The sequence below is a fragment of the Schistosoma haematobium genome, chromosome 1 (genome assembly GCF_000699445.3).
Source record: "Schistosoma haematobium chromosome 1, whole genome shotgun sequence".
NCBI classification, from domain to species: domain Eukaryota; kingdom Metazoa; phylum Platyhelminthes; class Trematoda; order Strigeidida; family Schistosomatidae; genus Schistosoma; species Schistosoma haematobium.
The window spans coordinates 80,802,538-80,911,930 of record NC_067196.1 but is presented as its reverse complement, the minus strand read 5'-3'; the positions used below and the strand labels follow the sequence as shown (position 1 = coordinate 80,911,930).

General features: G+C 32.7%; 1 protein-coding gene across 1 annotated transcript; it reads right to left on the bottom strand.

Moving 5' to 3' along the window:
* Positions 1–4,830: 4,830 nt before the first annotated feature.
* On the bottom strand, positions 4,831–87,625 carry KCNQ4 (Potassium voltage-gated channel sub KQT member 4). The gene is made up of 12 exons (XM_051209813.1): positions 86,851–87,625; positions 53,844–53,934; positions 43,944–44,070; positions 41,270–41,445; positions 38,872–38,997; positions 27,975–28,085; positions 22,227–22,411; positions 16,338–16,562; positions 11,634–11,692; positions 9,019–9,406; positions 8,270–8,366; positions 4,831–7,100 (listed from the first exon to the last, which is right to left on the bottom strand). Exons 1-12 carry the CDS (start codon positions 87,384–87,386, stop codon positions 6,234–6,236), a joined length of 2,988 nt encoding a protein of 995 aa, XP_051075275.1. The 5' UTR covers positions 87,387–87,625; the 3' UTR covers positions 4,831–6,233.
* Between the last annotated feature and the right edge of the window lie 21,768 nt (positions 87,626–109,393).

Sequence of the window (109,393 nt, the reverse complement as noted above, 5' to 3'; positions counted from 1 at the left end):
TGTTGGCATATGTGCATCCTGTCCATATTGTCATTATATTGCCTTCAGTCACAAGCATTATAAGCTGAGATGATGGTGGCTGGCAGTGGAATCCAGAGCGCGCGTTTCATCCTATCTGGAACTCGTCACCTGGATGTACCTACATCCCAACACAAAAATGAATTTAACTTCAATCCATTGCACAAGCTAGTGGCTACCAGTATTCAGTAGCTAAGCAGATAACGCAGTGTCGTTTGAAGAGGACGGTAGTTGGTTCGAGCTTCGGAGTGAACATCAAATTTATCATATAGGTACATCCAACTGACGAGTAACAAATAGAACGAAACGCACGTTCTGGATTCAACTACTAGCCGGCATCATCTACGTCTATAATACTGATATGAGTTAAGCCTATTCATTTGAAATATCGGATTACTAATTAAATAATGATACGACAATATAATAAAATGATATGTTTTTAAAAAAACAGTTTCTACCATGTTATTTCCAATGTGGTAGTATTTGACTCTACAACACACGATTCTCCATCATGAATTCTAGAAGTTGCAATTATAGACTCAGATGAAACGGAATATGTTTTTTGACAATAACAAATCACTGTCGCTCAAAATAATAATACATTTTAGTATACCTGTATAATTATAATTTGATACAGATACCATATAAAAGTCACTAGTTAACCCCAAGTTATTCAGAAACCTAACATTCTGTGTTTTAATGGTTTCTTCAAACAACTTAGGTATTTTGTCGGTTTACTCTGAGGAAATCATATACTGTATATAGATTGCCATCATGATTATCAGGTGTTTAACCATCTATTCCATCAGTATGGGGTTGTAGTTTTATCATTTTCTCTTATAGACATATGACTATACGCTTTTCATAATCAACTTAAATGAACCTATTCAATAGAATAGTATAACGATCGATTTATGTACTGAAATTGAATCTTAATTTTCATTCAGTACAATTGTTTACCTCTATTTAACTTGGTTTTATGTTTTAAATAAAATAAGAAAGAAAGATTAGTTCAGCGAAGAGTTCTGTTTTCGGCGAATTCATTTTCAAAGCTGTACAATCGCAAATATATATACTTATTTTTACAGAGTGATAATAATACTGATAATAAACTTCTGTTATGCATGGTAACAGTGAGGTTAAATAAACAAAGGTATTAGAAAAAATTTTTTAAAACAAGGAAAGTAAATAATCGTTTGATAGTTAATGGCTTAAGTATTCATCGGGTAAGGATGGCTCAGCATGATAAAATAAAATGAAATATAATCGGAATGATCGTGGAAATAAAAACAAACCGGTTGGGGGTAGAAGATTTGAAGGGAAGAAGGAAGGTGAAGCAGGTGGCTGTAAGGGAACAAGAGTATGAAGAAAGAGAACAATTTTAATACATTAAAACCATGGTAGAAGAAGAGGTTGTACCAGTTTCTTTTGTACACATAATTCTGGTTTTTCAAAATGTATGGCTGTTGCCTCGGCAGTGCAAAGAAGATGCAGTCTAATTGTCTTAGGAAGGTTTCTACTTACCTTTTATAAGATTTTGAACACAGAGTCTGTCTTGATTGAGTAACCTGTGTTCACAAGGTGTTCGATTGTAGAACTTCTTATTGAGCCGTTGCCTCTTTACTAATCAAAAAGTCATACATTTCAAGGCTCAATATTAAACAGGTTTATCTGTGAATATTGTTTGAAATTATCAGTTTAGTGTATCTTAGTTTTTATCGGATGTTTATCTATAAGTATCCCGTGATATAACTTACAATAGAGAGATTACCTCACAAAAAAAATATAAAAATGGATGTGTTAATTAACTCTGTTTATCTCGTTTACATTTTGTAAAAATTATAAAAAAAATGAAATAAATCTTTTTGTATATATAAACTCAATTATCTTACCTGGTTAACTATTGTTCAATTAAAATTGTATCCACTCAAATAAGGTAATTTATGTTCTTACCTTATAATCTCTATGATAATTATATGTATACTATTTTATTTTTATCTCCAGGGGTTTGAATAGTTACATTATTGATAGTTGAAATTGTTTAAATCCCTAAAATGAAGTCTTGATATGTTTTTTTCAAGTTTTATTTACATATTGATTAGATTTGATATAAATGGAAAGTTGAATTTAAAGTATATACTGATTATTATTGATTTATTATTCATTGAATATATCGTCATTGAACAATGTATCTATCATTCAACGTTTAGTTCATATGAAATGTAATACTTATCATTCGAAATGTCAAGGTTAACTAATTTGTATGTATAAGGTTGTGAAATTAAACTTTTTGTTTCTGTTTCAAAAAAACGTTAAACTGCAAATAAGATTTCAAACAAACAAACAATAACAGTAATCCAATAATATTTTTGCAGTTTTTTTTTGTATTCATCAAACATAAAATACAAAACTTTCTATTATTTACAAGTAACTACAAAATGTTTTTTTCAACATGTTTCAAAACGTTTCAGAACAAGGGAAAGAAAGATTTTAAGCAGTGCAATCACCAAACATCTCCTTGATATAGGATATCAGGTAATCGTTTAAAGTGATTGGTAACCAGCTAAACTCCAGTCTTTCGAAGTTTTTTGAAGCTGTTGCCATCAGGCATCAAAAACCTGACTTATGTGTTCGGAAAGAGACGGTTATTAATCTTTCCTTGCCTTGGTGACAAATACTCTTTGGCTGCATCTTAAATTTTTTTCTTTTTTCTTTAAACCCTTTCTCGTATTTATCACATCATTGAGTTTCGCTTCCACTATCTTCTAAATTTATAACCTTATTTTATCAACTGAGCTCTACTCACTAGATTGTTATAAATATTTATTCATTATGTTACCACTTGTTTCTAGCCGTTTGAACTGTTATCACAATCAATAATGTAGAATGTTCTTTCACATAGGGTATATATTTACAATATTCAGTCTATTAACTTTATTTACACCCTTGCTTTACTATACGAATATGTTTTCAATATAATTTCCAACCAAACTCTTTCATGTAAGCAATTAGAACTCAATATGTAATTATAATTTTAAATATCACAGGATGTAAGCAGCTGACGAGAACCAACGAAATAAAAATGAATTCATGTTATTCTGCTAGAATCTTTGTTCTTGCTCTTTACAAAATGATCAAGGGAACTATGTGTATGAAAAAAATGTTTTAACATATTGATTTCTCATGGGTAATTAAGATATTTTTCAGATTTTAACTAGACAACAAAGTAGGATTTTTAATGGTGTAATAGAAGCTTAGATATTTATATAAGCCGGCTAACCTTTATTATTACAGATTATAATGGAAATATTAATCTTGTAAATAAATGGAATAGTTTTGTGAAGGTAATTAAAAAAATACTAAATAGATAATGCCAAACAATCTTGATAATTTGTAAGGCTTTTTATTCATTGAACAAGTTAGTAATTATTTGAACTTAGTAGTTTGATTACGTGTTAACAGTTAACATAACTGGTACGTCATTTGAATCTTACAAGAAATATTAACACTAGAATACAGATATATCCATCTGATGAGTTTCAAATAGGACGAATAGTCCGTCTTGAATTCGACCACAAACCATTATCAAACATTAAAACTTCATAAAATCATCTATAGAAAATATTTATAACTTTTTCGGTCTAGAAAATAAGACACAGATCTAATTATGCAATTTATAACTTTAAAGGTATTCTTCTTCATTTCTTTCATAGTAGAGTCCTTAAATATGATTTGAAAAGGATAAGGAGTATCATATTCAGAATGATCAACAACTTACTTAAGGTTCCAAATACATTCTGTATTTATAAGTGCTAACAAATTTAAAATTCAGATTACAAAATTACATCGAATTTTTCTGTAGGAACTAATATTAGGTGGATAAATTTTATCAAGGATAAACAAAGTGTTAACATAACATAACGAACCAAGAGTTTTGACAGCATAATGATATTTTTGATTGAGATCATGAACCGATTGATGTTAGACCACCATTGAAAACCTGGAAGCACTGGACGGGTGTTTCGTCCCATTGTGGGACTCCTCAGCAGAGCGCATCCACGGTCCCACTCGCGGGATTCTAACCCAGGGAGTTCAGTCTCACGCGCCAGTGCTTAACCTACTGGACCCACTAGTGACTAGCTCCGTGAGAAAATCCTCGGAGTTCTGGTGAGAAGCTGTGACCAGTGGAGCTAATTCGTGTCGTGTAGAAACAGGTGTCTATCTCAGTACATTGGAAGATAGTCGCGCAACTTCGTGGATTGGTTGAGGTTAGACATTAACATCGTTGGATGCCTGCCGGCTCAGCGGTACAGTAGGTTAAACGTTGGCGCGCGAGACTGAACTCTCTGGGTTAGAATCCCGCTAGTGGGATCGTGGATGCGCTCTGCTGAGGAGTCCCACATTGGGACGAAACAGCTGTCCGGTGCCTCCAGGTTTTCAATGGTGGTCTAACATCATTCGGTCCATGATCTCAATCAAAAACTTAACAGTCTCCATAACTCTTAAACTGATAATATAATGATAGATATTTTTGATGATGACATAATATTTTGAATAGTAAAGTATTTTCACTGTTTTTTTTAAAATCAAAATCTGAAAAGTTTCTTTTATGATTGAATTGTTAATGTCATATAAATGATAACATTAGCTTAAATAATACGTTTTCTTTGAAACTTACTGGTTAGGTTTATCAGATAATATAAATAATTGATCTTAACTGTTTTAGTTCTATTTATATATCGCCCATTTTTGTCAGATTTATAAAAAACAAATTCCATATGACCAACTTCTTTTCATTTTTTCTTCTAGTCAGTGAAAAGTTATTGTCCGAATGAATTTTGAGTTGCTGAGCTATTCCACTCAAACATCTATTTAGTAGTTTGGGTGTTTGTTTGTTTTTTTAATGAAAATCATACTGTCAAACAACTGTTAGCGAGACATAGACTGCATTAAGGCATGCTCAGTGCACGCTTGCGTTGGCACACGCGTCATTCAATAATTAGTGAACACTCTGGAAATTTCATGTGAAAAGCTATAAATATACTAACGTTTTCCCTATTGCACTTCTTACTTGCTTCTTGGCTTCCAATCTAACCTTGTTATTGGGAATATAATCTCTGTTCGTGTTCAACCATGTTCTGATTTAAGGGACTTGTCTAGTGAATCGGTGTCCGACAATATTAAGTAATAGGAATAGCTGGGTTGTAATAAAGAGAGAGAGCTATAACACAACTTAACTAACGAATTAGTATTTATCTACTTAGATAAGTTTAAGTAAATCATACAAGTGTAGTATATCTCATTTGAATTATATCATTTTCTTTTTTTTTTTTAAATCATTCAGAGATTTCATCTTTTCTTATAATCAGATAATTTTCATCTTCAGAAGATTATCCACAATGTATACTTTAATTCAATGTAGATTTTTCTTTTCACTCATCAGTTAACACCGATTCATAGTTTCCTTTTGTTTTTTTATATTTTCATTTTAGAAAAAAAAATAATTGAATATCATTGAAATTGAAAGAGAGAATAAACAGAAAATCATTCTGTCAATCATTCCTATCAGAGTGTTTTTGTATTGATACAAATTAGATCAATCTAGAAAATATTTAACATGACCATAATGAAGGATAAAGATATGAAATTCTGTTGTGTTTCTTTTTATAGGAGTTTTCACTAAACAAATGGCTTGTTTGTTTATTTTATTTTGTTTACATTTTAATATTTTATAGAAAGAATAACATTGAAGGAAGACATCGAATTGTTTGAATTCAATTCAAATTAAAGGAATAAAACAAATTTGATTAACACATATCTTATATTGAAGAATTAAAAGATAAATTTTTTTAAAAAAAAACAACGAAAAAACAAAAACAAAACAAACAAAAGATTAAAAGTAAATGAGCGGAAATTTTCTTTTAAATAAGAAAATTCATGATAAACTGACTTAACTATCTTTACAAAAAAGAAAGAACCTACATAAAATAACTTATAAACTATGTAAAAGAATATACTATATTTTCTGAACTAAATAAGTAGTATATAACGTGTAATAGTAGTAGTATTATTAGTAGTATTAGTAATACTAGTAATAGTAGTAGTAGTAGTATAAAAACAACTTAAAAATGTCTATGTACATCATTATTTATTAAATAAAAGTGTGAAAACCAATTAAATCTTATCAAAAGTATTCTTATTCTTATTATTTACTTTTAGCTGTTTATCTTATTAATTGTATCTAATAAAGATTTTCTCTCTTGTTTTTCTTCTACAATATATTCATAATCTAAAGGAGCAATAATCTCTTCTTGTCTTTGTAGGTATGTTTTAAAAGAGGAAGAAGAATTTCGATAAGGAATAGTAATTGAATTCATACTTTTTGATAGATTGGAATAATTTTTTGAAATTTGTGTATAAGGATCAGTGAGATATTGAGTTGTTTTAAGATCTTTATTATTATTATTATCATTAATAACTCTTTTTAAACAACTTTCTGAATAAGTTGACAGTGCTTGTTTATTTGATAGAATATTAAATGATGATGTAGATTGTAAAGGAAAGCTTCGTCTTTTCGTTAAAGGAAATTCTTCAGAATGAGATGTGAATTGTAATTTTGAATACACTTTCTGAGTATTATCATTATTCTGATTGTATATAGAAGTGTCTGTATTAAGTTTTTCATTGTTTGGATAAATAGTTTTCAAAGACGTTTCAGCATCAATACTTTTCCATCTTTCACTTATCAGTGATAATGGAAAATTGACAGTCAGTGAATTTCTTTCTGATGCAGACAATTTTTGTTTCTGGAATTTATTATGTGATCTACGTTGAATCACAAACACTTTATCCTCTGATAGTTTTGGATATTGTCCTGTTGTTGTTGTTGAAAAAAGTGTATTACACTGGATTTGATGATTTACTCTGTCTGAACAATTAGTTTGTTGAATGTATTGATCATTATTCTGCAGTGAATGTTTCATATTGACATCAGTATTTTCTACTTGACTACGATATTTGAACATATAATCAGCTTTTAAAATACTGATCAATCTATCAAGTTTCATTTCAACAGTATCAATCTAAAATATTAGAATGTTTACAAAATTAAAGATTTTTTTATGTTTATACTGAACACGAGAAGCAATTATCAAAAACGGACCATTAAATTCCATTAAAACCGTTTTAACTTTGTTTTTGTTTTCTGCCTAAATTTGAAAAGATAGTAACCTCATGAATATTCCAGAGTATAATAATAATAATAATCTACAACACTTCAACAATAAGTAATGTCATGTAAATGGCTTAACTACTATTTTGAAACATTTAAAAATCGATATGGAAACTAGATATCATACTACATTTGGTAGAACTAAACAAATATGGATAAATAAAAAAAAAGAGAAATCAATATTTTAATTATATAAACTACGTTACTGGGAATAATTGTTGAAGACCCGTTTCGATTGATTTTTTAAAAGAATTAAAATGTCAACGTAGATTGTCATACAGAGTTTCGTTTATAGTTGAGTAAATTTCACTTAAGCAAAATGTATGTTCAATGATCTACAGTTTTAACAAATGAGCTTTGAATTAATTGATATTTGTAATGGCAAACATCATCATACCTCTTTCCTAAAGTTAACCACATTACTTCTTTCTGATATTAATTATGATAAGATCTTTCACTACAATTTTTGTTAGACCTAGGATTTTTGATTTACTACATTGTACAGCATCGTTTTGAATAAATACTTGCCTAATTCTTCGTCAAGTTACACATAGTGATTCAATAAATTTGAACATTGTGTCAATAAATATTTGAAATTTGTGTTTTAATTAAATATTAAGGTCTTATTTCTACTACTATTATGGACCAAATATGCTAAGCCCTTTTTTAGAAGTGTTACTGTTGGTAGGATAATCACTATATAAACAGGTAACTTCAGAGCATAAAACTCAAAGGCCTTAAGATATGTCAATAAATATCACTACTAACTCGAAACACATCTGTGTTACAAAGACTGTATTTAATAGAGAACTATAATCAGTTCAATAACTTCGAGCGATCATAGTTCAAATAAATCTGATTTAGAATAACAAACTAAATTAAGACCGCGTTACTGATTTGTTATGTCATGAACCAGAGATTATCATAGTAATCTGATGATGGGAAAATATTGCTTTAGTATAAGTATTTATGACTGAATAAACAGAAAGTAGTTTTAACTAAAAAATTTAAACTTCTCACCTTATGTTCAATTTTCACAATTCTTGATGCTAAACATTGATGTGAATCATAGACATCATCACCTTTAGAGCCAGGTCTTCCTAAAATTTGATCTAACCTAAAAGATGGAATTATTTGATAAAAGTTTGAAACATGTTTTTGAGCTGTAGTTGTGTAAAGTTAACAAACGAGTATATTTATGCATTAAAATATAGGTCCTATGTTTTCAATTACAATCTGGAAATTATGTTTCTTTGAGAGCAATTTTTCAACCTCAAGTGATATTCAATGGAAGTTTGACAATAAAAATCAATAAAAATCTGTTAGTTGGAAGCAATCGAATGAAGGTTGTGAATCTTGTTTCACAGTAGCCAACACTCATCAGTAGTGTATATCCCTAATCTTGAAGAAAATAATGTTTACTTTAGGATTTTAATTTGTTCAGTATACTAATTCACATAAACGCAATCTGAATATAATCTAAAGTTGTTTCAAAAGATACCGCTAATATATCAGACCGTGGCTAACATCTGTCACAACGTATATATATATAATGGTCATCAAGAAAAATCATTGGGGTGTTAGAATCCTGGCTTTCAACTTTAATATTCAAAAAAGTTTACTTTCACCTCGACTGTAGTATAGTATATATACAATAGAATAACACTAAATTTCATAAGTTAAAGGCTTTACAATTAGATGTTCATTATGTTTAGTAACAGCTATGAAAGATAGACAAAGCAAAGTACTGCATAGAAACATTTATTTACCTTGCTTGAAGTATTTTCACTCTAGCTAACATATCAACATGTCCAGCTGAATACTGTTCAATTACATCTTTTACATCATATGGTCTGAGAGCTTCACGAAATTTTCTACGTGCTACAAAAAATCGCAGTTTTCGAATTACACGTACAGCAATTTTTTCTTTTTCAGTTAATGGATGCATAATAACTTCAGATCCACGTGATGAGCATAAATATGGATCATGTTGAAACATTGTTTGACTATTAAAATTTTGTTTCTGCTGTGCTGGAGGATTTCCACTTTTTGATATACTGATATGTTCACTTTGACTAGTGGACAGTAAATCAGTTGTGCACAGTCTATCATTTGGTATTTGTACTTTTGTTAAGATTGGTAACAGTTCATTTGATGCTAAAAAAGTAAGTGCAACATATGCAAACAATAGATATACTGAGTAGGCAAAGTTTCGAGAAAGTACAACACTGAATATCTTGCTTAGTTTACAGTTATACATTATAATACGTCACAAAGTATATTTTAGTTTTCAAACTTTAAAAGCTTCCAGTAAACTTTTTAATGGTGTGGTATGGAGTTGATATCCAATGGCAAATACTTCCAACTTCAGTTGTTTCCCAAAATCGTGCTGCCATTATAGGTTGCCAACAATGGCATGGATCAGTTTCCTAAATAATTGTTCCTCACTAGTTCTCTAATGCCGACTGGTTTTTAATGGGCAACTAGCTAAAATCAGTTCATGAGGTATATAATTTTCAAAATTTTTCCATTTTGGTGATTATAAAGTAAGACATATTCGTTATTCTATGACACATGATACTTTCATCCTCAGTTAGACGATAAAGCCATAACTGATTTCGCAGATGTGTAACTGTTGTATTTAAAAGACATGTTATTGAGGAGAGAATAGAACCTTATTTAATTGTATGAAACAATAGTATAGTATATCCGTTGCATATTTCATTGACTTATGAAACTTCTCATGACTTATTTCAAAATGCTTATAATTTGTTGGACTGTCTGTTAATTTCATAATCCGATCCATCTTTGAAACAGTAGTGAATTTTTGTACGTCATTGCAAATATAAATTAGTATTTCGATCACAGATATCTAAAATGAGTTATAGTTGCAGGACTGTGTTATTGGGATCAAAGTGTCATTGAATAGCATACATATTCAAGGTGTATTGTTATCAGTGTCAGTTTATAATCTGAAAGTTGATTTAACATCATGACTTAATTTGACTTTTTATGTTGATAGGCAATTAACATTTAATGTTATACTATAAGCTTGATAGTAAATGCTTTCACACAATGTACCCTTATTAGTTGGATACTGCTATAACTCCAGCGTTCTTTTAATTAGATAACTAAAAGACGAGATTGTATGCAAATACAGGACTGATTGTTACATGGAGTAATAATGAATTTAAATAATCCATTAGAAGTTAATCATTTTTGATAGAAGTCTTACTTCGCATTAATCTTGATACTAACCGGTAGTGACTGTAGACTAAGAATATTTACTTAAAACTATGGAAATGTATGGTAATGTTTGTTAGCATATCTGTTCACTTAGCTTAGTTTTTGAATCCCCATTCTAAAGACATGAACATACATTTGTAGTGAGCTACAGTGAATATTTTGATTACCTTGATTCTTATGTAACCAATTAAGTGGATTGAATTTAATTAAGGAATCTCCATATGTTACACAGTACCATTTTGAATGGGTCTTGGAAATGAAATATTAATGAAGGCACAACTATATCAATTTTCCAAATAGTTTTTACTGATAATTACATAGCAATTTCAACAGTTGAGATAATGAGTCAATTGAAGCTAGACCACCGTGGAAAACCTGGAAGCACTGGACGGCCGTTTCGTCCTATTGTGGGATTCCTCATCATTGAGAAGTAGTGCTTCCAGGTTTTCCATGGTGGTCTAGCTTCAAATGACTCATGATCTCAACTGTTGAAATTACTACGATCTCCACAAAACCCCTTCTGATACTAATTACATAGCAGTTATTATCGTTCCAATTACATTTAAGAATATAATTCAATTAGTGATTATATCACGAAACCTACTGACTTGAACGAAATAATTAACCGGCACAGAGTTAAGATAAGTTCATTGATATTTAATTTGATAATTTGACATTGTTATTGAAATTTCGCATTACAATAGGTAGAAGTTCATAGTTATGAAAAAGCTTAAGCCAAATTACCAGGTAAAATGTTGGATTTACTTCAAATCCATTCGCTCAGATTTTACAAATACATTCTTCCTCTTTAATATCTCATACCAACTCAGTGCCCAAATACTGTGAAAGTATTCGATCATATTTAGACGAAAGTTTTTATATTATTTGAACAACAATATTTAAAAACGTATAATACTTTACTTACTATAAAGAAATTTGTTTATTATGTAACAAAAATACAAATCAAAGACGCGGTTTTGTGAATGTTATCATTATTATTCATGAGTCAGTTGAAGTTAGACCAGGTTTTCCATAATGGTCTACCTTTAATTGACATATGAATTCAACTATTCAAAATACAAATATCCACATTCATGAATTTTTTTTCTTGATTGTAAAATAAAACAAAAATATGTACCTTTTACTATTTTCTCGTCTAAATCTGATGATTTAACAGGGTCAGGAGTATTTTGCAAACTGTAATAATAAAAAAATAGAAAATAAACATAAAGAATTCATAATATTAATTGTATTGAATGAATTTGCTGTAAAATTAAATTAGACCATTTGTTTGTTTGTATTTTTGTGTGTTTTTTTGTTTTGTTTTGGTGACCAAGTAAACAAAAACATTGAATATGAAATAAGAGTAATAGCTAACTAATAAATGAGTTTGTATACTAAATAATTGTCATTTGGGAATTTATATAATCTCAATATTTTGACTTATATATCTTTTCCGTTTCAATAACTTCAATTAATTGACAATAAATCTTTTATCAGAAGGGGGTTTGTGGAGATTTTAGTAATTTCAATAGTTGAAATCATCAGTCAATTGAAGCTAGACCACCATGGAAAACCTGGAAGCACTGGACGGCCGTTTCGTCCTAGTGTGGGACTCCTCAGCAGTGCACAGCCACGATCCCGCACCTATCAGTTTCGCGCGCGAGCGCTTAACCACTAGACCACTGAGCCGTTCGGCATACAACAGTGTTAATGTTTAATTTTAACCAATCCACGAAATCTCCACAAAACCCCTTCTGATAATAATCATCTACTTACTAGTGACTGACTTCAAGAGGCATTTCCTGGATTTCTAATGTGAAGCCGTTGCCAGCGGAGTCCATTCAGGTCTGTTGTGAGATATCAGCCCACTAAAGGCAATGGTGAAGGTGGACCATTGGTTTAAAATTGAAATATTTCAACTACCCTAGATAGATCCTCCGCACTCATTGACCCGGGTAAAGTGCCGTACATTCGCTTTTAATCTTCTCAATTTCATAAACAACACCTCTGCTACGGGAAGGCAATGAATAGAACTTCCTTGTCAGTGGTTATATGCACGTGATCAGGTGAGAGGATTTTGAAAGGGAGAGCAAACTCTCTTCATTCTCAGCCGTACCAGGGTATTTGATTTCAAAATTCCTCGATAGTTTGTAATTTTAAAATCAGACCAAGCATTTTTAATGTAAGAATTTAATTATACCAGTATAATTTTTTATTTATCTACTCATCAAACTTTGTAATATTGAAAGAATTTTCAACTCAAGTTAGACAAGATTTTCTATATTAAATATCAAATTATGAAATAAGAAATTTTATTAAAAGTGATTATTAACTTTAAAGTTCTGGAACTAAAATATCCATTCTGTCATGATATTTATTGAAGATTTTGAAAAAAAAAAAGAAAAGTAAAAAATATAAAAAATAAAAAAAAATAAAAAATATAAAAATAAAAAATAAAAAATAAAAACATAAAAAATTAAAAAAATTAAAAAAAATTTATTTAATACTTTAACAGTTGAAAAATTAAAACATTCATTAAATTTAATTTCAATGAAGTAAATAATTTTGTTTTTATTTATTAGACTGTAATGAAGATATTCTATGCTACATTCTTTGCATATTAATAACATAGATTTATTTTATCTTCTTCTTCTTCTTCTTCTTCTTTGACTTCAATGAATTTGTCAAGATTGATTTGATTTTGTTAATTATATTTATCAAAGATTTAATATCCATTTAATTGTTAATGAAAATTAACTAACACTAGATGGATGTTTATATTTTAGAATAGAACTAATTCAATGTAATCATTTTGGTTTCTTTTCATCACAGATGATATTTTAAGTAAGATATTAAATGGTGGTTAGAAGTAGTCGAGGTAGTCTCAATATATAGTGCTCGCAGTGTCGAGTCACCTAGACTGGTAGCCACACTGCAACATGATCGATAGCATTCGATCTGCACTAATAAGGACTAGACAAGCATGACATTGATCGCCACCCAATGATCAACCAATTGTGATAAGTTAGATATATTTGTGACAAATAGAAGTTACAAAGATTATCTTTAATAATAAATTTTACATTTATCAATTTTATTTGCTTGATCATTTAAAATAAGTATTTTTTATAGTAAGAGTGAATTCTCACATGAATAACATGTATCCCTTACATTGAACAGGCTAATAGACATTAAAAACTAAACAGTTCTGAAGTTTATTTAGTCAATTAGTCTGTCAGTAACAACTTAGAACTTCGTACGTACGTACATTAGTTCGAGTTGCCACACCACATTAGCACAGAGATCCAGTTGTCGATTCAAATGCCGTAGTAGTAGAGGTGGTAAGAGTATAAGCAGTAATCGGAAAGATTAGGGTTTGGAGATGTTATTCTAGGACTATAATCCAGTGAAATAGATTTGAAAAGGGAAAAAAAGGAAAGGGACATGAAGAATTCAGAAGATTAGAATCTGGGAGAACACAAAGAGTGTATGCACCTGCGCCATTGCAAACGACTTTGAGCCATGTCATTCAAGGTCTCTAACCATCGGTTGCTATCGTCTCGCGGATCCCAACCAGGTAGTCTACACCTACCAATATGACTCAGTCCACTTGTCAGTGACTTCATGGACTTGCGCCATGTTTTGGTCCGGTCGCCCCAAGCTTTCTTCCAATCTACTCCTATACCACTGAACATCGCACATCGAGGCAGTCGGTGGTTGGGCATATGTAACACTTGTCCCAGCCATCTCAACTGATGAAGTTTCACTAATTCATCAGTGGATTTTCCATCCTAACCTAGTACCCGTTTCCTAACAACTACATCACTTACTCGATGGTCCCATGATATACGAGCAATGTTTCTAAGACACCTATGATCAAATACTAGTAACCTACGAATATCCTCTACTCTTACCGGCCATGTTTCACTGTCATAAAGTAGGACGGAACGAACTGCTGCGCAGTAAAATCGTCCTTTTGTTGATAGACGGATATCTCGCCTACGCCATAAATGACGCAAGTTGGTAAAAGCTAGTCGAGCCTTCTGTATCCGTGCTGAGATTTCGTCACACACCAGACCACAATGGCTGATGAGACTTCCAAGATAAGTGAAGCGGTCGGCACACTCAACTACTTCACTCCCTATCATTAGTTCGGGTGTCGATGTAACCCAATCCTGAAGCAACATTTTGCATTTTGAGGGGGAGAATCGCATCCCGAACATGCTTGCATTGTTGCTTAGAGTGGTCAGACGACTCTGCATTTTGTTAGCGTCTTCGCCAAATAAAACTATGTCATCAGCATATTTCAAGTCAACAATTGAATCTCCCGGTAGAAGTTCAACCCCTGGAAATTTAGATGAGGAGGGTGTTATCTCTAAAAGTACGTCGACCACAAAGTTGAACAAGAATGGGGAAATTGGACAGCCCTGATGAACACCACTTGAGGTAATCAAATCTGATGACAGTTTGCCATGAGCTCTCACTCGATCAGTTGTGTTCTGGTAGAGGGCCTGTATAAGACTCTCTACTCCACTGAAGCTTACTAGCAGAGTTTTGTAATTTAACAAGAAGCATAATAGAATTTGAAACGATAATTATGTTCTCTTATTAACAATTTCTCTTTTTATGCTACGTCAGAAATGGTCTGTTAATGGAAGGATAATTGAGTGAAAAACTGTTTACTTTAAAATTAGCAAACGGAAGTATGAAAATTTATAATAGATATATTTTTTGTTATGTCTCAGTGAGCAGAAAATTGTAATTCTGATGTTTCGTGACTTAATGCAAGCCACATCTTCAGAGTAAATAAATAACTGTTAGGCCACGAAATGTCAAGATCGCAATTTTCTACTCATTCGGAAATAAAATAGAATATATTTGTTACTAACGTTTCAATTAATGCTCAATTTATTTGAAACTAGTATGTCCAACATTGGCATTGATACATATAAAAATGTTTATTAACATTTATGTATTTTCAAAACTTATCGATTGACCAATTAAAGTTTTATAGACACATGTATGTATCAGACCTAACCAATATCAGAGTGCGAATCTTCAATACCAACGTCAAGACAGTCAGTTCTACTGTACAAAGCTGAAACTTGGAGAACTAACATAACCATCACCAAAAGGTACAGGTATTTATAAGCAATTGTTTACGTAAGATACTCAATGTCCGTTGGTCAGATGTTATCAGCAACAGCCTACAATAGAGGAGAACAAACCAACTTCCATACGAAGAGGAAATTAGGAAAAGATTCAGCAAATCTATAGTATACGCATTGAGGAAATCATCAAACTGCATTACGAGTCAAGTTCTAACTTGAAATCGTGAAGTAAAAACGAAAAAGAAGAAGGCCAAAGAACACATTTTGTCGAGAATTTGAAGCAGACATGAAAAAGATGATTTACAACTGGAAAGAATTGGAAAGGATTGTCCAAGGCAGATTTGGATGGAGAATGCTGATAGTCGGCCTATGCTCTTTCATCAGGGGTAACAGGCGTAAGTAAGTAATGTATCAGGCCCATTAATACTTATTATCTATTATTTTATACATTAAGTTCACAGAAATGCATGTTCAAAATAAGATTACACTTCTTTAGAATCTCACAGTTTTATTTTACAGTAGATTATTTTTAGCTACCCAAATATTCTGGATTTAAAAGGTAACCAAATTATTTAATTTTTTTAAAACTAATTACTAAAACAAATATTCTATAGTACTGATATCAAATTTAGTAAATTAAATATACTGGTCTATACTGTGGATAGAAATCTTAAACAAAAATATAAGCCATAAATAAAAATAAAAGATTAGAACCAAAATTCACTTACTTTGTGGTATCTTCATCATTTATAAATGCATAAATACCATCTAAATCTTCACTTTTAACAGGTGCAGATTTCGGTGTTTCATCATCTGTTGATATAGTAAGAGCAATGTTATTAATGTTTGTATTTGTATTCGAAGTAGTTTTTTCTGAACGACGTTTTAATGTTGAAAATCGACCAAATCGAGAAAAAGCACTTCGTTCAGTCATTGAATATGAATTAGTTAATCTAAAATATATAGAATTTATGAAGTTTTAATAATAATCATAATCTTATGAGTTCAATGAATATATCTTTTCTTTCTGAACATTTTAGATGTACCTGCATCTCAGAGTTGATGTTCACTCTAGAACTCGAACCCAGTACCGTTCGTTAGAAACGCCTACGCGTAATCCACTTAGCTACTGAATCCTGATAGCCATTTGCTTGTGAGATGGAGTGAAGTTGAAATTCAATTGATATTATTTACTTGAATCTTCCCATTGATGTTTAGCACTGCAATTGATCAGTCTCATATTAACATATGTGCATACTGTGCGTATTGCCTCGATGTTGACTGATCAATTGCAGTCCGAAACACCAATGGGTAGATTCAAGTAAACACTACCAAGTGAATTTGAATACAACCTATTTCATAATATCTTAATTTAAATATGAAGACATAATGAATTTAAGTCTTATAACAGGAATTCAGGGTGAATAAAACAAGAATAGAAAATATGCAGAAATTAGAGTAGATTTTAGTAGATCAATTATCTTATTTATAAAACTTTCATTAGTTTCTTTAGAGTTAAGTTTAGCCATAGGACTGAAAATAGGGAACTTCTAAAATGACTTGGAAATTGTTGACTCACTTCACTCAGTTAGAAAACATGATAAAGAGAAGAGTAAACTTCATTATATCCAAGCACATTTCAAAGAATTTATGGCTAAAATGTCTCACAGTTCTAAGCGGCTAAATTGTTCAGCACTTATTCGATGGCAGTTACGTTAATGATGTAATTAGATCTCTAACGGTTAATAACCGAAAAAAATGTTCAATTCCATTACGGTAAACTTAAGCAGTATTCACTAAAAAAGTTTAAATCATATTTATGTGTTATGAAGGATATAGATGCAATGTTAAACTGTAAATGCGAATAAAATGTCTCCAATTTTTACTATTATTATCGTTTTTGTTTTGTTATACAATCAGCTCAGCTAATCATCACTTCATTCACATTACCTTTACCTGTTCATTTATCCATCAATTTCAAACGCTCAATACTTAAGCGTACGTAACATCTCCAAATCTTTTGTAATTATTGTACAATCAGTCTCATCAATTTTCGAATTGTAGGTAATTATGGCAAGATTAGAATTTATGGACCAACTAATCAGGTATAAGATAACAGGTCTCGGATTTCAGTGCGAAATTCACTAATCCAGTTGGTTAAATCGAGTTTTCACATTATAACTGATGTCAGTTCGTGATCAAAACCATAAAATCTAGTTTTTAACCCTAACCATCAATTGTAAATCATAATTGTAATTCCTCACACTGGTTTATAACCTTCATTTGATTCTGGTTATTAAGTGAACACTCTCAAGTCCACTTTAGAATCACTCAAAGGTTGTCCATAAATTATAGTCTCACCATAACTATTACTTTACTCAATTTATATTTTCTATGTTTTCTTTCAAATAACCTTGCAAATTTGTCTTTGAGTGACAGGTATTTGTTAAATATTATGTTAAACTTTTATATGAATACATTCGTAAGCAACTGGTAAGAGTCTAAAGAATGAAAGTAAATACATATTATTCTGCACCAGCTGTTGTTCTTCCTTTGTGTATTAGAATAACATATATAAGTGAACAATATTGTTTTCGATTAGATTCTCATCAGGCTTTTATTCTAATATTCAATAATCTTTATATGTATATACGAAATTATTAAACCAATCAAAGCAGTTCATGAATCAATGATAACAGTGGAATAGATTACATAAACAAACAGAATCAATAATAAGTACAAATTGATAGTGTGATGATCGATGTACTAGTTGTGATAAGAATAATAAAGGCTTGAATCAATGTTGTATAATGGAAAATAGGTTAGTGATTTGAAGAAAAAAATATGGACGCTGAAATAACATTCATAAAAACCATAAGATTACGCAATAAGAAGTGTTCAGATAATTGGACAGTGAAGCTTATATTTGAGATAAGTAAAGAATAGAATGGTGTGAAGAAAAACAAAGGAACAAAGAGTAAGGAAAATAATAATAAATAAAATCTTACTTTGTTGAAAATACATTAGAATTCACAAAGAATACGTTATTTTTAAATGATTAATGAACTTTTCCATGTTTATCATAAATTCCTAACTATTAGCGCTCATATAAAATATTATTAATCGGATTTAATGTTAGCCTATGCAGTATAAGTTGTATTTTAGTTATAAAAACAACAGCTATAAATCTAACTCCAGTTCTAAACACAAATCCTAATCCCATCCTCAAACTCTAACCTTAAGAACTTAGTAATATTTACAGTTGATTGATCACTGGGTGATCAATGTCATGTATGTCAGATGTTTCTTAGTGCAAATCGAATCCTATCGATTAAGTTGCCATGTGGCCACCAGTCTAGGTTACTCGGCATTGCGTGCACTATGTTAAGATAAGATTGTGGTTGGAGGTTGGATAATAAATCATAGTTCTACATGTCATTTCGTTGAAACATGTTATATGGTTAATCTTCAAATCGATTCTAAATCTGTAAATAAAAATTCACCAGAGTACATTCATGGATTCCTGAAGATCCTGGAAATTGTTCTATGATAAGAACAGCCATTAAAATTATGACATTAAATTATAGAACATCAAGTTCAGTTGAAATGTAAAAATATATTTCGATGATGTAATTTATCTAATATAACAACTGTAAGTAAACATTTTTCTGAGAAAGAAGGTTTTGTGGAGATTGTAGTAATTTATTAGTTGAATTCATGAGTCGATTAAAGCTAGATAACCATGGAAAACCTGGAACCAATGGATGACCGTTTCGTCCTAGTATGAGATCGTGGATGTGCACTGCTGAGTAGTCCCATGCTAGGACGAAACAGCCATTCAGTGCTTCCAGGTTTTCCCTGGTGATCTAGCTTTAATTAACTCATGAACTCAACTATTAAATCATTATTTGTTTCTGAATTTCGTATCATTAGAAGAGGAACAAAACAATTTCATACCTGAAATAATAAAAGTTTGCTAAGTTAAGGAAGAATAGATATACACTGTATACATTTATAAAATGATTAGAGTGAACTGTTTGTTCTTATGTTTATTCTAGGAAAGGAATGACACAAATTGTTTATGAAACATTCAAAATCATAACTACCTTATCATTGTATACATGAACATAATTTTCATGTTCATAACGAAAGATAACAAATTACTAATCTGCTTTATAAGTAATAAATTAATCATCAAGATAAATGATCGATAATTTATGTGTAGATACACTTGCAAGTCAATCATTACAAACAATATTTATCAGCATATTTCACATTATTCATGTGATTCTCTTATGACAACACTGAAGAATTTATAAACCAAGATGAAATATATTATATAATACCACCACCAAATTAACTACTTTTATGAATTTGGTGTTCATCTTGTTGTGCTAATGAGGTATGGCAACTTGGACCGATGCACATATGTGCCTGGTCCTAAGTTGTAGCTGAATGATTGATTGACTGAGATACTTTTTTTAAAAAAACAACCACCCTGAATTCGTCTTCAATGTAAAATAAACAGTAGTAAATCATTCAAATTTGCATCACGAGGCAATTCATAACTTGGAATCCTAAAGGGAAGAGGGAAAGTGAAAGGCTAATGATCTCATTACGTCGAGAAATCGCAGCAGATATGAAAAAGATGAATAACAACTGAAAGAGATTGCCCAGGAAAGGATCAAATGGCGAGTGCTGATGGGAGGCCTATGCTCCTCCACCAGGAGTAACAAGCGTAAGTGAGTAAGTAAGTAAGTAAGTAAATAATTCAAATTAAGTGTACTATGCAGATCATGTTTTTCATGGAAAGTTTATTAACTATTCTACTGAATCAAGTCATAAGCTTGAAAGGTTTTGTTCCAGACGAAATACATTTGTATTACACTATATACTATTAGTATGGAATTATTAAAGGAAGATTTCAATAATTATTAAGTCAAGTCGTTAAATAATTCACTTACAGTTTAACCTAAAAAAGAAACATTAAATAAACAATCAAACCACTAGTAGATTTATGAGTTTTACAGGAAAATATTGGAAATTATGGATTATTTATGCAAACTATGTCAAGGGTTGAAATAATATTAAAGTAGTTGAATTAAGTAAATTTAATATATAAAACGAGAATATCTAATTAGAATCATGATAAATGATTATAGATGTAGAATAAATAAATAATAAGTAGTATATATTGTTATTTAATAAAAATATATTTCATACATATAATTCCCTTTATTATCCTAAATAGAACAAGAACAAAGATTGGTGCAGAATAATATGAATTCATTTTATTTCTTTAAGTTCTCATCAGTTGCTTACAACCTAAAATATTTTGAAATTAACGTTATCGCAGATATTGACATACTTATACATACAAGAGTAATTAAAGATGAATATATGTGTATCATGATGTAGCGAAGATTTCAATAGAGTTAATTAAGTCACACAAAATTTGTTTCGAATATAGTTTGGGAGGGAAAGTTCTAGAACATTGAAAGAGTGATAATAATTGATTAAATTAACAAACATTAGATGATTATGTAATCAAGTAACTGAAAATAGATTAATGGTAATAAAGAAAGATATGAATTGGAATCAGTCAGTTATGAATGATGTAATTTTAAACTTCCGAAAGAGTTGGAATAATGAATGACGTAATAAATAATCAATAAAAAGAAGGGGTTTAATGTTACCAGGGCAAAGAAAGATTTATTACTGTCTCTTTTTGTATAAATAGATCGGGTTTTAGACGTTTGATTGCTTGTCATTCATCTTGAAGGACTTCAGTGTATCGACTTCATGTCCTGTGTCAAGGAGATGTCTTGCGATGACACTGTAGAATGCTTTTAACCCGTTTGATCTTAAACTCTTCGGAATATGTTCTTTGAATCGGAATTAGGCTTTCCTTTCTGGTCTACCAATGTAGCTGCTTTGGCAGATACATGTAAATTTGTATACACAGTTGATGGTAACATGAAAGGGATACCTGTCAACCTTTGATTGTGTCAAATAACATATTGTTTTGAACAGGACAATCAATTTAGCTGTAGGATAAGTTCGTGTCAATGCAGTTTTTAGTCACCTTTAAATTTGAGTTGAATACAAAATAGGTTTTTTTATTTGTTGTAGCTTCTTAGGGTTTTTTTAGTCTTTACGTTTTCCATATGTTCTCTATTTCTAAGAAATATATTCAGTTGATTCGATATTTTTGAAATGAAAACAACAAATATACATTTAACTACATATAAAATAGGATAAATTATAAAATATTCAATAAATAATAAGATGGAAGGGAAAAAAATTTTATTCACTTAGTTACAATGAAGGTTAAAGTAAGTTCAGTTTCTGTGGAAGATTAATTCATCTAAATGAATTAGTCTCTATGAATGATGTTTATTCGAGTTTTTTTCAGTAAATGAACACTTTTATTGACTCATATTTACTAACCAGTCAGTTGTAGAAAGTTACACAACATTAGTGTACAACTATTATTGGTTTCTAGATGTAAAATGAGATTGATGATCTAAGAAGTCAAATTGAACAAGGTATGTATTAATCACAATTATTTTTTTAAATAAAAAAACATTATTATAAACAAAATTATTTCCACAAACCCAACAGGTTTCCTAATAGGTCTCATATGAATTTTCCATGTTGCAACGGATGATGAATGAGGATCTGCAGCATAACATCTCCATAAACATTGAATTAATGTAGCAGCTGGAACTCGTCTTCGAATTAGATGTTTTTGTCTTTGATGTTGTTGAACTTTGAGAGCGAAACCGCTACCTAATATACCCTGAAATTGAAATTGAATTAATGAATTACATATATGTAGGGTATTTTTCTCCGTTCATTACTCAATACTATACCATAAAACTATCAATGTGTTTTAAACAAAATATTAAAATCCCAAAATATTTAGCTAATACTTAAGAGAAAATGGAGGTATTTTGATCAGTAATTTTTGTGTATCTTATTGAATTCAATATGGATGATATCATAGTTGCTAAAAGACTATGTGGATTTGAGATTTTTCATAGACATTTGTTAGAAAACTCAAATTTTCACTGGATTGATCGATTAACAAGATATTTTTACATTTAAATGACATTATCTAGAGTATTATTTGAAACCAATGAACACTACAAAGGATTCCTATTTTCGACTGTTAGTCAGTGGAAGTAACCACTAAACAATTCAACACAAACCTACAGGTCTTGCAGTTGACCTAATATTAACCAATTACTGAGTTTGAACAATCTAATTACAGAAATTAAATTAATAGATTATTCCGTTTAATGTTCGAAGTTTAATATTTTGTAAAGTCCATTAATTAGTTGTTGTTTTATATTTTGAGCTAATCCCATCTGGTTGAATTAACAGTGGGTTGGTTTCATCTCTTTATGACTAAAATACCAATATCGCTTTAAACTATCTATTTCTATATTCATTTGTTGTTTCACTTGTATCTTCCCATTGTTATTTAGGACTGCAATCGATTAGTCTCTTGTTGGCATATGTGCATCCTGTGTGGACTGCCTCAATATTACCTGAAGTCGCAAGCTTTATAAGCAAAAATGGATAGTAGCTAGCAGTGGAATCCAGGACGCACGTTTCGTCCTATTTTGGACTCGTCAGCTAGATGTATCTGCTATATTTATGATTATTCCTTATGTTTCTGATTGTAAGTAATCTGTTCTTTATATGTTTTGATATTGGAAATACTATATCAGATTCCGTTTTATATTAGTTGTTTTCTACCCATATCTATTTTTCTTACAAGATGTGTTGTAATTGCTGTTTCTTACTATACTATGTATTGTCTAAGAGACTGTTTTTCTGCTAATCGGTAATAATATCTCATTCAAGTATTTTCATGTTGTATTCATACATAAAAAATGAGCTCGTTACACTTACAAATCACTGGTCCTGATAACTGTAGTAACTGCGATAAACTACTGTAAATCAATTTCAGTTGGAAGTATTTCAAAATCGGTTATTCAACTTTGAAATAAATTCAATATAATTAATGTAATGCAAATGTAAAAACTTGATTATAATACAACGGTTCAATGACAAGTAATACTCTGGAGACACTATCAGTTATTGATTATTCATATAGGAGATATTTTCAAAATCAGAATTTGTGGATTTATTAAATCTTGAACAAAAATTTAATATTAATTTGGTATAAATTAAAATGAACTAACAATTGTCTACCGTGAATTTTTAATGAATCTGTTTTGTTTTTATTGAGTGATCATTTAGTTCACTTGCTTCATTAACTTTCCGGTAAAGATTTTGTAAGTTCAAATGACTTGGAACTAAACACAATTTATTGATCTTCATTCTAAAGTTCATTAGATGGTGAGACTATAATTTATGGACAACCTTTGAGTGATTCTAAAGTGGACTTGAGAGTGTTCACTTAATAACCAGAATCAAATGAAGGTTATAAACCAGTGTGAGGAATTACAATTATGATTTACAATTGATGGTTAGGGTTAAAAACTAGATTTTATGGTTTTGATCACGAACTGACATCAGTTATAATGTGAAAACTCGATTTAACCAACTGGATTAGTGAATTTCGCACTGAAATCCGAGACCTGTTATCTTATACCTGATTGGTTCGTCTATAAATTATAGTCTCTCCCAATAGATCATCACATCTTACTTAAGTTTTCAATCATTTAAATGCATGACTTGAACAAATATATTTACACATTTGTTCATTATTGAAATCTATTCAGAATGAAGCAACACTCCTATGATTTATTGCGATTAAGTTCGGTTTCTTTCATGCACTTTTATTAACTTATTTAACAGATATTGTTATTCGGACCGTAACAATTCGTCTATTATTTTGTTCTATTATGATCACTATCATGTCTGTATGATTGCGTATACTTGATCACATGTGACAGCTTCTGCACATATCTCTCTATGTTAAATGTTGATAGCTTAAATATTGCTCAATCGGTCACTCTCTTTACCATGTATATATGTGCTCGAATCCTATTAATAGCTTTTGCTTTGTCGTATCTATCTCTGCCTTGATTCGATTTGACTATCAATTTACCTCTGTATTTGCTCGCTCACACATTAGCTTCTCTGCTTCAATTCGCTCGATATGCTTGTAAATTTGTTATCAGTGTTATTCGCTAATAAACTGCAGTTTCCGCTTCTTATTGACTTCTGAATTCAAACACCGCTAGGATTTATATAATAACGATTATCAAAGTAATTGATTATGGAAGCTAAGCCACTACAAGTAAATCTCTGAATTACGGATGTAAAATTCCTGAAAAATTTCAAATTTTGGGAATAATAAATATGTCAATCTGTTTAAGTAGATAACAATATATTATTGACACGTTTAATATAGAAGTTACATCATTAACTTGCCCATTATTAGTAAAAACAAAAAAAAATTCGAATTTGGCATATATATATAAATAATAAATACAATCATAAATTTGATTCCTATGAGAATATCCGTAGAAGTTTTGGAGTTTTATTCACAACAGTTGTCCAACGATAAATCAGTATTGTAATATATTTATATTTTTGTCCTATATCATTTTTCCTTCGTTTCATTCAGTGACCTTATGATGTAATATAATATGTATTGACTTTTGTCTGCTTATATAATCATCATTAACTGAGTGTGTATTGATGCCTAAAGCGAAAGGTTCTGGATTCGAGTCTCATTATAGACATTAACACAGGGATTCATATATACTCAGCCTTTAAGCCTCAAATAAGAAAAAACGTGAATTGCTTTGTTAATCACAATTCATCCATTTTATCGACTTGACTTGCTAATGTTTTTGGGTTTTTGATTGAGATTATGAATCGATGAATGTTAAACCACCATTGAAAATCTCGCATGCAGGATAGTGGATACGCACCTCTGAGAAGCCCCACACTAGGACAAAACAGCCATCCAGTACTTGCAGGCTTGCAATGGTGGTCTAACACTTATCGATTCATGATCTCAATTAAATAAAAAATTTTCTCTGTTCATTGTCATTATTTTTATCATTATCTTATGTATAGTATATTTGGTATATTTTTATACAATATTTCGTTTACCATTCATTTTATGCTACTTAGTCAAATCAAGACGGACTTACAAAGAAATGATTTGATTGGAAGATATGATAGTAAATTAAATGTACAATGATGAACAAAAGTAATGAGATATTGAATATTAAAGTTTTATAGTTGTAAATTAAAAGATTATCAAAATGACAATTCACTTTGTTTACTGAAAAAAAGCAGTGACCAGAGGAGTTCAAATAGGCTTGTTGTGAGATAGTAACTCATTGAAGACAATGGTGGACGTGTGGCTTAACTTCGTGGATTAGTTGAAGTTAGACATTAACACCATTGGATGCTAGACAGCTCAATGATATAGAGGTTAAGTGTTCGCGCGCGAGACCGTTATGTCCTGAGCTCGAACCCCGAGAGGCGGAACCGTGGATGTGCACTGCTGAGGAGTCCCATACTAGGACGAAACAGCCGTCCAATGCTTCTAGATTTCTCATGGTGGTTTAGCTTTAATTGACTCATGATCTTTAATATTAAATAATTAAATCTTTTAAAGGTATCATAATAACAAACGTTTAAGTAAACATTCGAGAAATTATGAACTCTAACAGAACTATATTTAACATGTGCAAAATGTTGATTCATCTATTATCTTAATTTGTAGCTGAAAGTGAAGTAACACTATACATTCTTGACTATTAGATTGGGAAGTGTTATAATTTAAGTTAAAGGTGATTGTTATTAATGAACCATCTGAATAAATGTTCGGAACAGTAAAACAAAACATATACAGTAATGATGGCTTATGTAACCGAATAACAATGTCTTCAATTATATAAACCTAAGATATTTCTTAATTATCTATGTAAAGTTTTAAACCAAATATATGTAGGGTAACATAGTAAACTTAGGATAAGAAATAAGTGTGGCCTGATGATAGATGTAACAGTGGTTATTTTAATGATAAACATATTGAAGTTAATATCAATTAGGGAATAATTGCATGAAAGTTTATAATAGGTCAAAAATTCTAGTCATTAAAGTCAGATGACACAAAAATATAGTGCAATAAAAGAAGTTTAGAAGGCATGTGAAACAACAGTCATCAAATGAAAGGGAAAATGTTATTAAGATATATTAAAAACTTCTTTCCAATACGAAAACAATGGTTATTGGCTGGAACTAGTATAACTTTTACGGTTTGTAAGAGATAAATTCTAATTTCGTCTCAACAAGTAATGAATAGTTATTGTTGATCAAGTATGACATAATGCAATTGTATATGAAATGAGATAAACAATCAGAATGTCATCTCTGAGTATTCGATAAATAGGGGTGAACAAAACTTGACTATAACTATGGTTTGTTTACCGTGTAGAATGTACATAAACCTTTCCTCTTTAAATTCATTGAAGTTCTCTCTAACTATACTAACTGGACATTTTAAGATATCCTGTTAATTTACTATCCATTTCATCCTTCAGTATTAAATAAATATTTATCATTGAGATCATGAACCGATTGATGTTAGACCACCATTGAAAACTTGGAAGCACTGGACGGCCGTTTCGTCCTATTGTGGGAATCCTCAGCAGTGCGCATCCACGATCCCGCTCGCGCGATCCGAACCCAGATTCGTGAGGGAATTCTCGGAGTTCTAGTGAGAGCCGTGGCCAGTGGAGCTAATTCGTGTCGGGTAGAGGCAGGTATTTACCTCAGTACAATGGAAGATGGTCGAGCAATTTCGTGGATTTGTTGAGGTTAGACATTAACACCATTTGATGCCGGCTCAGTGTTCCAGTAGGTTAGGCGTTCACGCGCGAGAATGAAGGCCTTGGGTTCAAATCCCGCGGGTGGGATCGTGGATGCGCACTGCTGAGGAGTCCCACAATAGGAGGAAAAGGCCGTCCCGTGCTTCCAGGTTTTGAATTGTGGTCTAACATCAATCGGTTCATGATCTCCACACCCCTTTACTGAAATATTTATCATTTGTATTAATCTTGATTTCAAGTTGTGAAGGTCACTGGATTTTTGGTTTATTTGTTTATTTAAAAAAAACTAACTGTACTCTGCTTGTCATTATTAGTAAATCTTTCACTATATTATCAACTATTATTTGTTATTTATTTGTAATGTTAAACCCATTCTGCTTAAACTACATATCTAATTATCTTAAAATGAAGCATTAATAATTAAAAGTGTTTATTATTTTAGTTTCATTTGAATTTACACAATAGAAATAGTTGAGAATTTGTATGTGTGAATCACTAAATGATTAATTTTTTTAATGAATAAAAACTCACAGCAGGTAGAGCGAAAAATGAGATACCAGCCAATGCACAAAATGCTGCAATAATTTTCCCCATCCATGTTTTAGGCACTGTATCTCCATAACCGACTGTACAAAGAGTAATCTGATGAGTAAATTGAAAGAAAGAATTAAGACAAAAAAAATGAATGAAGAATTGAATAAACAGTTGAATCTTTCAAAACGTTTCTTAAGAAGATGGCAGTATAGTTTAGACTCAGTATAGAATTTATTCACTATTCAAGTTGGATATTATTAAGAAGTTTTAGAAGGAAAAAAACTATTAAAATTAACAGTATAGAAGTTGTGGAGATTGTTAAGTTTTGATTGAAATTATGGACTGATTGATGTTAGACCACCGTCGGAAACCTGGGAGCACTGGACAGCTGTTTCGTTTTGTTGTGGGACTCCTCGGCAGTGCTCATCCACGATCCCACTCGCAGGATTCGAACCCAAGGACTTCAGTCTCGCTCGCGAACGCTTAACCTACTGGAACACTAAGCCGGCATCCAATGATGTTAGTGTCTAGCATCAACCAATCCACGAAATTGCTCGACCATCTTCCATTGTACTGAGGTATATACCTGCCTTTACTCGACACGAATCGGCTCCACAGGTCACGGCTTCTCACTAAGACTCCGAGAATTCCCTCACGAAGCTGGTCATTAGTGAGCACATGTTAATTATCAGCATAGGGATTGTGGAGATTATTAAGTTTTTGATTGAGATCATGAACCGATGTTTCCAGTTTTCCAACGGTGGTCTAACATCAATCGGTTTATGATCTCAATCTATTAAAATTAAATTGTTGATAAATCCTTCTTTTCAGAATGACGATTTGTCGAGATTGTAGTTGTTCTAATAATTGAATTCATGAATCTATCTAGATTAGACCACTATTAAAAACCTGGAATTACTAGACGACCGTTTCATCTTAGTATATGACTCATATAATTGTAGGTGTGCACTGCTGAGGAGTATCATACTAGGACAAAAAAGCCGTCCAGTGTTTCATGTTTTCAATGGTGATCTAGCTTACATCAACTCATGAATTCAACTGTTACAAAAATTATTTAATTTATTTCAGTATCTGTGAGGCAATTATTGGGCATTCTTTTGTGATAAAGTTTTGTTTTCTGAGCTGAATAGTTTTGTGGTGGAGCTTTCATCGCTCTTCTGAACGACAAAACCTCTGTCATCAGTATAAACTTCAAGTAGAAGTTTATCAAATTACTTTGTTAATCTAACTAATCAACCCGTAAGTTAATTACTTTAGATAATCGTTTAGTTCTATAAAGTGTTTATATTTACAACTTAATAATGAATGTTAAATACTAATTGCAAACTACCCAAATCACTTTAAAATGGGTTTTTTTTGTTTGTTATTTTTTAAAGCATAAACTACAAGTTTAGTTGACATTTAAATTTTCCCTAAGATAAGTAAACAACTAAAAATAAGATTTATATTATAGAATTATAAGTGTATCAAGAAAATGACAAAACAAATTATATGTTGGTTAGAAGTTAATAAATAGTTAAAAGGATTTAAACTAATATTAATGTTAGAAGAGGTTTTGTAGAAATTTTAGTAATATTATAGTTGAATTTATGAGTCAATTGAAGCTTGAACACCATGGAAAACCGGGAAGCATTGGATGGCCATTTCGTTCTAGTATAGGACCACTCAGAAGTTCAGAGCTCAGAGATTTTTTTAACACATAAACATTGGTACAAGGAGGCACCGAATAGATATGCGCCACATGAATCATTCGATTTGTGTGAGGGCTGTGATACTGCCCGGGTGCCCAGACCGAAGCAGGTGGTTTTCTTAGGGGCCCACACCCAGTACCTTTGGCCTAAAGGTCTGATCCACAAGGCAGTGGAGCATCCCATGGTAGCCGGTGACCGAAAATAGGTTCATACGCCATTTTTTCCTACAGGATACTGGATCCCATGTGCACCACTGGTTTGGAATCCGGTTAAAGCGCCAGACATTCGCTTTTCATACTCTCGATTTCGTAAACAACACCCACGCCACGAGAAGACAGTGGGTAGGACTTCCTTGGCAGAGGCTATATACGCGTGGCCGTGTGAGAGTATTTCGAGAGGGAGGGCGGGCCCACCCCACTCTTGGCCATACCAGGGGATTTGGGAGCCCAGAGAACAAGACTCCATCAAAATCATCCACCTGAGCTACAAATCTTCCCCACCATCTCAGAATAAATAATTGATTAATCGAATTTTAAATCAGAATGAACCGGGTTTGTTTTTTTCTATTAAGAATATCAGATCATAACATCAAACGGTGTTTAAAACTAAAATAATGATGAAATTTCATTCGACCTGGTAACAAAGTATAATTTTTCAAAAAAAAAGCAAACATCAACTTGAGAGAATTCTATTCAGAATAAGATAAAATAATATAAAGATCAATATAGGCATAGTGATTATTATGAACACCATTATTCTTTAATCTTATCCAAGAAATATACATGAAAAAAAATCAATAAAAGATAAAATCAAAAAATCAATAATATCTATGATATGTTTCCTTTTCTTATTTCTTGATCGATCCTGACGATAAATATTGATTGATCGCCAGTTAGATGCTAGCAGTTCGAGAATCGACATCTGAATAATGTTCATCCTTTTCAATGCATATTGCCAGCAACCACGATGTCGCTGATTGTACCTTTTCGTAACCTGTACAGTGAAATGTTGCGAAATTTTTCAGAAGCGTGCCTGAATAGGTTGTGCGCCCAATAGACATAATGATGTGTTGAAACAAACAAGAAAACAGATAGCTTGTTGAGATATCGAGATGATAGGAACAGTTTGCCTGGATATTCAAGCAGACCACTGACTTCTAATAACTGGTACTGTAAAAAAGCATCCTGTCGCTGATACACTCAAACGATCAAGTGAATTATTTACCAAGCTAAACATCATCTTCATTCTATTTTATCCACCAGGAAATGTTTCTTTTGGTTATTGATTTTCAGCATACAGATAAACTATGTTTTAGCTCAAATTCCCTAAACAAACATTTCAATAACCGATTGTGGATTTGTGACATGCTTCGAAATTATTAGTTTCTCTACTTTAGCTGTAATAAAGTATGTAAATGCAACTATTTTTTTACTATTTAACACCTACGATACTTTTGAATCGTCGAAAATGTCATAGTAGTCGTCATCGATCAAACTGTCCCATCCTTTTTGGACGGTGAGGACTGATCCACTCAACGAAGTGAAAATCCTCAAGGAACAGCAAGTTTTGGGGCTCCATAACTTAATAGGCCTATGTAAACTACCTCTAGCCTTTTTAGAGGATAAAAGCAACCATTTGTTTAGGGAGCTGACTGAGTTGCTTGCAAACGTTTGGCAACTATAGAGTATATCAACATCATGGAATGCAATTATATTCGTCCCTATATTTTAAAAGGGTTTACGTCACCTATGCAACAGCCATCAGAGGATTAATTTTCTCTCGACTGCGTCCAAACTATTAGGCTACGTTATATTTCTCAGATTGTCCAGAACACTTTAAAGACTGGCTTCAGAGAAGCAGGCTGATTTTCGTTCTGGTCGAGAATCTATTGATCATATCTTCATCCCCCACCAAATGTCAGAACACTGTCATGCTTATCACAGGCCAATAAGCGTAGTGCTTCTTGACATCCGAGCATCATTCGATTCGTTGGACAGAACTGTTTTCTGAGATTGTCGATTGAGAAAGGGTCTACCTAAAAAGTTTACTAACATCTTGAAAGTTCTATATGCAAATACCTCGGACGGAGTGATGGCATCCAACGACCTCTCTCCATTGCTTCATTCATACAGTAGTATTAAGAAGGGTTTTCCAATCTCACTATTCCTCTTCAATATTACCACCTGGAAACAACTCTGATCGGTGTAAGTAATGGCGTTGTGGCTCTGTTGTCTGGAGAAAGACATTCCGACCTTGATTACGCTGATGATATTTTGTTATGTTGTGATGATGCCCAATCCATACAATCCACGCGTTTTCAGTTGGCAACCAGTTTCCGTCAGTATGACATATACTTTTCATCTCTTAAGTATAAAGTAATCTTACAAGACTGGGAGGATCCTACTAATTCTGGGTAGTGAACAGATAGAAGTAGTCGAGAAGTTCGTGCATATCGGTAGCTGAGTAAGTGCTGATGGTGGCGTGAGGTATGAGATAAATTCATGTATAGTGAAAGTTAGAGTTGGTTATACCAATTTATGACATTTTCGGAGCCTACGTGATGTTAGTCTGGCTGTAAAAGATTGGTTCTACAACTTGTCTGTGAGAGCAGTTTTGCTCTATCCTTTTGAAACTCGGCCTCTCGAAGTTGAAGATGCTAGATGACACTCTGTGTTTGATCATCGTTGTCTCCGGATAATTATCAACATTTAGTGACATCATTATGTTAGTAATACAGAGGTTCGAGAACGTGTGTTCGGATACAGTGACGGTAATTTAGATTATGTCACCGTCTTGAAACATAGACTTCAGTGTATTAGACATATCTTACAAATGTCGTGCCGGCGATAACCACGTCATGCATTATTTTCCAACTCCAGGACCGGTTGGAGAAAACGGAGAGATGGTCAGTGTATGAGATGGTGTCGGGGTTTGAAAAAAGACTATACAGGACTGGATTCTGTTTATCCTTTACGACTCTTTTTTGGGTTCTCTTGATAGTATAACACCGTTGCTTGAGAAGTTATCAGATATGGCTCAGAATAGAAACCAGTGGCGATCCCGCTTTAACTTTCTGTTTCTTTCTTCATAAAAATGGAAGTAAGTTCTTTTCTGGCTGCATTTTCCCTAATAGAACTGATACTTCCACTGTTATTATTATTTTACGCATAGATACTAATTTCTATTCATTTCTGTTCGTTTAATTGTACTCACTATCCTTTCTCTATCTCTTTACAACCTTAGTTTTATTATGTGGTGCATTTATATTTTATTTCCACTTGTACAAGTGTTTATGTATTAAATATAAATATATGTACAAATTGTCATTTTAATAAATTGAATGATTTTTATAGTAGAGATATCGTAAATAGAAAGTACTATACTTCATATGTAAAGTTACAAATAATAAAAAATAGAGAATAAACATTGAGTTTTTGTTGAAAGATCCATCATAGTAAATTTAATCAATCAGTCGTATAACTGGTGGATCAATACCAACTGTGATACTTTTCTAAATACAAGAACAAGCAATACAGCTTTGTACAAAGATTTAAACATGAGACAAATAATCCAATCACTTGTAATATTATAGGCCTAGTTATTTGAAATATTATTTATCTTTAACAACAAGATCGGTTAATGTAAATGGAAGGATAATTTCAATTTATAAAATATGAAGTATTTTCAGTATTGAGATTATTCATATTTCAATTAGAAGACTAGAATATTCTATTATCGTTTAAACATAATGAAAATATTTATTAATCTCGCGGGGTGCGGGATCGTGGATGCGCACTGCTGATGAGTCCCATACTAGGACGAAACGGCCGTCCAGTGCTTCCAGGTTTCCAACGGTGGTCTAACTTCAATTGACTCATGATTTCAACCAGTGAAATTTCTAAAAACTTCACAAAACCCCTTCTGATAATATAAAATTACCGTATTTGATATTTTAGTTCATTTTGAAGAATTAACTTATCATTTTATTTATTTCTTGAATATGGAAACAAACCATATTGGGTGTATATTGATTAGAGACAAGAAAGTTTCAAATGTCATATCAGTTCATGTGTGAGGACTGAATTATATGATGAATTAACTAATGGGTAATTAGTATGCGATCAAGTAAAAAGAAATAAAAAAAACTAACTAATTACAGATTTACACATGTATACCCAAAGATTATAAAATAATAAGCAGTTAAATATAAGGAGATAGAAACAGGAAGCAAACGGACAATGTAGTCTATTGAATAAGTGATTTGTGTCAATTTTGATAATCAAAAACAAAGTCTTTTTGACTATGTGAAAATGTTAACTATTTCAAGTACAATGTTTCACATTAATCATTTTAGTGAATTTTTAGAAATTATTAAAAAATGAATCAACACTTGACATCTTCATTTAGGTGTAATTTAGAACAGCATAGATATGACCGAACAATATTGTCTTCGATTAGATCCTTATCAGGCTTTACTGTAATATTCAGTAATATTTATATGCATATATGAAATTATTAAACCAATCAAAGTAGTTTATGAGGCAGTGGTAACAAAGGAATAGATGACATAAATAAGTGAAAAGTGCAAATTGATAGTGTGATGACAGGAGCACTAGTTGTGATAAGAATAACAAAGACTTAAATCAGTGTTACATAATCGGGAATAGGTCAATGAATAGAAAAATATAAGCACTGAAATAACATTCATAGAAAGATTATAAGATTGCGTAATAGGAGGTGTTCAGATAATTGGACCGTGAAGCGTATATTTGAGAAAAGAAAAGGGTGGGAGGGTGTGAAGAAAAATAGACGAAGAAAGAGTGTGGAAAATAATAATAAATAAAATTATTTATTAAGGCCAAGGGAAAGATAAGGGTGTTACAAATTTCTTATGAACACAAAGACTTGGGTTGTTGGCTCGAATTCCTATAGATTCTGCTTTGTGTAAGAGACGAGATCGAACACCATAAGGAAAACTACTAGGAATACGATAAATAACTTTAAATGACTTGTTTCTGTCCACTAGATGACCGCTATCTATCAGGTGTGATAGAACCGAGCTGCGTTTTGTCTTGATGTTACCTCTTCCTAACCACGAAGGGAGGTGTTCACTAACTCTTTGGCTCAGTTGTCTAGTCGTGCACCCAACATAGCTTTCTCCACAGGAGCAGCTGTAATTTGGATTGCAGCAATCATATCAGGCTTGTCATTTTATTATTAATTATCTAAGCCCAATATAATCGACAACAATGATAATAATAAATATATACCCTACTGAACCTCGTATAATTTTTGTCAACTTAAGACAACATATCAAAATTGAATACGAATTGTTTTAAGGATACATATATCACAGATATGTTAACTTTGGAAAGCAAACAAGTAATAAAAGATACTACGAATAAGTAAAGCATTGGGGTTTGGTAATACAGCTACTGAAACAGTAATAAGATGACTCAATTTTTACAAGGCATGTAGGAAATGTAAAATGTGAATAAACACATACATACTATCATGTAAACACATAAAACATACTCAAGGTTACTTGTGAGTAATTGATAAAGGCAATGAGCTGATATCTCACAACAGACCTGGTTGAACTCCATTGGTCACAAATTCTCACTAGAACTCCAAGAAATGCCTCTTGAAGTCAATCACTAGTGAGCAGATGATTATTATCAGAAGAGGTTTTGTGAAGATTTTAGTAATTTCAATAGTTGAAATCATAAGTCAATTTAAAAAGATTAGTTAATGTTAAACAATCTAAATGTGAGAATTGTACATATTATTCTTTAGCTTTTTTTTGTTAGTAGTATATCTTCTATGTATTTTCAGTATCATTTTAATTAAATTTAAAATAAAATACAAATGAAAACACTTTTTTTTGGACATATCACCATTGGAATTGACAATCGAAAATGACTTAACCAATATGTGATATCAAACTAAAACTTAGCCTATTACTTAGGATGATCATATTAAGACATATCATAAAATGTTTGAAGATATATTTCTATATAATAGATTGGTAGATGTTGTAATTAGTTTGATATTACTTTATTTGTCAATTGGGTTTATTTATTTATTTATTGTGATTTATTATTTTCTATTTTGAGGACAACTGTTGATGAATCACTCCAAAACTATTGGATATATATATATATTTCTGTTCTTTATATTATGAATGTTTATATATATTTATATTGGATTGTCCTAAAATGATGAGAATTATGCTGATATTTCGCTTACCGGTGGTAAGGCATAGAAAGATATTATAGCCAAACATGAACATCCTGCAATAGTTTTGCCCAAACCAGATTGTGGTACGCTATCACCATAACCTACAGTACATAATGTTATCTAATTTATGTATTTAAAGTAAGGAGAAAGGGAGAGTTAAAAGATGTATACATATATACATATGCATATAGATTAACAAATATAAATCTATATTACAGTTTTCTTCATTTATAATCGTTTATAAAAGAAACAATGTAAAATCCAATCATTTTATATATTCAGTAAAAAAGTGCTGACGAATGAAATATTGTACAAGATTGTATTGATCGGCCAAATTGTAATCGTAAAAGAAGATTAATTCACCATGTTTATATTATATAGTCCATATAATTTCTATCATTACTCGTATTACATAATGTGTTAGTTTAATGAAGAGGATTTCTATTTCAACAATGTCATTTGTTAATTATAGAATATATAATTTCTGAAGAAAATCATTATGTATAATGTTTACTTTTCTATACAAATACATGATAATGAGGAGAAAATGTCAATTTGTTCTTATTTTAAACTTACCTCGCTCTTTTTTTTGTTTGTTAACAATACGAATTAATTAATATAAACAAAAGAATAAAGAAAAAAAAACCCATATTCAAACGTATTGATAGAATATCCATTTTATTTATTTGGATGTCATAATTTACATAGTTTACTTTAATCAGTCATGTTATAGGAATTAATTATTATTAACAGTTCGAGTGTATACTTAACCGAATATTTAAAAGTATATGTGAGATTTAAACTGAAATGTGCTCCTGGTAAATATAACATTTACCGCATTTGTATATCATTGTAGTGTGTACTACTGATGTCGACAGATACAAGTAATATGTAACAGCAATCGAAAGTAAAATGCCTGGCGGTAGAAGATTAGGAAGATCAATGAAAAAAGAACGAGAACAGAGAATGATTGGTGTGAAAACGAAGGAACAATGAAGTCTCAGACGATTGATTAACATTTCACAAATGAATTTATTTCATGGTTCACAGATTTTACTAAGATATTCTGTCATTGTGTATTCAAATATATTCGACTGTTTCCACTTGTGTTCTTTTTCGAAGTATTTTACTTCTCTCAAAAGTAGCTAATATAAAGAGATTGCAAGAATTCAGCTGCTTACTTCTGGCATCAAGCAGCTAAGTCATTTAGATCAATCTCAATGTCAGTGGTTTAGGAATGAATTATAAGACTGTAAATAAACTGGAATATAGTCCAGAATCAGTCGTTGTGATTTTTTATCTACTAATTTAGAATTTCCATAAAATCGTTGATTATGTTCACATTATTAATCCGTTTTATGGATTATTATGGAAAGTTTCGTGAAATTACAGTTACATTGGTATTTATTTGTACATTTCTGTAGAGATCTAACTAGTTGAACACTTTGAATCTCATTAGTAAGCGCTGAATAAATAAAAGTTAATTATGTATTGTAATGCCTATAGTTTTCTGAACTGGATCAGAATAAATCTATCTCATCTGTAACAATGAAAGCAAGTATTATTTTGTAGGTACATGTTATATCCCATCGAGAATTATGAATGGTAACATTTGGGAACTATTTATGCACCAATCCATATAATTTCACTGTATAATTGTTAAGTACCTGTAATATACATATTCATTTTCCTCTTATTATAAGCTTTATTTTGACTCATAGAATATTGCCATTCTTTAGGTACACCAAGTCTACTAATTACGATCTCCCACATTCACAGTCACTTTTGGCTAGATCTTGTGCAAATGTTGTTTTCTATTTTGTGGTGCGATGTACTCTGTTTGGTTTGTATATAAACCCAGTATGTCTTAAATATATGATTTATATCGCAGAGGCTGAGATTGGTGTTTTGAACTCAACAGGCAGAGATAGGCAGGAAGAAGGACCGATAAGGACTCTAGACTGCTCGCACAGGTTTACGCGTCATTGGTCCGGTTGACAAATCACTGTTCTCTAATTGGTAATAACATTATGTTATATATTAATAGGGCACAAGGCCACAAGTTATAACAGTATATTTCATGAAGAAAATAGTTTGATGAGTATTTCAACAAAAACAGTAGAGATTGTGTATTATTTATCAAGATATATTTGACTGTTTACTAATATAAAAGTTATTCAGCTAATAAGGAATAGTTAAAGTATACCAATCATATATATTTGTTGTCAAAGATATTTACCAATTATAACAAACGATTATTTTAAATTGAGTCTATCAATGATTGCATGATCATATCTGTTCATTACAAGAAGTTAATTATCATAATTATCCAGTAAGTTTATAGTTCATTGAGCTTTTAATAAAATCATGCATCAGTCAATCATTGAAATGAATGTAGACAGTAGAAAAGGTTATATATATATATATATATATATATATATATATATATATCAATAGTATATGTATTTGTCATCGAATGTTTCTTGAATCTCATATAGATCATTGAATATCATTCATTGAAGTAACCATCAAACCTACTTTTCGATTGATTTTATCCAAATCTTGAATAACATGTGGGTTTTGTTTTCTAACTCAACTCTTTATAACACTTCAGAATTATGTTACCACTTAATGATTATTCAATGAATATAGATTAGACTGTTGAAATTTATGTTTGTTTTTATGCAATAAAATAGTTAAACTGTCTTACTTAAAACATCATAAACTTATTATCCATTAAGTGGAATTATAATTATAATGAAGAAATAAAAACAAACACAACAGAAAATCGATGATAATTATAACTAGAAACATGAAAGGAATTTTTCAAATAAAGAAATAATTAATCAAGTAACTTAGTAACTAACTGTAATGAAAAGTTAAACATCTACATGATGAACTATAAATAAATAAATACAGGAATAAATAAATAATTAACTTACTACACCCCACCATAATGCATCTGCATATGTACGAATTTTTTCATTTTCTTTCTTTTCAACTAAAAATATCAAGAATGAACTGAATAGAAGACCTAAAAACCCAATATACACCGTTGTGAATAATTCCTAAATAAAGAAAAATAAATAATGATAAAAAAACACAATGAAAAGACCAAAGAGAAAAAAAATAAAGAAGATTAAATGTAATCCAATGACGTAATATTGTAGATAAGTTATGAAATATAAAAACAAACAAAAAAATAACAGAAATTTATTGGATAAATATATAAGCATAGGAAAGAAGAACAACAATAGGGACAATAACAATCGGATTAGTTATAATAAACACAGATATGATCGATTATTTTCATATTATACAGAGGGATATTGGTATAGAGTGAACTGTACATGATATATCACATTGAGGAAAGCACCCAACTGCATCACAAAACAAGCCCTCACATGGAATCCTCAAGGCCAAAGGAAAAGAGGAAGACCAAAGAACACATTACGCCGGGAAATGGAGACATGAGAAGAATGAACAAGAATTGGATGGAACTAGAAAAGAATGCCCAGGACAGAGTGGGTTGGAGAATGCTGCGGCCTATGCTCCATTGGGAGTAACAGGCATAAATAAGTAAGTACATGATATATATATGCTTCTTCTTTTTTGCTTATTATGCATATGAAAAAATAAATGGGGAATAAATAAATGGGAAGATTATTAACAAAATTAAAACCAAACGTAAATTATTGATAATTATTTCATCACATGATTATGTAGAGATTTATTTTATTGAATCATAGACTGATGCTATCTGTAGAATTATTATTATTTTCACTAGTGTCACCGCCTTTCCGTCTCAGTTTATCTGAGATGAAATAATCATCCGTTATGCTATATTCATGGAATAATGCATCACGAATATGTATATATCGCAAGATTACCAATCATAAATGTCTATATAAATTAGTTTGTAACTAGTTTTTTTGCAATAGACGAGCGAATGCAATGACAAACTAATGGAAATTGAAATGTAACGCATTTCCGTGCACAGAAAAGCAACCTATTCTTCAGTATTAATTCTTTTTAATGATATTAAATTTAAACTGCCTATAGTGTTGTTATTCTATTTTTATTACAAATTCTCGAAACGTAGGTTTGTGGAGATTGTAGTAACTACAATATTTGAATTCATGAGTCGATAAGAGCTAGACCACCATTGAAACATTTGGAAGCACTGGATGGCCAACTCGTCCTAATATGGGACTCCTCAGAAGTACGCATCCACGATCCTGCACATGGGACTCGAACCCAGGACTCTCCATCTTGAGCACGAACGCTTAACCTGTAAACCGCTGAGCCGGTATTCAACAGTGTTATTACGTAATTTGTTTATAGCGTAAAATCTGTCTTTAACATATGAAAGAATGATTTTTCAGAAATTTAATCTCTTTACTTCCTTGATAGTCATTATCAAGAACTATGTGCAAACGTTTTATGACCAATAATGTTTACATGAAGGTTCAAATATTTTTACAGCATTGATATTTTAAATAACACTTGTACTCAACAAGAATGACTTAGTAATTATGTATCGTTTATTAACCCGTAATGGATTAGCCATAACAGTATGTCTTATCAATAGGTTTACAATAACTGACAATATTGTAGTTAATAATATCATATTACGTGAGTTTTAGAGCTAAATGTTGCAATATCATATCTCATGCACTTTTATATTTTTTCCTTGGGGGGAACCGGTTGGAAATCTCGCACATAGGTTCATTGCTACTCAAATGAGAAGCAAGTTTTCCCGTAATTCCTTTGGAATCTGGTTGAAAATGACTATATCTACCCTCGTTGACACATGTTTGTTTTGAGTGTTACTCGTACTGAAAATTTTCTGTGTAATCGAAACGTAATCCAGCGTAAAAATTTCATTTAAAGTCCCATGTAAAATTTTTCATTTTACTTTATGATTAATTCGAAACTGTTAAATAATCACGACTAATTACATGTAGAATTATCATATTGGCTAATAAATGATCAATGCAGAATAACTGACCAATACGGACCATTTTGCTGATACGTGTTCTGTGAGTTACGACACCTTTAAGTGATCTGTGATACAAAATGGATGAATTATAGAAAAAGATGGTCAAGTACAAACCTAAAGTTCAATAGTGAAAACTAACAAGTGAAACTGCATAAATTTACTTATCTGAGGTTGCTTTGATAATAATGAAATGTTCGGATAATCCCTCATTTTCATATCAATTTTCAGATAGTGATAAGTTAATTGAATTTTGTTCGTAATAACTTATTGGTACCTCTATCCAAAATCATTAAACGAGATCATGTTTTTAAATAAATAATATAAATACCTTTACTCACTTGTCTATGTGCCCATACAACAGATGCTAGTAATTTAAATGATCCGCCTCTGCGATCCATTCGTATCATACGTAAAATTTGAAAGAATCTCAATCCTCTTAGTGCACTTGCTGCAAACATATTCCTGTCACTGTCTACAGCAAGAACGACTACACTGGCGACAATAACAATGACATCTGTTAAAGATTAATTTTAAAAAACGATTTTGCATAATTATTATGAAAAAAAATAATAAAATGTAATAAAATGTAATTTACCAAACACTATACGGTTGTTAATGAAGGTGTGTTTACATGTATCATACGAATATACATTCAGATGATTGGACCTATTGACTCATTACACTAAAGTGATGGCTAATTCTAATAGAACTCTGAAAACATTGAGATTGTCACGTATTAGTTTATAAAGCTAAGTTTGTTTGTCTTCACAAAAAGTCAACCAAAAAACTATTTTATAGAATACGTAGTTTACAGAACTGACTGGTCATTAAAGGTCAAATAGAATTAAATAGCGTTTAATTCTAGCTTGGAGTTTCTGTGGAACGCGTTCACATATCACCTCTATAGATTATACCATGAGACATAACCCCTTTCGGTATGCATTTTAATTGTATATAACTGTATATAAATCGAACGAAAGATATTATCGACTTTGATATACCCCACAAGTCAGAATTTCAAAAACTCTTCTGGAATCTCTTAATTAAAGTCCGTATGATGATTAATGGGACAGGAAGTTTACAGAGTTTGTTCAACAAGCTATTTATATTATAATTTGGTGGAATAAATGTTATTTCCTCTTTTGTTTATTAAAGAGCTTAGACCGTACTTTCCTAAAAGTTGCATAATTCAGAACTGTTAAACTGTTATATTCATCAAAACATGTATTAGTATACAATCAATAAATTTTCGTGCCAACCTACTTTATGTTACACAAGATTAGAGATATGGAAATAAATTATAGATGATTTATGAATTATGAATAATTTATCCGTATATATATATATGAATGACTGAGGGAATTGAATCATAAAACGGAAATAAATTTATGAAAACATAATTGAGTTTGCTGGTTTTGAAACTTAGTTTTATATATATAAATAACGATGGATAGTGAAATCTAGGACATACGTTTCATCCTATTTGGGACACGTCATCTGTATGTACCTGCATTTCAGCGTTGATGGTCACTATGAGACCAGAACCCAGTACCGTGATCCTAGTACTTAAGACTCAATAACTAAGTGGGTAATGTGATGACGTTTGAGGTGAACGGTGATGCAGGTACATCCAGCTGATGAGTCCGAAATAGGACCAAACAACATCCTTGCCACTAGAAGGCATTGAGTAGGACTTCCCTACCAGTGGTTGTATCCACGTGGCCATCTGAGAGCATTTCGAGAAGGAGAGTTGACTGTCCCCACTATCGGCCGTACCAGGGAATTTGGGGGCTGATGATATTTAAGGCAGTAACTGTTTCGAAAGTATCCTTATCTATTAGCTGGAAGTACTTGCATCTCAGAATTGATGTTCACTCCAGAAGTATAACCCAGCACTGTTCGTTCCAAACACTATCGCGTTATCCACTTAGCTACTGAGTCCTAGGTACTAGGATTACGGTACTGGGTTCAGGTCTAATAATGACCATCAACGCTGAAATGCAGGTACATCCAGATGACGTGTCCTAAATAGGACGAAACGCGCGTCCTGGTTTACACTGCTAGCCACTATCCATCTTTGCATAAATAATTTGTGAATTCAGGCAATATCGAGGCAGTCCGCACAGTATGCACATATGTCAACATGAGACTGATCAATTGCAGTCCTAAATAACAATGGGAAGATACAAGTAAAACAACACCAAGTGAATATTAATTTTATCTAAGCTACGACATTAACAATCTGAAAATCAGGTAACTCAGAGAGTTTATATTTATAGAGTGAATAACTGATTAAAGTATAAATTCTATATTATTTATCCACAATGATAGATGTAGACCTTTATAATCAAAACCGAACTGTTCAGTGAAAATTTAAGTCGTTTCGATATACATACGCATAACACTTGGATGTATGCACACTATCGGTGATTTTACGTAGAATGAATGTACTTCTATTTTTAATTTTTTTTTCATCCGAATTTTCTTGATTGGTGACAATTTATTCGGCAAAAAATACCTCTGAGAGTCCATTGTATTAACGAAATACCTTTTTAATATTATTCATTAAATATGTAAAGGAAGATTTATATGTTATTATAAATGATTCTTTTTTCTAAAGAAAGACTTTGATTCACTTCAACCATCATTAAACGTTATTGAACTAAATACAATCTTGAGTACTGACTTCAGTTTAACACCATTTGTTAAATAATTAGGTCAGTTTAGGGTTGTGGAGATTTTTAAGGTTTTGATTGAGATCATGAACCGATTGATGTTAGACCACCATTAAGTCCCACAATATAACGAAACGGCCGTCCAGTGTTTCCGGGTTTTCAATGGTGGTCTAACATCAATCGGTTCATGATCTCAATCAATAATTAGGTCAACTAGTTTATGAGTTGAAATCCTAACATTAGGAAATTAAACAATGATTTTTCAATGATTTTCATAAATATAGTTAGCGTTCAACATTTCTTATAGTTTAGATTATTCAATGGCAATATAACTTACCTACAATACAAAATGGTCTTCTTGCAAAATGTAACCTTCCACGCCATGTTTGATATCTGGATCGGCAACCAGCACTCCATAAACGTAGGCAATATTCAGCAAAAAACCAAAAGAGTATTACAAGCTCCTTAATAAATAAATTGTAAATAAGAAAATATTTTCAACTTTATGCATGTAAATGAAAAAAAAATATAATTGAATCACAATCACTTTTAATCAACAATCACACCAATATCAGAAGGGATCGTAGATGCGCACTTCTGAGGAGTCCCGCAATAGGACGAAGTGGGTTGTCCAGTGCTTCCAGGTTTTCCACAGTGGCCTAGCATCAACTGACTCATGATCTCAACTATTCAAATCACACCAATATCAATAAACCTATTAGGAAGTTGATTACATTTTAAGTAAACATATCACCAAAATAACTGTTAATTTCACATGCCATTCTAAAGAGTATGGTAAAAATATAATCAGTCACTTATTTCGAGTCAACCAGCATCAATGATAACAGGGTAAACAGACAGCATGAAACGCATTTACTTAACATTATTAATTTAATAGTTAAATTCATGAGTGAATTAACACTAGACCACCATGGAAAACTCAGAAACCTTGGAAGGCCATTTCGTCCTAGAAAGAGATTCCTTGACAGTGCACATCCACAATCCCACCCCACGAGATTTGAATCCAGGACTTATCATTCTCGTGCGGAAACGCTTAAAATTATCGGTTAATATCTAAAACTTAATACATAATAAACTTCTAAAAGTTTTAAGATTAAAACAAAGTTTCATATTATCAATCTATTTAATGAATGAATGAATGATGTACGTTAACTATAGAAGATATTCACATTCAGTCATATAAAAAGTAGAACTTATTGAGTAGTTAAACATTAGTACAAAACTACAAAAAAATGGTTGATATACCATTTTTATTACGTCATCAACAGAGATTCACATTGAAATGACTGTATCATACATATATTGATATACATAATAGAAAATCTCATATAGAATCATATGAATAATTATAGTTTATCCTATTTATGTCAAAACTAATTATTTTAATGTAATTAAATCATAAATATATTATACTAATCAAAGAATAAATTCAATTTTTGAAGATGATTTATTTATTATTAAGTAAATAAGTTTATTATAACTGAATGATTATGCTATAACGGATAGTTTGTATATCATACATCATACATATATTGAATATATCCATTAAACTAATATTTATCCGTTAATATAATAAAAGCTATTTGGATAGAATTGAACAAAATATAAACAACAAAATGATAATATGCGGTGAAACTACTAGATTGACGGCCTAGATATATCAAAGTAATAATTATAACAGTAGTAATGGTAAATAAATTAGATTTGAGTAAATAAATATTCAGTGTCGAATGCAAAGTCTAAAAGCAACTTTTTTTTAAAAAAGGTTACTTGAAAACCATGTTGCTAATCAAAGAACTAAAGATTTCGTCTTCTAATAATTTAGTGTTTGCAACCTAGATAATCTTGGATTATGAAGACCTCGGCGTCTGAGGAAAAACACGGAATACAATGGACAGCTCAGAGCCAATTAGATGATTGGGACTTAGCATATGTCCTAGCCCTCTCATCGCATAAACACGAACAAATGCAGATAAAGACAACCAGTGTAGCAGCAGCCTCGGCATCAGTAGGTCTCAACATACACAAGGGGAAAACTAAGGTCCTCAAATTCAACACGGAGAACAGCAATCCAATCACTCTTGATGGAGAAACTCTCGAAGATGTGGGATCTTTCACATACCTGGGAAGCATAATCGATGAACAAGGAGGATCAGATGCAGGCATAAAGGGGAGGATTGGCAAAGCAAGGGCCGCATTCCTACAACTGAACAACATATGGAACTCAAAACAACTTTCAATCAATATCAAAGTCACAATTTTTAATACGAACGTCTAGGCAGTTTTACTGTACGGAGCTGAAACTTGGAGAACTACAACAACCATCATCAAGAAGGTGTAAGTATTTATAAATGGTTGTCTACGCAAGATACTCAACATCCATTGGTCGATTACCATCAGCAACAGCTTCCTGAGGTAGAGAACAAACCAGCTTCCATCTGAATTAAGAAAACACTATGGAAATGGATAGGACATACATTACGAAAATCATCAAACTACATCACGAGGCACGCCCTAACATGGAATCCTGAAGAAAGAAGGAAAAGAGGAAGGCCAAAGAACACATTACGTCAGGAAATAGAAGCAGATATGAAAAGGACGAATAATTACTAGAAACACGTGGAAAGGATTGCTTTGGACAGATTTGGATGGCGAATGCTGGTGGTTGGCCCATGCTCCTTCACGAGGAGTAACAGACGTAAGTAAGTAAGTAAGTAAGTAAGTAAGGGTGAGGGAAATATTACAATCCGATCAAACGTTCATTGAAAGACTATATTGTGTAAAATATTAGTATGATGTAATAAGGTGGGATGACTGAGAAGTAAATGAATCATGTGTTGGAGAGATTGATAATGATGTGTAACCAACAGTAATAACAATAATGACGATGATAATAATAATAATACGAATATATGTGAATAAAGATTATAGAGACAATAACATTTTACTACGAAACGTCGTAAGTACCATAGTCAAAATACGTCATTCAATAGCTAAGATTACTACTGACTAATTGGCCTTGAGGTTAGTCAGGGAAGGAGAAGTGGTTGAAGATATTTCTGTTGTACACATAGCTCCGGTTTCTTCATCCGGATGGCTACTGCTTCAGCTGTTTGAAGGACTTTCAGTCTGACCAGTTTTGAAAAAAATTACTGATCTTATAAATAATTGAAAAAGACTAGTTTATACTGGCAATATGACCAGTTTTTAATAAATGGGCCATTTTTGGTGGAGTTTTGTTCTCTGAGCTGGATGGTTTGGTCGTGGAGCTTTCATCGTTCTTCTGAACGACATCATCAGCACAAACTTCAGATAGAAGTGAAGTGTTCGAATTTCTCCATATGTGTTTCACAGCTTGTTCTGTGCACCTCGATGTTGATTGGTTCTTGTTGACCTTAAATTTATCATTGTTTACTTCTTTGTTTTGGTTGTGTCTCCCACCTGAGCTACAAATCTTCTCCACCATCTCAAAATGGGCCATTATCGAGCTGTTCACTTTCTTCATCAAACCTTTGTTTAGCCACGCTGGGAGGTGTTCACGAGCACAAAAATGTAAATTCCTAGAACTTCGACCGATATAACTCGCTCTACAGGAGCAGTCAAACTGATAAATACAAAATGAGGTGGTCATTCCACGGAATTCATCTTTTAGCCTGTGTCATCATTGGATGCGTAGAAAACATTAATCGTAGTTCTCCGGCGTTAGAAGATTTTTGTATTGTCCTGCGTGATCTCTGAGTTAATATTTCGCTAGCCGCATCCCCCTCTGAATTGTAGACGCATGAACAGGGATTTTTTTATTCACCGTTTGCATTCCGCCTATTTTCACCTTCGTGATCATATATTTAATTATAAGCTTTCTAGGGCAACCGTTCTCCCTGAGAGTATTATGCAAGGCGTTAAGCTCATCTTCAACTATATCAGCAGAACATATAGTGCGTATACGGTAACTAAGGGTTTTGATCAAGTTTCGTTTGTACTGTAGAGGTACAAAGCTAAGGAAATGTATGTACTACTCTGTCCAGGCATTTTTTCTGTTTAATGGTCCACCAGCTCTCTTAGTTAGGAGAACATCCAAAATGCTATTCTAGCATCACTCTCTTCATCAGATGTATACTCAATGGCTGTATGTACTTTATTAAACTATCTAATAACCTCTTGCTGTGACTTATTATCTTTACAGAAGATGAATGTATTATCCATATGTCGACAGTAGACTTTGAATATTTGAATAATCTTTTTGAGTGGACCATTTGTTTAAATTCAGCATAAATTTGAGGGTGATGATGATGATTACTTGCAATAATAAATAAATAAATAATTCACAGATTAACTTCATATAATAAAAATCCATGTGTATTTCTTAATGATAGAAAACGTCTGTGTCGTGGTTACAAATGTTGGGCAAATGCATAACTAATCAGTTCATGTTGGTCTTGTTTGCTTCTATCTTCCCATTGCTGTTTTGGACTGCATTTGATCAATCTCTTGTTGGTATATATTTATCCTGTGCGAACTACATGAAGTCACAAACTTTATAAACAAAGATGGATTGTGGCTAACAGTGGAATCAAGGACGCACGTTTCGTCAGCTGAATTTACCTGCATCGCGGCGTTGATAGTAACTCTGGAACTCGAACTCAATACCGTTCGTTTTAAAGTCCATCTCGTTATCCACTTAGCTAGTGAGTCCTAACACCTCATGTTTTCAAACATTTTTTCACTTATTGTCGCAATATATACCCGTATACTTTTGATAAATAGAAATAAGCTCATTTATATTGGAATAAAAAATCCAATCCCGAACTAAATATAGAAAGACAATTTTCTATCTGAATTGTTCAAGAAATGTCAACCTTTAAAACTGATAAGGAAAAATGTTGAAAAATATGTTCTCCAGTAAAAATCAAATGTAATAAGTAGAATGAATAGTTGACAAACTGTAAAAACTACTCATAATTCACAGTAAAATATTATTTACACATCTTATAGTTGAAGTTAGTATTTTTCTTTTATTACCTTCTCTATCAGATACTCTATTTCTTAGTTTGTAGTCATAGTTACAAGTAATTTACATATTTTCGCTTCATAATTTCCATTACTGATTATTTAATGATTTTGCAAAATGTCGAATATTTATTTCAGTAGTTGAAATCATGTGTCAATTGAAGCTAGACCACTATGGAAAACCTGGAAGCACTGGACGGCCGTTTCTTCCTAGTACGGGACTCCTCGGCAGTACGCATCTACGATCCCGCCCCCCCGCGAGATATTAACCCAGGACCTATCAGTCTCGCGCGCGAGCGATTAACCATTAGACCACTGAGCCGGCAGGCATCCAATGGTGTTAATGTCTAACTCCAATCAGTCCACGAAACTGCGCCACTGTCACCATTGTCTTCGTGAATGCGCACTTTTGAGGAGTCCCACACTAGGACGAAACGGCCATCCAGTGCTTTCAGGTTTTCCATAGTAGTCTAGCTTCAATTAACTCATGATTACAACTATTGGAATTTCTAAAAAAATCTCCACAAAACCCCTTCTGAGAATATTTATTAATAGTTTATTTACAACTTAGGCTATTTATACTTTTAATAATATTTTCTTAAAATGTGAAACCTAGATTTCTATCATCAAACTTATAAGCATCTCTTTGTGTTACCAATATTATTTAAACCTTTTAATGTATAGTAATAAGTTGAAATTAAACTCTAATCAATACAATAAACATTCTTGTATTATATATAATGTCCATCCCTAGATACTCTCTTAAGGATGAGATCATATATTACCGTAACTGAAAGGTTTATATATTATACAATATACTCATATAAATTTTACTAATAAATCAATAGTTATGTATAATCTGCTGTCATTTACTAATATCATACACATATATTATACATATATCATGAGGAACAGTTACGATGATTTGGCTACTGATCGATACAAACAAATGTGGTAAAGGAATTCCAATAATTAATATTTTCTTTTGGTTGATTTACATTTTCCTATTCTAGTAATAAATAAATAAATAAAAGTACTATGTTTTTCATTCAATTAATGAATGTTTTTGTTTATTCTTTCCATATATATGCTAGAATGAGTATTTTCCTGTTTTCTTCTACATATAATTTTTTCAACTGAATTAATAATTGAATTCATGAGTTAATTGAAGCTAGACAAATATGGAAAACCTGGAAACACTGGACTGCCGTTTCATCCTAGTATAGGACGGCGTCTGTTGTGAGATAGTAACTCACTGATGACAATAGTGGACGGTGGTGCAAGTTCGTGGATTGGTTGAAGTTAGATATTAACACTGTTAGATGCCGTTTGGCTCAGTGGTTTAAAGGTTAAACGTTCGTGCATGAAACTGATATGTCCTGGGTTCGAATCTTGCGAAGTGGGATTGTGGATGCTCACCTCTGAGGATTCTTATACTAAAAGGAGACGGCCATCTAGTGCTTCCAGGTCTTTCATGTTGACTTAGCTTCAATTGACTCATGAATTCAATTATTAAGTTACTACAATCTCCATAAAACCTCTCTCTGATTATAATCAATTAAGTTATCTAAATGCTTTGCTTTAACCATGTTCTATCCTTAATCAATTATTGAAAGAATTAATTTTCTTTACACATATATTTTTGGATCTTTTATTGTAGTTAATTATAGAAGTTTGTATTAATTTACTGTGATTTACTTCAAAATCATAGAGATACGCTGTTTAGTTCTTTAATATACTGATTGATGAATTAGTTATAAATGTTTGAATTAAATTGTCCTCTATCCCAATTTCCCAAGTTTGGGGACATTTTGGGGAAAAACCACAAATTTAAGGGAATTTCGGGGAAAGTTTGGGGAAATCCCCGAATTCAAATGACCATCACCAAGGTAAAAGGGAAATTTGGGGAAATATTGGGGTTTTGGTGCTATTTCCCCTAAATTTCCCCAAAAGTTTCTATAGGGGCTTCCCCAAAATTGGGAGATAGGGATTTGTTTACATAATTTAAGTTTGTTCAGTAATTTAAAGTTTTATTGGTTAACATTTGCAAAAGTTGTGGTGAATAAATTTTTCGAGTTGTGCATTTTTTCTAAAAAAGGGTGGTGAGTTTAAAATTTAAGGGACCAACTTATCAGGTATAAAATAACAGGTCTCGGATTTTGGCGCAGAATTCATTCATTCATTTGGCTAAATCGAGTTTTGACATTGTAGCTGATGAAAACCCTAAATCTAATTTCTAACCTTAATCATTAACTGTACATCATAATTCTAATTGCTCGTATTGGTTTATAATTTTCATTTGGTCCAAGTTATTAGGTGGACACTCTCAAGGTCAGTTTAATGTCGCTCAAAGGTCGTCCATAAATTATAGTCTCACTAAAAGGGTTTTTGAAAATATTAGTTCAAAAGTGTAAATTGACTTAAATACTGTTAGTTGTTGTCCATGCTTGTGAATTGTGAGGATCAAATATGGAAAATTTATTTGTTTCCATCTAATTAGCAAGTATATTTTTAATCTTCTTTCATATGATTCTTAATAATGTGAAGAAATAATGTGATAAATATTGTGTAGGATGGTTTTTTTGTTACAAACTGACACATGAACATTAAGATTTATTAAATTACTGTTTCCTCCTAAACAGGGACACAAGAAGCGTATTATCTATGTATTCATTTACCTTATAATATAAAATGATTCTAAGCTAATGTCAAAAAAGAGTTATTAAGCAAATTTGTCATACTACTTACTATGAAACCAGAAGGTTCAGGGTTTGATTTAATGATGAATAATTTCAAGAACTATTGCAAAATCCCACATTTCGAAAAAAAACCCAGTTATCCAGCTCATTCTGGTACTTAACAGTTTTGAAGCTGAAGTCATTTTACAACATGATTCTACTTCTCAATAGTAATATTATTCACAAAATCAACTATAATAATTTTCTAACTTGTAAACATAGAGCTACCCAGATTAAATTGACTAATATTCCTCCGTCTCCATATAAATCGTTCTAGTCTTCTTCATTCTGACTTCAAACATTTTCCTATATTTTCAACTAAATAAGTTCTAGTGAGAACCTGTAGCTAGTGGAGTCCAATCTGTATCGGGTGGAGACAGTTACCGACCTCATACAATGAATGGAGAGTTGCGCAAGACCATAGATCGATTGAAGTTAAACATTAACATCAATGGACAGAGGCTCACTGGTCTAGAGGTTATGTATTTACGTGCGAGATCAAAGGTCTTGGGTTCGAGTCCCGCGTGCTAGATCGGGCATAAGCACTGTTGAGAAGCCCCTTATTAGGACGAAACTGTCGTCCAGCGCTTTCAGGTTTTCAATGGTGGTCCAGTTTAGATCGACTCATGAATTCAACTATTACATATACTACAATCTCCACAAATCCCCATTCTGTAAATGAGATATGTTTATTGTTTAATTGCATCATTTGTAAAATTTAATAGAACATAAATGCAGTCTTTATTGTATATTTAATATTACTTTCAACGTCATAGAACATATGAGAGGTGTAAAGGCTGTGGACCCCTCAAAAGCACCCACCCACTACCCAATACTAACTATACTGAAAAATGTCGAGTCTGGGGGCTAGCACGATACTTTCAGGGTTTTTTTGATGCCAATCAAGTGGCTCGTAAATATAAATTTACAAACTATTCAACTAATCAGTAACTGAATGACCAATAAAGAACTGAATTCTAAAGAGTTAAGTAAGAATCACCTCTAGTGTGATATAAATGTCATTGATGGGACTGTATAACAGTGTTAAAGTGAAACACTGAATTCTAACTCAACAGTAAATAGTTATGAACCTTGGTGTGATAATCAAATGCTAGTCAATGTTCACTGATGAGAATTCCTAGAACAGAATGACTCATTTTTTTCATCGCTGTTTGTTTCAGTGATTCACAAGTTGATTCCAATCCTTAATGAAATCTACCACGAAACAGTGTTGTTATCCGAAAGCTTTAAACATAAGTAAGATAAATTAAGTATAATATGGTTTTTTAAGACTTATTTTATATTTATTTCCATAAGACTTTACATAAATCAAGAACTAGAATTCATCATAACACTTAAGAAACATGAAAAATCAATTCTAACTAACTACTTTTAAAGACGTCATTTGGTTTTATCAGTAACAATATTGATTACCCCTTATAGATATTCAGTATCCCAGCTTTCATTTAATTTTGATATTACTGTAAGTATAATCGCTTCTCAGTTATTCGTCTACTATAAACGAAGTCAATATTTACCCATGTTTGGTAGTCGGTGTATTACTGTCATATTGCAATGCTATCATATCACCAATTGGTTTGAACGAAATCGATAAAGATTTATGATTAATGAACATTTTTTTCAGATTTTAAAAGACAATCTTCCTTCATTACTAGCCTTTATAATCATCAACTCTTACGAGGAGATTAGACATTCTGGGTGGTGTTAACCATTTCAATTATCTTCAAATTCTCATTGTTTTAAATTATTATTGTGAATTGTGATAATCCGTAAAGACTAATATTTACATAAGGTTCCAAGTTGTTTCCATCATTATATTAGTCTTTATCTGAATCTTATTCATCAAAAAATGAAATACATAAAATTAATATCAAAAGTACATGACTTAAATTAGACAAACTTCAATATCTAATTATCACTAACATTATTTTGGATGCAAAGCTCTGGCTTTTTGATCCTAGTAGCAATTGTTTCAGCTGTCTACAGGATTCTCAGTCAGACGGAATTAGGTAGACTGCTGTTTAGACGATATATTATTCCGAAAGATTGCTCCATGTTGACTGCACGTTCCATCTGAATTAAATGGGCCAAAATGGAGCTGTTAACCATTTTAACTACACCTTTGCTTAACCACAGTAGGAGGTGCTCATGAGCCCAAATATACAAATTCCTAGGACAACTGCCAATATAACTTGATCCACAGGAGTAGTTGAATTGATAGATACAGAAAAAAGTGGTTCCATTTTATCCCATTTAACTCAGATGGGATATACAGCCAACATGGAGCAATCTTTCGCAATAATATATGGTGTTAACAGCAATCTACCTAATTCTGTCAGACTTAGATTCCTACAGATGGCTGAAACAATTACTAATATTTTTATTTTGAAAAGACACTGAAAGGTTGAACAAAAAGATATATTCAAATAAATAAATGTAATATTACTTACCATGTAAAGTAAAACTCGTCCGGCTGATTCTGCATACTCATTAATTGTAGATAATACACTGAGAACAAGACAACCAAAAACTGAAGCAAATCTATGTGATGGTAAAAAGGAAATGTAAGGGGAAACAAATTAAGTTTTGCAAAAGAATAAAGTTGAAAAATCTAATTAATCAGATAAAAAAATATACATTATACATTACCTGTTGCCATATTAAACAGGATTATTTTATAGGAAATGCTTTTGTAGTTACCAATATAGTTACCGATATAAATCTTGTAAATAATTGAACACTTTGTCTTTAATAACATAAACATGTTGACCCACAATTTAGTTTCCTCACTTAGTTGTGTTTTGAAGTGTAAGTTTTCAGATTGGTTTTTTTTTTTCAAATATCCATCTTTTTATTAAAATATTGTGGTGTGTACTACTGATGCCGACAGATACAAGTAGTATGTATTATCAATCAAAAGTGGAATGACTAGCGGTAGAGGATTAAGAAGATCAAAGAAAAGAGAACGAGAACAAAGAATGATTGGTGTGAAAATGAAGGAATAATCAAGTCTGAGATAATTGATTGACATTTTGCAAATGAAATATTTACTTTATGATTCTCAGATTTTACTAAGATATTCTGTAATTGAGTCAATCAGTCAGTCAGCTGCAACGTAGTACAAGGCACATATATGCATCGGTCCAAGTTGCCATACCTCATCAACAAAACAAGATGAACACCGAATTCATAAAAGTAGTTAATTCAGTGGTGGTAATATATAAAAGAAAGATTGCATATAAGGATTTAGTACAGGAAGAAACAATTAGTTCCAAGAAAGAAAGATATGAAGCGATTTTAATCTCTTAGTTTCAGGGAAGACAGAGGGTGTATACATCGACGCCATTGTGATCGATTCTGAGCCATGTCAACCAGAGTCTCCAACCATTGGTTACAATTGACTATCCACACCTGTATTCTTGTTTACTACATATTTACATAAAAAATATAATGAAAATCTAATAGAAGTGACAGAGATTTTTAAGTGAGAAATCTCGAATCCCAATATGATAATTGTTTACATTAATTTAACCCATGTTTAATTCTTTGTCAATAATTTCGCATTTGTGTTTGAAACTTGTAAAATTATTATTAGAAGGGGTTTTCTGTATATTGTAGTAATTTTTAATAGTTGAGATCATGAGTGAATTGAAGCTAGACCACCATAGAAAACGTGGAACTCAACTGACTCATGATCTCAACCATTAAAAATTACTATAATATCCACAAAACCCCTTCTCACACTAATCAACATATGCTCACTAGTGACTGGCTTCACGAGGTATTTCCTGGAGTTCTAGTGAGAAGCAGTGACCAGTGGAGTTTAATCGGATCTGTTGTGAGATATTAACTCACTGAAGGCAATGATGGATGTGTCGCTCAATTTCATCGATTATTTGAAGTTAGACATTAACACCGTTGGATGCCGGATCAATGATCTAGAGGTTAAACGTTCGCACACGAGACCGATATGTCCTGGATTCGAATCTCGCGAGGCGGGATCATGGATGTGCATTGTAAAATTATTGTTTGACAATATTGGACAGAAACAAAAATATGTACGTAAAACATTGTGAAAAATACCAATAAAAGATTTGGTCATTCATAAATGTCTCTACGAAAAAAAAACGAAACAATAGAAAGCACGAGCTCTTTTATTCCGAAACAGATAATGCTGACTAGAAAGACAGTTAAAAATTTACAATTCAGTCATTCATCCAATAAAATGCACAACTACTGAGAATACATTGGATCACTAATATACATCAAAATATTATATATTATATTGACTGTTTTCTATGTTGTTGTTTATCTTTGTTTCTTCCTTACATTAAAACTGTACACTAAAGTGTACTCCGTTCTTATGCTGTCTTAATGAGCTATAAGCATCAGTTTAGCCATTTTAAGTGTGCTAGCATAATTAATTTTCATCTTTCTATAACTTGTATAATTGTAAAATGAGTAATGAATTGATTGTAAAATGCTTATTTATTATCCTCATTTTTTGTTTTACTACTAAGTAATTTTATAATGATTAACCATTAACTGTTAACCTTAAAATGACCTAAATATGTCTTATGTCAGTGAACAAATGAATTTTCCACCGAATATAAATTATATTTCAGTTTGTCATATATGGAATGAACTATGACACGAATCAAGGTTATCTGTAATGACTTACGCCTATTACCCCTCGTCGATGAGCATAGGCCGCCCACCGGCATTCTCTATTCAACTCTATCCTGAGTGATCCTTTCCATTTGTTTCCAGCTGCTATTCATTCTTTTCGTGTCTGCTCCCAATTCTCAGCAGAGTGTGTTATTTAGTATTTCACTTTTCCGTTTCCCTTAAGCGTTACATGTTAGCACTTGCTTCGTGAAGAAGTTTGATGATTTCCTCAATATGTGTCCTATCTACTTCCAACGTCTTTTCCTAATTTCATTTTCAGATCGAAGCTGGTTTGTTCTCTCCCACAGAAGGCTGTCAACGGACATTGAGTATATTGTGTAGACAATTGTTTGGAAATGCTTGCAACATTTTGATGACGGTTGTGGTCGTTGTGCAAGTTTCAGTGCCATACAGTCGAACTGTATTGACATTCGTATTGAAGATTCCCACTTTGACATTGGTTGATAGTTGTTTTTAGTTCCATATGTTGTTCAGATGTGGGAATGCTATCATTAATTTGCCAATTCCTACCTTCACGCCTTCATCTAATCCTCCTTGTTCATCGATGATCCTTTCCAAGTACGTGAAAGATTCCACATCTTCTAGAGTTTCGCCATCAAGCGTGATTGGGTTGGTGTTCTCTGTGTTGCCTACCGACGCAGAGGCTGCTGCCAAACTAGTTTGTCTTCATCTGCATTTATTGATGTGTATGCGACAGAAGGGCTAGGTCATCTGCGAAGTCGAAATCATCTAATTGGTTCTGAGCTATCAATTGTATTCCATGCTTCCCCTCAGATGTCGAGGTTTTCATAATCCAGTCGACCACCAGAAGAAAGGGAAGGGCGGAGAGTAGACAGCCTTATCTGACTCCGGTCGTCACTCGAAATGCATCTGTTAGCTGTTCCCCATGCACGACTTTGCATTGTATTCCATCGTATGAATTCCATATGATATTGACGATTTTTTCATGTACTTCATAGCATCGAAGAGGGTTCCATAATGTGCTCCCATTCACACTATCAAATGCTATCTCATAATCGATGAACATGGAGTATAGTGACGAGTTCCACTCAATTGATTGTGCGACGATTTGGTCTGTACACGATCGATGCTTACGGAATTCATCCTGTTGATCTTGAGGTTGGGCGTCTGCTGAGTCTTTCATCTGACTCAGCAACACTCTGTTGAAGACTTTCCCTGGTACTGACAATAGTGTGATGCCCCTTAAGTTCTCACATTTGCTCAGATCTCCTTTCATTGTTATCTTGATGAGATATCATACTTTGCAGTGTGTCAGCACTTGTCCTTCCTCCCCTCAAATCTTCCTGAATAGAACTTGGAGCATGTTTGCAATTGCTTCTGTGTCTCAATGATCGGCATGCCTCCTTTATCCTTGACCGGTCTCTCTGGTTTACTATATTTGTCTACCAATTTCTTAGTTTTGTCATATAGCTGTATCATATTTCCTTCTGCTGCATCTTTTTCCGCTGTTATTACTAGATCTTCCACATATTTCTACTTGTTAGCTCTAATACTCCTATTCACTTGCTCGTTCATCCATCTTGTTCATAACATTAACTCAGAGAAAACAATTCTATGAAATATATTTCTCACAAGTGAAAATTTTCCCTATCTCTAAAAGACTGAACAATTAATTGTCGTTAATGTCACCTATTTTATTCCAACCCCCTGGAAATTTACTTACATTTTATAATTTATTTTAAACATAAATTTTTTTCTTCATTTTAATGTGAACTTTATTTCGATTATCTGTGAATAGTAACCATGACAACAGAACGATATACATTAAGGTGAATTTTTTTATGAACAGATATCTTTATTATAAATAATATTTTGCATCGTATACTTTCTAAACTATCTCATATTGGTTCTTTTTTTTACTGTCAATAGAATACAAAAGACATTATTCATTATACTGTAGAGTAATAATTATTCTTCAATGATTTATGTTATACTACTAACATCCAGAATATGAAAAACATCTTTCTCTTACCCTAGAAAATAGAGGTATGATAGTGGATAAGTTATTTTAATCCATGAATAGTTATATGTATTACATTGATAAATTATAACTTGTATCGAATATTGATCATTGATATTGACTACTAATTGTTGATTATTTATTAACATTAGAATATTATTTATATAATTGAAGACGAGTTACTAGTTGAAAATAGAAACTAATATGCCAATAACAGACTGATCAATTACAGTCTTAAAACCTTAATGAAAAAATTTAAGCAAAACAATACCAAGTGGAGAAATTAATAGCATTTCTGATTTATTAAATCTATTGATTGATGTAACTTCTAAAGTTTCGAATGTACAGTGAGTGAAATGCTTCCGTTTTATCTAATTGTTAGAAGACAATATAAAGTTAAATACTATATTCGATGAATAAATTGAAATTAATTCAATGCTTTTTTGACGACTGTAAACGCAAAAGATTACTATTTGTAAAGTTGACAGAAGTTATGAGATGGTGAAGATTTGCAACTCAGGTAGATGATTTTGAGGTAGTTTTGTTCTTTGAGCTGGATGGTTTGGTCGTGGAACTTCATCGTTCTTCTGAACAACATCATCAGCACAAACTTCAGGTTGAAGTGAGGTGTACAGTGAGGTGCACAAGCTGTGAACCACATGTGGAGATATCCGAACACTTCACTTCTACCTGAAGTTTGTGCTGATGGTGTTGTTCAGAAGAAAGATAAAAACTCCACGACTAAACCATCCAGCTCAGAGAACAAAACTCTTTCAAAAATGAAAGAAGTTTTGTCAGGAATAATTTAGCTAATACCGTTAGTTGCTTCGTGTAATAAACAGTTATCATGAATTGATGAAATATTCTTTATATTGACAATAAAAGTTGACCTGTCCATCTAGTTAGTTTATTATGAAGTCAGCCACTTTAGGAATGAAAAAAAGGAACTATTACGAGTGAGTATTGGTTCAAATTGTATTACCTAATATCAGTCAAAGAAGAGGGAGAAAATTAAGGGAATAAAAGTAATGAAATGTTTATATCCATAGTGGTAAATGACGAAACATAAAGAATATAGCGAAAAAGTAATCATTAAATTAGTAAAATGTTATATGTATAATAACAACGAGCTTGAGATTAAGAGGAAGATGTAAACGTAATCGAGCTACTTAGACAAATTTAGAGTCATATAACTCAGTGGGATCGTTCATATATTACTACTATTAGGCAGACTTGACTCGAGTATATTTAGTCGCTGTCTTTGAATGGAACAAACTAACAGCTGATTTCTTCTTTATTTGTTGACATGTTGTTTAAACTAACAAATACTTCCATGCCATCTATCATTATTTTTCAAAGTAGTTATTATGCTAGACATGGATAACGTATCTTCTAAACTGTCTATTCAGTTAAGCTTGAAGGATTTATCGGTTGATTCACCATTTTATTTCAAACAATATGACTATCTATAGGTTTTTTCTTCTTTTTACTCCACTATATCCGATCAAACTACTAGCGACTTTAATCGTCAAATATTTTTTATAAGCTGCGGATGTTCTCTACTGTCATAGATTATGATGGACAGCGGTCAAACAATTCACAGATAACAGCTGAACCGGGTACTGATACTTTAAGTACGTTAACAAAGCTTAACTAGCTATTTTTATTCATATTAACATTTAACTAGCCACAAACTCGTTCGGTCTAAAATTTTCGTCACCCTTGACTTATACACGAGGTATGATTGGACTAGCCATTAAAGCAAACCAGTTTTGAAATATTTCGAGGAAAAAGATCACGTCATAAACATTTTCACAATATTATCAAAAGCATTCAAAAAGCTTTTGGATTTAATCTCATCATTAACGTAATTTTATAATCAAGGTACTGTAATTTGATAAATAGATCTTTCACTAGTTGAAATCATGAGTCAGTTGGAACTAGAACACCATGAAAAAACTGGAAATCTTGGACGGCCGTTTCGTCCTATTGTGGGACTCCTCAGCAGCGCGCATCCACGATCTCGCCTCCACCACGCGAGATTCGAACTCAGGACATATCAGTCTCGCGTGCGAGCGCTTAACCACTAGACCACTAAGCCGGAATCCAACAGTGTTAATGTCTAACTTTAACTAATCCACGAAATTGAACGACACATCCACCATTGTCTTCAGTGAGTTGATATCTCACAACAGACCTGGTTGAACTCCACTGGTCACTGCTTCTCACCAGAACTGCAGGAAATACCTCTTGGAGACCGTCACTAGTGAGCATATGTTGATTAGTATCATAAGAGGTTTTGTGAGGATTTTAGTAATTTCAATAGTTTTGATCATGAGTCAACTGAAGTTAGAACAACATGGAAAACCTGAAAATCCTGAATGGCCGTTTCGTCCTATTGTGGGACTCCTCAGCGGTGTGCATCCACGATCCCGCCGTCCTCACGCGAGATATGAACCCAGGGCCTATCAGTCTCGCGCGCGAGCGCTTAACCATTAGACCACTGACCCGGCAGGCATCCAACGGTGTTAATGTCTAAGTTCAAATTACTAATATCTCCACAAAACTGTCTCTGAAAATAAATCTCTCTGTAAAAATGTAGTCTCATGAAAAATCAAAGAAGTCGAACTGATATTACTTCTTAAAGAAATTTTTAATAAACATGAGAAAAATAAACAAGCGTTTATTGTCGGAACATTTTTGATAAGCAGTCACCTTTATTGAAATTCAAGTTCTATAACCGACTTTATACATTAATATGTATTAATGTTTCATTACAGTTAAGTGTTTATTATTAACACTACACAGTAATATAAGTCACATAGTTTGCTTATTAAACTTTGATACTTAATTACTAGTTGACTGGTTATTATTAGAAACTTTACAAAAACATCAAAAGATACAATAATGATATAATACATTCTTATTGTCCATACTATTGATAAGACAAGCGCTCATAAGAATACTTATTGTAGTTTACATCATAAACTGACATTAGTTAAATAACTGTTCAAAATCAATACGCAATAAACAGTTACTTTGTTCTAGTATGAAACTCCTTAGCAGTGTATATACTTGACCTTGTCCGAGGTCAAGCTACAAACCATTAAGTCTCATAAACAGGACTGAAATTTTAAATTAATAAGCCGGTATCCAATCGTATGTATGTCTTTCTTCAATCAAATTGTCATAACATATAATCAACTTATATTAATCTCGTTTTTGTTACGATAAAAGTGAAATCAGTTATTCACAAGTTTCTATTTTTTTATTATGACAAAACAATTAGTTAATTAATTAATAAAAGATAATAGTTTTCATATCTTAACCTGATATTAATGGATTACTTAACTTTATATTTATAATCAATATAGTCAATAGCTATAAAGCAATTGATATTTATGCTAAAGTCAGTTTTACAGTTCAGTCAGTCAGTAACAACGTGGAACTTCGTAAGTACGTACATCAGTTCGAGTTGTCATACCACATTAGCTCAGAGATACGATTGTCGATTAAAATCCCATAGTGGTAGAGGTAGTAAAAGTATAAGCAGTAATCGGAAAGGTTAGGGTTTGAAGATGGTATTCAAGGAGTATAATACAGTGAAATAAATTTGGAAAGAGAAGAAAGAAAGGGACATGAAGAATTCAGAAGATTAGAATTCGGGAAAACACAAAGGGTGGATGCACCTGCGCCATCGCAAACGATTTTGAGCCATGTCATTCAAGGTCTCTAACCATCAGCTGCTATCGTGTCGTGGATCCCAACCAGGTAGTCTACACCTACCAACATGGCTTAGCCCACTTTTCAATGACTTCATGGATTTTTACCATGTTTTTGGTCTGGCCGCTCCTACCTTCCTTCCAACCTACTCCTACACCATTAAAAATCGCTCGTCGGGGCAGTCGGTGGTTGGGCATATGTAACACGTATCCCAGCCATCTCAACTGATGAAGTTTCATTACTTCATCAATTGATTTGCCATCCTTACCTAATACCTGTTTCCTAACGGGTACAGTTAACAAATTGTACATAGATTGTGTATGTAACATCAACAATTTTCTTAATTAACCAGTGTTTTTATTTTATCGATAACAATAATATAAACTTCTGTAAATGATTTCTTTAAATTGTCATATATAATATGGAATTATTTGTTTTTAACAAATGTGTGTAGTTGGACTGTAAACTTAATACATTCCCCTTATAATTGTAAAACTACTAAGAAATAAAATATGATAGAATATAAGCGGAAGTCATTTATCATATTAACTAAATTATTTAAATTTCAACAGTATCAATTCACTGGTTAGTAGTTGAACTGAATTTTTATTGTGAAAATAACTAGTTGGTCAACATTCCTAAGTTTTTGATCAACATCAAAGAACTACTTATTTAATTAAATATCTTAAAACTATTCACATTTGAAGGTTCGAGAAATGAGGCTAAGTAACCACATAAACTATGTCAAGTTGAACTGTATATAGTTGTATATATATATGTGTACAATTGTTAATGAAATGGTGATTGTATTGTATATAGGCTGTTCAAATACAATATGCCTTCATGTTTATGAGTTTGTTCGGTTAAATTCTAAGTTTTTTTGATTTTCAAACATAAATTAAATAAATTCACTTAGTGTTGTTTACTTGTATCTTCCCACTTCTGTTGCTAAGTGGATAAGCCTATGGTGTTCGAAGCCAACAGTACTGGGTTCGAGCCCCAGAGTGAGCATCAACTCTGAGATATAGGTACATAGGACGAAACACGCATCCTGGATTTCACTGCTAGACACTATTTATCTTTGTTTATAATGCTTGTGGATTAAGGCAATATCGAGGCAAAACGCACAGGATGCACATATTCCAATAAGAGACTGATCAATTGCAGTCCTAAGCATCAATAGGAAGATTCACGCAAACAATACCAAGTGAATTTCAACTTCACCCTATTGGACAAGCAAGTGACTATCAGGACTCAGTAGCTAAGTGGATAACGCGATGGCGTTTGAAGTGAACAGTACTGGGTTCGAGTCCCAGAATGACCATCATCTCTGAGATTCATGTACATCCAGGTGACGAGTACCAAATAGGACGAAACGCGCATTCTAGACTCCATTGTTAACCCCTATCCATCTTTGTTTATAAATTAAATAGATCGCGTTTATTACCTTTTAAAAAACATGTAAACCCACAAAATATTTACATTGAATACATATATATATGTAATTCAATTTATAGATAACTGTTTAAGTGTTTGACAAAATCCTCAAAGGTATAGTTTATTTCCCTGAAAAATTATTATCATTATAGGTAATAACTGTATTTTAATAACAGGTGCTTTGCTACATTGTATCTATTCTAGTCATTTACTTCTCCTCCTATTGTGTCGTTTCGATTTTATCTTCTACAAAAAGAAAGAGAAAAAAGGAACCCAGTTTATTTGTTCCCGTTTTTTCTATTCAACATTTCATTATTATAAAACAACATCATAGTGAATATATGTACCTATACATATATAATTACATCATTAATTTGTATATAACATTCTTGTCCATACTTTTATAGCAATCATAAAACGTTTAGGTTTGTTTGTTTGTTCGTTTGTCTTTTTCTCTCCTCATTTTTAATTTCGTTTAAAGTTATGTTGATAGTTTATTATCGCTACTTTTATTGTTGTCGGTAAAAGGAGAAAGTATTTCCTTTTTTAGTTCGTTTTTCGTTTCAATCTTTGATATGAATGAAGTATGTACATAAGAAATAGGATTTTTTGAAGTTTTTTTTTCGAAATCTTTACGTAAAACGTATTTTTAAAGATTAAACCATTTTTTTTAATTATCTTACCTGAAATGGTGGAGATTTGTAGTTCAGGTGGATGATTTTGATAGAAATTTGTTCTGTGAGCTGGATGGTTTGGTCATGGAGCTTTCATCGTTCTTCTAAGAGACATTATCAGCACAACACTTCACTTCTATCTGAAGTTTGTGCTGATGATGTCATTCGGAAGAATGATGAAAGCTCCACGACTAAACCATCCAGCTCAGAAAACAAAATTCCATCAATATTATCTTACTTGTTTCACAGGAATAAGATGCATAGTAAAACGTTTAAGGAATATCTGATTGTTTTTTTAAGTATGTAGTCTATTTACGAAAATTAATGACTGTTCTATAGAGTTTGCTTTTAAATTTACCAAAGTTATTTATTCATGCATTTTGAATACTAGATAGTATTCTAATTTTAGTATTTACATTTCAAGTGTACAATCATTTTTCGTTTGGTCAGTATTTATCTCATAATTGATCATGTAGTGTTTAGTGCTATGTTAAGCCTATATAAGTTATTCTAGCTTCCAAACAGGTTGATTTATTCATTCTTCTTGAGTCACATTATGACCCTGTTAATTATTCGTTTATTAATCCTGAGTGTTTTTGTATGATCACGTGTGCGTGTAATGCTTACCCTATTCATTCGGTCTTTAACTTATTTTTGTCTGACTATAAATATCGATTAACTCTTGGTTAAATTGAGTTGGTTCACGTGCCATCTGAAATTCATTTCGTTTCGCTTACTTCACGCCATCTCACTGATTGTCTGTTCTGATCAACGGTTGTACAAAATATACGTATTCAAAACTTCATTTTGGTATTTTACTTATTTAATCCCGTTATTCACCAACGCGAGTAAAGTCGATGATTATATAAGATGATTGGCGATATGTATATTTCAATAACAATTATTCATACGATTCAAATGGGGTTAGATATCAGGGTCACTAAAATCATTTTCATTGGTTTATACTCACGAATCAAATATATATACAAATTGACTGTTGATAATAAATTGTCGTAGCTTTCAATAATTATTCTCTCATTTGAAAATGTATAACAAACTTCATTTTCAACAGATTTGATACATATAAGTAGTGTAATATGATGATGACTTTATTGCATCTTTTATAAACCATAACTATACTGTTTTATTAGTTGCCAAGATATAATTACAATAGTCTGCAATATTGAAAGGAGTTAAACAGATCAATTACATTAAAATACACTATCTTAAACATTAACGCAACCCAAAGCATTCCACAATGCATCAGTCAGTTTATTTATATATTTAACATGATAGGGGTATATAGAAAAACAATATATCCCATTACATTTCATTGATTTTTGAACAAAGATTTACTGAGCTACATGTTAATGAACTCAGGAGTCTATCAAGATTCGCAGTGAGACTTTTTTTATACGTTTCGCTAAATTTCTCACTTGATTTTCAGTATTATCATGGATTCTAAAAAGTATGGTTTAATTTCAAAGCTTTATTTCTGGTTCTGGACAACAACCTAAGCTTTTACTTTACGTGGAATTGTTAGATTTTGAAATTATTCTACATTTACTTAAATCAGTTACTTCAGATGATCTTATTTGTAACAAGAAGGTGATTGATTAAGTGTTTAAAGCATATGTCAAGAAAATTTAGGACAGACCAAAAAATTGTCAAAATCATCTCATTTCAGTTAATCGGCTCTCAGTAGACACATCAAACTAAATTAGACGCTACAGTTAAAAGTTTGAAACTAAACCATTTAAGCAAAGATGGATAGTGGCTAGTAATGGAATTCAGGACGCGTGTTTCATCCTATTTGGCACTCGTCAGATGGATGTACATGCATCTCAGAGATGATGGATTCGAACACAGTACTGTTGGCTTCGAACGCCATCGCGTTATCCACTTAGCTACTGAGTCCTGATAGTCACTTGCTTGTGCAACGGGGTGACGTTTGAACTAACTCAGTAATTAAGTGGATAACGTGATGGCGTTTTCAGTGGACGGTACTGGGTTCGCGTCGCGGAGTGAACATCAACGCTGAGATGTAGGTATATCCGGCTGACAAGTCCCAAATAGGACGAAACACGCGCCGTGGATTTCATTGCTATTCACTGTCCATCTTTGTTTGTGATGCTTGTGAATTAAGACAGTATCGAGGCAATACGCACAGGATGCATATATGCCAATAAGAGACTAGTCAATTACAGTCCTAAATAACAATAAGAAGATACAAGTAAAACAACACCAAGTGAATTTAAACCATTTAAGTTATAAAATGTGATAATATTCAAACACATTGCCTCTTGCTGACTAGTTAACCAGTTGACTAGTATGGATACTCTATTAAATATGTAACAAATAGTATTTAAACATTATGCACAATAATAATGCGTATATTTGCAATAGTTTACTAAATTCATTCCTATACAATGTGAATAGATAATTGTCGTTTAATTATTTAACTATATAAATGGCAATTTAGAATTTTACATTAACTACATTTCAAATAATCTAAAAACTATAATCTAGGAAATTACAGGAGACAATTACGGACAAAGCATTATTGATAAATGTCTATCGTGAACATTTTACTTTTAATAATTCCATTAGATTTGATCCAAAATAAAGATACTGGAAAATTAAATTAAATTAATTCAATCAATTAACATTTGTATTGAGAATAAAACGGTGGAAAATCGGTAGTTTAGTGAACACAGTAGTTGCTGTCAATATATATATATATATATATTATATATATATATATATATATATACTTCTGCATCCTTTGAGTTAAATGGCGAACGGCCTAAACGTTTATTTTTAGTCTGAAGAGAAGTGAGCTTCGTACACTGAATCAGTTATTTCCGTTGATAGTGCTGTTTCAGTAGTAGGTTATCATAAATTCCTGTGTTCTTGATTAACCTTGTGTTTGATCAGCCTTTGACTATGTAAATGATTATTCATAATATCTGGACTAATAAACAAAGTTTATGCAACAGAGTTTGTTGATAGTTTTGTAAATGAATCTTATACCTGTAGAAAGTATTTGAAACTCGAAAAAAATTTTAACGTTCAAAAGTTGGAAATACATTGCTATTTATTGACCGACGTAGATGAACACTTATGATGGTGAATATAAGTTGCAGCAGTAACTTGAAATATGTCTAGTTTCATGCTTAATTGAAGGGATTACTGAGTACTGATCTAATCAAAATTTGTCTGTTCTTTAGTACTGAATAAATGTTATACAGCGATCAGTTAATCTAAGTATTGAATTCCTAAGTCAATTGAAGCTAGATCACCATAGAAAACCTGGAGACATTGGACGGTCATTTCGTCCTAGTATGGGACTCCTCGACAATGCTCATCCACGATCCCGCCCATGGGATTCGAACCCAGGGCACTCGGTCTCACTTTATTCGACTCATGAATTCAACTATTCAGTTACCACAATTGCTATAATTACTCGGCTATCTCAAAGGGACTACAATATCCACAAAACCACTTTCTGATTATAATAATCATCATGTGCTAATTATTAGTGACTGGCTTCAAGAGGAATTTTCTGGAAATCTAGTGAGAAGCCATGACCATTGAAATCCAACCGCGTCTTTTGTAAAGCAGTAACTCATTGAAGATAACGGTGGATGGTGGCGCAATATCGTGGATTGGTTAAAGCTAGATGTTAACACCGTTGGATACCGGCTCAGTGATCTAGAGGTTAAAGGTTCAAGCGCGAGACCGGAGATCTTGGGTTCGCGTCCCTCTGGTGTAGGATCGTAGAATCGTACAACTGTGAAGTCCCATACTGGGACAAAACGGCCGTCCAGTGCTTTCAGGTTCTCCAATGTGGTCTAGATTCAATAGACCCATGAATTCAATTATCACAGGTACTACAATCTTCATAAAACCTCTTTTCTGATAATAGTCTAAGTATCTCAATTCTATAGATAGTCAGTGGGAGTTAAACTAGTTGATGGTAAAAATTTCGAACCGTTAAAATGTCTAGTACGAGTTTGAATCTCATAAACAGTATCAATTTCAGTAAGATCGAAAAAAAACCATTTTGATAATCAATCAACATTCTACTCTCCAAGATCCTAACATTACAATAGTATAATATTACTAAAATGGTTCCAAAATTTTTAATTTCTTAATAACATATCTGTAAATCATATGTGAATTACATAAAAACTAGAATACTAAAATACTAAAATTTCGGTGAAGTTATTAAATTGATAAACAGGAAAACGATTTCTAAATAGTTAAGTTCAATGTATCATAAACTTTGAAATTATTTTCCTATTTGAATATATTTTTCTATTAGATTCTAATCTCTAAGGGCATTAAAAATACTAAGAGTTTTTAAGGCCACAGAATACTGAATGAAATAGTTAATTGTGATATGTGTCAAGTTATTACTTTCTATTTGTAGTTAGTAAAAAAAATTGTTTTTTTTTTAAATTTTAAATAGTTAACCCAGGACCTAACTGGGTCCGAATCTCGTGAAACATGATCGTGGATGCACACTGTTAAGTGAGTCTCATACTAGAACGAAATAGTCGTCCAGTATTTCCAGGTTTTCCATGGTAGTTTAGCTTTAATGGACTTATGAATTCAACTATTAAAAATTACTATATAATATCCACAATATCTCTGTCTGATTATAAGAAAATTATTGTTTAAATTTAGAATACATAATGATTAAAGAAAAAAACAAACAAACAAATAATTAGACAATAGTTGTCTATAGTGTAATTACAGTCATCACAACCAGTTGACTCTCTAGGGTATCTGTTATAATTTTTTCCATAAATAACTGAAACTTCAATGATTTGGTATATGGTAAATTAATATCATTTCATTAATTGTTTCTTTAAAGCTATCATTTAATAATGTAGTGTTTAAATTATAAAACAGGTTGAAGTTATAGTTACAATATACAACAAACAATTAAATTAGAATTCACTTAGCGAAATCTTCACAAATTTATAAGAATATTATCATAAAAGTAATTCATATGCTACTGTTGTCGACAGATATAAGTAATATGTCAGTCAGTCAGTCAGTCAGCCAGTCAGCTGCAACGTAGGACCAGGCACATATATGCATCGGTCCAAGTTGCCATACCTCATCAACAAAACAAGATGAACACTGGATTCATGAAAGTAGTTAATTTAGTGGTGGTAATATATAAAAGAAAGATTGCATATAAGGATTTAGTACAGGAAGAAACAATTAGTTCCAAGAAAGAAAGATATGAAGCGATTTTAATCTCTTAGTTTCAGGGAAGACAGAGGGTGTATACACCGACGCCATTGTGATCGATTCTGAGCCATGTCACCAAGAATCTCTAACCATTGGTTACGATAGTCATGCGGACCACAACCAAGTAGTCTGCATCTCCCAACATGGCTCAGACTAGTAGTTAGTGACTTCAAGTACTGATGCCACGTTTTGGTTTAGCCGCCCCTAACGTTCTTCCAACCATCTCCAACACCGGTTAGCATTGCACGTCGTGGTAATCGGTGTTCAGGCATACGTAACACGTGACCCAACCATCTCAATCGATGAAGATTCACAACCTCATCAACTGATTTAGCATCGTTCCCTAATACCCTGCATCTAACCTCACTATTACTTACGCGGTGATCCCAATAATATGTATCATCAATCGAATGTGAAATACCTGGAGGTAGAAGGTTTGGTAAAATCAAAGGAAAAAGAACGAGAATTGGCATATGATTGGTATAGAAATGAAGGAACTACAAAGTCTGAAACAATTAATGGATATTTTGCAAGTGAAGAATTTACTTTGTGATTCTCAAAGTTTACCAAGCTATTCTATAATGTTGTGTTCTAATATATTTGGTTATCCCCACTGATGTTCTCGTTCACTACAGTGTTATTACTATAATACATTAAAGTTACGTGTTACATTATTAGAAATTGTCAACTATAAACGGACAAGTTAAAGATAATTTTACGGTCAATGGTTTGATTAAAAAAATTATTTCATTCAATTAAATTGATTACGAAATCTTATGGATACTTGATTATCTAATATGGTTATTGGTCATTCAATTTTCATTTGACTGTAAAATTTCACCAGTTTAATTCAAATGAATAAATTCTTAGTCAGTAAAAACTTGTCTAAATAAAGGTTAAGTAGTTCATTGAATAGTTTGGTTAAATGAGCTTCGTTTACTTTAGATAAATCTTGATGGATATGAAATAATAATTTATTATGAAACTACAGTTTTTCATAAAGTGTATGTAAAAATGTTTTAATTATAAATAAGACAACTTCTCTATCAGTGATACATGTGAACACCTTTGAAAACCACATGATATTATGCATGGAACAATTGAAGTTATACACTAACATAGTTGGACGCCAGTTCAGTAGTCTAGTGGTTTAGCTTTCATGTATAAGACTGAAGGTTCGGAGATCGATTCCCAGATGAGTGATCACGGATAAACATTGTTGAGCAGTCTCACACTGGGTCAAGACAGTCGCCCATTGCTTCAACGTTTTCAATAATGATCTAAAACTAATCGGCTCATGATTTCAATGTACCGTTTAGTTTTACTGAAATGCTACAAGTACAAGCCAGTTTTTTATATGAAGAAATCATACTTACGTAAACAACTATTCATATTCATTACAGTGTAGAAATATCCAGTTTTTTAACAACTTTCATGATATTCATGAAGCAATAAGAGTGGAAAGATTGTTTTTCAGTCGTTTTAATATTTAGAACATAAAAAAGCATTACATAAATTTTTAGGTTATTTTTGCTTGTGTACCGTTAGAGAACACATTCATAGTAAATAAAAGTAACAAGAGGAATCAACAAACCAGCTAACCATATTTTAGAAATGGTATCTAATTTACATAGTCATAATTACGTTAAATAGGAAATAATGCATTCATAAACGGATTTAATTGTTGAAGTGTTAACAGTAAAACATTTCTTTAATGCATGTCATTTTTACAACTTGCTACCCTCCAAGAAAGTAAGATAAAATATAGATACATTCACTTATATAGTAAAGAATTGATTTAACTAGTTTAGTAGATATAATTTCATACATTGTTGTTGATAAGGAATAAATAGGATACGTATATTTGTTAAAATACTGAATCCATCACCTGATCAGTTCTAAAAATAGTTGACTTATAGTTGAATAATGTAAGATAGTGAACTACCATTCACTACTTATCATAAAATATAGTAAGTTTCGATAGTTTTATTAATAAACACAAGATGGTATATTCGTTGAGTACGTTATTAGCAATTTTCTGATTAATAAATAAAGTATGAATTATTATCAGAAAGGCGTTTTTGTGGAAATTATATTAATTTAATAGTTGAGTTCATGAGTCAATTAAAGCTAGATCGACATGGAAAACCTGGAAGTACCGGACAACCGTTTCTTCCTAGTATAGGACTTCTCAGTAGTACTTATCCACGATGCCACCCCACAGGATTCAAACGCAAGACCTATCGGTCTCGTGTGCGATCGCTTAACCCCTAGACTACTGAGCTGGTATCCAACGGTAATAATGTTTAACGAATATTCAGTACTTCCAAATTTTTCATGGTAGTCTAGCTTTAATTGACTTATGAACTCAACTATTAATGTATGAATTATCTGTTGATAAAACTTAGTGATAAATTAATAGGAATAAAATGAGAATGACCTAAGTATCAATGAAAATATTAAACCTAGATAAAAATTACCATACAGACAAATCATTTTCACAGAATAAATATAGAGACAAATCATAAGAAAAGAAAAATATGGTTATTTGTTATAGTTTATTCTTGTCTAGTAAAATGGGATATAATATTTATTGATTATGGAAATATCTTATCGATTGAAATTTAAATAAATCCAACGTTTCGTCCAACCAACTTGTCTGGACTTCTTCAGGACAATAATTCATTGCATCAACCAGTTAACATTTTTAATAAACAACGTATAATTGAGCACATTTTTTTGCATGAATAACAAATACATAGATTAATATGTGTGTGAATTCAATCTAAACAACAAACTTGTTAAATAATCCTTTAAAAAAATATCCTGGCAGTATTACAAGCATTGTTGTTTAACGATTTACAAACTTCAGGTAGAAGTCTTCTACCTGAAGTTTGTGCTGATGATGTCGTTCAGAAGAACGATGAAAGCTCCACGACCAAACCATCCAGCTCAGAGAACAAAACTCCACCAACATCATCCACCTGAGCTACAAATCTTCTCCACGATTTACAAACCATACATGATCCTTCACTAGTTACACGTAGTAAACTGAAATAGTAACAAATCTACGACTCAAACTGTTACAATTTATGTAATAAAAATCAGATAACTGAAATAATCCATTGTGTCACTGCATAAAAATAATAAAGAGAATTCGGCGAAATAAATTCTCTTTCCAACGAAATCATTCACTTAAGCTATATATACGTATTTATAGTTGTATGGTAAATATATGTTTATAGAACGATAGAAAAGATGACGTCATAAATTGATTCGAGACTCTTATTATCAGATTAGGTTACGTAATAATCAGGGGGTAAGAGAAGAATATAAAGATGGAAATAATTTACGGGTCTGAATGAATTATGAAAGATAATTGTCCAGTTGATAAATATGGGAGAAAAAAAACGACAAATTGTTTTCACATTATTCTCTTTATTATCCTTGTCTTATCTTCTTACCTTCTATTTCTAGTCTAGTTGACTTTTTATTTTTATATATAAACAAGGGAATAATAACCCAAGATTTATATATAAATGTTCCTAACAAATATATAACGTGTGATCAGATTGTTCGAAATGTATTACGCTGGTTACGGTTTAAAATTACGGGACACTAATTTAAAAATCAATAATAATAACAACAACAACAACAAAATGAAAAAATCGAAACATAATACAAAAGGGAATTAGGGTCAAGGAAAGATGAGAGGTTGAACGTACTGTTTTTGCATGCGAAATTCAGGTTTGAGTTGGTGAATTGCCAGTGCCTCAGTAGTGCATAAAATTTTGATTCGACCTCCATTCGATCCGATTCCTTTGACTGTGTAGATTATTTTAAAAGAAGACTCCTTTGTAACGATGAGTCTATAGTTGATTAAATGCTCCTGTATTGAACTAGTAATTGTTTTGCATTTTCCTTTTAAAAGCCATACCAAGTAGTGTTCTGAGATACGTTTGAAAAGTGATTACTTTGTGCAGCCAACTTAACCTTCTTGATATAAGCAAGTAAATTTATAGATGCACATTGATTTGGCTCAAAGTGGAAGTTTATCCTTAACACATCCATGTATGATAGGCCTGTTTGAGAAAATAATTCGCAGCTTAGCTGAGTAAAAGGTTTTATTTAGCGATTTTAAAGAGTTTTCTTTCGCACTGTTGGTGCTTCTTCCGGATGATGTTTAGGTCTTAAGTTACTATCGACGAATCTAGATGGATAACCATTCCTAATGAGAGCCTGTTAAAGTTGAAGTAACCTCATTTGATAACAAATCTCGAATCAACTTATGATGTAATCTTTCCTATCCTTCTATAAACATATATTTTCCATACAACTACAAATACGCATACGCAGCTTAAATAAATGATTTCGTAGAAAAGAAAATTTACTTCGCCGAATTCTTTTTATTTTTTAATAAAAATCAACATAATTCAACATGAATGAGTATAATCAATGAACTGTGAAGCAACAACGAATTAATCAATCAATGATCATAAGATAAATTAAGTTAGTGTGATTTCGAAAGTTATGGAGAAAATGTATGTGCATTGAAATGTCATTGATTTGAAGAATTATACATGATACCTATTGCTAACAGTTTTATTCGCTAAATAGATCTCAATCAAGAGGACTGTATCTCCTTACGGAAGATCATGTAACTACACTGTATAACAGAAACTTAATGCAAAATTTTATTTATCGACAAATAATTACCAGAATTAAGTAGTTTTTATTTTCTCAAGTAAAGTCAAATAACAGAATTTCTCATCTAAAATTACTGATAGTTTTGTTTATGCTTCGCGTAGGTATAGTAAATTCATTATCATAAGAATTGACTGATATTATCTTCCATATGGTTTATATATTCGTTAAATAGGTAAAATGACAGGAAGTCCTGTGTTGACTTTTATATCTTATTTAATTGGACAGTTTTCGAGATTCATTCAGATAAAAGTGGTTTCAGAAAAACGAAAATGAGATAATTTTTGAAAAGATTAGTGTAGAGTTGTAGAGATTATTGAGTTTTTGATTGAGACCATGAACCGATTGATGTTTGACCACCACTGAAAACCTGGAAGCACTGGATAGACGTTTCGTCCTAGCGTCGAACTCCTCAGTAGTGAGCATCCACGGTCCCGCTCGCGAGATTCGCACCCAGGACCCTCGGTCTAACGCGCGAATGCTTAACCTCTAGACGGCTGAACTGGCATCCAGTGGTGTTAATGTCTAACCTCAGTCAATCTACGAAATCGCGCGATCATCGATTTTACTGAGGTGGATATGTGTCTCTACCTGACATGGATTAGTGAGAAGCTGTGACCAGTGGGGCTTATGGTTAGTCGTTATTCTGAAGATTTGCTTTGTTGTATATTTGAGCCAATTTGTTCTTTTGGTTACATTTACAAGTTCATCCCTTCAATGTAAACATATGCATGGTGAACCAAACACTCTCCCCTCAAATGTTTATGATAACATCTAACTGGATTTCGGAAACAGACTACTCGATAATATATCAAATAAATGAATAATCAGTGAGGAATGATCAGTGCCATACATGTCAAATTCTTTGAATCGAATTGTAATATGGTCACTAATCTAAATGGTTCAACATTGTGTGCACTAAATGTGTGTGGTTGTGTGGTGTGTGCTGCTTATGCTAACAGAGATGAGTAGTATGTAGCTGCAGTGGGAAGTGGGATTCCTGCCAGTAGAAGATTGAAATAAAGAGAGAAAAAGGGAAACAGAGAGGAATTGGAATAACAACTGATGTGGAAGACTGAAGAGGTGTGTACAGGAAAACTGAAGTAAGATATGCAAATCGTATATTCAATTTATGGTTTTCATATTTTATGAAGGCACTGTGTAATTTTATATGGAATACTAAAATGGTTTTCTCAACCTGAATTCTCGTTTTATATAGTTGGAGAAAGTCGACTGGAAACCTTATATCTAAATCTCATGTTATTTGGCATCCGTCAATAAGATTTGCCTACTTAAAAATATATTTAAGAATTTTTAATATTGTTACTGGGGAAAAAATATTTTGAGCAAATCTAAAACGACTGTTGTCAAGTTTATCGAAAAAAGCATCAGTGAAACAGTTTGTATACATTTACTAAAAATATATCCTTCTGGTTCCTGTATAGTAAAATTATTCTTCCATTTTTCCGATCAATTATACATTTAACATTATATTGCATATTTAGTGATCTGCACATTAGAAAATGTATTATGAAATGATAAACAACAGAGTAGTATGTAGGAAAAATGTCAGCCTGAAATACATAATAAGTATATTTTCTTGATAAGTAATTTGTACTTTCATGCAAGTGTTAAATCAGTTTAATTCTGTGACGTTGTTTAAGATTCGTTGTTTTTAATAACTTTGGTCAATCGACAGTTGAGATACCGATTGTTAAAGCACTTCATTTATCCTATTTTATACTCGGAGATTTTAACCTGAAGTAGAAGTATATCTACACTTAACGGTTCAGTATTCATCATAAAGTTTATTTATCATTTTAAGTTAAAATAGTAAAGTAATTTTGAGCCTTTCATAGACAGATCAAATTTCTCTATTTTGCACTTCATGTTAACACTGATTGTACAAACAGTGACGCATCACTTTCTTCTCAACGATAGTTATATCAATGTAAGTAACTTACTTGTTTACGCCTGTTACCCCCCGTCGATGAGCATAGGCCGCCCACCGGCACTCTCTATCCAACCCTATCCTGAGCAATCCCTTACAGTTACTATTGATCCTGTATGCCACCAATTCCTGACGTGGTGTGTTCTTTGGCCTTCCACTTTTCCGTTTCCCTTCAAAATTCTATGTTAGCGCTTGATTCGTGATGTCGTCAGATGATTTCCGAAATTTATTTCCCATCCACATCTAGCGTCTTTTTCTAATTTCCTCTTCAGCTGGAAGCTGGCTTGTTTGAGACAGTAGGCTTTTGGTTATGGTAACCTTCCAATCAACATTGGGTATCTTGTGTAGACAATTGTTTAGAAATGCTTGCAACATTTTGATGACGGTTGTGGTCGTTGTGCAAGTTTCAGTTCCATACAGTCGAACTGTCTTGACATTCGTACTGAAGATTCTCACTTTGACATTGGTTGACAGTTTTTTTGAGTTCCATATGTTCTTCAATTGTAGGAATGTTGTCCCTACTTTGCAAACCTCGCCTTTACGTCTGTATCAGATCCTCCTTGTTCATCGTTGATATTGACCAGATACGTGAAAGTTTTCATTTGTTCTAGAGATTTTCCACCAAGTGTGATTACGTTGGTGTTTCCCATGTTGTATTTGAGGAATTAGCTTTTTCCATTGTGTCTACTGAGGCCTACTGATGCAGAGGCTGCTGCTCCACTAGTTGCCTCCATCTGCATTTGTTGATGTGCATGGGATAGATGGGGCAGGTCATCTGCGAAGTCCAAATCTTCTACTTGATTCCGAGCTGTCCATTGTACTCCATGCTTCCTCTCAGATGTCGATTTCTTCATAATCTAGTCGACCACCAGAAGAAAGAGAATGGGGGGAGTAGACAGCCCTATCTGACTCCGGTCGTCACTCGAAATGCATCTGTCAGCTGTTCTTCATGCATGATATTGCAGTGTAGTCCGTAATGGAATTTAAGTAAACAGAAATACAACAGAACTTCAGGCTCTAATAATTTTTAAATATTTGTTTCAAATAGATATTTTCCATCTATAAAATGAGTCATATGTACATTATCATACATATAAAATTTATGTAATATGCAAATTAATAAGTTATTATCAGTTTCTCCTACACGCACATAATAGTTGTTCCTTATGTTTGTTTTAAAAGTAAACATACAAATATGACAAATAAGTCGTGCATCAGCATTTTGAATTGTTAGGTATACTTCCCATACTTAATCAATAGCTTCATGCGATTGATTGAACCAATTTATCAGGCATATTTGTATGTACCCGTTTATTGATCATATATCAAAGAAGCTTATTGAAATAATTTGTGCCAAGAACTCTACATTGTATCGAACGTATAATATTAAATAAAGCCATTTATAATCATGATAATAATAATAATAACAATAATTATGTTGAAATGATAGAGAAGATTTGTAGCTCAGGTGAATGATTTAGGTGGAGTACTATTCTCTTAGCCGGATGGTTTGGTCGTGAAGCTTTAATCGCTATTCCGAACGACATCATCAAAACGAATTTCAAGTAGAAGTGGAGTGTTCAAATTTCTCCACATATGGTTCACAACTTGTCCTGTAGACCTCGATCTTGATTGGTTGTTGTTAAGCTTTAACTTGTCATTGTTTACTTCTTTATTTTAATTGTATCTCTCTTTGATTTGAACTCTAGTTTTTTTGGTTGGTTGATAAAATGGATTGATTTCAATGTGTTTCTTGATTGCTGATTGACCTGAGTGCCAAGCTTCTAAAAATTCTCTGGTGTTTTTAGAATTGCCTCCATCCAAGATCTCGACATTTCTCCAGTCAAATATGTGTCTCCAGTTGTCCACAGGCATTAATATAAGCGCGGATATACCATGGAGTTTGAATGCTAATTGATGCTCATGCAGCTGAAATTGAAGAGGATGTCCACTCTGTCCTATGTAGTGTTTTTCGCAGTTAATAATAATGTTCATGTAAGAGCTAATGATAACAAACTATTACTGATTGAAATGTAAATGGATTGATCAGTAAACCACAGTACCGGTTTTCTAAACTGTGTAGTATCAGCACCAATCAAATAGTATTATAAACTCTCGAATATAATCCCGTCATTGAATTATTAACGTTAATATCATGAAAAGGAAAACGTTCCCATCTAGATGCTATAAATAAGCGAATGTAGTTCCCAAATGATAATGTAAATAAAATACCTTGCAAAGCAAGAACAATAAATGTTTTGAAGTAGATTAGGTTTATTCCAATCAAAATCTATATACTTACTTTTATAAATAAATCGAATGTTTACTATTGTAGTTTGTGTGTAACTTAGTGTCAAGCTAAATTCATTTACTATCATTTTAGGCCACAATCATACATGTCCATATATATACATGTATGATTGTGGCCTAAAATGATAGTAAATGAATTTAGCTTGACCAGATAACAAATTGATCTTTGTGAAAGTAAAACATGATCTTTATGTGTTAATTTCCGAAAGCATACTATTTATTTGCATGATGTACAGTTAATTATCTTTATTGAATTTTTCAATACAGGAAGTGAAAAAAAACTTTTCATCAGTCTGAAGATTACAATTTATCGATTAGTGTCTTCATTGTAAGCGATCAAAATAACTGCAGACTATTTAGATAACAATGTTGGCTTGGAATAACGTGGGAATATCAGTTCCCTTAGGATGATAAATATACCTAACCAATTAATTTCCATCACTAAGAAATTTTAATTACAGTCTGTCTGGTAAAAATCTCTTATGACAGATAGTCAAAGAAGTTGAGTTTCTTGATCACTTCTCAAGCATATGCGATGAAAGCATAACCTTAAAATAGGGACATAATTGTAATTAATTTATAACTGAATAAGACTATTATCGTAAAATGTATTACTTATGTGATAAGTCAACATTGTGAAATAGATGGTTTCTTAAAAAAAGATTACATGCTAATGCATTCATGTGATGAGAATCTAAAATATATAGTTGGATATTTTACAAACCATGAGCAGAAAATTAAATATCAATCAAGAAGCAATCAATTTTCAGTGTGACAAAATGTAGAATTACTATGGCAGTTTCGTGGAGATTACTATAGTTTAGCATCACAAAATGATCTTAGTTAAACAATCTTTGAAAACTGGGACATGTGCTCATGTCCCACTAGTGATAAACTATGATATGCAACTCCGGAAGTGTTAGTGAGAAGCCGTAACTAGTAAATTTCAACCATGTCGAGCTTGAAACAGTTGCCCATCAATGTCATTTCAAGGCTGTTGTGCTATATTGTGAATTGACTAAAATTGAACATGTAAACCATGGAATCCCACCTCAGTGGTCTGGAGATTAGCCACTCACAGCTAAACTGAAGATCCAGAGTCTCATTCTTGTAAAGATTTTAAATGTATACTGTTGAGTAATCCTATTATAGAATAAAACTGTTATCCAGTGCTTTTAAGATTTTAATGGTTATTTAATACAGATTATTGCCTGACGTTAAACTAGGACAAAAGTTTCATTTTAGAAAACGTTAATCTGTCAGAACTACTTGACTTTACTAAGAGTCATTAACCACTTTTACAAACACGAAGGCTAGATGAATTCACAAATTTTCTACATAACCTAGTTTTAATATATCTGCAGTTTAATCCTCTTTTTATTAATTTCAATTACAGGAAGGTTGAGTGTTTCGCAGACACATATAAGGTTGCTTAAAGAATCTGCACCAGTAAATGTCACATAACTCATTATGAAATTATCGCTCTATTTGACTGATCAAAACAACAACCAATACATAGTTGATAGTTCATTGACAAAACTACAGTTAATCGATCAAATAATTGAAAATTCTTAGATTATTCTAAGAATTTACAGTCTTTTAAATAAATAATAAATATTAAATATATCGGAAAATTAAAGTACCGGTTATTTAATTACCGTGTCAATATTAGCTAGAATTACATAAATGTTAAGAATGACGAAACAAAAATTATAAAATAGATTTAACTATTAACATGAATGTTATGGATGCTGAGGAAAAATATACCAATAATTATCGTGTTAAGTCTATGGTGGCCTTGGACCTTAAATGTACATTTCCCATTGGTCGATGTTTGTTTCACTTGTTAAATATTGTGTAAATGTTGTTTTCTATTTTATGGTACGATGTGGTTTGTTTGGTTAGTATATAAATAGAGTATGTCTGAAATACAACGATTCATAACTCAGAGGCTGTGACTTGCGTTCTAGACTCAACTGGCTGGGCTAGACAGGGAAGCGGGACCAATCAGGACTCTAGGTCGTCCACTACGTGTTTACGTGTCCACTGTAATCGATCGATATAACGCTGCTTATCAAAACCTGCAGTCCCACACGTTACAACAATGAACATGATAAAATGTCATGTCACTAAATAAATTTGATATAATAAATAATATATAGTGTAGTTGTAAAAATTACTTCAATGATAATTAAAACAACCCATGAGATTGAAGGTTCTCCTTTCGAATCCCGCGTGCGAGATCGAGGATGCGCCCTACTGAGGTGTCCTATACTAGGACGAAACGGTCATCCAGTGCTTCCATGTTTTCTATGGTGGTCTGGTTTTAATTGATTCATGAATTCAACTATTAAAAATTTCGTATTTATTTACTGTGAAATATTAGATAAAAACTGTCATGATTTATAAATATATGTTAAAATAAATTCTACTGAATTAAGCACAGACCATACTGCGACACTACGAATCATCGTCGAACAATCAGTTGAGAAGAACTCGTCACTATACATCAACTTCATTGACTATGCAAAGGCATTCGACAATGTAGATAGGGGAATATTGTGGAAACTTCTTCGAGACTATAGAGTTCCTGAGAAGATTGTCAACATTATCCGGAACTCGTACGATGGACTACAGTGCAAAGTCGTGCATGGAGGACAGCATTCCAAGTAAGGACAGGAGTCAGACAAGGCTTTCCACTCTCTCCCTTCCTCTTTCTTCTGGTGGTCGACTGGATTATGAAGACCTCGACATCTGAAGGAAAACACGGCATACAATGGACAGCTCAGAATCAATTAGACGATTTGGACTTCGCAGATGAACTAGCACTCCCATCGCATACACGCAAACAAATGCAGATAAAGACAGCCAGTGTAGCAGCAGCTTCCACATCAGTAGGTCTCAACATATACAAGGGGAAAACCAAGGTCCTCAAATCCAAAACGGAGAACAGCAATCCAATCACTCTTGATGGAGAAACTCTGGAAGATGTTGAATCCTCCACATACCTGGGAAGCATCATCGATGAACAAGGAGGATCAAATGCAGACGTAGAGGCAGGGATTGGCAAAGCAAGGGCCGCATTCCCACAGTTGGAGAACATATGGAACTCAATACAACTTTCAACCAATAACAAAGTCAGAATCTTCAATACGAACATAAAGGTAGTTCCACTGTACGGAGCTGATATGTGGAAAACTACCACAACCATCAGCAAGTGGGTACAAGTATTTATAAATAGTTGTCTACGCGAGATACTCAATATCCATTGGCCGGATACCACCAGCAACCAGCTTCCAGCTGGTGAAGAAATTAGGGAAAGACGATGGAAATGGATAGGGCATACATTACGCAAATCGTCAAACTGCATCACGAGGCAAGCCCTAACTCGGACTCCTGAAGGGAAGCGGAGAAGAGGAAGGCCAAAGAACACAATACGTCGGGAAATAGAATCAGAAATGAGAAAGATGAATAACAACTGGAAGGAGCTGGAAAGGATTGCCCAGGATAGGGTTGGATGGCGAATGCTGGTGAGCGGCCTATGCTCTTTCACGAGGAGTAACAGGTGTAAGTAAGGAAGTAAGTGAAAAAGCACTTTATCAATTAATTGGTTTTATTTTATAGGTGATGTATAATAACTTCCTTTCGCTGAATATTTTTGAAACTCACTTTCAAAATTTCGTGTTTTGATACAATTCAGAATATGGGAACAATATAAATAATACTATCAGAGATCAATAATATTGTTATGTCCTAATGAGTAGAAAAATTGTATTTCTGACGTTTCGTGACTTAATGTAAGCCATTTCTTCAGAGTTAATAAATAACCGACATTAAATTAACACACGTTTATATAGTACATTGTTTCGTTTGTATTATTTAAACTTGTGTTAATTTAATGTCGGTTATCTATTTACTCTGAAGAAATGGCTTACATTAAGTCACGAAACGTCAGAAATACAATTGTTCTATTCATTGGGATGTAATAATTAATATATTTATCAATAACATTCTACCCAACGCTCATTTTATTTAGTATCCAGTGATTTGCATTGATAAATTTACCGTGTAAATTATGTCAAGAATACAATTCACATTGTAACTAGTACTTATTGTTTATTCTAACAACAGCATTCCTGGGAATACAAATGTTTATATAGTATTGATTTATGACTAAGAAATGAGGGTTTTATGCATATACAAAACTGGTATTTAGTTATTATCTTTTTTATTTTTAGAAAGGGGTTTTGTGGAGATTGTAGTAATTTAATAGTTGAATAGTTGAGTTAATTAAACCTAGACCATCATGGAAAACCTGGAAGCACTGGACGACCATTTAGTTCTAGTATCAGGGTTATTGTTAACCATATGGTAGAATATGATTTTTTTTAAAATAGCATGATACAAATGAGATAACCTAATTGATTATGCCCACTTATTTAGTCATGTATATATGTTATGTGATTTTAAATGGTTAAATTGTCTTCGATGTTACCTTCTTCGGTCTGAGCACCCAGGCAGTATCACAGCCCATACATAAATCAAGTGACTTATATGGCGCATATATATTCGGTGCCTCTTTGTACCAACATTTATGTGTTCAAATGTCAGATAACTGACATATAATTAATCTTATTTAATGAAGTCATTACATGGATTATAATACACAGACTATTACTTCAAAATAATATATTCCAGACTGTGAGAACTGACTTATCAGGCGCCAAAGGGAAGTGAAAAAACCTATTCCAAATTGCTTTTAAATTATAAAGGATTGAATTAAGGTATTTATTAATAAAAGAAACTTTTTATGGATGATGGTAAAATTTAGTTTGTAGTGAGGAGGGTTGTAGCATATTTAAAAAAGTGTTAAAGGTCATTAATTATTTGATTGTTTGACTGACTGATGAAATGCCTGAGAAAATCTGCCGTGGTAACTTCATCAGTAATATACTACAGTTATATCTATATACATAACTGAGTGTATTGGACCGGATTGCCAGGCAAAACGTTGGATTTTAAATTCTTTCACTGAGATTTTACATATACATTCTTCCTCTTTAATGAACCAATCACTATCAGTTTAGAATGATTAATTAGTTATAAGTAGGCAAAATATCTTCACTTGTAGTCTTACCGAATGAACTTTACATGTTTCAAATTACTTTTACATGATAGTGTTTCAATTAAGTTGTTTGTCATTACAAAGCAAAAATGGGTTCACACGTAAATCATACATAACATTAGGTTTTTAAGAAAGGTAAATTTAAGGACATATATTCATCATTACATGTAGTTGCTAAGTGAGTCGTTTTTCACTGTTATAGTACAAAAATAATGATATCGTTTTAGGTCTTTGATATTATTTATCTTTCATTGTCCACTTAATATCATTTAAAACCATAAGACATTTTATAATGGATAAAACACGACTTATGGATTATTTACATGAAAGCATCATCGTGTAGCATCAATATAACATTATTTCGTACAAATATGAATAAAGAAAGCATAAGGATAACGAACATTATTCAGTTTTTGTTGTTAACAACAATACAGCTTTGAATATTCACTACTGATCAATTCATAAAGATGTTCCATATTTTCATTTTAAAATAAGAGATTTATTGTCATTAAGGTTCTTGTTAAGTTGATCAATATTTTATAAAGTGAACTTGTCGACAAACATCCGAATAACACTTACACAAAATATAGGTCACTTTACCTACTCAATCTATTTACGAATCTAATTAGAATTGTTAATATTTTCAATTACATTTAGTAATACAATTTCATAGAAAAAGGACAGTATCTGTCTAATTGGAAGTGTATAAATTTACTAAAACAGTGGTATAATTTAATGGTTGATTTCATGAGTCAATTAAAGCTAGACCACCATGAAAAAACCGGAAGAACTGGACGGCCATTTCGTCTTAGTATGGGGCTTCTCAGCAGTGCGCATCCACAGTCGCTCATGTGAGACACAAAATCAGGACCTTCGGTCTCGCACGCAACCGCTTAACATTTAGAGCACTGAAGCTGGCATCCATCGGTGTTAATATCTAACTTCAACCAATCCACAGTGGTATAATTTAAATAAGTACCTATGTAAATTGTAATTCTACTGAGTTTTTACCCTATCACTACTTTCTAGCTTACATAAATTCTGTAAAAATATAGTAATACTAATTTAGACCAGTCATTTATCTATTGATATTACGAAAGCAAACATTGTTTCATAAGCATCCTAATGACCTGTGATATTCTATTCGATCTGGCATTTGTCTGAAACTCTGGCATATTATAAATGTAGTTCAAAATAAACAAATTAACTTAGCAGTAGTATTTGGTGATTAAAATAAAGAAACCTGACACTGCCAGAAATTAATCAATCATAATGCTTTAGCTTATTAGAAAAGTTCCTACCATTACTTATTCATATCATTTATCACTATGGAAGATTTAATCAATAGATTTCTAAGCGATAAATGAAAGATTATTTCGTCAGCGAATTTTATTTAATCGTTGTACAGAAAGTACTTCATGAACAACTATATATTTAGTAGTTGAATTGATCAGTCAATTAAAGTTAGACCACCACTGAAAGCTTGGAAGCACTGGAAGATCGTTTCGTCCTAGTATGGAACTTCTCAACTGTGTGCACCCACGATCCCGTCTCTCCAGATTTGAACCCAGAACCTATCGATCTCGTGCGTGAACGCTTGACCTTCAGACCACTGAACCGGCCTGCAACCAACAGTGTTAATGTCTAACTTCAACCAATCCACGAAATTGCGCCACTGTCTACCACTGTCTTCTGTGAGCTGCTATCTCACAACAAACCTAGTTGAACTCCACTGATCATTGCTTCTCACTAGAACTCCAAGAAATACCTCTTGAAGCCAGTCACTAATGACAAAAACCCTATTTCTGATAATTATATATATATTTGGAATGTATACCATATTCTGTTTTGTGAATTATCATAAATCTACATACAATTCATATAGAGTATATACTGAATCATAATCTTAAATGAGACTTTAAAAATAGATCACACTTCTGAACTAGCCCAAAAATACCACATGTTAGATGTTGTACTTAGAATACTAAGGGTTTAAATACTCATAATGAAAAATTTCAGAATTAACATTAGCATATAAATTTTAACGAAACTTCTTTTCAGAATTCCTAACACATTGTATTATTATAAGTTATTGCATACTGATTACATAACTAATGTGGAGTAGGATTAATGTATATCACAAGTTTCTTAATTTAGTTTTATCATTTTAACCGAATTGTACATTTTATTACTCTCCACATACGGATATTCTATCATGCATAGTTAACATGGCTAATCATATAAATAATTGAGTAACATATGACATATAAAATAAACATAAGTTTAATTCAAATATACATATTTGTAATTGAAGGTAATAAGACATATAGCTGTTATTGTAAACAATACTGAAATGTAGCTTCATGTTTCCTGGATATAACTTTATTTATTACACAATAATAATAAAAAATTACCTTAATATAAAATTACATTTTATTATAAGGAATTCTAATGAACTGTTTTCTAATTAGTATCAGAACGGGTTTTTGTGGATATTATGGTAATTTCATTGGTTGAGATCATGAGTCATTTGAAGCTAGATAACCATGGAAAACCTGGAAGCGCTGAATGGCCGTTTCGTCTTGGTGTGAGACTCAGTAATGAGCATCCACTATTCCGCCCCGCAAGGTTGGAACTCAGGACCTATCGGTATCGCGTGTGAACGCCTAACCACTAGACAACTGAGCCGGCATCGAACGGTGTTAGTGTTTAACTTGGATCAATCCACGAAATTAAGCGACACATCCACCATTATCATCAGTAACTTACTAACTCACAACAGGCCCGGCTGAACTCCACAGGATTCGCACAATAGGACGAAACGGCCTTCCAGTGCTTCCAAATATTCCATGGTGGTCTAGCTCCAAATGAATCATGATTTCTAATTATTTTTGACAACTCTCTCTCTCAACAAAAACTAACCAATCAATATATATTATATAATTTATCAAGAGAATGGTATTTTATCATACTTGCTTAGTTTTCAAATTAGTTTCCATTAATATAGATGATTAAATTGTGTTTTACACTTGTTTACTTAAAAACTGGCTCCTAATTTGAAAAGAAACAACTGGATTAAATTCACTTGGTATTGTTTACTTGAATCTTCCCATTGATGTTTAGGACTGCAATTGATCAGTCTCTTATTGGCATTTGTGCATCCTGTGCGTATCGCCTCGATATTACCTTAACTCACAAGCATCATGAGCAGTGGAATCCAGGATCCGCGTTTCGTCTTATTCGGGACTTATCAGCTGGATATACCTGCATCTCAGAGTTGATGTTCACTCTGGGACTCGAACACAGTACCGTTCACTTCAAACGCCATCGCGTTATCCACTTAGCTACTGAGTCATGATAGCCACTTGCTTGTGCAATGGAGTGAATTTTAAATCCACTTGGTACTGTTTACTTGAATCTTCCTATTGATACTTAAGACTGCAATTGGTCAGCCTCTTATTGGCATATGTGAATATATGCATGCTAGATTAAACTTAATAGAAAATGTATAGTATATTAAGAATGATAAAACATATTTCAGTGTGCTATTAATCTTATTAACTAGAAATATGACAAGATGGAAATTTCAACTTACACGAACACATGATATATTACAGAAGGCCATGTTTTTGGTCTTTCAAGAAAATTATAAATTTTAGCTTGCAACTTTCGATATCTAGTCTCATTACGACTTATACGTATTGTTATTGTTTTGCCATGAAGTGATGTTCTTCTTTGTGTACATTCCTGAGGTGGGGGAGCAAGAAAGTGTTTAAATCCTGTTGATGTACTATGTGGCAATTTTTTGTAATCACAATTATTATTATTATATACATCAATATAGTTTGATTGACTGCATACTTCCAGATCCGTGTCACAATGATATGGATAATGCCCTGTATTTATATTGCTAGACTCCCATGGTTTATTATATGAATCATTCGTTACGCTCTCATCGGCTGTACTACTACATCCACCAAGATTAATACTGTAAACTGGATGATTTTTCATTTCTACATCAATTGGTTCATTAACTCTTACTTCAAAGATATTCTTTTTATATTTTCGATCTTTATGACTATAATGATTACATGTGTCCAGAAAAACTGGTGAACTGAATCTTGTGCTCATAATGTTTTTTGATTCTTAATTCATCTTGTCATTAATAAAGTCATTAGATTTTATATGAGCTAATCCAAATATTTACTGAGGTAATCCATAATTTTATGAAAGGGAACATAAAGTGAATAATAAAAAAATGATCCAGTGAACTTAGTTTTCTTTTTTTTAAAGTTTTTTTTTATTATTTTGTCATCAGAATATCAAGTTTTATCTAATAGAAAACATTTTTATTATAGTTTTATCAAAATTATGTAAATAAAATTAATATGAAAATAATATAAAGGGAGAATATAAAAATATGATTTATGAATAAATGATTGGTTATTTGAAATAACCAATGAAAATATAGTTTTAATAATGTTTTGATTGGTTAAAATTAAATAGTTTCGTTTATCATTCCCATTCATAAATTTAATGTTTCTAATGATAACTAATTCTTAATATGAATGTTCAATGAATGATCAAATTTCAAATATAAAAACACCAAATCAAAAGTTAAAAGTGTTTTCTTAAAATTTATGAATTTTAGTATCGGTTAGTTATTCACATTGTTAATCGTTATTATATAAATTCCAATAGTGTTTGAATTCAGAAGTTAATAAGAATCGGTAACTGCAGTTTATTAGCGAATAACACTGATAACAAATTTACAAGAATATCGAGAGTATTTGGAGCAGAGAATCTAATATGTTAATGAGCAAATACAGAGGCAAATTTATAGACAAATCGATTAATGTCTCAGCTAGGTACGGCAAAGAGAAAGCTATTAATAGGATTCGAACACATATATACATCGGTAAAGAGAGTGACTCATTGAGCACGTTTATACAGATATGATGGTGATCATAATAGTACAAAGAAATATGCGAATTGTTACTGTTCGTATAACAATACTTACTTACTTACTTACGCCTGTTACTTCTGATGGAGCATAGGCCGCCGACCACCATTCTCCAACCCACTCTGTCCTGGGCCTACTTTTCTAATTTCATCCAATTTTTGTTCATTCTTCTCATATGTATCTCCATTTCCCGGCGTAATGTGTTCTTTAATCTTCCTCTCCTCTTTTGGCCTTGAGGATTCCATGTGAGGGCTTGTCTTGTGACGCAGTTCAGTGCTTTCCTCAATGTGTGTCTATAGTATTCGAATTTTCGTATGAACTAGGAATTCCAGGATTAACGCAATTGAATTAAGAAGACACAGGCACAAACGAATGTATTGTATTTAGAATTCGAAATCAAGCATTCAACAACCAGTACAAAGGTATCATTAGTTCATTCAAACACCACAGTGTCCTATCCACTTCCAGCGCCTCTTCCTGATTTCGTCCTCCTTAGGGATCTGGTTTGTTCTTTCCCACAGTAGGTTGTTGCTAATAGTGTCTGGTCAACGGATTTTGCGTAGACAATTGTTAATAAACACCCGTATTTTCTGGATGATGACTTTCGTAATTCTCCTGGTTTCAACCCCATACAGAAGAACTGTCTTGACATTTGTATTGAAAATCCTGACCTTGGTGTTGGTTGACAGTTGCTTTGAGTTCCAGATGTTCTTCAATTGTAAATATGTTGCTCTTGCTTTGCCGATCTGCACTTTCACATCTGCATCAGATCCACCCTGTTCAGCAATGATGCTGCCCGAATATGTAAAGGTTTTTACATCTTCCAAATCTTCTCCGTCAATTGTGATTGGATTGGTGCATGCTGTGTTGTATCGGAGAATCCTGCTTTTTCCTTTGTGTATATTGAGACCTACTGCTGCTGAGGCTGCTGCCACACTGTTCGTCTTCTCCTGCATTTGTTGTTGCGTTTGGGATAGAAGGGATAGAAGTATAGATCCTCCAGCTGCATCATAGATGTCCACTGTATCCCGTACTTCCCCCAGATGTTGACGTCTTCATGATCCAGTCGACCACCAGGAGAAAGAGAAAGGGTGAGAGTAAGCAACCTTGCTTGACACCGGTCTTTACCTCGAACGAGTTTGTCAACTGTCCTTCATGCACGGTTTTGCAGTGTAATCCATCATATGAATTTTGTATGATATTGACTATCTTCTGAGCTACGCCGTAGTGTCGAAGAAGCTTCCACAGTGTTGTTCTGTCCACGCTGTCAAATGCTTTTTCGTAGTCAATGAAGTTGATGTAGAGTGATGAATTCCATTCAATCGATTGTTCCACAATGATCCGTAGAGTTGCGATTTGGTCTGTACACGATCTATCCTTACGGAATCCTGCCTGTTGGTCACGAAGTTGGGTGTCTATGCAGTCCTTCATCCTGTTTAACAATACCCTGTTGAAGACTTTTCCCGGTATTGAGAGAAGAGTGATGCCCCTGTAGTTATCACACTTGCTGAGATCGCCTTTCTTCGGTATTTTGATCAGGAGTCCTTCTTTCCAGTCTTTTGGTACTTGTTCCTCATCCCAAATCTCATTGAAGAGAATGTGGAGTATCCTTTCATTTGCGTATAGCAATATCTGTTAAATAAGTTAATAAAAAAGCTTGACAAAATTTAACCATAATCAAAATTCACTGTAGCAGGGTTTCTATAGTGTATATTGAGCACTGTTTCCTTGGTATTATTTAAACTTTTTAGTTTTATATCGATTATTTATTTATTCTGAAGAAGCGACTTACATTAAGCTACGAAATGTCAGAAATACGATTTTCTATTAATTCTTTTTGTTTATAATAATGTTTAGGAATGAAAGTGAACAGACACCAAACATTATTGAAAGATAATTCAGTGTTTGATAGTAGTGTTAAATAACGAAAAAATAAAAATATGTAAACTAACAGTTATCAGAACATATTAAGACAATTAAAAAAAGAAATTCATTCAAAATGTAATGATAAAATAACAATGATAATAATAAATAACAGTGGGAAGATACAAGCACAACAACACCAAGTGAGTTTAAACTTCACCCCATTGCACAAGCAAGTGACTATCAGAACTCAGCAGCTAAGTGGATAACGCGATGGCTTTTAAAGCTAACGTTACCGGGTCCGAGTCCCAGAGTGAACATCAGCTCTGGGATGCAGGCACATCCAGCTGACAAGTCCTGAATAGGATGAAACGCGCGTTCTGAGTTCCACTGCTAGACACTATCCATCTTTGCTTAAAAATTATGGATTTCGTTTCTTGTATTTGTGTATGAACCAGAATCTGTGTTTTCGCTAAAAAGTATTTTGACAAAACGAAATGAATTAAATGTGATCCATTAACAAGACTGTCAAATTTTTTTTCAAAAACTCGGAGTGTTTCAAATATTTTAAGGAGGGATAAATATCGATTAGCGGTAAAATTCAAGACGCGCGTTTCGTTCTATTTGAGACTCATCGGACGAATTCCACTACTAGCCACTATCCATATTTGTTTATAATGCTTGTAATTTAAGGTAGTATCTAGGTAATCCGCAAAGGAAGCAAATATACTGATAAGAGAGTGATCAGTTGCGGTTCTAAACATCCATTTAATAGTCCAAACAACCATATATACTTTTGTCTCATGAGTAATATAAGACATGAGCATACTGAAATAAATTTTTTTTATAAAGGCTATGATACTAAGTCATAATTTTGGTGGAGTTTCGTTATTAGAGCTAGGTATAATATAATTTTTTTAAACGCCTTGCCTCTGGAAACCTAAGAGGAGATCTTATGAAACGTGTGAAATCTAAAAATCGAGTATCAGTATATCATGAGAAATAATTCTCATTTCTTTGTTTTTCACTATTATTTTTTGTTTTTCCAGACAAGATTGCCAGCATTTGGTTACAAAGTTCTTCTATTGTCGTGTCATATGACTGATTGTTGTCAGTAATCGTGTTATCACTAATTAAGAATTCCATAAACATAGTTCTCTTTATTATCTTAAATAGAGCAAGAAAAAAGATTGGTGCAGAATAATATGAATTCACTTTATTTTGTTAGGTTCTCATAAGCTGCTTACAACCTAAAATATTTGAAAGTCAACGTTTTTACAGATATTGACATACTTATACATACGAGGGTAATTAAAGATGGATACATGTGTATCATGATGTAGTGAAGATTCCGATAGAGTTAATGAGATCATAAAACTTTGTTTCGAATAAAGTTTGGGAGGGAAAGTTCCACAACGTTGAAATAGTGATTAGAACTCATGAGTTCTAAGCATAAATCGATGAGTCCTAGTACACTTTGGCTATGGAGCTCTGTGTATTTTGGGAAATTTGTGTAGTTAGTGAGGAGAGGAGTTAGACTTTCCTTTGCTAGCTTTAGTTCGACCCATGTGAATAACGCCGTTACATCAATGTTACTGCTTTATTGTAGAAACACATTCGACTGGAAAATATTAAAATCTTGGATAGAGGGAATACTAAGGACATCAAGCAATTTTTAGAAGCTTAGCATTCATGTCAAACAGAAATCAGCAAACACACCGAAATCGATCGAATTCATTTATCAGTCAGAAAAATTATGGATAAAAATTGAACCGAAAATCAGATCAAATGGAGATACAGTCAAATAAGAATACTGACATTGACAGGTTAAAGGTCAACAATAATCAGTAAGATCGAAGTCGATAAGACAAGCTGTTAGTCGTATGTGGAAAAATTCAAATACTACACTTCCACCTGAATTTTGTGTTGATGCTGACGTTCAGAAGAACGGTGTAAGATCCTCGACATAGAGTTTAGCTTCCTGTATGAATCAGCTTTCTCATTAAAACCTAAGTCTTTTGTAGCTGCAGTGTTCTTTGTGCTAGGTAAAAACAGAGGCCTTATTTTTATAAATACTTGTCAATATTAGGACGGATAGTTTCACAGGAATTAGGTGCGGACCTATTGACAAAACATTATATATTACCGTTATATTTGAACTTATCTTAGCCCTACTACTTCACTGTCCGATAAAAGAGTTTTTGGCATTTAACAAATAATTAAATTCACAAAATCTCCATACTATATTGTATTGGAAAGTTTCAAATTTATGGTTGCGAATAGAAACTAACATTTCCAACTGATTGTTTCTTTGGAACCAATGTCAAATTAGACAGAAAATGTAGTCAGTTACTGACGCCTAGAAACAACGTTTCTACAAAATAAACAAATTATAAAGAATTTTAAAACTACTAACTACACCTAGTGATCTATATCTGAACATCGATAAAAGTAAAAAAATAATTGAAATTAGATGAGACTAATTTCTGTTTAAAATCATGATGAATAAAAATCAAACAAGTTTTTGTAGAGTAGAACTTCACAACAACAAAAAACACTACGATGTTTCGATATATATATCGAAATGTTTCAGGAGGCATATATATGCAACTCTTTTAGGCAGTCAGTCAGCTACAACGTAGGACTAGGCACATATGTGCATCGGTCCAAGTTGCTACACTTTATTAGCACAACAAGGTGAACACCAAATTCATTGGACTAGTTACTTTTATGGTTGTAGTATATAAAAAAGATTGCATATAAGGACATAATACAGGAAGAAAGAATTAGTTCGTAGAAAGAAAGGCATAAAGTAAATTTGATCTCACGACTTAAGGGAAGACAGAGAGTGTATACACCTACGCCATTGTGATCGATTCTGAGCCATGTCACCAAGAGTCTCCAATCACTGGTTACGCTAGTCACGCAGACCGCAACCAAACTGTCTTCATCTACCAACATGGCTCAGACCAGAAGTTAGTGGCTTCAAGCACTGATGCCACGTTTTGGTTTGGCCTCCCCTAACTTTCTTCCAACCATCCTCAACATTAGTCACCATTGCGCGTCATGGTAATCAGTGTTCAGGCATACTCAACACGTGGCCCAACCATCTCAGTCGATGAAGTTTCACAACCCCATCAACTGATTTACCATCATTCCCTAATACCCAGCGTCTAACCTCAACCCGGTGATCCCAGCAGATGAGAGCAATATTTCTAAGACATCTATGATTAAATACTAGTAACTTACGAGTATTTTGTACTCTTAATGGTCACGTTTCGCAGCCATAAAGTAGAACAGAACAAATTACCGCACAGTATACTCGTCCCTTAATTGATGGACGGATATCTCGCCATCGCCATAGGTAACGTAAGTTGGTAAAAGCCAAACGAGCTTTCTGAATCCGTGCTGAGATTTTGTCAAACACCAACCCATCAGGGCTGGTCAGACTTCCTATCCTTAGTTCAGGTGTTGACGCATACCAGTCCTAAAGCAACAATTTGCACCTAGCGAGGGAGTAACTCATCCAAAACATCCTGCCATTGTTGCTCAGTGCTACCACTCCGCATATTATCAGTCTTCACCAAACAAGACTATATCGTCTGCGTATTCTAAGTCGATAAGTGAAACCCCTGGAAGGTGATCAGTGCCCGAGAATTCAGTAGACGAGAATGTTATTTCCATCAGTAGGTCTATGATGAAGTTAAACAAAAACGGAGAAAGTGGACAGCCTTGATGGGCACCACTTGAGGTTGCGAAATCAGATGACAGTCCGCCATAAGCTCTGACTCGACTAGTAGTGTTCGAGCAAAGAGCCTTCATAAGGTTTATGTACAACTTTCAATAACATACACCACCACAAAACCTCTCGGTCTACAGAGTCAAGAATTACCAACATTGTCGGACGCCGTTAAGGATGTCTGTTCTAGAATCTGACGAAGTTTGAATATGTGGTCGATGCAGCCACGACCAGGTTTGAAGCCAGCCTGATTTTCTTGTGTTTGCAGTTCACGAATCTTTGTTAGGCGCGCGATAATTATTGAGGCTAGTATTTTAGATACTATATTAGTTGGAATAATTCATCTATGATTAGCACAGAATGATTTTGACACTCAGTGATTGCGACCCGTCAGATGTGATTACGTTCAACTCCCAGATTTTAACTAGAATATTAGTCAATTTAATCGCTAAAACTGGACCACCATCCTTAAAGACCTCTAGAGACAATCCATCTGAACCAGTTGCTATTCCTTGTTTCAGATAAGCTATAGCTTTTCGAACTTCGATTAGAATTGGGGCCTACTTCAATGTTCTATTCAGGCTGTTTGGGAATGGTAGGTGTAACTGTCTCAAATTAATATTTATTTGAAACTAACATTTCCAAAGTAAAGCGCAAAATCTATTGTTATAACTTGTGACCGCCAATTAGAGAGCAGTGACTTATCGATCGGATCAATGACGCGTAAACCCGTATGAGCAGTCTAGAGTCTTTATTGGTCCCGCTTCCTATCTAGCCCAGCCAGCTAAGTGCAGAACACCAATCCGAGCCTCTGCAATATGAATCATTATATTTCAAACATACTGAGTTTATATACCAATTAAACAGACCGCAACGTACCACAAAATAGAAAACAAAATTTGAACAAAATTTGGCCAAATGTAGCTGTGAATGTGGGAGGCAGCGACTGATAGACAGGGCATAATTCAAGAATGTAAATCGTATAATAATAGTTCATAGGTCAAAATAAAGCTCATAATAAGTGAGACATGAATATGTATAGTTTAGTTATTTAACAATTATACGATAAAAATATACGTTTAGTATTGGTCCATAAATGGATCCCAAGTCACCATTTATTATACTTATCGGGATATAACATTTATTCAACTCAATCAAGTTAATGACATAGTTTTATAGTAAATAATTTTCAGTGAAATATGGCATTGTAGTTTTAAAAACACGTTAGCTCATCTGACTATGGTTTTTATGAATCCCAGTTAGTATCATATATATTTTAGACTGGTCCGATTGTGTAACAAGATTTGTTTGATAACGCAATATGAGAAGTCTGAAATGAAGTACTTCGGAAATGGATTTATTTCATCCAAACGTACTAAATAGACTAGATGTTTGCGATCCAGAGACTGAAGATATGGTGAATCGTACTGTGTGGATTGGCATTCTGATGTTGATTGCATGGGTGTATTGATCAGTAGTTGTGACGAGTGGATTAACGATATGATAAATCTCTGTGATACATGGTAGTTTTATTGTCTAGAGATTGGAATGACTTGGCTGTCAACCGAACGGTTTGTTATGGGAATCTATAGAATAATCAATTATTTTATGAATCATTAGGTTCGTATATTGTCCAAATGTTTGATACAATGAATAAACATACGCGCATTCACTTGTATGTAATGTACATGGATAAAAGTTAATAATAAACAATCATACTACAATATGTACAAATAAATAATGGGTTTTAAATAACAGTTTAAATTTGTTATTGTTAAGCCTTATAATAATTTAAAAATAGAATAGGCCTGAGTGGGCGTTTACGTTTGTCGTGTTGAGCGATAGTTTGAGTCTGTTACTGATATACGTTCTTCCCGTTTGTGACCACAATCTGATATCTGAGTTGAAATCCAAGTGTGAGAGATTTTTATTATCCAACTCGAATCAATTTTCTATATAAACTCACTCACTAATTTATTTTCCTAAAAATTCAAGTCGTGTCATAACCAACTATAATGCATGAGCCATCAGCTGTTACTAATTGTTCGCCCTTGAACTAATATGTCTCATTAGCCCAGTCCTTCAATATTCTGGGAGAATACTATGAAGCTGCTACACATATCACTATGGAATTCAGGTTTCAATGTATTAATCATGCAAAATAATAATATTAATTTTTAATATTATTGGCTAAAAATAAATTATCTTAGTGATAATACTGGTTGCGTACGAATTTCTATATTACTTATTTCACAGTAAATGAGTTAACCAATTAACTTTAAGAATATATTAACATTTAACGATATGATATTGATAGTAAGATTACCTAAATAGAGATTTCATCAGTTAAAAACTTGGACGGGCCAATATACAAACTTTCTTAGTTTTGTTCCTCTGCAATACAAATGGAACCTGATTAAAACATTGTACCTTAGAATCAAGACCATATGCTCTCTAGATACGGTCGAAGATGAGAAAAAGCCATTATACACAACCCTGAAAGAAAATGGACATCCTGAGAAATTTATAAATAAAAACATAGCCAATAAAAGATTGCATAGAGAATGCCTAACCGTGGATAAAATCCTCTGTATATACGCTTACAATTCAGGGGCGATGCACCTAGTGAAATCCTAAGACTGAAGTTACGCAGATCGATCCAAAGAACTTTTAATCCAGTTAAACTACAACTAATGTTTTCCACACGTCCAAGGATCACTCCGAGGTTGAAAGATAAATTGCCTAGACTAGCCACTTTTTTCTGTATCTATCAATTCAGCTGCTCCTGTGGAGCAAGTTATATTAGCAGATGTGGTAGGACTCTAGTTTATGGACGAGCCAATCAGAAGCGTTTAAGGAATTTCAAGGTCACGGCGCTAAGTTCAGTGCGAGATGCTCACATTCGATCGCTTTACAGCAGATTTTAGAGAATAGGTGATCGTTGAGAGACTATAGCAGATGGCACTATTAAGAAGTTCCTGTGTCTGTGACTGCGGCAATTAAATGACCGCAGCACGATGTGCAGACTGCCGCGATGACATTGTATTTCGTTGTACTATATGTTGTAGAAAAAAATCTGCTCGAACTGGCACTTTCTTTGCCCGGTCACGGCTAAGGCTAAGACAAACCATGATAATCGTTGCGAATTGGATCATAAAGTCTCCAGTAACATTAGCTGCGGCTATACCGAAAGCGTATAGATGCCTCTCGAGACTTGGTTTTGTGCATCATGTTGTGGTGCACAAACGTCATTTCTTTGATCCAACGACAGGGGGTTCATACAAACAACATTGAGGGCATGTGGTCTAGGCTGAGGTATTCTTTAAGACCCTACCACGGCTCCAGAGGACGATTATTATGGAGTCATATGGACGAGTTCTTATACCGCATGCACTATGATTTCAAAACTTCTGAACCTATATCAAACCTCAACAAGTTCTTTAATAATGTAAAAGAAGAATATCCATTGTAATTCATCACTTTTTTATAATATATTTTTACTTTATACTAACTCTCTTCTGATTGGCTAATGTCCTCAAGGTCACTTAAAAATTCGTTCAAAGGTCGTCCATAAAGTAGAGTTTCACCGCAGATGTTCTAGGAATTTACATATTCTGGCTCGTGAACACCTCCCAGTGTGATTAAGCAAATGTGTACTTAAAATGGTTAGCAGTTCCATTTTAGCTCATTTAATTCCCATGGGAAATACGGTCAACATGGAACAATCTTCCTTGTGGACTACCTCCAACTACCATCTTATCTCAAAATAGTGCACGCAATATTGAGTCACCGAGACTAGTGGCCACATCGCAACTTGGTCGATAGCATTCGTTCTGCACTAAGAAGGACTTGACATACATGACATTGATCATCATCCAGTGATCAATCAATTGTGAACTGATGCTAGTTAAACAATCATTGAAAACTCACAAACAGTTAATACCTGTTTCAACCTAGTATGGGAATCCTTTGCAGTGCACACTCATGACCCCACCAGGAATTGTTATATCCGGGCGAAGATTAAATCACGAGTAAATTCTGAGACATACTAACTGACTAATATCATCTATCTAACTATTCAATAATTAGATTATGCATATTTATATTCATCTTATTATAAGCTTTATTTTGACCTATAACTTATTATTGTACGATTTACTGTTCTTAAGTTATACTCAGTTTATTGATTACTGTCTCCCACGTTCACAGCCACTTTTTGGCTTTATTGTGTACAAATTTTATTTCCTATTTTGTAGTAGGTTGCGGTTTGTTTGGTTGATGTATAAACCCAGTATGCCTGAAATATATGATTCGCATAGTGGAAGCTGGTATTGGTGTTCTGGACTCAAGTGGACGGGCTAGGCGGACATAGGACCAATAAGGACGCCAGGGTGCTCATACCGGTCGAACGCCATTGGTTTGGCACAGTGCTAAGATTGTATAAGTCATACTTTGATTGGTGAATAAATCATGTGATAAAAAAGCCGGACATAAAGTCACAACACAATTGGTCCAAAAACCTTCAGTATCGAGAGCTAGCGTTAGAATTTCAAGTAAACTGAATCGGCATCCAACGCTGTTCATATCACGATTCAATGGATTTACTATGTCTTTCATTGCTTGTAGTGTACAAAATACCTCACACTTGAATTAATTAAATTTCACCAGTTATTGCTTTTCAATAGAATTCCTGGAACTTAATGTTCGTCCAGCGTTGATTCTATTCAGAATGACTATAAAAGCTTCTCCATTAAACTACCCTGTTTAAGTAACACAACACTACATGAATTATCCAAATTTTTCATATATATATATATACATATAATTTATCATTTATTACTATCTATTTACATGAGTGAAAAATTTAGCTGAATAAAACTAAGTTTTCAATTTAGTTAAGTGTACTATCATCTTTATTAAGTTCAAATACATGAAAGTAATGTCTTATTGAGAATACGCTTTAATGTTATTATAAGATTTATGTTGTTGATTAAACGTTTTTGTATGTGTTAAAAGCGCGGTAAAATTATTCATAATTCTTAACTTAATTGGATTCTTTTTTATTTTTTGTAACATTCAGAGTAATGAATACTTGAAGGTAAAGGGAATAAATAGATTTGATCATTATTCTAAGAGAATATGAGTGAAACAATAAAAAGTTACTAATTTACTTAATTGAACAAAAAAACATTAAAATTCGTTGACTTAGTTACAGTTATCGGGTAAATTATTATGTTTAAAAAAAAGGATTAAAAAGATGAAGAATTATGTCGACAGACATAAGTAGCATGTGACACTAATCAGAAGTGAAAAACCTAGCAGCGGAAGGCTAATAAGATTGTCGTGAAAGAAAAAAAAATACAAAAATGGATTTAGAAAAGTATTGTGGACTAAAAGGATTATACAAAATATGAAAGATAAATGATGAAAATTTACAAATGAAGTATTCAGTGTATATAATATGTTCAAACACAATAGGTTATTCCGACTTATGTAGTCATTCGCAACACTAAAACGATATTCCATCTAGTTTCATGAGGAGAGATGTTACTATAGAAAAATTCCTATTGAATTTTAAATAATAATGTTATAGGTTATCAAATAATCGCTTACATCTTTTTTCAAGTTATGACAGAAATTCTATACTTACTTACGCCTGTTACTCCTAATGGAGCATTGGTCGCCGACCAGCATTCTCCAACCCACTCTATCCTGGGCCTTCTTTTCTAATTCCATCCAATTCTTGTTCATTTTTCTCATGTCTATCTCCATTCAAGAAACGCTAACCAGAAATTCTATAGTTCTAATCAATTCATATAAAAATTGTTATCTATCTCACATTGATTAGCTTAAATTATATGATGTAGTTTATGTAATAAGTTACTATGCTACATGTAATAATTTTGACTAAATATAATAATTCTAATAAATAATGAAATCTAACTCTGGACAGTATTGTGGTATATTAGTTTTCTCCAAAGAAACTTATCATTAAAACTTTAAAAGAACTTATTGACATACATATATTTCTAGGTAATTATTCCTTCAGAGTACTTCTAGAAACTATTTCTAGCTTCTGAAGTCCTATTCAAAGAATTCTTAACAGTTTAATACAACATTACTAACAATATATTTGAACAATAAAACTTTTGTATAAACGTAGCCGGCTCAGTGGTATAGTTGGTTAAGCGCCTGGAGCGAGACTGATAGATCCTGGGTTCGAATCCCGCGGGGTGAGGGATCGTGGATGCACACTGCCGAGAAGTCCCATACTAGGACGAAACGGCTGTCCAGTGCTTCCAAGTTTTCCATGGTGGTCTAGCTTCAATTGACTCATGATTTCAACTAGTGAAATTTCTAAAAATCTCGACAAAACCCCTTCTCAAAATATAATATGTATTTAATTCACTTACATATTACTTAATTACTTACATACTTACTTGATTAGTTACTTACGCCTAATACTCTGAATGGAGCATAGGTCGCATAAACCAGTATTCACTTATATATGTATACAAATAAAAAAATAGCTTCATTTAAATAATCAGTCATTAAAAACAATATTGTGTAAGTGAACTTATCATGTCTTGTTTAATGATATTTTGTTTTTATCAAACTTACGAAGATACTAGATTTTATCCATTAAATGGAAGTATTTTAATTGTTTTCTTCTTCTTCCTCTTCTTCTCCTTCTTCTTCTTCTTCTTCTTCGTCTTCTTTTAATGACAAGTAATAACATGAAATTAGACAAGATAAATGGTGTAGTTATTCTAAATAATCTATTGTTATTATCTGTTATATTTCAAATAGTTATCCTACCATTTATCAATATTTAATCACAATATATTCTGTTTATAGTAAATATTATGAAGAAAACAATAACAATGAAATATAGTTATGTCATTGAATATTATGATTTTTATAGATATAAATACTAAAGTGGATTCCAATCGCTTATATATGGAAACCTCTTAACATATGTATCTTAATTGTCTCATCATACATAATCATTAGACTTAGTAATGTTTATGTATATAAGTTCTGTATTCTCTTATCAAAGGAAGCTGTGCAGTATATTAGAGACCTTACTTTGTCAACATTTAGTTTCATTTATCAAGTTGTTTTAGTTCTACTGTTGTGTAATAACTTTTTGTTATTAATTGATGTCATTATTAAAAGTTAGTGTGTCCTATGGGCTTACTAAGTCGTCAGCTCAATTTTTCATTTATTCCTTTCTTGTCCAAATTCTCTTACGTATGCAACTCTTCAGATTTTTTTTCAGCTCACAATACACCTTCAAACTCGATGCAAACCTTAGTGAATCAAATTTCTGGTAGTTGACATAATTATATAACATACTCAATAAAGAAACATTAGTAGAGATTATAACATCTCTAAGTTCAACATAACAGAAAATCCAGAATATGAGATTGAATTAAGAACATTAAAGGTGAGTCTAAATAGAGAAATGCAACGATTATAGTCCTGTTTATGTAATAGAAACAATGAAATATTGAGTTATAAGAACATAAACAGAAAGTATGAAACTCAACTTTTCGTCCTCAAACATCTCACGGAACTTGATGAAAGAATATGAATTCAGTAACATATTTTTGTTTGTAATGAATAATGAGCTATTTTTAAGGTATATGTATATTCAGATAAAACTGAATAGATAATTTGACATGCAATTAGTTATGAATGGTTAAATATTGACTACTAAACAGTGAAAGACATCATTATTAACTCCTGAATTCATTTATATTATATGTATCATAACCAGCGGTAAAAACTAATAGTGAAATATCAAATTAATCATTATGTTTGAATGTTTTTAACTAAAATGACAATATACGCTGATAAATATTTTGTTTGTCATATATTTCATATGCTTCTAGTTTTATAATAACCAAAATGACAAATATGATCTTAAGTAGAATTTAAACCTTGATATTATTCTCTAGATTTTGATAAGAATAACCAAGTAATCCTACCATGATATCCCTTTCATTGAAACATCGAACCCAGGACATTTAAATTTTACACTGAGAAACTGACATTTAGACCACCAAGTTAAAATTCTAGGGTCCATTATGAGTATGCATCAATAACCACTGTCTTAGTCCTCAAAACATATTATTGAATATATTTCGTACATGCGAAGCTATGCGGTATACACCAATTGACTGATTACATCAATGACGGCAGCGATGAAATGTTGAACCTAATTAATTCTATGTATATATATATTTTTTAAATGATTTTGTAAATGTTAATGGTTCATTATGAAAGTGTTTCAGAAGTGTTTATTTCGAAAACTCATTTATGAAGACAGTAGATTAGGCATACAGTAAAGAAAACCATTTACTGACATACTCAAAACATCTAATTATGAATTATTTTATATATAAAAGTAGATAATTTGAAATATTCCCATATTGTAAATTTAGAACAACATATATAAGCGAACAATATTATTTTCGATTAGATCCTCATCAGGCTTTACTCTAATATACAGTAATATTTATATGCATATACGAAATAATTAAACCAATCAAGGTAGTTTATAAGTCAATGATAACAATGGAAAAGATTACATAATAAGTAAAATGTGAAAAGTACAAATTGATGGTGTGACAATAGGTGCATTAGTTTTTGATAAGCAATAAATAATAAAGGTTCAAATCAATGTTACATAATCTGAAATAGGTCAAGGATTAGAAAAATATAGAAACTGAGATAACAATTATAAAATTATAAAATTATAAGATGACGTAATAAGAAATGTTCAGATAATTGGACCATGAAACGTATAGTTGAGAGAAAATAAAGTGGTAGGAGGGTGTGAAGAAAAATAATAATAAACGAAGAGAAAGTTAGAAAAGGAATAAATAAATAAATAAATTCATTTATTACTTAAGGCCAAGGGAGAGATAAGGGAGTTACAAATTTCTTCTGAACACAAAGACTTGGCTTTTTGGCTCGGATTCCTATAGCTTCTGCTATGTGTAAGAGACGAGATCGAACACCATAAGGAAAACTAGTGGGAATCCGGTAAATAACTTTGAACGACTTGTTTCTGTCCACTACATGACCGCTATCGATCAAGTGTGATAGAACTGAGCTGCGTATTGTTTTGACGTAACCTTTTCCTAACCACGAAGGGAGGTGTTCACTAACTCGTTGGTTTAGTTGCCTGGTAGTGCGCCCAATATAGCTTTCTCCACAGGAGCAGCTGAATTCGTAGATACACATAGAAGTGGCATAACCAGGTAACTTATCCTTCAATTGCGGAATCACCATCGATCGGGTCGAATACGTTAGGTAGAGGTTGGCAGCATTAAACGTTCTCTTTACTGCTCTAGTCAATCTATTCCGTAATACATCGCTAGCCAAATCACCATTGAATTGCAGTTTCAAGAAAAGCGGTTTCTTATTAGCCGTCAGGGTCACTATTTTCCTGTTTTTTACGCGCAAGTGTTTCTTCAGGAAACCCAGTGGATATCCCAATTCAATCAAAATATTATGAATGTGTTGCAATTCTCTATCAATAGTGTCGACTGAGCATATCTTAAGAGCTCTATTTGCAAGACATTTGACTAAGTTTCTCTTATAATGAAGAGGCACAAAGCTTAAAAAATGTGTGTATTGGCTTGGCGAAGAACTTTTTCTATACACACCCCTGCTGATAGAACCATTTTCTTTTCTACTTAACAAAACGTCCAGAAAATTTAGTTTGTTATCTATTTCCTCCTCACATGTAAATTTAATAGCAGGATGTTTGTTATTAAATAGTTCCAGTAGTTGTTCTTTTCTAATGTTCTGATCGGCAATGATGAAGGTATCATCAACGTAACGACAGTAGAAATCCAGTTTATTGATAACCTCCCTGAGAGGTCCGTTTTCTAGTTTCGCAAGAAAAAAATCCGCAAGGATGGGACCTAGTGGCGAACCCATCGCTATACCATCAATTTGTCTATAATATGTGTTATTAAAGACGAAATGGACATTCATTGTGCATTTTAAAAGTAATTCTTTAAGACTAACCCCAGGAATTCCAATATTGATTTGTTTTTCCTGCAGTTGTTGGCACACAAAATCGATAGTCTCTGTTAACGGTACATTGGTGAACAGGAAGCAACATCTAAAGATATCATTCGTTTCCCATTTAAATTTATATGTTCCACTTTAGATATGAAATCGAAGACGTCTTTCACGCTTCTATTGACGACTAGTTTGTGTAAGGGGTTTAGGATACGAACTAGCCACTTTGCAGTTTTATGATAAGGTGAATTATACATATCTAAAACTGGGCGAAGAGGAAGACCTGTCTTGTGAACTTTAGGTAAACCATATAGTCGCGGTGTGTTCGATCCAGTAGGCTTGAGTGAGTCATGTAAGTCAGGAGTAAGAATACCTTTATTTTTTAATTCCTTCAGTGAGATAGTCAGCAATTTTTCTGCCTTCATATTTAAGTCCTTAACGTCGTTGAGTTTCTGAAATTTTGTCGGATCATTCAAAATCACGTTCATTTTATGAATGTAATCAGCTTTGTTCATAAGAACTAGCCCCCCTCCTTTGTCCGGCTTGCTTATGATTAGAGTATTGTCGTTTCTAAGTACATGTAAAGCATCTCGGTGCTGTTTGGTAAGTGGAGTTTTCACCGTACATTTACTATTTTTGTATTGTCGGCAGATGTCTACCAACGTGGTCTTAAACCTGGTTAATTCATCAGGAGAAGTAGGCAGCAAATCCGTTGTTTGTGTAAATAAATTTTCAAACTGTACATCTGTATCTAGTTGGTTTATTTTATTACTATAGTCGCAAAACCCCACGGCAGTGCGCACCCACGACCCCGCGAGCGGGATTCGAACCCAGGGCCTTCGGTCTCGCGCGTGAACGCTTAACCAACTGGACCACTGAGCCGGCACCCAATGGTGATAGTTTCTAACATCAACCAATCCACGAAATTGCGCGACCAACTTCCGTTGTACTGAGGTAGATACCTGTCTCTACCCGACAAGGATTAGCTCCACTGGTCACGGCTTCTCACTAGAACTCCGAGAATTCCCTCACGAATCTAGTTACTAGTGAGCACATGTTAATTACTAGTATAGGGGTTGTGGAGATTATTAAGTTTTCAATTGAGATCACGATGCGCACTGCTGAGGAGTCCCACAATAGGACGAAACGGCCGTCCAGTGCTTCCAGGTTTTCAATTGTGATGGTCTAACATCAATCGGTTCATGATCTCAATCAAAAACTTAATAATCTCCACAGCCCCTATACTAGTAATCTTTATTATTCCCTATTTATTCTATGAAAATAATTTATTATGAAACTAGGAGTTTTTGTTTGTTTGTTTGTTTCTTCTTTCCTTTTTCTTTAAGAATATTTGAGAATCATTACATTCAATAAATCAATTAATCATATTCTACATGTTCTCAGTACTAAATTGAGCTGATCAAGTTTGTTTTTTGTTGTTGTGTATTTTTTTGTTTCTGAGTGAAGTTTTGTCTTAAATATTGACAATTACATCTTTAATATTGACAAACTAATACGAATTGTAATGTTAAATGAAAAGATATTTAAGTATGGTGCATATTAGAAAGTAGGAAACAAAAAAAAGAGAATAAGGTTCAAACTAAAAGTCGATAAGCTGAAGTTTTATGAAATAGAATACTACAAAAAGATAGTAGATATTTATCATTAGATTCCTTTATTTTTCGATTCATCAAGGTAGTATCAAACAAACAATATTAGAATGTCATTTATTTCCATAAGATAGATTACATTTACATTTTCACTAATTAGTAACATTGTAATTGATTTCTAGTGGTTCTAAGATAAATCCTTAACATATAAGACTGATCGAATTGAAAGTGATTAAATTATTTAACAATGCATTTAAATGAAAATGACATGATATAGTATGATGATATATATATATATATTTGGGCAAAATATTTTTGCTTTATATCCGATATCAAGTTAATCTTTTTATTGTAAAACTTGTATGTATTCTCACCTCTATAACATGCGCCCCAAAATGCCCTGGTACGGCTGAGAGTGGGGAGAGTCCGCTCTACCTCTCCAACTGCTCTCACAAGGCCACGCATATATAGCTTCTGCCTTCTCGTGGCAAGGGTGTTGTTTACGAAATTGAGAGGGCGAAAAGCGAATGTCCGGCGCTTTAACCGGGTTCGTGGACATGGAGAGTCCACCCAGGAGAGTTGGAAAACCCTGATTCCAAACCAACCGTGCACATGGGCTCCCGTATCCTGAAGGAAAAAATGGCGTATGGACCAATTGTTGGTCACCGGCTACCATGGGAATGCATCTCCTTACGTTGCTCCACTGCTTTGTGGGTCAGACCTTCATGTCGAAGGCTCCGGATGTGGCTCCCTGAGAAAACCATCTGCTTCGGTTTGGGCATCTGAGCAGTATCACAGCCCTTACACCTACCAAATGAGATTTGTGTGATGCATATATATTTGTTGCCTCCTTGTACCAATATCTATGTGTTAAAATAAATAAATAGATCTGTAATATGTAAACTAGTGTAGTTGGATAAATTGTAAAGTATATAAGATTTAAATATTTGACATTAGTGTTTGTATTCCTTTAGAAATATTGGTAGTATTATGACAAATGTTTAATAGCACGATAATATGAATGATCAGATTATTCAAAATGTACTGCTGTTATATATAACATTATTCGGATAATCACTGATTTTATATTATTCAAATCTAATAGTGTATAGTTGATTTATAGTGCGTTATTGTTAATAATTGTCGAAATCCAGTAGTTCTTTTCAATTAAAGTGACAGGTTTGACTAGGGCAATGTTACCAAATGTCACAATACATGGAAAATATAAGACTTAATATTAACATTATTTTAGATCTGATAGCCTGTGGATACCACAGCCTTTAAAAAAGGAATAAGAAGAGGCTACCTTAAATGATTAGAATTTCATAATTCCATCGAATGCTCAATAAAGGTTGGATTGGTTGAAGGAGTATTCAGAGAAGTAGATGAACGATAATAAAAATAGAAAAATGTTTCAACAGGAAGAATCATAATTTGTCAAAGTCTGTTAGTGTGCACATGTACATTCTAAAAGGATTACCTCGTTATTATTATTTAGTCAAACGTGTTTGCAAATTTTGAGAGTAGGTAACAGTGGAATCTAGAATGTGCTTTTTGTCGTTTTATACATCTAATTAGCTGGATGTACATGCATCCCAGTTCTGATACCTACATGGAAACATGGTTGATGACCCTTAAATAAACTGAAATGCGAGTCTCTGATTCCATTTCTATAAACTATCCAAGTTTAGTCACTTTAATACATTTTCGTACCACTAATCAATAGGTAATAATCGACAATGGAATGCTTTATTGAAATTAACGTTGTGATTATAAAAAAGTTCACATTTTTCAAACATCACTTAAAATAAACTTGTAATAAACAATCTAACCTAAAGGTAAATTTCCTTAAAACGATCTCTTACTTCACATACCTTATGCAATACCAATTTTAAATAAACGGGTGAATATTTGTTCAATACAAGTATTTTATTGATAAATGTACTTTCTTAGTTAAAAGTTTTTTTATAGTTTTCTTTTGTTTTGTTTATTTCATCCTAAATGATTCATACATCTTACTTGGTAATACGAACTTATTTATTAACACGAAAAGTATTCATGCTGTGAGATGTGATTAGTTCTTCATGATTGATGTAATAAATCAAATGAATCAGGTAAAAGGTAGTTGTTTCCATTTTATCGTGAATCAATAATTCAGTAGATTCGTTTAATACCTAAAGTTAATGATAAAGTCGAGAACGAATAGCCATTCAGTCGGGTAATATATTTGCACTTGAATTGATGAGTCATTAAATGAAATCTATTGATCATGATCACTAATGAAATGGACGCTGAAAGCGACGTAATAATAGTCCCTGACATTAATTAATTTTATACATTCGTAGTCAACTGGCTGCAAATCTGAGAATTTAGTTATGCATTTACCAGGGTTTATCCACCAGTTTTCTCTATAAGCGTAACTAAATACATGGCTCAATAGTAGCAGAAATATACATTATTGTCCAGTAATTGAGTTTTTTGAAGATTTGAAATTTAATTAGGGTTACTAGCTGTCTCAAGGCTGTTAATGGCAATATTTTCATACACAATCCTAAATGATGTAGATATAAACATTCCAGCGGTGTATATATTGCATAGTTTTATTGCGTCAATGTGTCTTCTGGGTGATTTCATGTGGAAGTGAGAAATACGACAACTCCACAAGTGACATGTCAGTTCCATTCGTGTACTTTATTTAGGAATACGGACAGCTTTTTCATGTTCACAACATATTTGCTAATATGATTATCTATAAGTGCTTACTTACACCTGTCACCCTTCGTCGAGAACCATCGGCCGCCGACCAGTATCCTCCATCCAAATCTGTCCCGGACAATCCTTTCCAGTTACTACTCATCCTTTTTATGCCTGCTTACAGTTTCCGACGAAGTGCGTTCTTCGGATTTTCACTTTTTCTTTTCCCTTCAGCAACCCAGGTTAGTGCCTGCCTCGTGATGCAGTTTGGTGACTTCCTCAATGTATGTCTTATCTGCTTCTATCGTCTCTTCCTAATTTCCACTTCATTTGGAAACGGGTTTGCCGTCTCCTACAATAGGCTGTTGCTGATGGTATCCGGTAAACCGACATTCAGTATCTTATGTAGAAAATTGTCTATAAATACTTGTACCTATTTGATGATGGTTGTGTTCGTTTTCTACGTTTCAACTTCGTACAATAGAACTGACTGTTTTGACGTTCGTATTGTAGATCCTGGCTTTGCTATTTGTTGACATCTGTTTTGATTTCCATATATTCTTCAACTGTAGGAGTGTTGTACTTGCTTTGCCAATCCTCGCCTTTATGTCTACATCAGATCCTCCACGTTCATCTGTAATGCTACCTAGATACGTGAATGATTCCACCTGTTCCACAGCTTCTTCATCAAGTGTGATTGGCTTGGTGTTCTCTGTGTTGTATTTGGTGATCTTGCTTTTTCCTTTGTATATGTTGAGGCCTACTGATGCAGAGGCTGCTGCTACACGAGTTGCCTTCCTCTGCATTTGTTGATGTGTATGAGTTAGAAGGGCCAGATCATCTGCGAAGTTTAAATTTTCCACTTGATTACGAGCTGTCCATTTTATTCCGTGTTTCCTCTCCGATGTTGGGGTCTTCATAATCCATTCAACGACCAGAAGAAGGAGAAAGGGGGAGATTAAGTAGTCTAACTCCGGTCCTCACGTGAAGTGCATCTGTTTTCCATGCACGACTGTTCACTGTAGTCCGTCGTATGAATCCCATACAATGTTGACGATTTTCTTAGGTACTCCATAGTGTCGAAGAAGTTCTATAATGTCCTGCTTTCCACCCTGTCAAATGCCTTTGCATAATCAAGGAAGTTGATGTAAAGTAACGAGTTCCATTCGAGTGATTGTTCAACGACGGTCCGTAGTGTCGCGATTTGGTCTGTGCACGACCGATC

Excerpts from the sequence above, each read along its gene's own strand:
- KCNQ4 (XM_051209813.1), bottom strand. The coding sequence starts at position 87,386 with ATGAGCACAAGATTCAGTTCACCAGTTTTTCTGGACACATGTAATCAT. Across the intron at positions 28,086-38,871 it reads ATGCATTATGGTGGGGTGTA|ATTACTCTTTGTACAGTCGG; the intron begins GTAAGTTAATTA and ends TTTACTCATCAG. Across the intron at positions 9,407-11,633 it reads AGACGAGAAAATAGTAAAAG|CATCAAATGAACTGTTACCA; the intron begins GTACATATTTTT and ends TTACTTTTTTAG.